Genomic DNA, 111,420 nt, shown 5'->3' on the forward strand with positions numbered 1-111,420 from the left:
TGAGTTTGTCCAGTCCCTTTTGGTATCCTTGGACAGCTTTTTTAGCATGGATCATGAGTTTCTGTACCTATACACCATACAGAATTAAACTTAATCCTTTCCATCCTGTACATTGCAGTTTTATGCCTCTTAGTTGTTGGGGGCTTTTTGGGGGGACTTTGTGTTTTACTGGAAGAACAGAGCACTCCTGGTGTTTATATTCTGGCCCTATCACCTTCAGACTTCACAGCTTACAGAGAGGTCATTCTATTTAACTGTGCCACATGGAGAGACCTTTGTAACCTTCTGTCCATCCAGGTATCCTTCCTGTATGCTGCAATTCCAGTTGTCCTCTTAAAAAGTTTTCAAGATACAAGAGCATTTTCTGCCTATGTTTTTCTTTCCCCAGTTGCTTTTCTGACTGCTCCTTGTTTTGAAGTGATGTTTTCTTAGATCTCTTAAAACTGGGGGCTCATTCCTCTCATATTAACTCAGTGCTTATTTCTGCACTGTAAATCTGAAATATTTTAAATTATTTTTCTATATGCATTAGTTAATTTGTACTGAATTTCAGCTGCCTTTTACTGCCCAGGAACTCAGGCTTCAGGCCTGGTCTTTAATATCTGGACGAAACAACATTTGTGACCCCACTGTTCATCATCTTTTCCAAGGCATTAATTTTCTGTTAATTAGGACAAATATGGCATTGTTCCACTGTAAACTTTTAAAAGTACAATCTGGTCATATGAATGGTTTCCTCCCGTGCATTGTTTATTGACTTATCTAAAGGATTGGAAGAGATAGGATTCATAGCTCTCAAATGAAAGCAGTGTTTAACTCTGTAAAATAACACTTGCTATTGTATTCACTGCCTTTTGCTAAATTCTTGCCATTTGGCTTGTGGGTTAAAACAAAGGGGAATTACAGGATTGCAGCAGTAATTCTGTACAGAAAATAATTTTCTCCTCCTCTTGAATTACTGATACTACCAAAAGAACACTGAGGAGATGCCTGTTATGCAAGATAAGAATATGCCTTTTTCAAGAATTTTGAGCACAGACAAAACATACTTTTGGCCACTGTTTATTTAAGAAATAAAATTAATTTTGAAATGTAAACAAGATAACATAGATAATAGTAGTCCATCCCAATAATAGTTCAAGTAAGATGTGCTCAGCTGCAGAATGAGATCAAGTTCTTTAAGGGGGAAAAGTTGCACAGAAATATGAAGAAAAAAAGAGCAGAAATAACTTTGGAGTTTGTTTGCTACCAAGAGGAATAATAGCCAAGGCTAAGGCCCTGGCTTCTGCCTGAGAGAAATCTGCGTTTGCACAGGCCCAGGGCTTTCAGGCTTGAGCATCTGCATCTATGATGTTGTAAAAGCAGAAAAATCCCAGATTAAACCTTCCATTCCCACCAGCAGTAGGTAGAGGGAGTAGTGCAAAGGTTAGCACAGCCTGCAGCTGGGAGAGCTGGTCAGGCTGTTATTTCTCCTGCAGGATTGAAGGAGATGGAGTAAAGGACAAAGTCATGTATTTACCCCATTTACCTGCTAATGTCTTATTTTGACATCTGTTCTGTATTCTGTCTTCACTTTCAGCAACTTCTTTGTGTTACAACTTGCTGAGTAATTATTTTATATAATACTTCCTCTGATTTTTCTGGGAGTGAGGGGGAAGGTGTCTTTTTCTAGAAATCCCAAATTCTGCAGTCTTAGAATATGACAACTTTGAATAAATAAATGTTACAGTGGATAGAAATAATTTACTTTCACAAGGAGAAGTTCTGTGGTACAAAGCAGTTTTTGACATGAAGTTCTGTTACTCATTTTCTGCATAACTCAACACATTACCTAAGTCTGTTCCATTTTAGAAATCTTGCTACAAGGATTTTCCTTCTCACTCCTTAATGCTCTGTTGTCCAAGCAGCATTAAGTTCCTCTTCTCCAGCTAAAATCCCCTGTAGCTTTAGATCAGCCTTATTAATGAAGTTTATGTTACTGCAATTGTGTTATGTTAACTGGATTCCTTGGGGGCAGAATTGGGAAGCTAGAGGTGTACCAAAAGGTGTAGTCACTGAACATAGCAGTGTTTAATTTTGGTTTCAAAGGCCTTGTGTGAAGGAAAAAAAACCAAATCTGTTCTCAGACTCCCAGATCACGTAAGGGGCAATCTCAGCTTTAGACATTAAAATACTTGGGAGGGTTGTTCTTCCTTCATAGACTCTGATGACTACCCCTTGCCAGCTCTTGGTTTGGGGTTTTTTCCCCAGCTATAGTAAGTGTGACAGCTAGAGGTGTTCTCAAGTTGGCAGGTATATCTTACCTTTATTTTCTTTTGAAAAATACATGTAATTCTTGAATACTGGAATTTTCACTATAATGAAAAAAGCAAGAGAAGCAAACAATTTGTCAGAGTTGGAACCACTGAGCAGAGATGGTTCCTGACTCAGCAGATTTGGCTTGCAAGAATTTGAGTGAATGCTTTGGTTTTGGAGCACAGATTTTATTTTTAAACTTTTACTTGAGTTTTGTGCTTTCAGCCCTGCTGCTTTGCCTAATGAGAAATAGGCTCAGTGCAGAACAATACACTTACTTTTGAAAATGCATGTGTGTGACACAGTCTGGCAGGTGGCATTGTGGAGGCTTTGCCTGTGTACAGCAGATCCTGGTACAGTGTGGGATCCCTTTGGAAAGCAGCAGAATGAGAAGGCTGTGAGCAGCTGAGCACAGTTCGTGGCAGCTGGGTTAAAGAGCTGGATTTTTGGGCAATAGATCATTTCAGGATGCAGGAGGATGGGATAAAGGGCCTTGACCACATCTTCCCTCTTAGGATAGAAAAAAACTGCAGATAGTCACACGGCTGGTTTTGTCCATTTCCCATATGTCCAATTCATCTGAGGTCAGATTCAACTCTTACCTCCTTGGAACAGGAAATCCATTGCTTCCTGCTCTGCAGAGCACCGAGAGCACTGCATGTCAGCTCTCGTTAAGCAGGAAAGGGTAAGAATGCAATTAGCTTGGTGGATAAAAGGCAGCGAAAAAAATCTTAACTATGAAAAATCAACACTTGAGGAAGCAAACCACATGTGGAGAATAAATGCTGGAAAAAGCCCCAGCTGTTTGGAACAAATGCTTTTATTACTTAAATAAACAGCAGTGTAATTTGTTGGAGTGACAGTGTGAGCTGTTCTGTACCCTGTATCTGTAAGAGGAATTCGTTGCTAGCTTGAAAGCAGATGGTTTTGTATGGCCCTGGGTGGGTTTTCTGGGAAATGTTAGTTATATGCTGTGATACAGGAACAGAAACATCCTAATAATGCTGCAGCAAGCTAAAAGGAACATGGATAGTATAAAACAAGTACAAAACATGCTGTGTCTGTATCCCATCTTTCAGGTAGATTAAAAGCAGTCATGGATTTTTAAATTTTTTTTTAGAACAGTACATGTCCTCTGGGAGAACAGACATCTCAGAGTTCATTCAGATCAAGACACAGATGCCAATAGGCTCATGGCCAGTCACTGTTGTGAATTCTTAGGTTTGAAAAATACTTCCCTTCCTGCTTTGGAGACAAAACCCCCTTTTATTCCTTGTGTTTTGATTATTCATTTTTTTGAAGCAAAATGACTGCAAGTTACTTTGAAGAATTTTAATGATTTTTTTCTCTCATATAAAGGCACGATACCAGCAGTGAGCACTTTCAGCAATGTCAGTATTTCTGTTGAGTGTTAATCAAAAAAATAAAGGTGAGAGTAAAGAACATTTTGTTACCTTTTAAGATACAACTAAAACCTCCAGAATGCCTCATGCCTCACTCCCTATCTGTGCAGATCACAAGTGAGCTGATGCCTGGAGAACCACTGTTCTTGGAGCTTGTGCTTCAGTAGATCTGCTTATACCTTTTGTCCTCTGCCATGCTGCTGGTTGATTGGTGTGTCTCTATTTAAGTTTATCATATCACAACTAAATTTGGCCTGTTTAGGACAGTGGCAGTAGTTGCAGAGCTGAGCAGGTCTCACATGGAATATACTGCATAGTGCAGCTTAGCCTCATGCTAAGGTTTGCACAAGTTTCTTTGAAATCTAAGAGCTCAAGGTAGCCAAGCCTGTCCTTGACCACCACAGGGGCTTTTCACTGCTGGGCAGTGCAGAAGGTTGTGTCCTGCACAGGAGGCTCTGTGCCAGACCCATGGCAAAGCACTCTTGTGGCACACACTGTCTGTCACAGCTGCCCCAGCAGCTGTTTGCCAGATGCCTCTTTGATGGCAGGTTCTCTGCCATCTGTGTGATCTGAAGAAATAATCCTACCAAAGTTTAAACTGAGTCTTCAGCTTCAGTTTTTAAACCTGGAAATGTTTCTTCATGCAGGCTGCAGCCACTACTCCGGCCTGGCAGCAGGGAACATGCAGGAGTACGAGACTGAAGTTTGACTGGAAATGTCTCGCTCAGCTCATTCTGTGCTGTGAGTGTTGCAGTGGAAATTCTTTGCTCTGAAAGCTCCAGAAAGCTGCAGTGAACAGAAACAGTGGCCACTGAGTCCATGTACCATGGCAGGGCATACCCTTTGGCTTAGCGGTGTGTCAGAACAGTTTTAGATAGATTAGATTCCAGCTCTGGTTTTCCTGAGAATTTGTGTGGATGATGGAAGTGCAGCACTGGGCCTGGAGAAGGGAGATTGTGAGTCTGGGATATGTTGATGTAGGAGAGTAAGATGGGGAAGAAGTGAAAGCTTGGAGAAAAAAAAAAGCCTGTACAAGTAATTTGTAGCAGTGTGAGGGTGTTACCTTAGCACATGGGATATCTGGTCTGACTCTTGTCATGGGATATCTTGCGTGCCTCTATTTCCCCACTAAAGAAGGCACAATGCCCCTCTTTTTATAATGCCCTGTACTTCCTCTAGATGCTACCCGACAACAAATTACTATACTTCTACAGCAAAAACACAGATAAAAATGCACTTTTGGGGAAGGGTGAGTGCTTGTCACTTCCTCTCCCTTGTGTGCTGCTCTGGCATCCACAGTGAGTGAGGTAATCCCCCTACTTCTCCTCCCTGAAGAAACTGCACATTTTGTTGTATGGACTCAGGGTACTGTAATACAGAAAGGGTAGCAGGCAAATGTGTCCTGGATCTCTGAGTCACCAGGAAAAAGCAGCTAGTTTTGGTTTGTTTGTATTTTGATTTCAGTAAAAACACACTTCCCACTCTAACTTTTGAAACTTCTACGTGGCACACAGGGGGATCAGTTCCAGTTGATATAAGCCTGGATGAAGAGAGGGAGGAAATAACTTAATTGCTTTAGACTTTAGTTCATCTGGTGTGGAAAGAATCAGTGTCTCTTTGGAATTCAGCAAGAAGGTCGTGTTGTTGGTGAGGACAGATCTTCTGCAGGTTTTGTGGAGGTACTGTATGGAGCACTGTGGGGCACTCACGAAACAGGTGTCTTTATGTTTAATATAGTAACTGCTGTCAGGGACAAAAAGCTGTGTTTCTTTTTTGAGAGTATTGCTGCACTTGGAGCATTCTGTTATCAACTGTATGTTCCTGTTCTTTCACTAAGGATGGGGAAATAAGAAACTTGAGGCTTCTGGGCTGAATGTCTGTGTGTGTGTGTGTGTGTGTGTGTGTGTGTGTGTATGTGGTGGAGAGTTCTGATGTTAGTGCTGCAAAGCAGGGCATAGAAGATAAAGAAGAGATTGAGTGGATGGGGTGTCACAGCAAATTTGGGGACTTTGCCTGTAAGATATTTGTAGTTTCAGCCTATTGATCCTTGTCCCCAAAGATCAGTTGATGTGTTGAAAACAAGGGAGAGTTAAAGGGGAAGGAGATAAAATGCAGGAAAAACTGCTGATCTATCTGTTTCTAGCTAATTTGAACCAGACCCCCAGAGAATGTGAGGACATTCCCACCTGGAATTCAGATTTGGGTTGAATGCAGCTAAACTCAAAGATGTAGTAACGGTGTAGCTCCAGTGTCCTGCAATGAAATGCAGAAGCACACACACTGTCTCTGCTTCTCTTCTGCCAATTCCTGCATGCTGGCTTTTGGCTTTGCTCACGAATCTTGCAAACTGTGTTGACAAAAGTAATGGGAGATTGTTTATTTCCCAAGTCTTTATATTCAGGCCATAGCTGCTTCCTCTTTCCTACTCACATTTTCCCATATGGTGACTTTGGAAAATTCCTCTCTGATTTCGTTGGGAAGTGCAGGAAGCTCTCACTGGTAGAGGGTTGCCTGTTACTCTCTCCAATTCTGCTGCTCACATCTGGAAAGGATCTGGCTTGGAAAGGGGAGACTCACTCTCAGCTCAGTGCATGTTACTGACATGGCATGAGCTGAGAGCCTGTGGGGCAAGAGAAATGTTCTTCTCCATTCATCTGATTTCTGACAGCAAAGGTGAGTTTTTCTATATTTTTTTTAAAGCTAGCTTGTCAGACAACCTGCAGCAGCAGCGTGCATGTCAGCTGCAGCTTTTAGCAAGGATACTCAGTGTAACAAATTCAGTTAACCTGATGATTTTGAAGGAGAATCCTCTCCTTCTGTGAATGTTTTTCCATCTGTGTGTGTGTCTCGTGTGAATGTGTGTGGAGAATAATAGGTAACAGAGATGAAATATTTTGAAAGTGATTCTGTTTATTGGGGGCACTGTAATCACTGAGAAGCATTCAGTAACTCCTGAAACTTCAGTTTACCTCTTGAGACTGTGCCTTTTGTAGCACTCTCGTGCTGTGAGGCACCAAAGTGCAGGTATCATTTGTGTCTGGACTCAGAAAGATGCAGCCACAGAAACCTCTGAGCTGGCTTCAGTGTCACTTCAGTCTTTGGGTGGCAGGACCTGCTCCAAAGCCCACCTACAGAAAGGGAAGAGGACTGACTCTAGTGGGTTTTGAGCTACTCATTTAGAAGCTTTCTTAAGCTTCTTAAGGATTCTTTGAATCAGGCCCATGGGAATGAATAGAAGTGGAGTGAGTTAGTTCAGCCTTTCTTTGAAGTAAAGAAAATCACCATCATGCCTGGTTTGACTGCCTGTGCTCCAGATGTACACAGATGTTCCCTATCCAAAGTGCCTCACTGTGCTAGAGCAGCATTCCCTCCAAAGGCATTGTAGCAGACACTTGCACATAGATAAGGGGGTGAGATTGCCTCAAAATCTTAGTGTGCAATAGATATAATATTTCACATTAAATTTCTAACATCTTTTCAGCAACAGATGGGGAGAAGCCAGCATGTTGCAAATCTAGAGAGCCCAAGACCAACCACGATGTAACTGTGCTATGGGAACAGTGTTGATGCTGTTATCAGAGCTGATTGAAACCTGTATATGCAAGGTTTTCTGTCTATAGTTTCTTTGGCAAGTTATCTGTAAGGGTGAGCAGTTATATGGGAAAAAATACTTTCCTAGAGATCTGAAATACTTTCTGAGATTATTTTCACTAAGATTTCTGAAATATTTTCTGAGATTAGGTCACCAAATACTAAGGGTTTTACTAATCCACTGTTGGTACTCCTATGGCCAATTTTGGTCTCAATGTTAATATCTGCCATGCAAGGGAAGTTCTATAAAAGAGATGGATTTCATTATATTCAGCTATTACAGGTGGTACTTCCGATATGGAAGCTGTAAAATAGTGGAATAGGGGAAAGAGGGATCAAGCACACAATGATAAATGCTTAAAATCATCCACCCAGCATGTTTGTAGTAAAGACAGGACTGAAGCAAAACCAGCATCCATGTTTTGGGATGCTCTGCCCTGTAGTCCCACTTGCTCCCATTTCTTCAAGTACAAGTTACTGTTGAAAAAAGTTATGTAAGGCTTTCATGACTGTGACTGAGAGCAGGATGTCTCCAGTGCTTCCCAAGCACCCAAGCTCTCAGTGAGAGCTCCTGCTGCAAAGCTGCAAAGACTTGTGAATGGATGTATATGGAGACACGCAGTTCTGACAGCTGCCAGTATGGCTCTGTGGGGTTCTTGTTTCTGATGCAAAGAAGGAATCCTTCACTCTCTGCTCTCAATCTCTGCTGCACCTCTGGGCTAGCAGAGGTGAAGAGAGCATTTATTTCATAAGGTCATGAATCCATCGTACCTTTTCACCTTAAAAGATTAGCCTAAGTCTTTCTCATCGCTGTCAAATCCTTCTGTGAAGAATAGCTGAGAGGATAAATGACAAGCCATAACCAGCCCTGACTGCAAACCTTTACGTATGAAATCTGAGAAGGGCAGCAAGTGGGACCGAGAGCGCTGGGTTAGGGCCAGCTGGCAGCTCCGGTAGATATTCAACTTCTGTTTGGATTATTTTAACCTGCTGCCAGAAAGATAAAAGCTGAACATTAGCCAAGTGTCTTAGGTTCAGATCAGCACTGTCCAAAATCCGTAGGAAGCCCGTTCTGTTTTCAGTAGCTGCAAGGTTTTGTTACTGTTCGATGCACGCGTAGGAAGCCCCTCTGAGAGTCACTCTTGACCAAGCCTCTATGTTTAACTAACGAGAAGAGTTTCTTGCTATGCAAAACTGTGAGGAGCGGTACGACAGACAACCACATTGAGCTAACATTTCACAGCCTCTGCCCTACATCTGCGGGATCATCTGGCATTTCTCAATATGAAAAAAGCAATAAATAACTCGGGGACTCGGGGCTGGTGCGGGGCATGCCCGGCTGTACCCGGGACACACTGGTTGGGCAGCGCAGTGCCCAAAGTGCCCTGAGGGGACGGGAAGCGCCCCGGGAGAGCGGGAAGGGGGCGGTGGGGCTGGTCCCGGCCGGGCCGGGTTTGCGGGGCTCGGCCGGGCCGGGCCGGCGCTGCCCCGCGGGGTGACCCCGCTGTCCGGCCCGCAGGGGCGATGCCCGCCGGCGGCCGGGCGCTGCTGGCGCTGCTGGGGCTCCCGGCGCTGCTGGCCCTGGGCTGCGCTGCCGACAGCGACTTCGCCGAGGGCGGCCCGGAGCGGCGGCCCGGGCCCGGCCCCGCCTGCCCCCGCGACTGCGGCTGCACCCAGGAGGGCGTCGTGGACTGCGGTGGCATCGACCTCAAGGAGTTCCCGCTGCTGCTGCCCGAGCTGACCAACCACCTCTCCCTGCAGGTAAGGGCGCGATCCATCGCCCCCGTGCCCTCATTCCGCCCTGAACGCCGGCGCCTTCCCTCAGCCCCTCCTCGGCTCCCGGCGGGAGCAGCAGGTGCAGCAGGCCCGGCTTCCTGGGCTCGACGAATGCACCTGGTTATCGGCACCCCCTCCCCTCACATCCAGGGGGGGGAAAAGAGCTCCACATTCTCTCACAGCTCCATGAGAAGATCTTTTGTCCAAATCAACAATTTCTTGTTTGTCCTTGGCCAGCCCAGATTTCTGGTGGAGCCCTTCCATTTGAGGTGTCTTTGAAGAAGATGGGCTAAATGACAGGAATTTTTTTGGGCAGCACAGTGTGTTAGTTCAAACACGGTGAGCCAGTGCAGAGGCAGGGCCAGCCCGTGTCCCCCACTGTGCCACCTCTCCCTGCAGCACATGGAGTCAGCAAGGAGCAGGTGTGCCATGGCCACCAGCACCCACCACCCCAAGTGGCACTGCCTGGGGCTGGGCTGCCTGTGGCCAGGACACTGATGTCACGCCTACAGCAAACGGTCCTGCTCCGGACACCTCATGTCTTGTCATGAAAAGGACATATAAGATGTGAGATTCCAGGTTCAGGAAGAAGATTTGGGATGTCCTAGACTGTCAGCAGGTCTCTATGCTCTGCTCTTAGTTAATTGATCCCTGTGACCAGCATTTGGGCAGGTCAGCCCAAATGTCCTGCCAGCATTTGTCCCTTCCCTGCCAGTGCCCTGACAGCTGAAGGGCCAGAGCATGGCAGCCCTGTGGCAGTGCCTTCTTGGAGTGGTGGCAGTAGTTCAGGTTTTCAGTGCCTGAACTTGCCCTACACCAACTCCTTTTGGTTTATTGCTCCCATGTGTCAATTCTGTCCAATGGATCCAACAAAATGCAGATTTTGTTTAGAGCTTTTCAGTTAGAAAAACTGTAATGTAAGCTGGCACCTTCCTCAGCAGATCTGTCCCAGGTGTGTGCTAGCCATGGCTCCTGCCTCTTCTTCCAAAAGAAAAGAAGCTGTTTGGAGCTGCAGCCATCACTTTCTGTGCACTGCCCTGGTTTCCAGCACAGTGGGTCGTTGACTGGTCCCCTGGATACTGAAACTAGAACCACTCATTAATGGTCAGAATGTTAGTCAGCATGTTAATGAAAATCTGATGGCAGTCACAACCAGTGCAAGTGAGCCTGGTTTGACACTCCCTGCCTGTGACCTGTGGCTTTTAAAACAACCCATGAATAACAGAAGCCATAAGCTTGGAAATCCACCATGCCAACCATGTAGCAAAGGCTTTGCTGCAGCTACAAGGTTTGGCTGTGGCATATGGACTGTGGGCCTTGCCAGGCATAATCACACTCTTTGTGTGCTACTGGTGTGTAAGCTGAATATTCCTGGAGATGAGCAGAAGTCAGGCTTTCAAATGCTCCTGGGTTTGGATGTTTTGGGTTTGAGATCTGAGTTTGGCTCATTATGAAAGAAGTCTTGACAAGGATTTGACATGGTGGGTTCACTTCCAGATTTTATTGAAATTCACAGTCTGGGTTTACTGGGATCCTTCTTGGATTACTTTGTTGATGATTAATACTCTCCATTTTCTTAGAATAACCAAATAGAAGAAATCTTTCCAGAAGAGCTTGCTCGTCTTTATAGACTGGAAACTCTCAATTTGCAAAACAACAGGCTGACTTCAAAAGGTGAGCCACAGGGTGGACAGAGCCTGTGCCTCCATAAGACCAGCTTATGCAATGAGGCCAGTGACAGCTGATAAGGAAAGCCAGGGTGATGGATTGTGTTGGTTGGAGTGGTTTGCTATGAGCCTCACTCCTCTGGCCATCACACAGAGCATGGAGACACTTTATCATCTGAAATACAATACTCAGTGTGGAAGAATGCAGCCCTGCTGAACCAGTGGAGGAGACCTGGCAGCAGCTCGTGTACTGTGGCGTGAGATCTCCTCATCCAGGAAACTCCCTCTGGTCCCACAGGCACTTCCATGCAATGCACTTGAGAACCAGAAACGTCCACATGCTGAATGATTTCCTCCTGAATGACCTTGTTTAGTTCAGACTAGTCAGTCAGGGCAGTTTGGTCCAGTTTTGTCCTTGTCAAATTTGGTATGAATTTATATACATACTACAAATAAGGACATTTCTACCCTTCTCAAACATTTTGATTTTGGTAGGCAGGTTTTGCTTGCTCAGTCTTATGCTTATTAGAGAAAATTAACAAGGGGTTAGTGAGGAAAGCAAAAGAAACAGGAATTGGAGTAAACAGTAAGAGAGAAGGATATGGGATACAAAAGATGTAATTATTAATTTATGTATCATCCAGTTCATATGAATGCTCTTTTGATCTTTTTTGAAATGATAGAGAACAAAATTTTTTGAAAATGTGGGCATATTATACATGGGCACCAAGGCACAGCAATCTTACATAGCACAGGGAAAGCTGTGCTTAATATATACAGCCTTGGACATTATTACCTTTGGGCCTTTGTGTTTTCTTTCACAGGCTTCAGTGCAGCCCTGAGTTACCAACATGTTTTGACAAGGGAAATAGCTTCACCTTTGGCTCGTGGTTATCTAAGTGCCAGGTGAAAGTGTTACTTGCAGGCTTTCCATTGTGACAGCAATTGTGCTTGTGTGATTAGCTGGATGTGGAGTGACTCAGCTGAAAATTAATAATTATTGGGGGAGGATAAGCCCTGAAGTAGATCGGGTCTCTGAGCTGGTTGCTGTTTGGGTATCTGTACTGGGGGGAGCAGAGCAAGAGAAGGATTGTGACATGCAGATACCAGGGTTATTTTGGCAATATAGTCATACATCAGCTTGATCTGATCATTAAGCAACCTCCAATTATAGCCTTGCAAGAAAAAAAGACTTGCAGAATCTTATGCAAATGAAAGGAGAAGGTTCTCAGATAGTGTGGTTGCTGCAAGCACTGATAATCAGCCATAGAATAGATCTGCACAGCTTTGTACCTGACCCCTGCCAGTGGGCTTGGCCACAAGCCTTGTGTGATCAGGATTTTAGATAGTTCTTCATGGCTTTTAACAAGTGTGTATTGTTTGATTTAGTTTGTGGGTTTGTAGGTTCTTTTCCAATTAAAAAAAGATATCAGTAGGTCTGAATCAGATTGTTTCAGTGGCTATAAAAGTGTTTCAATCTCACATGGAAGATACTGGAAGGGAAAGCTGCCCTCTGGTATTTTCACTTAGAAAGACAGTAAGGTGCTGATGTCACTGATTAGTTATTCCTCTTTTTAAGGGTTGCCAGAGGAAGCATTTGAGCATCTGGAGAACCTGAATTACCTGTACCTGGCAAACAATAAGGTAAAAGGCTGTGAAGCCTTTCAGAGCTCTTTTCTAATTGAGTTATGAAAATTAAATGATCAAGTTGTCAATTCTTTTTAAATGTACATACTACATAAGTAAAACTGTGCTAAAGTGATATTCTAACACAGGTTCATTTAAGGTCAAAACAGTTTTTAAAAAGTTTAGAGGCTACACATGCAGGTATATTTTGAACATTTGTTTATTTGTGCACCTGGTGAAAAGTTTCACTAGTGTAGGGAGGTACAGAGAGCCCCTGCATGCATTAATTACCACTGTCTTCAGCAGCCTTTGGATCATCTGCATGCAGATTTGGTTCCTGCCTGTATGTAGGGTAATGATGAAATGCTGCCTTATCAGATGAGGCTGATTAAAAAATTTGTGAACACATCCTAGTGTCTGTGTTTGAACCATCAGGATCTGTAAAAAGCTATCCAGTTTTCCCTGACTCCCATTGTTACTGGGTTGGATTGGGGAGGACACCCCCACACAGTGAAACTGTGCCAGTCATTATTTTTATTCTTTTAGCTGCGGTGGTAGAAGCTGAATTTCTTCTTTTGATGAAGAAGATTCCAGGTGCTTTCCTGTTATGACCCAGGGTGCATGTATTGACAGAAGCACATCTTTCTTGCCAAGGCTAGGAAATGAAATAGCTTCTCATATACCCTTCCATCTGGGTGGTTCCTGTTATGACTTCCTTTATCCCCACTGATTGTCCACAAATATTTGCTACAGAAGAAATTAGGATCCACAGAAAAATATAAGTTAAAACATCAGGCAGAGCTTCTTTGTCTATAAAAGTCCTGCCCTTCCATCCCACCCTCTCTCTCTCTCGCTCTGCATGTCTGTATATATATTTTATTATCCTCTTAAATCTGGGACCATTTGATGTTCTGATTAAATACATGTGGCCACATTTAGGTTTCAGTCAGGCCAAGACACATCCAGAATCACTCCATACATTTCTGTATGGAGTGATTGAGAATAGAACCCATTCCTTAGTACAGTAACATTGTGTTCTTTTCTCTCTTTCAAGCACCATTTCCGTGTAACAATCTTGGCAGTTAATAACTCCATAAAAAGGAACAAGCCAGACTGTGACTAATATTCCAGAACCTCGCACTCTGATTTTCCCAGTGTAACAAAACAAAGTGTTTGGTTTTTCTGGCTTTGCCGCAGAGAGAAAAGAATCCCAAAAGAAATTGCAAACATCAGCGAATGTCACAAGTAGTTATAGTGAGAAGTTGTGGACCTGCAAAAATAACACATTTCTTTATAAATCACAAGCCAGGACAAACCAGATTGGCTTCAAACTGCATCTCCTCTGCAGTAGGAAACACTGTGGATCAAGTTACTGTGGTGTCTGGAGGAGAGCAGGGATTTGCTGCTAGTTTGCTCCTTGTTTTATGGATTATCTTAATGCTGCTTTATCTTCCATTGTGATCCCATCAGATGTAGCTCAATCATCTTTCATGAAACTGGCATAGTAGGTCAGACAAAAGAAATGTAAGAGACTAAAAGCCTTCTGTGGACTGTGAGTAACAAATACTTAAAGAAAAGAGTGGATGTTGTAGCGTCCTTCTTTTTTTCACCCCACTCTTTACATACTTTACATAAAAAATACATTTTGTATTTCTCAAGTAGAGTGCACAGTAAACCGTGTTAATAAGAGAAATTAGTCCACCAAATGATAGACCAGATCCTGAGCTGCCATTATTATTGACTATAAGCAGGTGATTTTGGTGACAGAAGGTTTACATTTCCCCATGTCCTCAAAGTGGTGTGGGATTCACCCCAATTCAGCACTTCTGTTTTTATCAAAGCTTCATTCAAGCAAGAAAAATCCAAGCAAGTCAAAATTGATAATGACTTTTGTATTAACCTTCTGAATTCATTAGTTAACAGTGGAGAAACACTCTGCCATATTGAAAGGAAGGTACAGCAGTAAAGCTGAAAGAAAAATTGCAGTAGGAGAGATTGCAGATTGCTTCTTGTTAGGCAATAAATGAGACAAAGCTATTCAAGTCAACTTTATTTTTGCTAACACTTAAAACAATCCAGCATGAATTCTTCAAGAAGGTAATCAGTGAAACTCAGTCTCATGACCAAGAGCTGAAATGCCAAAGCAAAGTCATGAGCAAGTGAAACTCCTTTTGGATTAAACTTCTCTTTCTCTTTCCTCTTTCTTGTGGTTCTGATGTCTCTCATTTCACATGTCTTAGCCATGCCCTTTGCTTTGTACAAAAGTTATGACCTATTTGACTGGAGAAAAGCTTTTATGTACCACTGTGTATGAAAATGATTAAGTCCTGTTTCCTGTGTCTGAATTGTCAGTATTATGTCATGGCAGAGACTTATTTCTTTCTGAGGCACTGTCAGACCTTCTTAGTCGGAGATGAGTGCCCTTATCCAACTCCCTAAAATTGTATCTCCCAGATCAGGAGGTGAGAGATTACCAGCAAAGCCAAGAGCAACTGCAGGAATATGCAGAATGGCTCATTCCAGTGCTCACAAACCGTCTGGAAATGCTGATAGGAGTGTGATTTGTGGAAAAGATATTTTTTGTATTTGTGGCCTTTTAACGTTTAAGACAGGCTAAGGATGGAGGTTTTGGAACAGCCAAAAATGGAAAACAGTAAATAATGTATTCAAATTTTTTTTAAAAAAGACTGTTTTATGAGTCCAGTAAGTTGGAAGTTCATGGATGGAGTTCATCAATGCACTCTTGACATACCAGTAGAGAGGGGTGTAGGCACCCTTTAGATAAATACATACTTTAAGGCTTGGGTTAGGCAGTTCTCCAGTAAAGTGTCCCTTCTTTCACACAGTGTTCATATTTTAAATATTTTTGGTTTCACAATATTATTCATAACCATCTGCAGTTTTATGGTAATAAAAGTTTGAAAAATACGGTTTCTCATCATGTGAGTCTTGCTGTGCTGTGTTGGCTGAAAGGACCGGGTTCTGTTTCACACAACAGAGCTGTGAGGAAGATTACAGATTCTATGAACTTCAGGCTAAAAGACAGATCTTTTCCATTTCCACAGTTTCCCATTCTGATCTCAAAGAATTCAGTATCTCCCTAGGAAAGAGCCCTTTGGACCGCACATAAAACCCTGAGTGGTCTCATTAGTGCTGCAGTGAACACCTGTAACCTGCTGACTGCAATTCAGTGCCTTCTCTACTCAAGGATCATCTGTTACAGCATTGTGTTAAAAATTTGTTTCTGGAGGGCTTTATCTTGATGCATAAAGCTTCTGGGTTTATGCTTCCCAGAAAACTGTCCTCCATCCAGCCTGGATTGTAACTGTATTTTTGGTTTGTAGGTGAATGACTTTGTTGTTAACAGCCACTCAGTGAACCTGGCTATTGTATTACCTGGATGCTCTCTAAAACTGAGCTCTTTGTGATAATTTCTTTTCACTCTGCCAATTTGTTCAGACACAGGGTTAGCTTTTAAAATCACCGATAAAAATAGCAACAAGAGAAACACATTCAATCCTGTACCTGTTGTCAGCTATAAAGTTTTGAGGACAGGGCCCTTCTGTATTTCCTGCTGCATCCCTTGTTTATGGAACAAAGTATCTCTGTACACTTTGCTTTGAAGTGCCATTCAATGTTCCATCATTTGGCTCAGAAGTATCCTTGTTCTTTGGGAGCCTGAATCCCCCTTGCAGAGATCATCATAAATGGATGCAGTGGAGCAGACGTGTGAAGTGACACCTCCCCTCCACAATACACTTTTGTAAGAGAATAAGCAGTAGGTCACTGTGAGGGGAGTTGGAGGTTTTTTGGCACAGCAGACTGAGGAATTAGGAACAATAATAAGCAAAGTGTTTGCTCTCTGAATAACTATTTCTTGATTTCTTCCACCAAAAAGAGATAGGACCCTTCCAAGCAAAACAAACATTTTCATATCTTAGAGCAAAAGTCTGTCTCCTTCCTGGAGAGATTAGTGAGTGAGGACAATTTGTTTTTGTTCATGCAATCTACATTCAGTTTAATTTATCTTTGCCTGTTTAGGGAAGATAAATTTGCAAGTGTTTTGCTGCTGCTCTAATACTTGCTTAAAACATTTGCTGCATTTCATTGGAACTCCCCTGTATACTTCTTTTACAGCTAACAGTGGCTCCGAAATTCCTACCAAATACCTTGATCAGTGCAGATTTTGCAGCCAATTATCTCACTAAGATATATGGGCTCACATTTGGACAGAAACCAAACTTGAGGTAAGGGACTGGGAAGTAAAACAATACTGGTGTTCTGCCACTGCTTGGATGCAGTTGGTGGCTGATAAGAAACTATCTGGCTAAACTATATTATTGCCTACTTATGTTTTTGGAAAGAAACTGTTTGTTATTCTCCAAATGAAAGATCTAACAAACACATTCCAAGGGCTTTTGCTAGCTGCCAGACACTTCTGAAAATATAAAATGAAATTGTCCCCATTTTATTTGTGTATTTGAGTTGAAAAGAAAAATTTAGTTTCTCAAAATGGAGATTAGCTGTTTAGTAATCTCTGGTTTTATTATAGTCCATTAGTTTTTAAAAGTAAAATCAGGTGGACAGTACAGTACTCAGTGCAGTAGAACTCGGTTCTACTCACAGTAAGCACTTCACCACCTTCAGAAGGGGTTCATACACCAGATCTGCTGCCAAAGGTCTCTGCTAGGTTCATGCTGTGATTTTCTTATCTGGATTGACAGCAGCACATCCATGTCAAACTCAGGGGCACACAGACCACCTCCTGTGAGGTGTGGGTTTTTCTAAAGGGGTTTTGAGTAATCTGCAGCATCCACACACTGCACCATCCAGATCCTACAAAAGACATTCCAAACTGTTGGGAGCAATTTATGCAGCCAGGTTTGGAAGCAGTTAATTACAGCTGACCCAGCTGAGCCCCTTCAGCTCAGTCTTGTGATGAACCAAAAAACTCTCCATTCCTACTGAATTCATTGAGAGCTGGAGCTGCTCTGCACTTCCTGGACCTTTAGTCTCTCAGGATCTTGGAAGCTGAAAGGGCTGAGTCACTCACAGATTTCTGGCAATATCTCATGATGAAAGAAGCTAGATTTATATATGTTTTCTTCCTTAGTCTGAGGTGGAGATGCTGCTGTGTTTTGATTCCATATTAAAATTATTGACTCTTCTGAAGTGATTTTAACACTCTTCTATACCAACACTAATTTTAATCAGAATAAGAGCTAATTGATTTCCAAGGTTACTCATATAAAATCCCAACACAGTGGTTTCAGTTGTTTTTTTTGCCCCCCGCAGAGTTCATGATCTCAGACTGATTATTTGGAGAGTAAGTTTTTAGAAAGGCAAATATTTGTGAGTTAAAAGTACAGCTGACCATGCAGGGTAAACAATACTTCCAGTGTAGCTCTGAACTCCCTGGAGTGTGTGATCACACAATTGTATTTCCATACTGAGCCTTTCCTTCCTTCCAGAAGGATGTTGCCAAGTTCTCTGCAACTGATGGAGAATCTAAGAACAAGTTTAAAAAGCTCACTTTGACACTTTTGCAGTTTTAACCTCTCTCTACAAATTTATCTGCCTGTGGCATCTGGGGGTAAACACAGGAAAGGAAGAGGTAATCAAAGTTACTAAAAGCATATAATTTCTTTTGTTAAAAAGAAGTAAAATTGATTCATTTAGCAGTTAAGCCAGTGAAAAGGAGGAATAACTTCACATAGGTATATTGCTTTGTACAGAATTGAAACCTGTGTAAGGATGAATCAGTTTTTGACAATCTGTTTGGAGAAACTATTTTGTGAGTATTAAAGGTTGAAAGTAAGATGGGAAAAGGAAAAGTAAGAAACTGTCTCTCAATCCCAGTGGCTCATTAAAAACCAAAGCATAGAAAAGAGAAAAGACTGCAAGACTGAGTAAATCTGTTGCCTTTCTGTCAGTAGTCTGAGTTCTAAGAGTAGGAGAGAAATTGTTTCCTGGGGTATTTCCAGCCTTCATGGGAGCAGAAAGAATGGAAGGTTAAGAGATGGTCCTTTCTTAAGAGACATCCAGGCTGATTTTGTAAGCCCAAGCAGCCCAGACTCAGTTCCAAATAGAAGTTAAAATTTGGGCCATATCTGTTAAACAGAGATGAATTCTAACCCTCTGAGTGAGGCCCCCACGCTGACATTCTGTGTTTCTAAGTATTGCACAGCCCCAGGCTCACACTCAGTTTCTTGTAAAGAAGTTAAGACCACGTGTGAAATTTGTATTCATGTGCGGGTTTGGGTTTTGAATAGATTTAACTTTCAGAGAGTATTGCGGCCAACCATTTGGTTTTGCATCTCTATCCCTTGCTAAGTTAAAGGACACATTTTAAAAACAAATCTAATTATCTCAAGGAAAGAAGAAAAGATTGAAATTAGGTTTTAAACTAAGCTTTCTCTCGATAAACAAAAACTCCACATCACCCTATCTGTTGAACTTCATCTTTTACTTTCTTCCAACAGATCTGTGTATCTTCATAACAACAAACTTTCAGATGCTGGGTTACCTGATAACATGTTCAATGGCTCTAATAACGTGGAGATACTCATCATGTCCAGCAATTTCTTGAAGTATGTTCCAAAGAATCTCCCTCCAGCACTATATAAATTACACTTACAGGTAATAAGAACAAAGTTTTGTAATCCTTTAGGATTGTGTTTGTGTGGGTTTCACACCACATAGCCAAGATATCCCAGTGCACTTGGAAACATCCCGACCCACTTTAAGCCTTTCCTGCTGTATTCTCAACAGTAGCTGTCCCCATCTCCTTTCTTTTTCATCTATAAGCAACAGTGTGTTTTTGCAAATCACCAGAATGCTCACAGGGGGCAGAAATGCCTTTCTGTGTTTGCAGGGGGATGTATTACAAATCCCTGTATGGTTGCATTGTTGGTCTCCTTCCTGCATAAAACGATATTAATGCATATTAGAACAGAAGTGCATCATTCCATGGCCATGTCTCCGTGACCTCCCAGTTAAGGTTGCCACTGATGCCACTTGTCCTGACAGTGGCAAGACAAGTGGCTTACCCCCTGCTTACCCACTCTGTACTGGCTTTGCTCACTGACTCATTTCATACAGACCACGGCTTCCCAGCATCAGTGGCTACTGCTTGCTACTGAGCTGGCAATTCAGTTTGGATCAGGCATTCTCTACTGCTACAACTCCTCCAGCAATAGTGCAATAGCAGAGTTGTGCTGTTAACTACTCTCCAGCATTTTTAATTCCATGTCATCTGATTCTGATAAAAATGCTTCATCATGTCTGAGCTGGAGATCTCAGCCTTAGCAATGGGAGAGCCACAGCAGTGGGGAGTCCTGGGTCCGCTTGCTCTGAGTGTTGACAGCTCCTTGGACGTGCAGAGACTGGAGTCTGTTATCAGCCCTGGACTGAGGCAGCTTTGTGCTGCCTCCCAGTTCTCTTTTCCCTTGAAGGTTTCACCAGAATTCCTGTAAAAGTCTTCTAGAGAACAAGCTTCTCCAGCTTGAAGAAAAGTAAATGCAACCAGGCCAGTCCTTTAAATTGCTGGAATTTCTCTCCAAAGTATGAACTTGTCCTCTGCATTTTTTTGACACTTACAGATAATCATTATCTCCCAAAGGGGTCTCACACTTTGAGGATTGCACTTTGAACTTGTCTCCTTCCCTGCTGTCCCCAGCTGTGTTAAGGACAGAGGAGATGAGCAGAGAAATGGGTGTTTTATTTGCACATGCACCATTTGTCAGTAGTAATGTTTACCTTGATATTTTAACTGGGAAAAACAGAGCAATGAAAAATGAGAGGCAGTCAGAAGTGGACCAAAAATATCTGACAGGTGTACTTTAAATGTGATTTTTTCTTTTACTGTTTATTGAGGCAGCCATATTTGTCTGCGTTGGTTTCTACTTTATAATAGTTGATAAATGAATCTGGTCCAGTCTGTCCATTACATTATAATGCCCCCTAAATATTTTATGTCTAGCCCTTCTGAAGTTTAATTGCCCATGCTAGTTGAACAGAACCCAAATGTTGTGTTGATTCATGCCAAATACTGTGCTTTGTGCTCCTGGTGACTCTAGAGCAACAAGCTGGAGAAGATTCCCAAAGGAGCCTTCAGTGAACTTGCCGGTCTGCGGGAGCTGTATTTGCAGAATAATTACTTGTCTAATGAGGGAATGGACAACGAAACTTTCTGGTGAGACTGAGATGTGCACTTTGTACTTCTGTGTCTGTCTGCCCCCTCTGGGACAGTTGTGTATCTACTGAACAAAGGACACAGTAAAAAGTAAAGTTATTAAAAGCTGGATGATGTTATGCATTTCACTGCTAAGTCTGAGATGCAGATGCTGCCATTCAAGAGCAAAGGTGTGGGTGAGTGGTTACAGAATAGTTTCATACAAAAGACAGAACACTGAACATCAGAGAGCACCACTCCCTGCCTGCCACAGACCCAGTCACGCCAGATACTAAGTCCCTTCTGAGAAAAGCCATGTAGAACAACACTGAAACCTACTCTCTGTTCTTCCAAAATAGACAAAAGTGAAGTTACCTGGGACTTTCCAGTTTTTGGGGCACTTCACTGGGCCTTAAAGCCACACCTTCATCATGACTGGAGCCACTCATGTGTTTCTGTGAAGGTGGCTTGAAAACAGCCACAGACACACAGTGAATTCCCCTGGCCCAGCTGTACCCCAGTGCAGGTGGTTGCTGGAGCAGGCAGGGATGCAGTGGTGCTGCTCAAGAGCCAGATGGCTGCAAAAGCTTTGCTACAAACTGGTGCAACAAAAATAGCCTTTGGCTGTCCTAGATTTAGCCTGGGACTTAGCACTTTGAAAAATTTAACATTTTTTTTTTTCTCTGCTTGCACTGAATGCTGCCCTTGTTCTACCTGAAAATCCAGACCACACAATTGGTCCTGCCCATAATTTAGTTCTGTAAACTCTCCTGATCTCCAAACATGAATATGTACCAAACTGTCCTTTCCTTTTCCATTTCCCATTCACAGAAACCTCCCCTAGTAGTTTACTGTATCTGTGTTGAGTCCACCTCCACATCTTGTTGGACATAAAAAAATACCCCCATCTTGGGAAAAGGGTACAAATGGCAGCAGTGAAGAGTTTTACCTAAAGATTATATTTGTTCATTCACAGCATGTTTGGATAGCTGGATTAGCAGTGTAGTAACCAGTAAGTAATGTCTGTAACACATTAGTTCTCATGTTTCCTGAAAACTTTCTAGTCATCTGAAATGGGTTATGTAGTGTCAAGTAGATTAAAACTAATTTGAACTGAGAAATTGACTTGAAATATAAGGGAATACAGGGTTCCTCAGTCCTGGCATATAATACCATTGATCCACATCCAGTTGGTATAAGTGGCTGGTCTGAGGATTTAATTTAGCTTCAACTGAGACCATGGAATCCAGATTCAGTAGCTTACACAAAGCAGCTCTAGCCCTGACTCACTTCCATAATACTGGAGGGTCAGGAGAAGTTCACTACCTTAGCCTAGGACACTGAGGTAGCATTTCTGCTTTTCATAAGAGTAACATTTCATCATCTAGAAAGCAGACCTGCCCTTCAGTTTCGGTATTTATTTTCAGAGAGACAGAAATTACTCATGCTCAGGTTTGTTTCTGTGAAATTGAGAGCTAAACTCTGTGTTCTGGTGGTGCGCCCATGCCATTTTCCTTGTCGTATTTGTTCACTGAAATTGTTCATATGTTGCTAACTGGGACTGCAAAACTGATCTCAGGCCTCAGCTCAGTGGCAATTTGGGTGTGTGTGGACTGTGGCACGTTCCCTTGCTGGTGTGGCTGGAGAGTGGTGGCAGTGCCACGTCCTAATTCCTAATGGCAAAATGGGAGCTCCCTGTTTTGGTGTCCACATCACCAATACCATGAGTCAGAAAAGGGCACCTGGTAGTGGGAGCTGTACTTGGTAAAAAGGCTCTAAAGCAAAGATTGTAAAATCTTCGAGGAAATTGGTTATTGTTTCATCTTGCAGAATCAAACTGTTTTCTTTCCTGCTTTCCCAAGGAAATTGTCCAGTCTTGAATATCTGGATTTGTCCAGCAATAACCTCTCACAAATCCCAAGTGGTTTACCTCGAAACATCGTCCTCCTCCACCTGGAGAAGAATGCAATTAAGGTGATTGACAGAGATGTCTTGACCCAAATTAAGAACCTAGAGTACCTTCTGCTCCACAATAACAAATTAAAAGCCCGAGGTATTCACCCCTTAGCCTTCCACGGCCTGAAGAAGCTGCACACTGTCCACCTGTACAACAACATGCTGGAAAGGATCCCCAGTGGGCTGCCCCGGCGAGTGAAGACACTTATGATCCTTCATAACCAGATCTCAGAGATTAACAGGAATGACTTTGCTACCACTTACTTCCTTGAAGAGCTGAACCTGAGCTACAACAAGCTCACAAGTCCCCAGATCCATCGGGAGGCCTTTCGTAAACTGCGGCAACTAAAGTCCCTGGATCTTTCTGGAAACAATCTCCACACGGTGCCTTTTGGCTTTCCAAAGAACTTGCAAGTTCTGAAGCTGAAGGAGAATGAGATAAGCATGATCCCAAAAGGGACTTTGTCTGGGATGACAAAACTGAGGGAACTGTATTTGAGCAACAATAAACTGAAAGTAAATTCAATTTATTCAAGAGCATGGAGAGAACTCAGCAGTCTTCAGGTAGAAATATCATGTTCTCTAATTGCTTTAGTGATGCTGATGTCCTCATCTGTCTGCCTAAATCAAATTATGTAGCACCAATACTAAATGTGCTTGGTCCTTGTGCTTTAGGGTTGCATTGTAAGTGCTACAGTCGCTGTTTCTAGAGTAGAAATGATGTGCTGTTGTGCCAGAGGTGGGTGCTGGCCAGACCAGCTTTGTTTCTGAATCCTGACAGTGTCCTATATTTTCAGAAAAACATCAGTGAATGTTATCATTAAAACTGAAATTAGGCCTTTCAAATAGCTCGTCTCCCAAAAGATTTAAAATCAGCTCTGAATAGAGACAGCAGGAGGAAGGAATGCATAAACAAAAACACTCTTAATTCTCAAAGCCCCCACATCAGCTTATAGTCAGACAAGCCAAGCTGTAGGATTTAGCAGCTCAGCTGGCTAAGGCACCTGGGGAGCAGCTCGGAGGTCTGGATTCAATCAGCAGTCTTCTCATTTGCTTAATTGTTGGAGAAAGTTAAACACAAACCATAAGGCAGGCAGGAACAATCATATTTGTGCTGAGCAAAATGACCTTTCAGAATTGTTACGCTGGCTGAAGGATTTGTCTGCATTTCCTTTTAGGCAACGGCCCCTTTTCTGCAGTGAAAGGTATTGCCTGTGTCATATGGCAGCCATGGAGGGTGCAGGGTCACTGCCCAGGCAAAGTGTGCACATCTCAGAGCAGATCAGGGATAAGGACATGGAGCATATGTCACATTGACCCCCAGAGTGTTTTCAGACAATCCTGACGTTAATCTATACAACGTTTCCCTTTCTGTTGTGTCTGGGAATAACCAATAGCTTGTTTCTCAGTTAATGTCAATCAGCAATGCAGCAACAGTATCTACAGAGCTGCAGATTTGGTCCCAGGCTTTAATAATACCTTTTGCATTTCTTTGGTGCCTCACTGATACGTGTGTGAGTGTGTGCAAATATATTTAACATGCAAAGCAGCCTGGAAGGAAGATGCTGTTGAAAATTACAGACTGCTGGGATTGTTTTTCTGCAGTACCTTAATAAAACATAGGTTATTTTATTTTCAAACAAAAATGGCTCATGAGTCCTGTTGGGCAGCTGGAGTTGCTGGTTGGAATGACGAGCTCTCCTTCTCAAAGGTCCTGATTCACAATTATGTGAACTTTTGTTCCACGCTCACTCCTTTGCAGTCGGTGTAAAGCCAGAGGCATTGCTGACTCAACCATTGGCCATCCCCACAGCAAACCCCACTCCCATTAAACAGGGTTCAGATAATAGCATACACTTAAAGTTCTGCTGGACTAATGGGGCATTTATGACTGTTGCTTTTCTTTTTGTTCTTTTGTTCTTTTTGGAACAGCATTACTTGTTGGTTGTTTCTAGCTGAATCGTTTCTATCATTAAATGCTCAGCTGTGCAGTTGGTTTCTGAGTTGTTGCACTGGAGTGAATTTGGCAAATAACCATCCATAAAGATCCTGATCAAGTATATACTTAGTAAATGCTTCAGTCCACACTGTTTCCATGGAAATCACCAGAGACTGTGCAACTGCTAAGTGAGACATTTACATAATGGACTTGGCAGTACTGGGTTAACAGTTGGAGTCAATGATCTTAAAGCTTTTTTCCAACCTAAACAATTCAATGGTTCTATGATAATTGTTTTCCAGACTGGCATTATGTAAGGAATAAAAACAGTAGAATGAGGACAATTGTTTGCAGTAGTGTGGCTTTGAGTAGTGGGTAAATACTGTCAGGTTGGTGTTACAAAGATATTACAATACAGGATAACAAAACTTTTCGATTGATCCATTCTCTTGCATTAAATTAATCTGAGAAATGATCATGACCTTTAGTCCTGCTGTCTTCATACATTCTCTATATTAGAATATTTCCAGATGGTTTTATGTGTAACTTTACCTATCACCATCCTTAGCCAGCAAAGTGTTTGCAGTAGCAGATGCCAAGGAATTCTGCATATCTGAAACCCAGCCTGGTTTTAATTTACTTAAAGCAGACATGGACTAATGCCTGTGGACAGAGATACAAAGATGTTGGAACCCTGAAACAAACCAGCATGACATATCATGTGAAATCAGAATGCTCAATAGGAGTGTAAGAGAGTAGAATTGTCTTGGCCATACTTACCTTGATGCAAACTAGAGGTAGATTAAATTAGTTTATTCTGTAATAAATATAACTTCAACCTTAAATCTCTTTCTGAAGTGTTTCTAATATTTAAATTGGTTATTTGACCCCTTGTTGTCTCTTGCAGTCACTAGACATGGCTGGCAACCAACTGACATCTATCCCATTAGGCCTGCCAGAATCTCTGGAGTATCTGTATCTCCAGAACAACAAGATCACAACGGTTTCAGAGAATACTTTTGAATCCACACCCAATATAAAGGGGATTTACCTCAGGTAAGGTCAAGTTTCTACTTCAACACAGAAGACTTTTTTCCTTCTTCGTCCACTTTGTAATTGCTTACTTTTTAGAAAGTATTTAAAATCCTTACTTTCTGAACAAGCATCTTTGGTTTATAGTAATATGTGACAAAATTCTATTCATCTGCTCAGAAAAGACATGGATACACATAATAAACTCTTTTTAAAGAGCTTGCCTTTTCTATGCTTATTATAATGGATTGGGCATGCCAGTAATTCTGAGTAATTAATGTTTAACATGATGTCATATTCCAATATTCAGCTGTGAGCCAAAAGTTTACAGTCCCCTTGTAGAAGTACAGTTTTGTCTGTGTCTGTTGGCCCTGAATTTTGACAAAATCGCCCTCCAGTGAGGTGTGTGTGACTAATCTTGAAGTTGTGTGTATTCCCTTGAAAGCTTTGTCAGAAGCAAGTGACAAGTTACAACTGTGACAGTTACGTAACTCAGTTTAGGGGCTTTGCTGAGTTTTTTCCCCACTCCGTCAGTTGGATGAGGACTTTGTTTTTATAGATGACAGATACTGACCTTTTTTTACATGTAATGTAAACTCACAGTAACAACTGATTTAAGCAGAGATTCATATCACAAGAAGTGAATCTGTCCCCACAATAGATTCAGTTTTAATCTGGTGAAATATTATTGAAAATATTAATTAGAAGTAATTTATGAATCCCTACAGAATATTTTATTAAGCTGATCCAATGGGTGTGTGCACAAGACTAAATATGGTCTTATTTTGTCTATATGCACCTAAACTGCCCCATATTTCTGAATAGTTCTGGAGCATACCTTTATGGATGAATGATTCCATACCAAGCAAATTAAATTATAATGTCTGGTGTAAATTAGAGCAGTCTGTCTATTCAGCTGCTCACATTTATGAGATTTTAGTGAATGCTTGGATGTGAACCAGAAACCACATACCACATTCTATATTTCTGTATAAAGAAAAAAGGAATTTGCAAAACAGTTTTGCTAACATATTGAGGAGGCAACTCCACCCAAGCTCAGTTGTATTTTTAATGGGAGGCCATTAATCACTGCAGTGCTGTGAAACAATAATATACATATGGAATATTACACAGAATACAATTTTAAGCATGTTCAAGAGTTACAGAGCAGTATATGTGACAGGTTCTTAAACTGCAGCTAGGCTATTTGTATTCCTGGAAATGCAAATAACAGCTGAAAAATTAATGCTTTGTGTTTAAAGGGTTACTTTGTTCTGAGTTTCTTAGGTTAAGAATTAAACTGTCAAGGAATGACACAGAATTTCATGAAAAATCAGTTATATTTTAAAATGTGGGCTGTGAAGCAGATGCTTTTCTTCTCTGGGAAGGAGAAAGGAGAATAGCAAGAGAAAGAATTTGTGGGGGAGGAATTCCACTATTATGATCCAGAGGAGTCAGCACTTCTAGAATGCTGTTGTGAGTCAGTGTAAATTTAGAGTAACTTGGGTCAGTGAAGAGTAGTTGCAGAATGGTTTCCTCTTAGTCTCCTCATTTTTGTGTTGTATATAAGAATGGATTTATTTTAACAGGGGTGCCTTTTTTTCCTTTGTTTAAGGTTTAATAAGATTGCAGTTGGAGCACTGAAAGAAAGTATCTTCCAAAACCTGAAGCACTTACAAGTACTGGATATTGAGGGGAACCTTGAATTCAGCAACAGTTCAAAGAATAAGGATGACTCAGAAGAGGAAATGGAAGATGAGGAAGAGGAAGAGGAAGAAGAACGGAGATAAAATGTGAACTCATACAATCCCATCATGTGGGAGGTAACAACTGCAGTTGAGGCCCCAGTTCTCAGACTCTTGTGTAAATAATTCCTATATACACACATGATTGAAGCATAACAAATAAATGTCTGAACCTTGAATTTAAAGACTTCCATTAAAATATGATGGGGAATCACAAATAAAAAAGGGTTGAAAATATAATATTTTGTAAAATGAAACAGCATATATCTGTTTTATCAGAGTTCTTAATGGGCTGTTCTTACTGGCTTCTGTTTATAGCCACAGCAGACACGGTAGTTAAAGATGCAGGTCCTTGTTCACTAATTCTGATAACAAAAAATGCAAAGGTATTTCATGACATTTTAAAGCAATTACTTCAAAAGGAAAACAAAGAACAAACTGTGAAGCTTGCTGATGCAGAAGACGTGAGGTAAAAATAGATTAAAAATTAGATAAATTAAAGTAAGATTAGACCCATTGGTGTCTGTTAAATGTATTATTAGATTACAAACTCTATCTCAAGCAGTATTTAAATCACTGACCATTTGGAGGGGAAAAATAATGCTATACTTAGTGTATTTCTTATGGAAAAAATAGCACCTCTACTTGAATCTCTTTTCAACTGAAGGAAAAAAGATACAGGGACAATGATATTTGAAGAATATGCATTTTTTTTCATAAGAATAGTGATTTATTTACTGCATCTCTTAAGCATCTTAGGTTCAAAGATGATGAAGTTCAGGACTGCCTTTTGCTTCTGGAGATCTAAACTCTTAAGTGTGGGGAAAAAAATAGTTTTGTCCCTAACCAACATTTTGTCACTGAGAATGACACAAGGAATTTCTAGGAATAGTGCTAATAAGCTTAAAAGATGATGGGGCTTGAAAAGGGCAGAAGGTACATGGGAACTCAAAACATTAGCCTTCTTGGCTGGGCTATATGAAAACTTTGTTAAACAAGAAATAATTTATATTTACAGACTTAGGATACATTCAGAATCAATGCATCTCTGGTTTAGTTTTGGGGCATGACATGTCAACAGGTACTATGTTTGTCTTATTCTGCATTCTGTATTCCGTTATGTAACTTATTTTATTTTTCTGTTTTGCAGGAAAACATAAGGAAAAATACATATATGTCTATGTGTATATATCTATATAGATATACAGAGAACACTTAGCAAAACGTGCAATGAATTACGCAGAAACTGTCATGGCACTGGGCCAGGCTCATGGAAGACAGTGTGTTTCAGTGCCTTATTCAGGGAGAGACCCTGAATGCCTTTCCAAAGCTTCCAAATCATCTTATACAAGACCCAGGATCATAAGGGATTGCTCTGGAACTCACAAAAGCTGGCTTTTGTTTCTTCTGTTTCTCTTCCCTCACTGTTTCCATCTGTAATAACAATATGGGACTGTTTTGAACACAGACCTTCAAATGCCATTTTTGTCACTGCATTTTAAGTGAACCATGTTTAGGCCTCTTTTCTTTTCCTCCACCCAAAAGAAGCTGTTGTTGGCCAGGGTAGATGGATATTCGCAGTAGTTTCATGTGCAGAGCAGTGTATGAGGCATTTTGGTCATCAAGCAGCAGTAATAATTCTGGATGCAATTATTTCTCTGTTATAACAATGTGTATATTTGGATGAGAAAAACAAAATAAGGCTGGATCCCGTAATATTTTATCTCTACTGCCAAAACCTGCAGTATATTCCTGTTTTAGAAAAGTTTTAAGATAAAACAATTGCTCTTGTGAATATATATATATATATATAAAAATTTGTATGTCTACCTTCCAGAACTTTGGTAAAGTTTCTGTCTTGCTGTTGTTTGCCCTTGGGGCAGTTGGGTGAATGTCTCTGAAGGTGTGATCAGAGGATGGAGTGACAGGATGAAGTTTAATGTATATGGTAGAATTTTCCACAGTGTATCTCATTCACAGTGAAAGGCAGGAGTGAGACTAATGATGCAGAAGAGATTAGTGATTGTGGGCTGTCTTAGGAGAAAACCATTAGGTGTCAAAAGAAATTTGTTTAGTTCAAGTCTGGAGACAGTGCTTGCTGTCATACTCCCTTAAAGCCTCCCCTATTTTATGATGTTGAGTGTTCTCAGCTCCTGTTGGAATCATAGAAAATAAAGAAACCATGGAAAAGAAGACCTACAGAGGTACAAGTTTCTCAGCTGGTAATAATTCCTTCATCTAAGGCAGCTAATTTACTTGACAAAATGATCTTTTCTTTTGAGGATTTCTGATTGAACACATGTTGTTTTGCATACTGCATTCCAGGATTGACTTGGAAACACAGTTGGCTTAATTTGTTACCAGCTGTTTTCCTGCTGGAGATATAGTTCCACATTCTCCCTTTGGTTTCCCATAGCACATGACAGTAATTTTAAGCTGTTGTTCTCTACCTTAGACAATTCAACACACTCATTAATCATGGAAGGAAAGATTGCTTCCTGAAAAAGTAAAAGCTTGGCCCTAGAAATTGCAAAACCCACACATTTTTTAATATCAGCTATACAGCTGAGCAATAAAATATCCTTCCAACTGACTGCTGGGATAGACTTCTATGTAAAATGTCTACAGAATGTAGCTCAAGTCAATTAGCCATCTCCAGCAAGCAGCAGTGGAAATTTTGCCAGCCTCCTGTGAAAAAGAATTTTATTAAACTCCTGAACAAGCTGAGAATATGCAGATTTGTACAGTTTTATGGAGAACTGGTCTATTGTCTTTAAACTTCTGTCCCTTGGACTACAACGCTATGAAAAGTCTGGTGCCTCAGACTTCTTTGAATCCCTTGAGAGTCTGATGCAGTGAGTGCAAGGGTGAAAGGTTTGTTTTAGCACCTGTAGAATCAGGGCCAAAATGTCAGGATGATACATACACTGTTCAGCTTCTTGAGCAAGCAGCAGCCTTTACCAAAGGAGACCCACCTACAGTTTAAAGTGCAGATACTATAGACCAGGTAAAGTTAGGAAACACCGAGTTTATTTCAAGTAGTGGCACGCTGAATCTGTCCTTTAATAGCGCAGCGTTTTCCAGCAGCAACCCCCCCCAAAAAAACCCACCACCACTCTTACCCAGTAAAAGCCTCAGATGCTCCAAGGTTCTTTGATTATTCTGTAAGAGATTGGTAAGGGAGAATCACAGGCCTTATTCCTCACTTACCCGGTATCATCAGCACCTATGACAATGGACATAATGCTGTCAGACCAAAATGGTAGTTCATTTTTTTTCTCTTAAAGGAGTAAGAGATGCCATGAGGGATGTTGAAGTCCACGGACTAAATCAGAAGTCCACAGGACTAAGCCTACATATTTTTTGATGGTGGGTGGTACCCATAATCCAAAAATCCAATCCAGACCTTGTAGGGAGCAGGGCCCAGGAACAGACTCTAATTTTATTATTTCCTTTAGTGAAAATGGGAGTTGAGAAGTTGCCCTTTTCTTAGGCCACAAAGAGGCAACACAAACATTGCTTTCATGTAACTTTCTTCCTGCAATTTGCTTGGATTTGGGAAAGATAAGAATAGAAGGCTTTTAAGGCTGAGATAGATGTATGAATAGTGAAAACTTGAAGTCTAAAACCTTCAGTTGGCAATTTTATCCCTGGATATGCATTTGTGCATGCTTGATATTCCTGTGTGTGGTCTGTATGCAGACTGAGATCTGGGTTTATTTGCTGTTTTTTCTTTTAAAAGCCATGTTTCCTCATTACAGAGGATACTGCAAAAATGGGGGGAAATGGGATTTTTCCAAGCTATGATTTTTTACAGCGACAGGAGTACTAATGCAGCTTGAGAGCTATAAAGAATTAATCAGCTGCCAAAAATAGCTCGTGGATAATGAGCTTTTATTTCAGGCGGTGGGCAGGTAGCCCATCTGTGTCTGCCATGTGGACGGGCCGTTCTGCAGCCGTTTCTCATCCCGTTCCTCCCGGATCCTTTCTCATCCCGTTCCTCCCGGATCCTCGCTCCACGCCCATCCCCTCACGAGGCCTGGGCCCCGCAGCGCCTGCTCCCGCCCGCTCCCGCCTCCAGCCGCACCCCGGCCCCTCCAGAGAACCCCATGGCCGCTTCCCCAGGGACTGCTCGGGGAAAGGGCCTGCGAGTGCTGCGTCCTCCCCAGAGCTTTTACCTCCCCACATGGAGTAATGCCCTTTGCCTCCCCGGCGTGCTGGGAGCTCAGGCGGGATGCGGGGAACCTGTTCCCCCCTGCTCCCCACACTCGCACAGCTGCAGGCTGCTCATGACCCGAAGCGCTACGGAGCTCCCACAGCGGAGCGGGGGCCATCCCGCCGGCTGTGAGGGGAGCAGCGGCCGCGGCCATGGCGGCCCGTGTGTGTGGAGGGGTGCAGCACAAGGCCGGGGCTTTCCCGACCAAGATGGTACCCTATGAGTCTCTCTGCAAGGAGCACCACAATCCCGCTGTCCGCAGCCTCAGCTGGCAGGAGGGGTGAGCTCCAGGGGGGCCATGCGGGACGGAGGGAGGGAGGATGAGGGGCGGAGTGTGCTGAGGAGGGTCCTACCTTGCCTCCAGGGCCTCATAGGCCATACTGTGGTGTCTGGGCTCTAAGTGTTCTGTTTAATGAAAAATAAGTGTTTTATGCAATATATAGATACTCTTCTGAGGAAAAAATATTTTAAAACTAATACTTTTTTTAGGAAAGATGGGACAAGACTATTTAAAAGAGCATGAAGTCACAGGACAAGGTGGAACATGTTCTAATTGAAAGAGAGTAGGTTTATATTAGATATTAGGAAAAAATTCTTCATTGTGAGGGTGGTGAGGCTGTGGCACGGGTTGCCTAGAGAAGCTGTGGCTGCCCCATCCTTGAAGGTGTTCAAGGTGAGTTGGATGGGGCTTGGAGCAACCTGGAATAGTGGAATGTGCCCCTGCCCATGGCAGCGGATTAGAACTAGATGATCTTCTAGGTCCCCTTAAGATCCAAAGATTCTGTGATTATTTGAAAAAAAAGAAAAATCCCTAAAGAAAAACTATGGATGAAATTTGAAGGGGGATGTGGTGGTGCAGAGGGAGGTTGCGAAGGCCTCCCTTCAGGGAGCAATGACATCTCCTGAGGAGCTGACTGCAGATCTGGCAGTGACACAGGGCCCCTGGCAGCGGGACAGGGTCCCTGGCAGTGACACAGGGCCCCTGGCAGTGACACAGGGTCCCTGGCAGCGGGACAGGGCCCCTGGCAGCAGGACAGGGCCCCGTGGGGCTGCTCCCCGGGTCTGGCAGCTGCCCCCCTCACCAGGGACTCTGGGCCAGGCAGCCTTGCCGGGGTGAAGAGCTGCTGCATCTGCTCAACACAAGAATTGCTGCTTTGGGGACTTGGAGATTATTTATCTTAGCTCTCATAAATCCTTCAGGACTGTATATTAAAAGAGCAGTTGGGGAAAAGATCCTCCAGCTCCTGCAGGTGGTGAAGAGCTGGGCTGGCAGGGCTGCTCCTAAGGTATCTGTGGCCAAATGCGCTCTTCTTCTGGTGCTGCTGTTCAAGACAGATACAGGGGACTTTTCCTGAGCAGGGCTTCGGTGCATGCAGGACACAGCACACAGGCTGGGGACCTGCTTAGCAAAGCAGATGAGAATGGGAAGTGTCCTCCTTCCTGGGACCCCCCCTGCCTTTTCTGCTCCACACAGAGCAGGGAGGTGGGAGGGATCTAATCAAAGCTTCATGGTTGTTCTCTCTTGCAAGTGTTTCCTGATGGTAAATAAGAGTTTAATTGATGCATTTTCTCAGCATGTTGACTGAGCCCACCAACATTTTTGCAAATTTTGCTTAAAAAAACCTAAGTAAATTAATTCTTATTTAATAAGAATAAAGACATATACAAATATAATTTTTGATGGGAAGCAGTCTTCTGAGAAGCTTTTATGATACAGTCCAATATCCTGCTAATTGATTTCACTCTACAGTGTAATGTTGGTGATTTTTGCTTCCTGGGTTTGGGTGTAGTTATCCTGAAAACTTAAACATATATAGTCTCATATAATATAAGCTTTGCTTTTTTAAAAATATTTCCTTCTCTAATGGGATCAAATTATGGAGGTCATTGTAATTGGTTTATTATGTTGCTAATACAAGAACAGTGAGTAAATTCCCTAAAGAACTCCATTGCCTTTAGTGAGGAAAATATTGGTGTGCCCTGTAGCTGTGATTCATTCTGCTATTGTGAACTCAGCCAGCTGTGACATATATGTGCAGGCAATGGAAGATAAATGTGTTCTACTAATCCAGTATACAAAGTATTTCCATTAAAATTCTTCAGTAGTATCCAAGGACATTAAAAGTCCATCAGTAAAGTCCTTCTTTAAATGGTTTTGAATCAGGCAAAGAGTGTTTTAATGCACAGTTGTACAGGCTACTCAAGTTTTCCCCATGATAGTTCCAGAATCTGTTTATAGCATATGATTGTGATGCTGCTGAGAACGTTGCTTCTGATAAAAAAATTATATTGATTTTCAGTATTGTCAACTCCAGTTGCATACAAGAAAATAACGAGACTCATTTTGTTACTTGGGATATAATTGTGTGTTTGTTGACAGTCATCATAGGAATTAGCTTTAAAAAGATCTTAAGATACGTCTTTTATGCAGGATTAAAATTAACTTTGATTACTTACATAACACTTTAGATGTCTCCTTTCTGGTGGACCTCTATTTTGGGTCTGTTTATTGCAAATGCAACAGTGGAATAAAACTCAAAGCACTTCCCTGATATGCCAAAGAGTTGAGTTGCTGTACCCTGAGGCACCCTTACCATCCACAGCTTGAATGATTTGATGCTGGAAGACTCACTTTGGTTGTTCTTGCTCTCTCTGCAAAGCAGTTAGGAAGAACTAAAGTGAATCTCCCAATGTCAAACCAGGCAGAAACAACAAAGGGAATCGTCCAGGTTGTTCCCACCTGTGGGATGAACAAAATGGGATGCAGATCACCTCTTAATACCTATTGTGAAATTTACTCTGGAGAGCTTGTGCAGAAGGTGAGGTGTGGAGCTGTGTATCAGTCCTGTGCTCAGCACCAGTGTGGAGACCACGGCTGAGAAGGAGCTGTTGAAATTCTCCCAATTGCAGAGCTTTTAAACTTACTTCCAAAACTTCCTGCCAGAGCTAGATCCAGCCACAGTGCTGGACTGACACCCTCCTGTCCATCCCCACTCCTCCCTCCCCAGATACATGGTTAGGAAGGATTCATGTCAGAGAAATGATTTATTTAAAAAAGTGGATGATTTATTCTAAAAAGATTATACTGATTAACTATCAATATAGACTACCCAAATCTTTGTGCTTTGTTTTCAGGAAAACTCATTAAAGTAATATGAAAGTTTTAAATGGAAAAGAAGAAGGGTTGAAAATGCTCAGTTTAACTTAGTTCTGTACCCTTTCCACATGTTTTTAATAGCCTAGTGGTAAAACCCAATAAAACCACTAGAAACAATGAAATCATAATGAAACATCTCAAGGTCAGTCTCATTTTTCTTTTGGTTTTGCCATTTAGCCCATGCGGTATTTGTAGCAGATGTAATATGAGATATCTGTGAACATAAAACACTTCTTGTTTTGCTTCTCCTGCTTTTTCCATCTTATTACTTTTTTATGGTGGGGGGCGGGGGGTGTGCGAATGGTGGGCCAGAGATATCAGATCCTTTTTGGAAAGTTCAAAAGCAATGATTAACCACAGTGAGTTTCATGTGGTGGGTCAAAGCCTGGCTTTCAGCTGGTGTGGTGTGCAGAAACACAGAAGCATGCATTTAATTCCTAAATGAAATGCAGGTACCTCTTTATGATGAAAGATGGCTGATTTTAAAGCAACAGATGTAGAATTCTTTGTACCTTGCAGAACAAAACTTCCAGAGGTGGAACCTGGAAAGCACATCTGTGACCTACCTGAGCACATCCCAGTGAAATTCCCAGTGGAATGGGAAATCTAGAGTTTTATAATGATTTAGATAAAAATTCTTCAGGAACAACATTTGCTGGTTCTTGTGCTGGACTGAGTGCTCTGTGCTGGTTTGGAAGGAAGGACAGTTGTGAAGGGAATCACAGATGCCTGTGGGTACCTGCAGACTTGTCTTTAGTGGCCACGTGGGATCAGGAGCTTGGTGAGGAGAGGGATGCCTTGCTCCCTCCCTACATCTGCAGCTGTTGGTACCATCTCATCGTGGAGCAAGCAGGTAAAGGTTTGATTCTATTGTGGGAGAAGTGATTGAACATTTTCCCTCTTCTCCTACCATACTCCCCATCTTGTCTTTCTGTAGCCTTCTGTACTTGTTCCCCAAAATACCACTCTCTCAGTAACAGACTGCTATGATTTTACTTTGACAGCCTGTAAAATATCTAAAATACCCTGTGACACAAATCTACCAGAAGTCTCAGCTATGCCAAATCTATTCCCATATATCATCTTCTAGGCAACAGAGATGCAACTGTTGCTGCTTTATAAATGATGGCATCTGAGGTTCTGTCGCTTAAAACAGAAGCCTAGCAATTCCTGTGACTATTGTGAGTAGTGCTTCCAGAGAGTCAGAAGTGGCAAGTCCAAGGTAATCATGAGTCCCCTTTACTGTGTTACGTAACTGTCTCAGTCTTCAGCTCATTTATCCTTACCATGCATCACCCTGTTGATTTAGAAAGGACCTTTTCTCTGTTTACAGAGGGAAGCAAACTCTGCATTCTTGTGGTCACTTGGGAAGTCTGAGTGAATAACGAACCTGACCTTAAGTAGTGACCACCCTTCCTGTTCTATTGATCTAATCCATTTGGGGTTTTCTGGAACAAGCCCTCTTACAAATTCCAGGAATATCAATCAGTATGCTCCAGAGTAGTTAGTGAGGAATGTAATTTTGAGTGTCTCTCATCTCAGTTGTAGGTGAAATTACAGGCTGAACTGAGAATTTTAATACATGTGTTTCATTTTTAGTTCAGCCCTTAGTGAATGGGTGCATTAAATTTGTCTGTTCTGGGGCCTCTTTTCCAAATGCAGCAAAGCCAGGTATTTATTACTGCAAAAAACTGTGCTCTTCCACTGCAAGGTAGGCAACAGTAGCATCCCTATAGAATAACCTTCATTACTTTCTCTCCTCCCTGTATTTAGTTCTCAGCTGGGAGGCTGTGATCTCAGCCAGCTTTAGTGCCTGCAGGGGAAAGCCAGCAATTGCTGACTGCCTCTGTGTCTGTAGTGACAGAGCTGCTCTTGCTGGAGAAACACACCTGTGCACTCAGCAGAGGCACAGACACGGGGGTGCTTAGTGTTGGGCAAGATCAAAGGCAGCCTGAGCTTTCCACATTCACTTCATTTCCCAGGTTACACATTTTGCTCGCACACATCAACCACCTTCTGCTAATAGTTACCTCATTTTTATGGAAAGCACAGAAAGGACTGAGGTCATTTCCAAGACTATCCATCTGGCTTGAAGATGAAGCTTTCTGTCTGCTTTGAAAGTGTTATAAATCAGTTTGCTGTTGTTAAAAAGGGACTAAAATTGATGTTTATTGTGGAATTTAAGCCAGACCTCATCAAATGGGGGGGCTACAGAGTTCCCATCTTTTCTAAGTGCCATAGAATTGCTGGTCTAGCAGGGTGAGCAACTCCAGTTTAATGCTTTGACTATTTAGACCATCTTATTTGTATGTTAGGATTCATATTCAGGTGGCACAAAGAAACTTAGCTGCAATTAAATAATTTAAGTGGAGTCAATTAAGACTAGCAGAGCATATGAGTAACTGTATTAGTTCCATAAACTTTTGTATTTGGGTTGGCAGCCAAAAGCTCTTGGGAGTTAGGGGAATGTGTAAGTGCTCTGGTTGTGTCTCTTTCTCTAAGTTCTAAATGTTGCACAAGGGTTTATTACAGCAATTCAACACTGCAGAACTTCCTTGGCACTGGCAAAATCCTCAAGAACCTGTTTTAATATGTCTTTAATTTATATTGTTTATGCCACAACAAGCAGCAGTGGCTTCTTTCATCTCAGTAGTATCATCAGAGCAAAGGAATTGCAAATTAACAAGCATAAAACCACTGCCTCTGATAATTGTGTGCTAATTTGGGTTACTTCCCAAGCTCTTTCTTCTATAGCTGTATGCAATGCACAACCCTTCTTAATTCTCCTCCTTTCCCTCCTCGAGACTATTCCCCAGTGTGCCTTTAGAATACTTTAATTGGCTACATTCCCTTTCTGTTTAGCAGGGGGAGGCAACTTTAAAACAGGATTGAATGTTGTCAGTTAAGAAATATGTTCTTTCCACATATGCTTGAAATTATGTCATGCAAACTGTTGTAATAAGTGACTGGTCGATTGATTGATTTTTTTTAATATAATTTTTTTGAGACTGTAAAGGTCACATGTTTGTTTTTGTGCTCTGAAAGTAGGAGAAACATATTTACCAACACAAAGCTTGCACTCTAACTTGATAATCAACAGCTTTGTTATATTTGTTGGAAGGAAGTGTGATTATAACTGGAAAATGTGAACAGATCCATGCATACAAATATGTTATGGAACCTGTGCTAGTCTAATTGCACTGTGCATCAAGCTGCTTGACAACACACACCACGAGACACAGAAAATAGCTAAATGGAGAAAAACTTACCATAGAAATTATCAGAAATTATCACAACATCAGTGTTCACCTCTCCCAGTTAATGGTGTCTTGTGTTCAGTACATGAACAGTTCAGAATGACTGCAGTAGCAGTCAGGTGCTCCAGTCAAGGACACAATACACTAAGCAACACATATTTACCAGAACCAAGACCCAAAGTGCCTTAGGCATCTAGTTCCAGCATTTCATATCACAAATTAAAAAGGCCAGGTAAGAAACAGGACCACTGCTTTCCTCCCAGCTGAATGGGAGTCACAGACTGTTGTAAAACCCAAGTTTTAAAGATCCAAACACTACAATGTAAAAACCATAATGCATTTCCAATTTGCAAAACAGAACTGGATACTCTTTGAACAGTGTTTGAATACAGACAGTTGATTTTAAACCAGCCTGTTGATTTTATAAAAGTATGTCTTCACACGTGAACATTACCTACATGTGAGAGCATAATGGGAAAAGTTGTGATTTTCTTTCTTGTGTAGGACTAGAGCAGCACAACTGACTGCTGGTCTTGGGTACTTTATCTCATTTGAAGTTCTTGTAGAATCTGCTTAGGCCATGAGCCAGACCTCTTGAGCCATGACTACACTGAAGAGTGTCTCACCAAGTAAGCTGTCTCAGGCAAGGGGCAAAAGGATTTGCACTTGTAGTTAGCCAAAGGTTGTAGATGGCTGGGGAAGAAGGTGGTGGTAAGGCTGGGAGCACTTTCTGCTTGGCACAGTGGCATGATGTGTGGGCAGACTCTCCAAAATCACTTAATCTGGAACTACTTGTTCCAAGTCTTGGATCCACTTGGCCTCTTTCTCCATCATTTTTATCTGTGCAAGGTGATTTTAAACTGAGAGATGACTGGCGGGATTATACTAACACTTCATGTAGCTGTCATTGACTGGGTGAAGTTGAAACTTTCGGTTGTGTTTTCTTTGTGGGCACAGTTGGCACACAGAGACCCTGCCCTGTCCATGTGCCCTTACCCTGTTTCATCCCTGGCTCCTTGGTCCTGTCCCTGCATCACCCCGTCACTTGTGTTGACACAACTGTCTGTTAGGACTCTGCTACAAACATATGTGAGCTGGTTTGAATTAAAAATGCTTCTCATCTGATTCTTTGTCTGGCCTCATAAATAACTGGGTCTGTACAGCTGGGAGAGGAGGGGAGGCTGTGCAGGCAGGAAGGGACAGCTGGGGAAGGATGAGGGGGACCTCCTGGAATTGCTAGTGCTGCTGAGATGAAAAGTGTCAGATGTCGTGTTTGTCAGTCAGTGCTTCTGCCCATTCAGAGAGGCACAGACCAGCCTCAGCTCTCCCCAGTCACTCATTCTTATGACACTCTGCAGAGCAGGTCCTTTACAGGGCTTGTTCTGGAGAAAATTGCTCTGAATCATTTCACTTCTCCTCTGTTTGTGTTCTAAGTTGTTTTCACTCCAGAGTAAAATCAGGAAAACAGTTACCAACTCTACGTATTTTCAAATTTATATATAATTTCTGAGGAACTACAGAAAAAGAAAACCTATGTGTGTTCTTTCTGGCTTTACTGCTTGATAATTAAAGTACATATACTACAGTGCTCTGAGGCAACTATTTGGTGCATGACATAAGAAATAGTCTGAACAGGAGCCCTTAAAGAAGAGGTGAACGTGTATATCCTGGGAAAACCACTAATCATGAATGAATGATACACTGAATCTGTAATGAATTAATGCATGAAACATTTCTGCTTCTGGTTAATGAAGATTTTTTCCTTTTTGTCTGAGTTATTTTTTCCCTACAGATGAGAAGAGCATATCAGAATACCAGGCACATGGTATCTCAAGCTGCTATGCCACAAGTAGCTAAATATAATATGTGAAGTGTATTGGTATGAGCTGGTATGTAATCTCTGGATCAAATCCCAACTTTTCAAAAGGTCTCCTCACTTCCACTCTCTATTTTAGCAGAGACATAAGAAGACACTAATAGAAGTGCACAGACAGCCTGTTTTCAAATGGCAGGTTTATTAAAAATGTTCTCTATCACAAACATTGGAAACATATGCAGCAGATTTTACTGTAAGTGAAAGATTCAGCAGACAGTGGAAAGGGAGTAACTGTCAACTGAATTATGAGAAATAATGGGGCAGTTTCCACAGCAAACTCCTCACAAAACCCCATTTTAACTCAGCATCCTCGGTTTGCAGTTTGTGTTCAGTCTGCCCTTCAGATGCAGCACATGGTTCATGAGCTTGAGCTTTGAGTTTAAATATATTTACAGTAGAACAACCTATAGGTTACAGGAGAGGACACATTAGCACCAGTGCTTATGGATTATAGCTCACATCACCTCTGCCACTGCATGTGCATGGAACTGACTTTACTGAAGAGTTAGGTTAAAAAAAGGTTAATAAATCTGGCACTTGGAAGGCAAACTGTGCTCTGCAGTGACCTAGGAAATCTTTGTGAAATCACACTTGACTGCCTGTCTCTGAAGGCTGCCCATCACAATTACCTTAACGCCCTTTCTGGCACAAATGTACACTTCACTTCCCCTCTGCTTGCATTGTTATTTAGGAATAGATGTAACCCCTTGAGATCAGGAAACCAGTGTGATTTTCTTACTGCTGTTCTAAAACTAAGCACAAACTGTATTTAGCGAATATTAGACAAAATTAGTATCTTTAGCAATTTTGGTGAAACATTTTCACATAGCAAAAATTCTACAGTGTTCATAATACTGAGATTCACAAAAAAAGGCTTTGGTTAGAAAATCAAAAAGGGTCAAATAAAAAAAAGCTTTTAAAAAAAAAGAAGCCAAAGGAGTGTCAAATACTATATTGAAGTCAGTGAGTGCAGAATAAAACAGTAGTAGTCCATTAGTTAATTTTTCAGTAGTAAAATCTTCCTCCTAAAGAAGCCCATGTCTCTTGCAAGCTGTGTGCCTTTCTTGACGTTCACAGCTGGTCTCCTAGCTCCAGTACAAGCAGGGTGGCGATAAGCCCACGTTTTCCTGTTCAAGGCAAAGAGTCCTTCTTCCAGCTGTGAGGTAGAGATTGGGTATCAGGTCACTGGGGTCTGAGATACCTCTGAGTGTAGCAGTCACACATTTGTTTCTAGTTCATTTATTTCAATAGTGCAGTGGTCTTTACTGTTGGATTTCTTAGTGTGATTCTCCACTGGAGTTTCTTCTTGCTCCACTTGTATGGGTATATGGTGCTGCAACCCTTTCACTGTTTCTGGTCCACGAGATTCATTCATGGTCTTCACACAGCCATTTCTCTGGTAAGCCACAATCTGATGGATGTTAATAGGCTTAGTTTCACAGATCAATGGCACCTATGTGAAAAGCATTAAGATCTGGAATACTGCCACTGATTGCTGTATACAATAGGAAGGGAATTTTTACTTGGAAAGCCTGTGGGCTGCTTTACATTCACCAGGATTATCTAGAGCCTCCATAGACTTCCAGAAGCTGTTTCTCATATACACTAAGGCATCTTTGCACCATCTGCATGAAGCGAAGGAGTCTGTGTAAAAATGCAAATTCTGTCACAACTCTAACTCACTTACACTCACGGTAACAGCTGCTTGCCATTGGGAAAGTGATACAAGTAGGGTAAACAGAGATCAGAATTCCACAGCTCACTTCAAAAAGTACAGACTCTCAATGACCACTGTGCTGAGTTCTGGGCAGTGCTTGCTCTTGGGTTAAATTAAATAGACCAATAAGGCACTTGTTGTTGCCTTATGCCTTTCTTCTAACCCAGTAAAATAACACCTGTCTCTTCAGTTTGCTGTTTTGAAAGAAATAAAGGGGATTTTATTAACTGATACATCAATTAAATATTGAAGTGTTCTTTAAATCAAACCAGATTCTGATGGGGAAAGTAAGACGTAAATACTGGCAGAGAAAGGAGGTGGGCTTGCAGCTGAGAAAATATGGCCTTGGGGTATACATTACTAACTGCACAAATTATGCAGCCAAAATGTATGGCAGACTAGCAGTAAATTTTAATACCATTACAGAGCATGATTCAAAGAAAAATCTCATCACAGATGACTAAATAATCCCTCAGGAGAGATTTTATATTACTGCAACATCTCTTCTTAAGTTCTGACTGAGTTCTAAATACAGCAGTGAAATGTCAGGAGGCCTGTGTTATGCAGGAGCTCAGCCTACACTTCTGGCTTTGTAATGGATGACCTACCTTACCCATAGGTTGTATTTTAGGGGGTTTGTAGGGAGCTGCATGTGTAGCCCCTGTAGTCAGGCCTAATCCTGTCATCAGTAATTACTGCAGGTGCTAATTACCTCAGAGGACACTGCCTTTCTACATACAATTTGAAAGAGCAGGAATTTTAAATCAATGTTGCTGGAAGGCGTGAGAATGGGATTGACCACAAAATTGTAGAATGAGAGAAATAATGGTAGAAACAAGACTTTGCTATTTGTGTGGAATACTACAGATGATGCACAGAAATTAAACATGTCTTGTGAAGATTGGTCCTGATGAAGAAATGTTCCCACATGAACTATTCTGTCCTTGTGTAAGAAAGGTAATGAAAGTCTGCCATGAGTTGAAATGGTTGGAGATCAGTACCTCCAAATTTGATGGGCTCATGGAATTAGGAGTCTCCTTTGTCAAGGATGGAAGGAAGGACATTGGGAGTTCCTGTTACAAGGAAAGACTGAATGATGCATGCCAAAGAGGAAGGAGAAAATGCATAGGAGTGGAAGGAGGCAGGGGCAGAATACAGAGGTACGTGTGCTGTATGAAATAAGATACAGAGGAGGAAAAACAAAGATGTAAGGAAGGACTTGTATTACATGCAGAAAGCATGATGTCTGAGAATGAAGTCTGGAATGGAGTTGTGCTTGTACTAGTCTGGAAAGAAAATTATTGCAAGGGTGGCTTCAGATGATGCTGACTCAGGGCCTTGCAATGCCCAGGGTAGTTGCTTTTGATGTGAGCTCGTTGATTATGCATATACACACTCATAGAAACCTTTACCTCCCCCTACACACAGGTAGTCAAGGACACCTGTCACCCTGCTCTGTTGCTGGTCACATTTCTAGCAGGACAAATTACTGGCCAGTCAGGACCTGGGTGCTGAGTGTGGGACTCACAGTCCCAGCATCTCATGCATTTGCGAGATAGCGCAGCTGCTTCTGCTGCTCCCATCCCCAGAGTGCCAGACACAGCTGCCTTGCAAACTCTGCACTCCAGTGGCTTTTCACATGACCTCATGGAAAAAGATCCCTCCCCGCCATGTGCTAAGCTGCCCATTGCCCAGTTCTGTTCTCTCTGAAACAGCTTTTATAAACTGGAGGAACCAAATGTGGGAGCTCTCAAGTTCTTCGCCATAGTACAGCACACCCTGGCACACCCCAGCTCACAGTGTGATTACCTCATCACCATCCTTGATGAACTCCTTCCGGCAGATGTGGGCCATGATCCCAGCAGCCAGTGCATCCCCCAGGACATTGATCATTGTTCTAAACCTGTCTCTGGAAAATGAAACAATAATGGTAAGTTGTTGGCTCTTTGGGTGAATTCCTGTGCCTCCATCAGCCATAATTAAGGCTGAAGGCCAGTTTTGCTGGTTTTATGACCTAAAATGTTTAGAAACGTTAAGAAGTTTGGTATCAGCATCCATTGGTTATTGAGCAGCTCAATTGAGTTTTCCAGCCTTTCCAGAGCTTGGTGTGCTGTGCTGCCACACACTTGATTGTGTAGCTGAGCGGAGCAGCTGTGTCCTCTTAGAGATGCAAGCTGATTCAGCACTGAAAAGGTGGAACATTACAACTGCATTTCTGTCCCAGTTTGTATGTTAAGGTCCAGCAATATGGCCTCATTTGGAGACTGGTGCTGCAAATGTCTGAATTCAATAAAAACAGAGGTCAGCGCAGCCATTTCCTTATATAAGTGATTGTGGTACCAATCTCAGCAATCAAAGTGCTACTTTGATTATTGTATTGGTAGAATGGGCAGGATACAATCAAAATAATTCAGAAGATTGCTACGTAACTACACTCACAAACTAAACAGTCACTGACCATATTTAAGTAGTGTTCATTCCTATAAAACTTGTGGTGACTTTGGCTCTTATGTTGGCTATGCAGTAGCTCTTAAAGACTCTTCATTTTCAATTACCTTTACCAGTTTAAATTCCTATGTTTGACATTTTTTTGTATCTATATAGTTTTAACTATTTTTCATTTATTCACTTATGGAATTTCTTCCCTGTTTACACCTTTTTCCCACTGTCTAAAAAATAAATCTATTAAAATATAGACTGTAAATAGACAAAAGTAACTGGCTGTCAGAGACAAGTGTTACACTTGAATCATCCTGGAACCTATTAGATAAAATTGATGAGATTTCAAATAGATGATATAGCTTCTAAGTTTGAAATACATCACATCTTTTCCAAGAAAAACATATACATTTGAAAACTCTGTCAAATTAGTAACTTAATTTATAAATGTAGGTTATAAAATGGAGGTTCAGAAATCTCCAGATGTTTGGCTTATTAAAGTCAGGGATGGTCCAATATCAACACTGCCCAGATTTCTGATCCTGTATCTTAATATAGAAAAGAACTGAAACTGTGCTGATTTTTTTCTTCTTTTCAGATATTTTAGGCAGGTACTCAGTGCATATAAATGTTTATACAGTTGTCTGCTTGGTTACCATTAAAATTGCTGCATGAAAGTATTTTTGTGTGTGGAGTTGCTCAAATTGTATGTACAACTGTGAGTAGCTTCAGCAATAATATTCCAGAGCCTACACGTAGATGTGGTTGTTGACTCCAGGACCCAGTCCTCCACATTTTTGCTCAATCCATTTTTTTTTTAATTCCTGCTGTTCTGATTTTGGATTTTGCCTTGAAGAAAATTTCCATAAGAACACGTTAAACAGGGAAAAAAAGCAGTTAGAGTACATACTGATAAAAGTTCCTTTACACAATGACTTCTTTCCTTCTTGATTTTCAAATAGTGATTCTTGGAAAGATATTCAGTGTTGTGAATTTTGGATTGTGCAACAAGTTAGCTGTGGTAAAGAAGAAGTTGTATGAGCAGAGCTCAAGAGTTTGAGCTCCCTTTTTCCAAGGAAGCAGTGCTCCACACTGAAACTCTTAAGAAAAGGGACTGCCTGGCACGTTGTTCGACCACTTGTGTTCCATGTTCTGAGTGTCTGGAGCAGTCTGCACTATGCTTGAGGAGAACCACAACACACACCACTGACATTTCTCCACTGAGAGGCCAACCTGCTGCTGGTGGTGTTTCTCTCAGTGCAAACGTGTGAGTCAGTGGTATTTGAGCTGCAGCTATTATGAAAGATGCAAAACTTTTACCTTGTATTTGATAAATGAGATGGGAAACATTTTGATTTTCTTCTTTATGTCTCTAAGCACTAGCTAAAGGTATGAAGGTCACATACACATTATGGCTACCTAAGAGAGTTGTAATACCTGCAGTGCATGTTAATGGGTATTTCAGTCTCGTGAGATCATCTAACCAGCCTTCTTTAAGCATTCTTCATGCTCCAGTACTTCCAAAACTAATACTGAAAATATTCATCGTGTCAAACATGTTGACACTTTGCATCTGCAGGCTCTTGAAACCACCAAGTGCCGAAATAGAGAAATATGCTTTTTGTTTGAAAGGTCATCTGCAAAAGACAGAAAATTTGGTCTATTCCTTACTCACTTCTTAATACCATCTGGAACTATAGCCTGAAAAGTCTTTTCTCTGATGTTTTGAAAAGTTGTGTAAGACAAAAAGAAGAATAATTCCCATGTACACTGGAAGGTTTACTGGAAAAACAATGAAATGTTGATGTTGCAAGAGCTGGGCAAAAACTGAGCAATATAGAGGGAAAAGGCTTTTGTAATACAGTCTTAAAATATTCATACAATTCAAAATTCATTACTCCTATTAATGCTAATAATAATAATCTATTACAGTGGATAAGAAATATTTTTTCTCACAATTCTTTGTACAAAAAAATAGGCGGCTAAAAGTTGAATAAAAGAGGATATATAACAGAATAGACTTGTAATACATTTTTACCTGATGTAATGATTTACATCAGGTAAATCTACCTGATTACCTGGTGTAATGAAACTCTCTGTATTGAAGGAGATATGTTTTATATAGCTTGAATAAAAATAATTTGGACATTTCCTTTTGTATGCATATGCTAGTTACACAGTTAATTGACATGCTAATGAGCTAGGGACCAGTATTTTATGATTCATCTTCCTAGACTATTCAAAATTGATTGATTCATCAGCTTTTACATAAAAGTTGAGAGTTCAAATAAACCACTCCTTATGAATTTTTGAAGTGACTCTTCTCATGGGTGACACAAATCCCTTTCATCCCAAATGTGTTGTTTCAGCCTCTGCCTGTGCTGTTAAAACCCCCGTGACTGGGTGTGCAGCAAAGTTTCCTCCCTACAGACTGGCTGCACTTGCAAAATTGGGGGCTGCAAGCAGCTGCTGCCTATTTAGCACTGACTTTGGAGAGCACAGAATTGCATCAGGATCCGTGGTGAAAGGAGCACATTACTGGAGCCAGCACTCAGGCTGACTGCATTGGGGTGTCAGCAGCTGTAGCCAGACACAGCCCACACCATCCCCGTGCTGTCATGGCTCTTGTGGGCACAGGGGTGCCAGTGGTGACAGTGCTACCTGCTGGCTTTAGCAGTGGCTCAGGCCTCTTGCAGAGTGCTTCACTACACGGAGATGATGGCCTCTAAATGTCAGTGGGCTGACAAGTAGAGTGCAGGCAAACCATGTTTCCTAGGAGTGTTGGCCCCTTATCCTTGCCCAAGGCAAGGTGCCAGAGTTGCCCCTTAAGCACATTTGTCTGGCCCAGCTTTCAAATTTGTCTTGAAGATCATTGTCCAGCCTGGCTAGGTACAGCCACTTCCATTGCCCAACTATCCTTCTAGATAAAAGTAGTTCTTAATTTTTCTGGGGGGATCTGAGTTGAGGTAGGTACTTTTTTCTATTTCTTCATCCTTCTTCCCTGTGAATGTGAAGATTGAACAGCAACCTCTTCTGGACAATCTTATCTATGTAAAAAACCGCTCTGGTGACCTTTCCAGCTGTGGTTTTAGACTAAACAGAATCTACTTCTTCAGCCTTTTCATGCAAGACATATATCTGGACTTCTTCATCTGTCTGTCTTTTTCTATAGAATGTCCACATCAGCAGAGTTTTTAGTCTAAGGCCATATCAACACCATTTCAAATTACATAATCACTTTCTTTGCCATTTATATATATATATATATATATATATATATATATATATATATATATTTATCTGTATTACTGTACCCCTGGAGACCATTTGCCTTTGTAGCAAAGTTGCTACCATGGGAGCCTCAAGAGCTTTGTGTTACTTACAGTGCCCAGTCGACAGCAATAATCAATGTGATGTCGTCTGTTGGGAGCCCCACCGAGGTGAGAACAATGACCATTGTCACCAGGCCAGCCTGTGGAATGCCTGCAGCACCTATGCTGGCAGCTGTTGCTGTGATACTGTAACAAGGAAAGAAAGGAATAAACTTTACTTTCTGGAAGAAACCACACTGTATTTCTAAACCATGCTCTTACACAAGCCGCTACATGGAGGTGCCAGTGTTTTGTGGACACAATCCAGGTGAGACAGCAAGAGCAGGTCAAACTGTCTGCCCAGGGCTAAATTCTCATCCTCAGCCTTTGCAGCCTTGGCACTGGTGGGGCAGTTCTGTTCTCGCAGAGGGGCCAGCCAGGCTGTGGACTGAGTTCTGCCAGCTTCTCATGGGTCATGGCACCACCCAGCTCTGTGTGCCAGGAGTCTGCCAGCCAGACCCATTGCCCTCTGGGTCACCATGGGCAGCTCCTGTGCCAGGCAAGTCGGTGTCTGGCCCTGCCTGGGGCCTTTACTGTCAATCCATCTCAAGGGTTAGGCCAAGGGTAAAGAGGCTGGGCCAGGGGTGAAGCCCTTGCACAGCCCATGGTTTTGCATACTTGGATCTAAATAGGAAGCAAGCATGAATGTGACTGTACATGTTCAGTTTCTGGAAAGTATTTTTACTTGACCTCCATACCATTTTTTCAGCCAGGCAAGCAGAAATGAATGGGAGACCAAGGCAAGAGTAGACCTGGCAGGCTTTGCATTTTTTTCATAGTGTTATTTTTGAGGGAGGGATTTAATTCCATTTTCCAGCAGCAAAAGTGACTGAATATATTCATTTCCACCCAACTAGTGACTTCCAAGAGCTAGGCCATCCAGCAGAAAGACAGCAAATGTCGACAGTTGTAAAAGGATGACAGAAAGCATTTACACTGATAATCCTCTGCATTCATCAGTCAAGAATGTCAGAGCTTTTGGCAAGCAGTTGAGTCTCATTAACCTACTATGGAAAATGAGGATAAGTGTATTCACCCATATGGAAACTGAAACACAGGGATATGCAGTCCCTTGCTTACAGCTGTACAGTGTACCAGTACAGCAGCAGCAGTATTTCTACCTAGAGCCCCTTTTTAAAATAAAAAATATATTAGCATGTGGACGTGATAGGGAAGGAGAAAGACCTAAAATTACATTTTGCAAAAGTTAACTTGTGTAGCATCATAATAACATTGTACTAGAGCATAGATAGGAAGGGACAGAAGCTCAGTAGCTGAGTAAGAGATAACTTCAATAAACATTAAAAGGCTTTCCAGTTAGTGCTATGGACTGGCTGTCTGACCAGGACTGCTTCTGCCTCTTACATCAGGCCACAGAGTCTCAGGACTTATTGGGAATAAAACCAGGAATGTTTAACTAAGATTTTACAAGCAAGCTCATCTGCTATTCCATTCCATCTTTACCTTAATGTAGATGTTTCTTTCTGTAACATGATCAGTTGATGGAAATAGGATCTCTACTCTCTTTTTCTGCTATGTCAATGTTTGCATTGATAGAAACTGTTAACCTGGATTTTACAAACTATGAGCAAAGTAGACTGATTATTTGTCTAACATTTTTTTCTCTCTGGCAAGAATATCCTGGCACTCAGAATTATTTGAATTTTAAATCTCCAGATCCTAAAGTATCAAGGTGTGGGGTAGGTTTAGCCTGTAGAATACAGTTAAAACTTGGAGTATATCATTGATGGTACTGTGTCCACCATGATTTCCTGTTTAGCTTCCTCATTTTTGAGTATTTTTATTTTTTTTCTTTTCTTGGATTTTTTCCCAATCTTTACTTGTATTTTCAGTCTACCGTTTTACTTCTGTCTGGTCCTTACATATAGCATTTAGTGTGGGGGGTAAAAGAGATGAAAGGGGGTTCTGATAAGGAAAAGTTAGAGATTACATTCTTTCCATTTACTATTACCCTTCATCTGTTTAACTTTTTAAATTACTGTTTAAAATTACTTCAAAGTGTGTGTAACGTCTGCTCATGCTCTGGACCATACTTTAGCATCACATGCTTAAAAAATCTTGAAATTCCAAATCACAAAAGACTAAATTTTAGAACAGGCTCATTCCAACAGTTTTCAAAGAGAGTTCAAGCCTGAAGCAAGAGCTCATATGGGCATAATTTATTTCTTCTATTTGTAGTCCAACCAGGTCTTGCCAGAAGCCCATTAGCAAACCTCAGCTGTCATCTGGGGTTGGTTTCAGGACTCTCCTCTTCTTGTCATGAAGGTTTTCAGGTCCAGCAGATGATGGGCAAGGACCAGCAGTGTAAACGGGGCAGTGGTGAGGTCAGTGGGTGGGTAGTTAAGCAGATCTCAAATATATTGCACAAAGCTCTGACTATGAGGAGTGTTTTTATAATCATTCGTTCCCTGCTGGAAACCTGCAGGTTTCAGTCCCTGAGGAATTCTTTGGCAGTCACTGAAGTTATTCTGGCAGTAATTGTTCAGCTGGATCTTCCAGTCTTTTGGATCCATTACAGACCTTTCAAGGATGGAGTACACAGCTATAACACTCTCTACCCACTGAGAGCACGGTTGTTTATGAAGCTTTCTGCTTTAACAAGAAGCAGAGCAGATAATTAAAAAACATCTGAGTGATCTGACATCTTTGTGAAAACCTGCCCTGATAGTAGCATCTGTCTTCCTTCCCTCTTCCCCGAATCCTGCAAGAGCTTCCCAGCACACACTATTGCCTGTTACTTGATGTAAGACTTCCAGTTTTGCAACTGTTTAACCTTTTCCTTTCACTTGAAGATACAAATCAGATTTCAAGTTGAGAACAGTTGTGAAGTTTAAAACAGCGTTTTAAACACCAATAATAATAAAATATGCCAATTCTATAAGTGATCAATAGGTTGCCTAAAAACAAAAATTAGACAGTCATCCTCAAACAGAAGTACATTTCCTGGTGTCCACATGCATCTGTTGAACAGGACCACTACAATTTCTCTTTGAGCAGTACCCAATCTTTGTGTTACTTGGAAACAACCCTTCTGTGAGGGATGCATCCTTTGATAACAGCAAAGATGAGTTTTGTTCTTGCTACATGCAAGAGTTGTGCCTCAGACTCAACAAAATGAAGACCCTGATGGGACCCTTCCAATTCTGCTGATTCCATGATTCTATGCAGACAAACAAGCCCCAGCACATGGAATTTGTGGTTTGTACCTTATGGTAATGATCTGCCCAAAGTCCAGCTCGTAGTTGTTCACTTGGGCGATGAAGATGGCGGCCACGGCCTCGTACAGCGCTGTCCCGTCCATGTTGATGGTGGCTCCCACGGGCAGCACGAACCGCGCGATCCTCCTGTCCACGTGGTTGTTCTCCAGCAAGCATTTGAAAGTGATAGGCAGAGTGGCTGAGCTGCAAAACAGCACAGAAGCACACATTGGGTTATTTTTGTTTCTGGGGAATGAAGGAATTGGAGCAAACCTTGTCCTGGCAGGGGAAGTTTCACACAACCATCCGAGCTTCTTGCTTCCTGTTCTGCACATGACTCACTTGCCAGGTAACTCACTCCTTTGCTTGATGGAGGATAAAGACAGTTACACATCTAAATGTTGGAGTTAGTGCTAATTTTGCTACCCAAAGGTAGGAATATTTTTGTCTTTCTCTGTTTCAGAAGCAAAGGGACAGAAATCCCACAGAGGTATTGCTGTACACTCAAATGCAAGAAAAGGGAACAACACCCTGTGCAGCTGATGACTAAAATCTCTGAAAACTGTTTTACAGTCATGGTTTCTAAAAATGTTTCCTTCCAGGAGTATCTCATATATAAACAAGTTTTTATTTCTGCAGGGGTTAGACAAAGATCTTATCAACAGCAGCCTGAAAATAAAAGTTGCAGACAAGATGTCTGTGTTTAGGAATATAAAATCCTATTTTCTCCCTGGGGCAGATCTGCCCTTATCCCTGTGTGATCATATGACAACCACGTAACTGCAGGTCATATAATAAATGTACATATGTAAATGAGATGTGTGTGGAATAGAAAGGAATGGTATAAGAACAGTTGACTTGTATTCATTTTCAATTGAGTTTGATACCCTAAAAAAAAATACTGATTTTTGTTTTCATTAACTGAGACAATTAACAAAACACCATATAGTCATAAATTTTCTCATTTTTAATAAGAGGCACACATTTTAAAATACTAATACACTAAAATATAGTTATTTGTATATTTTATCAACATTTTGGTAACATTCAGCATTTTACCATGCAGTGTCTCATTCACTGGTGTCATGAGTAATGAGACTGCATTCAAGTGAGTGAGGGGATATTTTTTATGGCACATCAGTATGTATGGAAAATAAGTCACACCACTGAAAAAAATATGTAAATCACAGAATATTTTCCTTGTTATTATACCAATTTTAATACACTGCTCACTATCTGAGACTACTCAAATAGATGTAATACAGCAAACTTCTTCAATATTATTCCAAAGTTACCTCTTAAAAAACATGGTAATAGGGGAAATTTTGGTATGGTGACACTGTGATCTTCAATATCCTATTGTCCTGTGATTTACATGCCCTGAGACAGGAAATCCAGGTGTCTTCCCTCTGGTTTGGCAGTTTAAATTGCTCTGTCACTGTGTGTAGTGACCCTCACATCACAATGTGGCCCCAATACCTAAACCTTATAATGACCATTAGCTGTTCTCAGTTGAAGATAACACATTGGATCTGCAAATTCTTTCTCAGTTGTTGCAAATGTCCTATAAAAGCACAGAGGGATTCCAAAAACTCTAAAATAACAGCCCCAAGTTTGCAGGAATTCCTAAGCAAAATGTTGCCGTGAGTAGGAGTTGTCATTTCATATTTGTGCAAGCTGTTGTTCGAGGAAAGTAACAGAATTTGGAAAGGAAGAGTAACTTCCTGCCATGGAAACACAAAATAAAAAAGACAAGGCTGTGTTTTCAGTATCTCTGTATTCTATAATTTTATGAAGTCTGACTGCTGAATGATTTACTACAAACTGGCAGGCACTGCCTGAAAATCCAGACCAGAATCTTTCTCTAAGTATGTGAATATGCTGGAAAGGCAAGAAAGCAATGGAAATCTGATTACCTCCTGTAACTGGGGTATATTAAACTTTTTAATTCAGGCACTACTAGTATTTAATCAGTATTTACTTTGAAAAACAAACACAGCAAAGCATAACTCCATAATCTGCAAGCTGCTCATGAGATGTCATTTCTCTCTTGGGCATACCTGTTATTTTTCATTTGTGAATGACTGAAATTCTCTGCCTCTTGTTTACCATAAAATGTTCATAAAAGAAGAGGCTGTGGCTCACAAATAATATAGAACTGAAAGCCCTGGGAGTAGCTGCAACTAGGAGCAGACTCAGATGTTTTAGATGTTCTGACTAGAGGCTTTGCCAAAAAAACTTATTTAACTCATTGTCTCCCTTTTCTGCAGCTACTCAGTTTTGGAGTTATTTGTTTTTAAAGACAGTCTTCCCTCAGATGTGTGGCTTTTCTGTAACAAAACCCTGTCTAATTTCTTTGGGTGGAAATGAGGACAAAAAGTAATCTTACCACCTTGCCCACACTCTGACATACAAGAATATTAAACCTAAGTGTCTGCCTGTTCTGAGGGCAGAGAGCTGAGCTGTCAAAAGTGCAAATTTTAGCTGATTAACGTGTTACAATTTGGTTGAGATGTGAAAAATACTGTACAAAACAGTCTCGTGATACCAGCAAAATCTGTATCTATTCCATTGTTGTAAACAGATTTTGTGACATTTTTGCAAGAATTCACTTTTAAACTTGTGCACTATCTCACAGTTAGGTGTGTCTTTCATTTGAGTTGTATGCTGACTGAAGTAAAATTTCTAAGGCACATAACAACACATTGGATTTGTTGTTTGTTAAATATTAACAAACATTATATTATAACAAATATTAACAATCAAGAAAATGGTCAGAATGTAGGTGCAATGATGATGAAAAACATGCAGGATACTGAAAGAAAACAAATTTCCAGATTCTTGTACTTTCTTAGGCAACTACTACAACTATTGTGTCACTCAAATTTATGACACTGCATCTTGGAGTTAGTGGGATGTGTGTCCTACCTACTCCTGCTGAAAGACTTTCCAGAACTTTGCTCAGATGAGAAATTTAATTTATGGTCTAGAGGTAGTCCTCTCAATTTGCTCTAAATTTGCTTTTATGTGCTTTCTGTATTTCTCCTTGCACAGTCAGCTGTTGCGACACATAATGTTAAAAATCAGCTTTGTCCTCTCACAGCCTGGATTGACCCAATAAGTCTTTTTAACCTCTCACTTACAAGATTGCTGCTTTACATCCCTGATTACCATTTCAGCACCTGTTTCATAGAAATGAACTTTTCCTGAATACAGCTGACAAAAGTTACATGGAACATCCGAGAAGAGGTTGTCCAATAATGTTTCATTTTTACTCATATTGTATTATCTGGCACACATCAGAAGAATATGTCTTATTTAAGGCTTTGGCTATTGGTGGCTCTCAGAAGGCAAAAGGAAAAAAAAAATGGTCCTACTATAGTTTTGGAGTAATATTGATATATAATTTCAATATTATAAAAGACATTATCAAACAATTTGTCTAGTTTGTCTTTCTAGTTAATCTAGGTGAAGTTTGTTTTCTTGAAAGCTACTTTTATCTAGTGTTAAACAGTGGAGCACTAACATTAAAGCCTGACATTTAATATTTATTAGGAGAAAAAAGATACTCTAAAGCACTGATCTTAATATTTAAAGTCTTTTAAAAACTGATCCAAAGCTTTCAGCTGAGAGGTATCTTCTCCCAGTATTAACTCTAACAATTAAAAATACATTTTCAGAGTCTTATCTCAATTTTGGGATAAAATGCTGCAGCTGCAGAGACTGAGCATAAGCTAATGATGGCCCAGGTCAAGCTCTTACTAGTGAGAGCCACAAAGACAGCCAGTCACTGTGGAAGAACAGCTGTTCAGCCTGCTCTGTTTATCTTATCATTCAAATGCATTTTGATATGTGCTCCAAAAAATCAGCAAACTGATCTCATCTCCCCTTTCTAAATCTGCCTTTAATTTACACTCTGCAATAGCCAAGATCTTAATGTTTCATAAGCAGCAAAACCCTTGAAAAACTCATGGTTTATAATTTGTCTTCAGAGAAGATGAAAATTGCTTCTTTTGATGGGATGTACCACTGAAAAGATTCCGCTTTAATTCATTAATGATATGGAAAGATGACCTAGAAAAACAAAATTCCCTCTTGCCATTGGAACGTGGAAAGCTAAAATCAAGAAGAATTTTGCCTGCTGGCCAAATTCTGCTTTTTCAGTATGGTAAGAGGTGACAAGATCAGGGGTAGTGTGAGGGGAAGAAAGCAGAATCAGAAATCCCCAACTGTGCAGCCTGGACACCCCAGAGCAGGGTGGGCAAGGGCAGCACGTGCTCTGCACCCCACACAGTGATGCAGGAAGGAGGAGCTGTGGACATTCATTGTTTCCCAGAGGAAAAAGATCTGTTTTTCTGCCTCTGTCTCTCCACTGATATTGGTGCAAACCAAAATATTGTTGTGCTTGGGGTTTCTGGAGAAGTATAAGGGGACTGAGAATGGGGTGCAGAACCTTTCACTAAAGGGAAAAGAGCAGAAATAATGTTGAGATTCAGTAAAATCCTTGACATCAGATGGCTGCTTAGTGGTTTTCAGGTTTTCCTGTGTTACATTCTTGTGCTGTGTAAATGGTACACATGTTTTTGCTTCTTGTAGTTTGATCTTCAGCTTTAAAAACAAGCTTACCACAGGTGCAGAGTATCTGCAACAAATATCAGCACACTGACCCATGGTTTTCTTTCTATATTTAGATGTAGACCTGAACCAACACAGAAACATCTCCAAGAAACACATCAGTATTCTTAAAATCAACTCTTTGTTCTCCTCTAGGATGATCTGAAAATCCAATACCCACATGACAAGTGTTGCATAATGCCCCCGTGGCAAGTCTTATTTAACCAAATACAGATGTGTTGACTGTCAGGAGAGGCAGCTCCCCTGTCCAGCCCCAATTATTTGTGCGTGTTCTTTTGGCAAGAGCTCAGTTATGTGCAGTATCCATTCCTTTCAGTGTAATGAAGGTGAAAAGTTCAGCTATCTCTAGACAAGACACTGTGATTTGAGCAGAAAAACATTAGAAACCATGTTGGGACTGTGTTGGATTTGCAAAATATGCACACTCTTAGGGAGGGACGAATAGCTAAATCCAAAAATGTCCAAGATCCAAATCTGTATGTTCAGAGCCTTCCCTCAGGACCCACCTTTAATCTGGTGGTACTTTAGCTTCTGTCAATAAAGATACTAAATCTGGTAGCAAGTCCTGCCAGAGCTCTGTTCCCAAACTACACCCTCTCTGGGCCTATAAGTAATTATTCCTTGCACAGCTGAAGGGAGAAAGTGCTGTCTCAAAGCACTTGATATCCCCAGAAGCAGGGTCTTATCTGGGAGTCAGAGCCAAAGCCAGCACAGGTTTAAGGGAAAGCTGAATTCCCTGTGCATTTCCCACTGTCAGAGGGCACTCACATCAGCTTGTAAAGGGTGAGGAAATGGGGCTGAAAAAATCCTCAAGAATAGGTTTCCCTTAAAAAGACTCAGCAGAAACAGACACATCTCTCTCATCAGTTTCCAGACCATTAAAGGACTCCTAAAATGCAATGCTGATGCATGATATGGAAAATTAAGAGAAGTAATGATTTTGAAATGGGGGAGTGCCTGATCTTGTAAGTCTTTATTAAACCTCCACTGTTAAAGGTATACATGCTCATGAAGAAGTTGGATTTTTTATTTCTAAAAAGATAAATACTCAGATTTTTAGTGAAAGCCATCTCTTTCTAGGAAATAAAAAAGAGAGAATTAAAGGAATGGTGCAGATTAAAAACTGAGTTGTCAGCAATAGAGTTTTCGGAAAGAGAATTCCTAGAGGAGCAGGGCAGATAGTCAAGTGTGTCAAATGTGAACCTGATGAGCTTTTTCCAACATTAACATCTTTGAGCGTAAAATTCTCATCTTACTGAATGTGGGGATGTGGTGACATCTCAAGCTACAAACTTTTTATATTCTAATAAAAAAAGCTTCCCTTAATTATTTAAGTATGATTAGAGTTTAAGCACCACCCGCCATGTAATTTTTCTTGATTTTGTGTTTCTCAGCATGCTGCTCTTTATAGGTCATTTTGGAGCAAACTATTATGTATGAAAACACCTTGTAAAATGTCACAGTGGAAATCAATTCCTGTTGTATTGAAATAATAATTCCCTCCTCCCCTTTCTTTTAATCTGTACATTCCTTCAGCCACAGATGCCATGAAACTGCGTTGTCATATTGGCTACACAGAAATGTTATTTTAATTGTCATTTTTGTATCTGCTCCATGCAAGGCAATTCCAGCCCTTTCAAGCACATCTCATGCACCATTTTATTCATGTTGGGAGTCATTTTCATAGCCTGTTCACAAGCTGGTTCCCATTTTCATTGTACTTTTGTTCAGCTATGGTTAAAACTCATTGTACATCTTCCCTAAAAAGGTTGCAAAAGATATTATTCCTTGAGCACAACACATAAATACTTTCCCTGTGCTGGACAATAGCCTTCAACCACAGTCTTTTGTTAATGTACCAAGAGACAAAGACTAAGATGAGTAGAAAGGATAAAATGTTTCCACATGACTGAAATAGGTTCCCCACTAATACCAAAACTGAAGTCTGGACAAACTGCATGCCCCTCATATACATTAACTTTGTAGAAGTACAATAATTTTTATGTGGAAAAAGAACTATTTCCTTTCTAGTCCTCTATTAAAAAATGGTTTTGTCCAATATTTTTTAAACCAAGGGAAAACAATGTGACAAATATTATTGTCCAGTGGCTTCCACATAACTTCCAAATGTTGATACACACATTTTAGAAACTTATACCAGTGAATTGGACAGAGACCATTGTTCAGATACAGATGTATCTGCTCTGCTACACCAATAGTGTGCCCTTCCCAAGAGATAGCTGTAGTAAGGATCTAGCAAGTATTTTACTGGATCTGTCTAGAAACTCTGTAATACCTGGAGGATGTGGCCAGAGCAATGAGCAAGGCTTGAAGGATCCCTCTGATGAAGACAATGGGATTCTTCTTGGTGATGAAGAAATACATCATTGGCAGAATAAACAGCCCGTGCACCACCAGGCCACACACCACCGTAATGGCATAGAAACCCAGCTTCTTCCCAATGGCCGAGGGGTCATCCATTTCCAAGATTTTGCCAGCTATTAGGAACACAATTCCAAATGGAAAATACCTGAGCAAAAAGAAAGACAGTCATTAGGAGACAGTTCCCTTCCATCACACAGTAAGAGCTGGCTGCTCCTTCCAGTGGTGGTACAGTGCCAGCACTGTCTGGGTTTGGCTCTTCTGGCTCCACACAGAGGAGAATGCCCAGAACACTGGGCTGAACAGTTTTTTTCTGTTCTGAGGGTCCCCCTCAGCACAGCTGAGATTATGGTGCTGGCAAGGAACACCTTTAAAATGTTTTGGTTCTGAAGGCAGCTCTGACTTTTTAGCTTCAGGCAGGTAAATTACTGGGAAGAAGGGAATGAATCCTAAGCTCCCCTCATGTGTTTGTGCTCATGTAGCTGTTCATGGATTTTTGTTGGAAGCTCTTAAGTAAACGTTTGTGTTGCCTTTGGAAGACAGAGGAGAAACACCAACATGCATTAGACATGCTCTTGGACTGCCTGGGGGTTTCATTTGGGGCAGATAAATAGGCAGAAGAATTGTTAGCTTCTGAATCCACTCTGGACAGGTGCTTTATCAAAACTGTTGTACTTCTGTGTGCAGCTGTGTACAAGGTCATGGATGCCAAAAAGCTTTAGATTTAAAAAAAAAATCTGGGAGCAGCCAGCCATTTTCCACTTGCAGCTGTGCCATCTCCAGAGACTTGACACTACTTCCTCATTTTTCCAGAAATAAACTACCTCCTTTGATATATCCACCCAAGCAATCATTCCCTGACCCAGCTCAGTCAGACTGGGCCACGTAGCTGGAAAGAGAGGCTGAGTGCTGGTTCCCTGCCCCATGTCAGGCTGAGCCACACTGGGGGACATCCTGAAGTGGGAAGAAGGTGCTAAGCTGATAGCTCTTGTTGTTGGCACCTGCTGTTCCTCTGATCTTTGGGGCAGGTGTGTTGGCAGGGCTGGCTGGGTCTGCAGCAGTGCTGGAAGGGATAAAAATACCAGCTAGAGCATCCACCATGCTTCTCCCTTGTGTGGGCTGGGTGGCTGTGATCCCTCTTGGCATGCCCAGGCATTGGCAGTGCCCTTGGGGCGTACAGAACCCCACCCAGCTATACCATGTTCTCTTACTTGGGAGTAACATAGAGGGTGCCCCATCAAAAGGGTGCTACAGATCAGGGACAGATGTATGTGCATCCTCAAATGCTGAGGCCCTGCAAAACTTAGGGTTGTTCATCCTCATTTATTTCCCTGGAAATAAATTTTTGAGATTTCTGTGCATCTTTTTCTGTTGAAATGTTCTTTCTATTTTTAAAAAATATTGATTTTCTTAGTAAAAGGTTACCTACCAAACAGCAACTGCAACTATCTTCATGACAGATTCGTTCAAACACTGGCAAAAGCTGACCAAAGGGACACCGCTGTTCCCCATTCTTCCCAACATTATACCTGCAATCAGAGCATTCAGGTTCAGTTTCTCAGGTGTATTCACACAGCCCCAGTGCTTTCCTTCCCTGCTGAAACTCACAGCCCCCTGGTAGCAAAGCTGTGTCCTTAACCATCAGTCACAGAGGCCTGTGAGGGATTTACCTCCTCGGAGTGATCCGTGGAAGACAAACTGAGGAACATTTTCTAGTGAAGGAATCTGTCTCTGCCTACGACCGGCAGCACCAATGAGGACTTGGGAGGCAAAGCCAGGTTTTGAGGTTTGCTCTGGTAATGGGGAGTTAGTAATGAAGTCTCTGTCGTATTTTCAGTAGCTTTCTGTCTACATAATTAACCTTTATAATCAGCCAGGCTTTGCAGTTTTGGGGGAAGTAAGGAAATGCAAATTCATGGGGAGAAAGGCCAAATTGCTATAAAGACTAACCAGTAAAGAAGAAAGCAACTATAACCCGTGTATGTGCCCCATTGCTCAGAAAGGAAATTAATACAGCTCTGGTATGTGTCATCTAACCATATATTCTCCAGACAGTGTTAGTTTCCATTAATGCATATAAATAGATGACATTTTCCTATAGTTAATTATCCTCCCTGAAAGGATTATAAGTGATTGAGTCAATTGCTCAAAGAAGCACTTCAAAAACTGGCTGCACCGAGGGAGTTTGGCTGTTGAGGGGAGCTGCCTGGGGAAGCAGGGGCTGGCAGTGGGGTGTGTGCTGCCACTTGCTCTGATGTGCAATGTCCTTGCTTTGAGCAGGAGCAGCTCTGTCCCTTGGAGCCCACAGCTCAGAGCCACGTCCCCTGCTGAGGCAGGGAGGGAGGCTTTCAGCTGCCTTATCCAGGGATTTCACAATTGCAGTGCTCTCTAGATGTGAGTTTGTGAGCCTGTTAGAAATTCATCTAAGCCAAAACTTTAGGTCAGAAGATAACACTCTTTCATTAAGCTGTTTCAATGTTTTGGGATTGGGGGTGGGTGTGCAGAAGACTGAAGACAGTAATAAATGCTTGGCTACATCCTTTCATCCTTGTTCAAAACAAAAGCCTGAAATAGTCCCTGGTGATGATAATTGTTGAGGGTTTGGTGTCTCAGGATTGTTCGTGGCTGATACAGCCAGAGGTGACCCAGCAGCCATGCTGTGGGTGACAATCCTGTTTTTTGTACATCAGCCAGGAAGAAACCAGCTCTCAGCTTCCACCTCCTGAGCCCCAGGCCAGCAAGACTGAGGGGCTCTGTGAAAGCTGTACATTCAGTTCTGGGCAGACAATGAATGGTCTGTTCTCAGAAGTAGAAAATTGCCCTTGGTCCTAATAAGTAAATGTAATTAATTCATTCATATCCAGTACGTTTTGAGGGGAATAGTGTTTGCGGTGATGTTGTACTTTGGAAATGAACTATAAAATACTACAAACTGGGAGACAGCCAGTTTCCAGGAGGGATGTACAGGGAATACCACCCACTGGAGAAGCTAAAAAAACAGAGACAAATCCACTAATTCCAGGTTTGAATCTTGACCCCTTGTGCTGGTATGAACCATAACATAATAAATACAGTCAAAGATGTTTTATGGAACTACCTTTGCTGACCAGATTAACTTCCAAGAATAAATTTACATAAGGAAAATTTGATCAGCATTTTCTTATAAAAGTCATCAGAACTTTATGATTAACTAGGAAATGTTTGTTTAAATTTCTTCTTTCAAATCCACAAGCATAACACTCAGGGCACCAATGAGTTCCTCCAGCAAGTTAAACTAAATAAATAAGCCAGACAGAAGCTCTTACTCTGACAGGCTACTAGGTGGTATATAACTATCTTCATTGCAGGACACCAAAAATAAATCAAGAGGTTTCAGTCAAAAAAGGAATATCCACAGATTAAAAACTCATAAAACAATAAGGGTTGGCATACTGGTAGAGGGGCCATGGGTCTGATCTGGTGGTAATTCCTACCTCCTCTGAGCACACTGTACGAGGTTCTCTTACAGTCAGCAAAAGATGGGTCATAAATAAAAGCAAAAAATAATTAAGAAAAAAATAAAAGAAAAAGATTATAAGTGAATGCACAGAAAACACAACTCCATGGAACAAAAGTCATCAAGGATTTTGAAAATTTGTCTTTGAAAGTGTGGGGGAACAGCTCTGTAACAGTCTTGCCTTTCCCCCCTCAAAGTTCAGATAGAAGCAGTTAAAAAAGCTGAGTCAAGAAACCAAGCAACCCAACCCCAATCCTTTTCTCTTAAACAGACTCTTGGATTGTCACAAACCAAACATGTCTGAAACCTACCCATCGTGGCAGAGAATATCACAATCCCAAGTACATTCATGCCATCACTAGCACCTGGCTCTGATTTGTAAATCACTTCAGGAGGAGGGGTGATATCCAAGGCAAAATTCTGGACATTGGATCCATTCTCGTCCTGGACTCCATAAATTATAATGCGACGAGTAGTGCTTTCAGACGCTGCTTTGTTCGATTTAATGATGGGAATACTCCTGGTGCGATACTGAAAGAAAACAAAATCGTTTTTATTACAATATCCCAGCAGGAATTAATAGTTTAATGAGACCTCCTAAGTGCTCTGTTTCAACAATGCTGCATTTTGAAGGGACAGGCATGAAAAGGAGAATGAAAACTCCTCTCCCTATCTGATAAAATCTGTAAATACAGTTGAATTTTTGGAAAAAAAAAACATAAAAACCCCACACTTTCCTATAATCAGATCCTGGTGCAGCAAACACTTTGCCTCCTGACAAAGCTACTTTCCTGTAAGACATAATTAGGAATGACTTCTTAGAGGTTCTGAGTGCCCTTCTCTTTGTGATGTTCCCATGAAATATTCCCCCAGGTGAAATAAATACAGCCATGCCTCTTGCTAACTCAGAACGTTTAGATGAACTTTTCCTGCCAAATTCCAACCTGATTAATTAGCTTCTTCCCCACTGCATTATTTTGTTGATTTAATTGAACATGGTATTCTGTTCTTCCATTGTGTGATGTTGCAGGGTGCTCTTAAATATATTCCAGCTCTCCTCAGGTGGATGAGGAGCTGACATAGGAGTGGGTATTTATTCTCTAGTCGCACTAGAGAGCACATTATCTCTGTTTTGCCTTCAGATACCATGGCTGCTGAGGCTATTAGAATGGGACTCATTAATTCCTAAATTCCTCCTTGCTGAAGGTACTAACAGTGTCTGCAGTCATATGCCATGTCTGTATCTGGGTTATGTTTTACAAAGATACATGTTTCATATGATGCTGGCTCATGTCTTTCATCAGCAAAAGGAATATAGCCACTTACCTGCTTGAATGTGGCCTCAACAAGATTGGCTGGAAACATGTTCCTAAAAATGAACAAATAGAAGAATAATTTCTATGGAACTGAAACAAACTTATTTTTACTGTGTGTTGAGTCTGCCATGGTAAATCAGTTCTTTGCCCTCCTGGAGTGCAAGGGCTGGGCAGATGCAGAGGATGCCACTTTCTCCCACCATGCCATACAACTGTGCCTGGCTGAGCACAGCTCAACAGAGACAACTCCTCAGAACTAAAGTCCTGGGACTTGCTTCCAAACACCTGGGGTGAGACCCAGGAGCTCTGGCTGCAGATTCTGGCTCTGCCACAGTCTCCATGTTGTGACTGGGGTGACATAATTGCTATGATTCCCTTCCCCATCTGCTGATTGGGAGGATGAATATTCTTCTATTCCATATTTTGTCTTCTCTACTTAGATAATGAGCTGTTCAAGACAGTCAGAGATGTATTCTTGAGGCCTCTGGGTGCTGTAATCAATCTACTGTGGCACTTCTAAATACTCCTGTGCTAATTCATAGACTGTAGTACCCCTGGTACATATTCATTGCTAAAATGGCAAGTGATGTAGACTTTGCAGTGGTTTGGTCAAGAACAGTTTGCTTTTCAAAAAGAGGATCTCATTCCTGATTAAAAGAACTGGGATTAGAGCTGTACAGTGCTCAATTTTATTTTGATACGGTTCTGAGGCTTTAGAACCTGAATGAGGCCAGTGGCTTCATCTTTGCTTGCAGCTGAGCTACAGAGGAAGGCAATGACCCAACACTGAGACTGCGGGGAGACCAATAGATCTTTAATTCCAAAAGGGACTCTTTTTGTCACCTCTTCTGACTTTCTGTGTCTCACTGTGTAACATTCCACACAATTATATCCGGAGCTAATTTATAACTTTCGTTTGAGATGGATAGTACCTTGCAGAAAGACAGCCGATCCTAATTTGAAATGGAGAGCACTCCCTCTACAGGTTTCAAAGAGGAATCAGTATAATTGGAAAAAAAATAGCTGAAAAGTCATACATTTCCATGCAGCATTTGGGAATCAAGACTTGTGTGATGATTCTAATGGGATCATTTTCAGAACTGATTTATTTCCAACCCTAAGCTTCTGAACCTTGGGGCAGAAGACAATGACAGTCTATGACCCAATTATCTTCTTTCATATACCTGCATTTATGGAAGGAGAAACTCCTGAATTCTCAAATGACTTTTAATTCAAAGTCCTTCTTAAACCTCAAGACAGGTTAACACTCAAATATATGTAAAAATCTATTCTCAGTTCCAAAGAGAGTTGCTGTGTACATGGACAGTTAGAAGAATGCTGATCCAGAGACATTTTCCAGAGCTGTTTTCCTCTCTGCAGCAGCAGCAGCAGCAGCACACACTTGTTGCTAATGGAGTCACTGTGCAGCACTGGCTTAGAAAACAGGATTTTTTTTTTCTATTTTAAGTGCTCATAACACGGTATTATAGTCACACTTAAAAGTATGAGCTAGATTCTGCATCAGTAGCATCAATCACTGAGAGCAATTGCTACAAAGAAGTAATTAATTATCATTTTTAGGGAGAACCATGGGAGAAAAATTTAATTAAGTGATAACTGTACTGCCTAATGATTGAAACAGAAGACTGAACATGAGAGGGACTTGTTGATCTGCTGCTTGAGAGCAGATGAGTCTCAAAGGCACTGGACTGTCTCTGCAGACTGTCAGTGAAGCTGCTGATTCTCTGGTTCAAATGTCAAATGTGTAGCCAAAACAAGACACAGACAAGAGGCAGCTGTGCATCCTTTCCCTGTCAGGTGCAGGCACAACCTTCTGCCTGAGCCCTGGGGCTTGACTCACACAGGGAACCAACTGAGGAACAGCTGGATGGAGCTGGGCCTGGGAAGATGGAGTGGATGTTTATAGCAAGGGGAAGCACTGGACAGTAAAGGTGGTTACTGCTTTATTGTGCCTCATAAGGGACTTCTGCTTCCAGGTTGTTAAAGACTTCATTAATATTAATTTGTCTTTGTTTTGTGATTTGAGATGCTGGGCTGAAAGGTGCTATGGGGGTGCTCAGTGTGATGGTTGTGCTCTGACCTTCTGTGTGAATGTGAAATATTCTGAGAGCAGAGATCCACGTGGAGATTCCAGCACAGCTCTGAATATGCACCTCACGTATGAGCTGTGGCTTTACACAGAAACAGGAATTTAATTGCTGATGATTTCCACTTTCTCCCTCGTAGTCCTAATTAGTAGAATTAAGAACAATTAAGACTGCTTGAGAAAGGAAATATCATATGGTTAGTAGCTAGATTAAATGTTAGACAAATTTGTAGAGGATTAAAGCATTTTGTTTCTTTATCATTCTTTATCCTGCAGGAATTACAACTACCCACTTAATACTAGATGCTGGAATTCTCCCAATATTTTTTAATAAATTATGCACTGTGATCCAGTCTTTGAGACTAGCCTTACCAAAGATACACAATTTATCTGGTGAAAGGATGACCTGAATGTGTTTGCCAGAGCCTCAGCTTATTTTTGTTTTAAGCTGGTTTACTTGGATTGAGAAAATCCAGTATTAGCCAAAATTAAGTTTTGTTAATTAAAAACATTTAAGAGAGCAGTTGGTGAATGAGAACTTTAATGGACTAAAAACAAAAAATGAGAAGAAAGAATTGAACTGCCACCTAAACATGTAAGGTGACTGGAAGGGTTTCGTGGTTCTGTCAGGCCACTTCAGAAACACTTCTTGCTTGAGGGGTGTGTTTTGCTGCACATTGATAATTCCAGCCATGAGCTGGATATTTAGCAAGGACCTCCTGGGAATGGTTCAGAACAAGAGACAGAAGGGAGTGTGATATGGAAGATTTGACTTTTTAGTATGGAACTGGGATGGGGAGGGCTGGCTGGATCCTCACAAGGTCCTTGGAATAGCCCTCCTGTGGTCTCCTGCCCACTGAGCCTGAGTCCCAGGGAATGCTATGGAGTGGGAACTTCAGTCTGGCTTAAAACCCAGACATGTGCATTTGCCCAAACATATGACAAAATGAATGGCAGAATGTTGTAGCCTGTCCATCTCTGCCCACCTCTGTTCCAAGCACCCAGCCTGCCACCAGATTGTCCCCTGCAGATCTCTATGAGCTTTACTTCAGCTCTGGATGAGATCCAGGTGTACCCACAAGGGTCTGGTCCCAGGATCATAAGGTGAGGCTGTGTCTCTACTCGGACACTGTGTCTATCACTGATATACACTGAATTAAAGACAATGCCAGCACTTACGAAGGAGTGATTCAAAGTGAGCTCATCATTGCTGTCAGCACCTATAAATATTCTTGTGTTTGTTCAATTAAGAAAGCCAAGCAGGTGAAATACTTCTGAAGTTCCAGCATTGCTTGCAGATTGCTTACAAGACACAGGTCACAAAATAAGAGTGCAGGAAACTTAATGTGATCTGGGATTCATTTCTCTAGCACAAGCAACATTGTCTCTAACCTCAGTGGCTCAGTTCAGCATTCCTAGCAGAAATAATTTCACATAAGAGTAGAGAATTAAACCTACTGCATAACAGTGACTGAGTCTGGTTTAAAACATAGATAAATTTAGGTCTGAGACAAGGATATTTTTGTAAAACAGAAACAGAAGACATAGGCTTTCTGATTACATAAAAAATTAACAGCTGAATACTGCCTGCCCTGAGGAATAACATTTCCCAGAGCATCTTCTGCCTCAGGAACTCTGCCAGATAGAGCAGGAGTATTCAGCTGAGGCTAAAAGGGTGAATGTGCATGAAGCTTCAATATCAGCTCAGTGAACGTTCTACAGAGCTGAGCTACTGAGCTGCAGCTGGCACAGCGAGCCTGGCCTGCCCTTGCTGTGACAGCAGCACATACGCACAAGTGACCTACTAATCACCATCTTTGACTACAGCCTGCTGTGATGCACAGGCTGCTGCATTCCATGAGCAAATTTTGGAGCCCTTCCCTAATTCTGCATGGGATAAGAGGATTCAGATGTAGATGTATTGAATTAGGAATGTGTATGTACATGTAATATGAGACAACTATGGCAACATATGTTCTGCACTTTGGTAGACTTGGATTTTGAGGAAATCCTAAAGACTTGCATGAAGTGAAGGCAGCACCTGGACTGAGCAGGTCTGAGGCTGCAGCTTCCCATTAGACAGAGGACAAATCAGCATCTTGCCAAAAGTGGCAGGTCCTCTTTCCTTCCCATTGTCTCCCAGCAACTGACCTATGAATTATTAGAGTTGATTGGTTTTGTTCCCCTAATTTCAGCTGCTTTAGGAAGCTGAATTGTGTTAGGAAGCTGTTCTTCAGCACTGTCCCCAGGATGTGGGAGCCCTCTTGTCTCTTTAGAAGGTGGTTGGCTCTGAGAAGCACAGTCCACAGTGACACAAAGAGCAGCACTGTTAGGCTGTGTCACTGTGACGCTGTTAACTGAACTGTCCAGAGAACATGAGCCTGAAGCTGCTGGGACAGCTCGTTTCACATCCCCTGGATAACTTCTGTTAGAAATAACAGGCCAGATTCTGGTTTCAGTAATGCTACTGAATGTCTGGTATACTCATTCTGAGTCCTGACCACAGGGTCATTAACTCAAAGCATTCAGCTTTTGCAGATCCTTTCAGTCAGAAATGAGGCCAGCGGCTCTAGTGCGGGACAGCCACAGGTACGGCAGATGTTGTTTCCTTGACTTAGAACACCCCTTCCCTCTGGCACTCTGTGCTCTGCAGCCCCAATCTGGTTTTGCCCTCAGACTTTGATGTTATCAGCACCTAATCCCTGCCACACCAGACAGTCTGGCTGCAGTCTCCCACGCTGGGGAATTAAAGCCACCAGACTGGGGGTTTTGCTACATACGTGTCCTCATAATATTTATTGGCCTATATTTGCGCTAGGCATAAAGCAGCTTTGGATGCTCTGCTCTCAAATTTGAGCAAGCGTAGCTGAGCTTGCAAGAACATTGTCTGAAGGCTGGAAATTTGACAGTATTCTAATATTTAAGTGTTTTGAGACCTTACCCTGTCACTATATACAGCAAGAGTACGGAGAGCAAAACCGGAGCCTGAATGGTTTGAATGAGAGCTGTAAAGTTTCCAAGTTGTTTCAGGAATGAACAGCACTGTAGCTCCTATTTACTACAGGCTGAGGTCATTCTCATTTCAGGACATTATCTTAATTTCAAGAATTTGTCATGTTGTCTGCATGAATTCATCATCAGCTGTGTAGACTCCTCACTACTGTTACATGAGCCACAAATCCTGTCTTTAGTCATACACCTGATACCTTCCTGCTGGTGTCAGGGGCTCCAGCAGGATTTGCACTGCTAAAAGTAAGGGCAAAATTTAATCCAGAAAGACCAAAAAACCAGCCTATAACAGGGACCATGTGAGAAACATCAGCAGTCACCTCCAGTGACTCATCTCATTTCTCAGTATCAATCTCACTACCTCCTGCTATAAGGACCAAAGAAGGCTTTTGCAGAATTAATGAGGCACTAAAATCCTCATTATTGGGATAAAAAAGTACTTAGAGAATGCAAAAATCACTAATCAGGTCTAAGTTACTTTGTCTTGCTTTGTTTTGTTTTTTTTTTTCAAAGATCAGAGCAGAACTCATTTATGGAACCATTTTGTCAAATGTGGATTTTTTATCTGTCCTGAGGGCTGCATGGCATTTCAGTTCCAGTAAGAGATCTGAACTTTCACTCTGAAAGAAAAGGTCCTGACAAAGCCCCAACAGGGCTTTGGCTGTCTGAAAGTGGAAGCACAAGTACATCACAGCTTTAGGCATCTTGAAAAGCCTGAATTATACCAAAGGTAACATGACAGGCCCAATGTAGTTCCACTGTGATTCCAGCAAGGCAAGTAATTCCATTAAAAATGTATGTTTACACTGGAAGAGGTCCAGACCAATTGTCAGGAGGATGGACAACAAATTTCCCTGTGAGGTCAAAGCTTTCCTAGTGCAGTGTTTCCTAGTTTCCTAGGGTAATTCCTGGCCCTTGTGCACCTCTCCCTCTGTGACTAAAGCCTGACCAGAGAGCAGAATTTGCTTCATAGCCCATCTCCTCAGAGTGGTTTTCATCATGGAATTATCTTTATTCCATGTTGGATTCATTTGGTGCCAAATAGAGACCCCACATTTAGAGGCTTGAGAGTTCTTTGTAAATGCTTAAGGTTGGGGCTCCTGTGGAGATTAAACTCTTAAAAATTAACCAGAAACAAAGACCTGGGTCCAGTGCAGAACATTTCTGGTATAAGGCTAGTTTTGTGAGACAAAAAAAGCCCTAGCAATCTGAAAAGAGTGAAAAATGGTACTTTGCTATAGGAGACAGACAAATATTTCTATCACAGTACACAGTGGCTTTTGGCAAAAGATACATTAATGTACAGCATTATTTTTAAAAGTTCTTAGTTTAAACCTGGATCATCTAATGCACTTTAAAATATCTTACTGTGTCTACATACAATTCAGTCTTCAGTTGTAAACTTCTAAAGGTGTGATTCCTGATTCTGCACAGCCTGGACTTTTTCCACACTACAATAGATCCTGGGTTTTTCCTGCCCTATTTTCAAGAAACACAATTTCAATAATATAAACTATAGCCCTTAGCTTGAAAAAAAGGAAAGGAAGTGATTTTAAAGAGTGCTCAGGATTCCCATGAAAACATAAATCCTCTACAGTGTTTATATCCTCTTCTAACTCTTACTGGTATAAAAATAAAGCCTCTCTTGGTTAAGCCAAATTGATTTTCTGGGTACCTGCTATTAAATTGGATACAATCCTGAATATTCAGTGGTAAAGTGCTCTGATTTCTCCTTCCAGTAAACAGAAATGTACAAATTTATTTGTTATGGGTCAAGGTGTGATTTGATCCTGTCTGCCTTCACTGGATTGGTGTATTTGGGGCTTTTGAGCTGAATAAGTTTATGATACCACGCTGTCTTGTTAAACTTGAGAAAAACCAATAATGTATATGAACCTTGCACCTGCTGCTGCCCAGATCTGCAGTCAGCCTGCTATAAAACAGGAGGGGGAACCCAGTTTGGCTGGGACTTTGCTTGTTTGTTTTATTTCATAAGCCAAATTTTATTTCCCTTGGTGACAAATGCAGGTGGCATGATTTCAGTTGCAGCAAAATCTCCCCTTCTAAATCAAAGGTAACAGATGTCGTGGAAATATTAACTACTAATGTCAACAATGTCATCCAGGCTCACAGAATGAGTTTTGAAAATGTTTGTCCTCAAATTATAGGCGTTTTCTATTTTCCTAGTCAGGTGATTATGCTACAAGAGTAAATCTAATATTTTAAGTTGAACACTATTCCTGTAAGTATGCCTCTTTTTGTCCTTTTGAATAAAACACTAAAAATCTGAATTACTTGAAAAAAATTGTATCCTGCCTTTCTCAATTTCTTAACTCATAAAAGGTTACTAAAATGTCACTCTTATTTTTGGGGACAAACTATAAAGTTAATTTCAGTAATTCCCACAGGAAGAAGAAGGCTGAGATGTTTGTTGATTCATTGCTATTGAGATGCCCCAAAGCCACAGTCCTACAAGAATCCTATCAGGTTTTGTATAAGCAGGGAATGTTTCTTCTGGCCCCACAGAATTTTCTGAACAATCTTCAGTGAAGTAATTTCTTTTCCATGTGTTTTGGTTCCCTATCTGTAAGAAAGGAAAATGGTCCTTGCCTGCCTCACAGAAGGCAGATATTGCATGATATTCTCATGATACTGCACATCATGAGAATGAATCCATAAAAATTCATAAAGCACCAGGTGCTTAAAGACAACATGGTCCTTAGCCTGAGGATTATATAGAGCTTTAAATGGAACAAAATATACTTTCAGAGGCCCTGCAGTGCTTGCAGCAGAAACCTTGAATAAAATGAGGGCAGATTTGTACATCTGTCTCAATGCAGCAATAAAGTGGGGGCTAAAGAGAGAAGCATCTTCAGAACAGCATCTCCTGCACAGCTTCAGAGTTACAGCTGCCTCCTGAGCTGGTCCTTAGTTCACTCAATAGAGAGGAGGATGTTCTGCAAGGTGAGGTTCCTGCACAGGAACCACCTGGCTAAATGAGCATCTTCCACAGGCAGCAGAACATTCCTTCCCCCTGTCTCCTGGGGTTCTCTTTCAAGTACAGCTGTTTAGAGTGGCAAAGAAAAAAAAAAAAAGTTGGAAGCGTGGATGCAATTTTTGAGGCATGAAATTCAGAATGTTGATGAGATTATGTATTTCCCAGCTGATGTGAGACTTAGAGACATTTCAGAATTATACACCACAGTGCCACTGTTATCTCCTCACCAAATCGTTGTTGTTTGGGTTTTTTGTTTGGTTGGTTGTTTTTACCTAATGGACAAACATACAGGGGAAATGCCATCTACAAAATAATGTAAAATAATAATAATGTGGTTTTTGATTAGTGTTGTATGTGTTTAGGATAACCACAAGGGTCTGCACTAGTTTTTTGGTTTAATTTTTTGCTGATTCAGTATATTCTTTAATTTCCAATTAAAACCACTTCTAAAAGCAAAAAACTCACACAAAAATTCAAGACATTCAATTTCTAGCAACATCTTTCCTGCCAAAAATTCTAGACTTGACAATGTCATATATAACATCACAAGAAATAATGTTTTTCATCATTTCAAAGTGGCTTCAAATCTGAAATTGTTGAAGGTGAATACAAGTATCCCCATGCCAAGATTCATGCTTTTAAAATAAACCCCACAATAATGTCACATATGTCACCTCTCCACTTGTACATTTACCATTCTTCATTTGCAGGATACCAGATGTTTCCTGTGTAAACTTCTGGGCACATATGCAATTGATAAATGGAGAGGAAATTAATGAATTGAGAAGATAAGCCAATCTGGGCTGAAAAGGATGGTTTCCAGCTGTGAATGGAAGTGATTTATCATTGAGCTAAAGGATCAGCTTTTCTAGCTCAAACCAGCGGATACATCATTACATTTAATCCAGACTTCCACACAGATATTTAAGAGTCTTGCAACTGACTGCAGCAGAGCCAGAATTTCACCCATAGTGTTTGCCTAGGCTGAAAGCCCATTCCCCACAGTTCTGTTGTTATTATTTATTTATTTGGTACGTGTGGTTATTTCTATAGCAGAGGAATAAAAACCATCTGTTTGTGCTCACAGGATAGAAAGATTCCAGCTTTGGCTGCTGCTTAGCACAGCAAAAGGAGACTGAGCTTTATTCTCTCTTTTTAACCTTTGGTAATGAGAGGTTCTTGTTGACCTTGTCATTGTTGACACCTGGCCAAACCAGTGAAGAATTTAGGGTTTTGCAGACTAGAAGCACATGGCTGCTTGGAAACTTGAATACCTGAAATGTGTACACAAGCTATTATGATTTGCTTGGGTAAATGTTTGTAGAAAGTGAAATTATATAAGATACTTGCAAATTTTTAGATCAGGACATGTTTTTTGATCTGCAGTGAGGCTCAGTGAAATAAAGTGATCCCAAACCTCACCACAACACCCCTGGTGTCCAGGGAGCAGCCAGGCAGAGGTGAAGAGATGAGATTGTAACTCAGGTCTCAGTCTTTTATTGCAAACACAAGAGAAAATTTTGATTTTGAAAACCCAGATTACTTTCCATCTAACTCATCTCCATGACAAGCCTACTCTGAGTCTCTAAAGGCAGCTGGGCTGGTGTGAGAAAGGGAATGAGAACCTGTGGTAAGGGAACCCCTTCCCAGACAGAGCTGTAAGGTCCATTGGGATATATCTTTGCACTGTGTCCCTCTGTGCCTTTCTTTGTCTCAGGATGAGGCTTTAGAAACAGCTCAGCGCACTAGAAATGGTTCCCAAACACTGCCACTATGAAGACAATCATTAAGGTCACATTTTTTTTAGATTCTCTCTTACTTCTTATACTACTCTGTCTTACTAAGTGATTCAAAGCTGCTATAGATTGCTCTTGGTGTAGGAATTACAGTCCTTTGTGCAGCAGAGACAGAATAATGTGACTTAACCTGATGTCACAAACAGACGTGGGAATTCCTCTGCACATCCATCCATCATGGCAAAGTCACTGGAGAGATACAGATGGGTATCTTCCCAATGCAGATGAAGATGATGGTCTTGTGAAGAGCTACAAAAGAGACTGTTCTCTGCTGCTGCTCCGTGATTAAAATAATTTGGCCCATTCTCACAAAGACATTGATAAAATACAGATGGCCAGGTTAAATGCAACTTGGAGGAGAAAAAAAGGTAAGCTTCTCCTCCCAGTTCCTTCTGATTTGAAGTCCAAGTAAGTCTAATTAAAGTACTTTATGTGCTGATATGCTGTCAGGGTCAGGAATTTTGGTTTTTGAAAGACAAACTGTGAACCATTTTTAATTCCAGTAAGTTGAATTCCAAAGAGAATTCTCTGTGCTGCAGATACACACTTGGCCTGAAAGCCCTTGACCAATGTAGTATTAGATCAGCAACTTGAGGAATTACAAAGGCAAAACTTGGTCTCTGCATGAGTGAAATAAATCCTAGGCACAGAATATGTTCAGTCAACAAAGTAATCCCACTTTCAGCACCTGAAATATGGGGACAAAAAGGGATTTCAGGCAAGGCCATCAGTTCCAGCAGTGCCCTAATGCTGCTCTGAAAGGACAGCATGTCTTTTGCCCAGCAAAATAAATAAGAAAAAGCCCCAAAGCAAAAAAAAAAAAAAAAAATACAGAGCAGTGGTCTTTTTAGTTGTGTCCTTTATATGCAAATTGGTATGATTTTGCAATTGTACAATATTATTTTGCTATAATACAATATGCTATTGGAATAGGACTTTCAAAAATTATTTCCTGAAAAATGTGTTTCATCCCTTTATTTAAGGTTTTGCCTATTGCAACTGTCTACTCTTATTTAAATGGACATTACATTTTAATGCTCCCTTGACCCTGATAATGGATTTGATGGTGAGGTGCACAGGCTATATGGAGTCCTGTGGGGTATAAAAGACCTGCTCCATTGTTATTGGTTGGTGGCCATTCATTTAAATTTTACATGAAACAGCCAGTATAAACATCTGATAGCTTGAAAATTATCTTCTGAAATTTACTTTTTTCTCAGTCTCAACATAATATTTATCCCTAGATTCAGAACTTGGGCTCAAGCCACAGTTCTTCCTGCAGTTCTGCACGAAATGCTGCCTTCAGAAAGCGGAAAGAATGGATGTTGTTACCGGATTAAGTCCAGTAGTGCGTCTGCAGAGCTCATGATGGGCTTTCCACCCTCCTCAGTGCTCTCCTTCTGTGCTGCTCCACCAGGGTGGATAATGGAGACCATAATTATTCCCACAACCACAGCCACAAACGTTGTCCACAGGTAGTAAGTGACGGTTATGATTCCCAAGCGACTGGAAGTCTTGGCATCCAGGGCTGCGAGCCCAGACATCAAGCTGTGGGAAGAAAACACAGCACAAATTGTATCTTTTGCCTTACATTAACACAGCTGAAAGCCTAATTTCTGAATTATTCCAGCCTGCCTGCTTCTCTTACAGCTGATTCTACATTTCAGTGCTTTAATAAGCTTGCCAGTAACACTAAAGCTGCCGTCTCTGTGTCTGAAGGGGTGTTCTCCAATTGCCAGGTCAGATCCTGGTTACTGGAAGGAATTTGCAAGCTCAGGCTGCACATGTGGGGACTGGATCCTACTGACTCTTCCCTGAAATTCCAGGGACAGTTTTACACTAGTTACACATGTGATGGCTCAGTTCACAGGAGCAGTGGCAAGTTATTAAAACTCTGTGTGTCACACTTTACACATAATTTTACAGAGTAATAGAATACTTCAGGTTTGAATGGACCTCTGAAGAAAATCTAATAAACCCACTCACCCCTTCAAGTGAGGACACAATTTTGAAATAAAAACACTAAGGGGCAATTTTGTCATATAGTCAATTATTTACCTAAAAGAATAACATATTTTTCTTTCTAAATCAATTCAAAGCACTATCTATTTTTACTTTACCAGGGGGCACATTGGGAGCAGACTGTGTGTCTGTAGTTCTGTGTGCCTCCAGTCTAAATGGGGACAGTGGATGGGATTCAAAGGAAACACCTCCATGCAAAGTGTGGCTGCCCAGTTGGGAGTAATGAACATGCTGTGATCACTTCAGCCTTTTATAGAATCAGAGAATAAAAGAATTGTATAATCATAGAATATGCTGAGTTGGAAGGATCCCATCAGGATCTTTCCTCTTCAGATTCCTGCCCAGCACTGCCAGAGCATCACCAGTGTCCATCCTCTTGCTTGTACAGTTTGCCTGTGCCAAGCCATACAAGTCTCTATTTGAGATTTAGCTCCCACTGACCCTCTTGTACAGGCAAATTAGACAGGGCACTCTTCGGCCCCTGAGGTTTCTTTGCTCTGACATAGACCCTGATGCAGTTTCCAAGTGACCTGAGTCTGGGATTTGGTTTTCCACTGACAGCAGTGTTGTTTGGGGCTTTAAACTGAGATTTAACTTTGGATAATTATCTGTGAACTCTCCGAAACATATATGTCAGGAAAAGTACAGGTAAAATAAAATACCACATTATTTGGTGTGTCCAGCTTTCTTATCAAAACAGACTTGTTTATCAGGCCTGTTCTCATATATATTTACTAAGCTGCACCTCCTTGAATAAGATCTCCTTGACCTCACACTGCTGAGAGAGGTTGTCTAGAGCCAATGCTAAAGTGCAGCTTAACCTTTATAGTAGATTTGATGAAATCAAATGGGTGGATTTAGTGTTCAGGTTCCAGCTATCCAGTAGATTAATTAAGAAAATGTATTGCTTTTCTGCATTGCCAATCTCTCATCTAGCATGGGTTTTGTTAACACTATATGAGCAAGGGTGCACTGGAGTTTGGATAATTTAGAAAATGAGCATCTCAGTAACTCTCACACTTGGAAACATTGTTCTTTGCTTTTATTTATCATTGGATAAAAATTCCACCTTTCTGTGTGTCTGCAAAGTGCACAAGTGTACAAACACGGCACTACATAGTGAAAATACAGTAGTAAGAATGCTACTTTGTTCCTTGACGTTTTCCTTGGATGAGTCCATGCAGAAGAGTAAATATTCTAAAACACTTTTTTTATAAAACAGTTCTGTTAAATATATTTATCTCAAATTAATGTGACAGTTTTCTGTTAAAAAACCCTATGTTGTTATTAGATTTACAGGACTGAACTCTTCTCTCAGGCTGAGGTTCCACAGGCCATTGAGCCAGTTTGACAGCTCATTGCTGCACAGAGTAGATACCTATATTGTACTAGAGTACAGCACTGTTCCACCCCCCACATTCCCAGGGGAAAAAAAAAAATTAAAATTAAAATCGGGTTGATTTTTAACCAGTTGGATGTTTTTCATGGTAACAGTTTTTAGGCTTCTTTATAGATACATGATGCAGGGTGGTGACAGCAGTGGTGTGAAGGGCTGACTGTTGAGCAGCAGAGTTGTAACTTGTAGGCAGAGCAGTTCCTGGGAGAGGGCGCTGCCAAGGAGACAGTTCACTCCCCTCCCTGGTACTGCCCTGAAGCCACTGCCACTGTGGGAAGCCACATTGTTCTTGTCCTTGATTGGATCTACAGAACAATAGAGGGATGAACCCTCTCTTGATTGCTCTCCTAAGTATTTCCAGAAGTACTTAGAGACAAAAATCCTAATTAAATATGTCCAGTGGTTCAGGTGAGTTTAGGGTTGTTACCTCAGCCTCAAGATGCAGGGCCTTAGGATTTGGGTGAAGGTTGTTCAGCTGGAATCTAATCTTACCTTGGCTCATAGGTGGCAAATCCTGAGGGGGCTAATAATGAGATTGCTCTGTCTTGGGGATATTCATTAACAAGATCATCATCTGTAATGAGATTATCCTGTCACCAGATAAAGTCATGCTCAGTTCATGCTGTGATGAGAAAGTCATCAAAAGTAATTAACTATGGAGGAGCAACAGGGTAACTGTGATGTGACAGAAGCATGAACAGAGGTCTGGGCTCAGACAAAACCCTGTGTTCTCCATGGCCTGCAGTGCTCAGGAAGGGACCACTGGAACCTGTTCTCCAAAGGCTGGGGAGTAACAGTGGTCGTGTCATTTTAGGCAATAGCTCAGAATCATTTCAGAAAGAAATGTCTTTAACTAGGATGAAACAGTAATCACTCATTCACTATTTTTGGTTTGACTTCCTGTGTTTGGTATCAGAAGGAACAGGACAAAAGACACAGAGATTAAGAGACATAGTGGTCATCACAGTTGTTGTACAAAGCAAGTAATCACAGTCACATCACAGCAGTTTATTACTGTTGATCTCTAGAGTTCTAACATTCACACAGTGTAGCCAAAGGATGACAAAAAAGTCTTCTTACTTCCTAGGGAACAGGAGGGCCAGGAGGATAAAGCTTCCAGCTAGTTAAACTAAACATGATACAGCCAGTCACTGTATCATGCTCAGGTCCTCCCTCTAAGTCTAATTTTCATCAGAGACTCTTGGCTACATAAAAACTTCCTGAAGAGTTTCCCAAGAGATTCTTCTAAACCAGAACAAAACTATTTTCATGGCTTCCACTGCTAGACTCTCATGAAACATGCTGGAATGGAAAACAGTGTACCTTTAAATCTTGTCAAACCTAAGAATCTGATTGGCCTCAAAAGAACAGGGCAGATGTTTGATTCATAGATTGAAATCATTGAGATGCTGTGTAGTTAAGCAGCTTCCCCACATATGATTCATGTGTAGCTTCCATAGTGTGTTTTAATGATTGCCAAATGGACAAAACAGGATTAAGACAATAAAAACCAATCTGCATATTTGCTAAATAATTACTGTACATCTCACTCCTTTAATCAGTCTGTGAAAAAAACCCACAAAATCGTAATTTAATGTTCAGAGACCATTTCTTAGCTTGCATAGAAAAAAACCTGTCAAGCCTAAAGGGAAGGGGAAGATATCTTCAATTCTGTGTGACTAATTAAAAAGGCAAAGTCAGTTTCTACATTGTTTAAAGTATTTGTAATTGTACAAACCAAAGAATTGAGTACTAAGTTTCACATCTGTTTTGAGGGAAATCTGTGTAAAACCCCCAAAACTAAAATAGAATTTTTTGACGTAAATAAGAAGGGAATTCTTTCCAATATCTTGGAAATCTAATTAGTCCCATGCAAACAAGTAGCTAAACCCTTTTGAGCACCTCTAGGCTTGTTCTGTCTGTCACAGATCAGCATCAGGTATTTTATTTACAAATAAAAATAGAACTTGCTATCTTCTCTGCAATTCTCTAGGTTTTTCTCTTGCTCTCTGATGCAGGCACATTTTTTTTGTCCTGTCTGAAGATCAAACCCTATATCCCCAGAAAGGGAAAATACAAGAAGCTGCTGCTAAGACCCTGTTCTGCATGTTTATTTTGTCTTCCTCTCCACCAGAAGCCATCTGGATGTTGCTTTGAAATAGATGGATTATGGATAAAGTTATCAGAAGGGATTAGTGTGATTAGAAAGACATTAATCCTGTCAAGAAGTAATGGTCAAGTATTAACCACCAACAGTTGTTCCTAGAATGATGTTTGTTTTCATTCATCCCATTCCCTCCCTCCCATTCTCATTTTGTAATTGCATGCCGTGGAAAAGACCTTCCCGAGCAAGTTCTGCCAGTGAGGCTGGGAAGTGCCTCCAACAGCTACATTAGAGATGATTATATTGCAGTTGAGCATCATGAAAGGGAAGTGCTGGCCTCACTAATGCTGCTTGATCATGCAGACAGGCTGTCGCTCATCTTTTTGTCAAGGTCAGTGCCTTCAAGTCTCAACATGATAATAATGTGCATTTCCGTAGCACAAGCCGTTTAATCATCTCAAAATGCTTCACCAGTGGAACATTCTCTAATGTAGGAAGGCAGTATCTCCATTTCATAGACTTGGAAACAGAGAAATTAAGGCACTTTTAAATCAAGACAAACCACTTTCAGTGAAAAAAAAATCTGCTGGAGGTGATCTCTGTATTGCAGTGAACCATCACACTTTTCCTTATCTGTGCCCAGCTATCTGTGCTTTCAGAAGAGGCTGCTTGACTCCCATGGAGGCACCATTTTCAGAGTAATGTTTACAACAGAGAAAATAAAACTCTACATTAATGAAAGAAAGAGATAAGAAACTTTCTCTGGCTCTCTTTATAGTTTAATACTTTATTTACTCTTAGTCTCTAGTGTAGTTAAAATTATTTCAGCAGTAAGAAAGAGGGATCAGGATGACTTTCCCTTTTCAGGATATCCTTTTGTTTTCTTTTAATATGAAAAATACCTACAGAGCAAGCCCCTGCCATGGCTGCACTAGACAAAGGGCAGTGGTAGTGGTGGGAAGATCACAGCCCAGCCCTGTCTGCTTCACCCTGCCCCATGGTCTGCCCTTCCTGGCAGAGATGTGTTACGGTAGTTTGGCAGATTACACGTGCTGCTGCCTTCTGCTGATCTGAACACAGCTAAGGGACTCTCTCAGTCACTGTGGCCAGTGGGATGATCCCCAAAGTCTCGTATGATTAAAAATTTCATACTATTCAGCCTGAATTTCAAAGGAGTTGATAAGTTTAGAATCCTCCTGAAGGTCCAAGGGGCTACTAAGGTTCATCTCTTTTGCAAATCCAGTAATAGCAAACAGCTTTTTAAAAGTTTAGATATCTTGAAATAAATGAAATAGTATCTAAGTTAAAAAAAACCAAAACAACAAATGCAGAAAGTGGTAGCTGTACTACAAACAGGACTGCTGCAGCAGTTTCTGTATGGTTGGATTATCAGCTGTAAATAGCGCTTGAAATGGGAATTCACTTTTCAGAGCCTCAGTATGTAGCAATTTTACTAGACACAGTGGAAGCCCAAAGGTGGCAGGCATCATGGAAAATCTGGCTCTTGATCTTCAGGCAACAAAAACAACACAAACATATCAGAAGATCAGTACACTGTTTGCAATGATTATGTTTAATTTTACAGCTAGGGTTCTAGGAAAGAAACCAATCTACATTTCTAGTGCATCGTAACATGCATAATTTTGAGATTTTTTTCTTAAATTGATTTTTATAAAATAGTAAGATTCTTATTTTTTACCAAAAAGGTTGATATCTCCTTTATCATCAAACACTTGTAACTCTTAATGACAAATTGACATACACAGCAAAAATCCTGCCAGGAATTCACGTGATGTATTTTATTTTCTCTTTCTTGTGCAATAAGAAATCTGATTTTATGGACTAATATAAACAAAGAAGGACTTTGTACAGCACACAGTGAAGGCTGATGTCCAATGGCTGTTCTGTCACCTGTATATGTGAGGTTACTGTGATACATCTGTGAGTTCTGGAAGGGATGAACATAAACCTTTGGTCACTAACTGACAAAGGAGATTGCAGTGTAGCTCATGCAGAATTCAGGTTGGCTTGTTGACTTCAGCTGTTCTGATAAAAAAAATAGATGTTTCCTAAATTCAGAGATCAGGACGCAAACAAACCCAAGTTATCTATTAAATATAGATATTCAGCTTCACATGGTGGAAGGAGCCAAGAATCTTATTAATACTTGATTTTTTTCTTCTGTCAGTTCTTTCAAGCATTTTTAGATTTAGCAAAAAGCAAAAGGATTTGAAATACAAATGTGAATTATAAACAAATGTCAGATTTGTTCAACTGTTTTTTGTCTAAGAAAATAGAGGGAATCCAGCCAGCCCCTCAAGCTCCATGTGTCATTCCCATTCCTTTGTGACACACTAAGTATTTTAGAGCTCTCAGAGGACTACAGAAAAATGCTGTCAGGTCTCAAACAGTTCATACCCCATTTGTAATCACTTCAGTGCTTTCCACACCCATTCACCCTGTGACCACAGATTCCTCTTGCACATCACTAGATCCTTACTGACACTCCCTAAATAATTTGTACTCAGTTGGTCCAATTTTGTCATGATGTGTGATTGCAACATGTCATTTTTCACTGAAACAGTCTGGACCTCTGGGTTGCACAAACAAAAGAAAACACTAGAAAACAGTATTGGCTCTGACCATTCGAATTAATATTCCTAAATATAGCTAATAGCATTGAAAATGTTCCCAATGATGATGTGGAGAAACTTCTGAAGATGTCTCAGGCATAGAGGAGGGATAAAAATCTTCCTCTGCAACCTGAAGCATCTCAAATGATGACTTTTGGGGTAATCTGACAAAACTTCTGCAACATAATAGCAATATGGAGAATTGAAAATAGTATAATGGTGTCAAGTGAGATTGCTTTCTGGCTGGTTCTTCTTACCCTTGCGTAATCCTCTTTCAGGTTCATCCAAGTATTTTTGCTTTTCTGTCTAAAGTAAATATATTTGTTCCCCTTAGTCATCTTCTTAAAACTTACTTCTCTACACTGACTTTCTCTGCAATAAAGACTTGAGATGATATCCTAGGAAAGGCCTAACAGCTTGTTCTCACTGGGGTGAAATGTATTTTTATTATTATTTACATTACAATGATACACATGACAGGTTGTGCAGAAATGGGACTCTCTCCACACTTTTATGTTATGTATAACTTTATGTTATCATTCAGGTCCCCCACAGATTTCCCCATACTAACCCCACAGAATGTTTACCCTCCCCTGTTGGGGAAGGCCTGTTCCTCAGTGCCAATGTTTTTCTATCACAGGTGAAATAGAGGGAAAAGTCCAGAGTCCAATAATGTGAAGACAAAAAAGCCCTGTGTTCCCAAAGCAGTTTCATTCTATGGAAAATACTTCTGCCTTTTTCTGAGCAGGCTCTTCAGAGACCCAGAGGCAGCACTTTGCAGCTGCTCCTAGCACCTCACTAGATAATATAGAACATAAATTTGATTGCACTCGATTATAGAACCATAGAACTATTTAGGTTGAAAAAGACCTCTAAGATCTTTAAGCCCAACTGTTCCTTCCCCCAGTGCTGCCAAGTCCCTCTAAACCACGTCCCCAAGTGCCACATCTACTTGTCTTTTAAATACACCCCAGTCTGGCAGAAGTGCAAGGATAAAAACAGAGCAGCTGGTATTTAGGGGAATAGTTTAACACATGCATAGCAGAAAAGACCAAGCTCAAACTGACCAGAACCTTCTGTTATCCACCCTTTCCAATTTGGTTTTCAGGTAAATTATGTGTCAAGACAACATGGAAAATACCTTTTAGTACCAGGGGTGTATTAGAAGAAACAGTACTGCACAAATTCTTATTCATGTAAAACCAATATTATTGAGTGGAGTAACTCTGGCTGTCCTCTTTATTTAAATATAATCATAAATAGGAAAAAAAATTCATAGCCTTTTAGACATCTGTTATCCTACTGAAAGGATATTGTACTGATACTATCAGACAGTGGTTTATAATCATGGTAAAAGGTTTAGATTGTCAATTGCAATACAGGTCTTAGAGAGTTTGGGTCAAAATTTTCATCCCTAACAAATGGTAATCTTAAGTAGCAAAACAGACAAATAATCTCGTGTTTGGTTTATTGCCAGTTTCATCTGCAGCTGAGAGCAAACAAACTGTGCCAACACAGCCTACCCAGGACAATTTGGTATGGCCCTGTACAGCTGAACAATGACAGAATTCCAATGAAACACAATGAGCAATATCTGTCATTGGTGAGATGTTCAAATGCCAGCATGTTCCCCAGTCAGAGAGCTGGGGGAAAAAATATGGGGAAAAGGGTACTAAAAAGAGAAGTTTCTAATTAAATACTAGGCTTTAAGAGCATGAGTAAGAATCACCAACTTGGGAATGTGAGCAGAAGGATGAAGGATTACCAGAACTGATGGCATTATGGACAGGAATCCCTTTAAAGAAAGACAGTACTATATTTAGATTATTGTATTTAAGTCATCAACAAAACCACAACAGTAACTAATATTTATTACTAGCCCCAAATGGGACTTTAAATAAAAATAAAATTTTATTAGTATACACTTGTTTGTACCAGGTGCAACATACTCAGAGGAACAAGGTCTATAGTTAAAAAATACAAGTCAAGTCAGTTCTTTTATTCTGACTATAAAGGGAATAATATTTCTTTAAGAGGATCTGCTCATGGAAAAGGATCAAATCTCTGCTACTCAATATTTCTTAAACATCTAGAAAATGGTTGGTGGTAAATAAATACAAAATGTAATAATCTTCCTAAGCTTAAATAACTAAACTGATTTTTCCAAAGGGAATATTCACTGGAGTAACCAGCCTGTTACAACAGTTAAACAGTTTGAATCTGCCCTGACAATTCTTTCCCACAAGCATTCTCACTGCTTACTCCTAATCAGTCTTAGAAAACTTGGTCCTTTTTTTCTCTCCAGATAAAAGCTTAATCATATAAACAAGGAGGGTGTTGGAATAAAGGATACAACTTTTTATTACATATAGAGGTAGACATACAGGACAAAGAGAGCTCAGTATGTTCCAGCTGGTGCAAACCCGTGTAGCTCTGGCTTTAGCCTGCTTCGCTGAACCACCGAGGCTTGTGCAGTCAAACACCATGTGAGAGAGCCCTTACTATAACCTTTTCATTCAGAGAGAGTCGTGTTCGTGAAAGGTCTGTGAAACTTTACATATACGGGAGAGAAATAATAATTAACTTGAAAAAGAACCAGGGCCTGAAAGCCCCGCTTCTTCCCCAGCCTTCCTCACGAGTCTGCAGCTCACACATTTTGCAGCTTGGCTTAGGTGCATGAGCTGGCTCTGCCTGCTGGCAGCAATGCAGTGCTGGGAGCCACATCTCCTCCTTCCCTGCAGGCTCATCAGCACCTCTGCGGTTTGAACAGAATGCGAGAGTTGCATTTCTCTTCTGTGGAAAATGACAGTGTGAGTTCTCTGCCTACTGGAAGGAATCCATGCCAAACAGCAGCATTAGAAATGCTTCAACAATGGTGAATTATTCAATATTGTTCCAGTACAATATCATTCTTCAAAACTTTGAAGTTGACTAGGTTTCAGTACCAGCCTCCACAAAAAGCTTAAGTCAAAGCTTACTGAAAATCAAGTTTCTGGCCCACTGGGAACTGATCAGTACAAAGCTGGTATCATGAGCTGAAAATGATGGGGTAGGGAATGGGCACAAGGACAAAAATGCTCTGAAGGAAGGTGACAGTGTGTGAGTTGTGGCACAGCTGGCCCGTGCTGGAGCTGGCACAAACAAGTCAGGGGGTTTATATTGCCTTTAGAAAATGTGAGAAGACATTAAGGGGAAAGTTGAGGTTTTGTTCCTTTCCCAGTCTTTTCTATCGTGCAGAGCACAAAGACATTGACATCAGATTTGATTACTTCAAGCATTTAAGAAATAGAGAAACTCGAGTGATGCACAGGTATAGGTATCTCTGCCAATCAATTTGTCCTGGAAGCAGGTGAAGGAATCCCGTATGTGTGTCTGTGGAAGTTTAAAACTAACCACAGTGAAAGAAAGTGGAAGGTTTATTATTTTCTGGATAGGAAGTGGTACCGGGAAACCCCCGTGATGCAGGAACGCGGGCAGTGACCCTGGCAATCCCCGGGATGCAGGAATGCAGGAATGCAGGCAGTGACCCTGGCAATCCCCGGGATGCGGGATGCAGGGTTTGCGGGCAGTGACCCCGGCAATCCCCGGGATGAGGGATGCAGGGTTTGCGGGCAGTGTCCCGGCAATCCCCGGGATGAGGGATGCAGGGTTTGCGGGCAGTGTCCCGGCAATCCCCGGGATGCAGGAACGCGGGCAGTGACCCTGGCAATCCCCGGGATGCGGGATGCAGGGTTTGTGGGCAGTGTCCCGGCAATCCCCGGGATGCGGGATGCAGGGTTTGCGGGCAGTGTCCCGGCAATCCCCGGGATGCGGGATGTAGGAACGCGGGCAGTGGCCTGGCAATCCCCGGGATGCGGGATGCAGGGTTTGCAGGCAGTGACCCTGGCAATCCCCGGGATGAGGGATGCAGGGTTTCCAGGCACTGACCCCGGCTGTCCCCGGGATGCGGGATGCAGGGTTTGCGGGCAGTGTCCCGGCAATCCCCGGGATGCGGGATGCAGGGTTTGCAGGCAGTGACCCTGGCAATCCCCGGGATGAGGGATGCAGGGTTTCCAAGCACTGACCCCGGCAATCCCCGGGATGCGGGATGCAGGGTTTCCAGGCACTGACCCCGGCAATCCCCGGGATGCAGGAATGCGGGCAGTGACCCTGGCAATCCCCGGGATGAGGGATGCAGGGTTTGCGGGCAGTGTCCCGGCAATCCCCGGGATGAGGGATGCAGGGTTTGCGGGCAGTGTCCCGGCAATCCCCGGGATGAGGGATGCAGGGTTTCCAGGCACTGACCCCGGCTGTCCCCGGGCTGTGAGGAAGGATCGGGAGCGGGGAGCGAGGCGCGGTTCCTCGGTGTCCCAGCAGAGTCCCCTGCTGGCCGCACGGTGCATTGCAGGGTATCCCGGCCCGAGCCTCCGGCCGCTCCGGGAATGCCGGAGAGCCATAAAAGGGTTTGAAAAGCAGAATTCGCAGGGCAGGATGCACGGGCAGCTGTGCGCCTGCCTGCTGTAAAACGTGCGATGTGTTGAAGGCTGAAATATTTTGCATATAAGGAGGAAAATACACTGTTTGCACTGTCCCTGTCAAATGAGGATCGAAGCCTCTATCCCAAAGAGAATCAAGGAACTACAAAGCTTCTGCAGCTGATCTTTCAGGCTTGTTGAGGACATCTCCTTGTCCAGCTGCACTAAGGGTTTGGACAGTGTCTAAAGGTGTAACTACGAATTCAGATTTGGCTCCTATTCTCTCCGAGCTATATTAATATTTCCATTCCCAGGTCCCTGTGCTTACACGTAAAGTAAGCAGTGTACATCTGTTAACTACAGGCTCTAAAATTTGGTCTTGTAAGGTTCCAGTACTGACTATCCCTTGGGCAGATACAAACTGTCAGCTATTTGTCATTTTCTTTATCTTGCCAACAGAAGCATTGTGTGGGTTCAGTTCTCCCAGCTGAGGAAAACAAACTCTATGCACAGGGGATACTGATAAGTATGAGCAGGGCTCAGGCAGAGGATGGGTGCAATAAATATATGCTTATTTCAGAGCTGTTCTATGATGCTATGAAGCTTGTTTATGTAACTAGATAACTGAAATAATATCAATCCCCACTCTTAATGAAGGTCCATGCCTCAACAAAAACAAAAGCTCATGCAGGACTCAAACTGACAGGTTAGTGGGTGGTGGTTGCTTTTCCAAGATTTTTCTGTCTGTGGGAGAAGAAAGAAGTAAGACCACAGATGACACCAGAAATATCAGAAATAGGTACAAGAGCTCTGGGATAGAGCAGTTCCAGGAACAGGAACAAAGTTCAGGAAATCAAGAAACTGTACATTGAAGAAAAGGTCTCCTGTTTTTTGACAGATTTCCTCTGCATCCAAAGAACTTTTAAAATAAACATCATTCAGAGATACCTGACTATATCATAATTTCCTTGTTCCTAATTAATACAATCTGCAAAGTTCTGTTTTAACTCTCTAGCAATCAAGTCAAGAGGGGGAATACAAATTTTCAGCCATTTTAAGGCTAAACTAACAACCTGTTTAAGGCTGGATTTCTGCTAGCAGTCTGTGAGTACAAGATTTTCTATTCTATTGTCAATCTTCTGACCCATGCAGTTGCCACTTTTTACTTCTGCTACATCCCTTCACAATAAACTCTGGTCTTGGAAACAGGGTAGTTTGCTCCAAGTCCCTCTTTTAATCATCCTTTCTCACCTCTCCTGTTTTTTTTAATTAATTTCTTTACTTGTGTGTTCAAAGAAAAACTTGCATTATTTTCAACTAGGAGAGCAATATTTAGACTTCTTTTTATGGTGTTGTGCTCCTCGCTTTTGTAAACAATAATAGAGAGTAATTTAAAAGATAATTTAAATGCCATTGCTCTGGCTGGACAGGCTGAGGATATTCCAAATCCACAAAGAAATGTAGTTTAAATGTGCATGTGGATTGGTAAAAATGAAGAGTACTGGCTTACTGATTTTATGAAATACATGTGTGGAAAACACTGTGCTTGTTATTTAAAAAAACCCCAAAAGACAACCAGCCAAAAAAGCCCAAACTGTACAAGAATGTCATTATATTTGGAGTGTTTTTTTCTTGCAAACCCTGCCATTTCAGTCTGTAATAGCAGGCACTGCTAGTTTGTTGTACAGGGAGATGGACTCACACTGTCTTGCAAGGAGAATTGAACCTCTTTGAAGGTTTGTGAAGTTTATTCTCTTTCCACCTCAAAAAACACAGTGCAGCTGCTGTGACAGTGAGGCTCAGAGCTGTCACATCTCCAGGCAACTTAGGGCCATCACAGGTTGTGCCAGAGCAGCTCTTTCCTATGTGCTGCTGCTCTTCCTAACATCTCTAAATATACAAGAGGATCTAAAGAACTACTCATTTTAGGGAAGGACATGTAAATCTGCTCCAACCCTTTTCTGTCCTCCTTACACTTCCTCATGTATGACTCTTTTCCTTGGAAAACTTTACTTTCGCCTCTCAGAAAAAAATCACCTTACATGTATTATCTTGTTGTTCTCTAGATGCATGGGCCAGGACCAGGTGTGAGTCTATGGTTATAAAACCAGTTTCATGCACAAAGCATGACTCAGCTTGTTCTGTGAAAAACCATGAGAAGGCAGATGTCAGGGTAGATGATTAAAAAATAAAATTAGTGCTCTTAATCAGTTGTGTTCATTTTCAGCAACTGTCAGTGATCTGAAGACTAGAACCTTGTTTTTTTCTCAAAGTGGAAGATGAGGTCTTGGTGTATGAATTAGGTTCCAGAACTGGAACCAAATATTGCAGTAATTTTTTCTCAGCTCTGGTAAAGTTAGCTTTGTTACTTTCCATCTCTTTAATAACCTCTCAGCCTTGGGCACATGAGAGAGTTTTTGGCCATCCAGCTGGTGTGTTTTTGTGACTGCAGACAGTGGGAAGAGAGTCAAACTTAGGGAAAAGCCTGCCCTAAGTTACACCCTCCCACTGCAAAAGCAGCTGCTGTGCACCAGCACTGAGATCATTAATTCTGCTACTGATAAAGTGCCACCACTAAAGGTTCTACCTTTAATGAACGAAGAGATCACTTTCACTGCCAGCCAAAGCCAGCTAGATATTATTAGTTCACTGGAGACACAGGGTTTTTTCAATATTTATCATACTACAGCACACCTCAAAATACTGCAGGACACTACGAATTAACTGTGCTTTTTCATAAGTATTTGTACAGTGTATTATCTCAATTGTTTAGATTTAAGGCAGGCTTTTTGATAAGGTGGGTTATTTATTCCATATATTCCACATTAATTGGAAATATTATTCCACATTAATTTTAAAGCAAATAATACTTATCTGAGGTAAAAATTATGTATGGCAGAAATGATCCTATCAATTAAAACACATATTTATGGCTCCACTGCAGCAGCAGTAATGCTTCTGGCACTGTCACCTTATTCAGTCACAACTAAACCATTGTGATGACAAATATCTTTTAGGAAAGTTCAAAAATTCTTGGAATAATCATTGTCTTCACTTACCTTGAAACAACCAGAGGGAGAATCAGCATTTTCAGCATCCTCATCAGTAACTCACCAGGAAACTGGAAGTAACTAATTTCCTGGAAATACATGGAGAGAGGCTTATTGTTTTGAGCTAAGGACTGACTGTCTTCACAAGCTCTGCTAGAGCTGTGGATCAGATAACATTGCTAAAATCTGCGCCTTTGGTGTGAGGATAAAGTGGCAAAGATAGCGGGCTTTAAAAGGTAATTTTAAAATTAATTAGATTACATAATGTGTTCTTATTCAATAAACACTGCATTGTTCGTTCCTTTACAAAGGAAGATGAAAATGAAATGTGCCATCTCTTGGAGACTGTTAACCAGTTGCCCTGAATAATCTCTCCATTCTGCATTTTGTCTGTTTTCCTAGTTGTGTTTGAAGCTTTGGCTTGGACACAAATGATGTTCAGACAGACAGTGGTTTGCAGTAGCAGAAGACAGAATCGGTTTAATTTAATTTCATTTACTAAATGCCTTATTTTTTAACTGAAATTTCTGTTTTGTGCTCAAACAGTGCATTTATTAATGCAGTTTGCTGTCTGTCTGATTGATACAGCAGAAATGAGCACCAGCAAAGGGCTTAGTTGAAGTATACTGGAGGAGAATTCCCCAAGTGACTTCAGTAACCTGTTCTGCTAATGATGGGAAATCTCAAATTTATTAATATGAAACACCATTAGTGTAATATAAGTATCTGCACCCCTGTGCATCTGATGCTGAAAAATATTCCCAGTGTTTTCTTTAGCAATATGTATTCCAGAATATTATAAAATGCAATATAGTGCACTACCAGTTTCTGCAGGCCTATATTAAAGGCTACATTTCTTCTGGTTTAAATGTCCACTATTATTATCCATACCTGCAACATTCTACTGTGCTCCTGCTATGCTTACCCTGTGTCTGAGAGACCAGAACCCTTTGCTAACCAAGTGTTTGAGAACATATGAAAAGATCCAAAGAGCAGCGTAGATTGACAAACAGATTAAACAATTTTAACAAGCACATACACTTGACTTTTAACTTCAAAAGCCCACCCTGCAGTTCCCCAAGGTACATATGTCTTTTGTTATGTAAGTCTGGCATTTCCTCTGCAGGGACATGCTGTGAGCAGCTCTTACCTGCTGGGAGAGTCGCCTCGTCCTCAGGAAGAATCCCAGGAGGCAGCCGATGGTGACGGATAACACCGAGAGGATGAGCAAACCATTCCTTTTACAAACATCTTTGATCCGAGCGAGGATTGCGTCCAGGGCCACCGCCATGCTGTCCTCCCTGCTCTTTGGAGAAAAATCAGCATCCCATGGGGAGAGAATTCACTCGCTCTTCTTGTTCGGGGGCGCAGATCTGGCTCTGTATAGATCAGATCAAAGCACTTCCAGTTCTGCTTAGCTGACCTGCAAGGTCACCTCTCTGCCAATAGCCACCAAGCAAGCAGCTGGCATTATTGTTCCAAATTAATACCAACAATCCTATTATCAACTACATCATTAAGAGCCTGGAAGAAGATTAGGGGGCTCTGGAAAATTAGAACAGAATGGAGTAGTATTTCTAAAACAAGACTAGTTCAAAACAAAGTGACACTCCTGGGGGAAAGGTGATGCGTTCCTCAGCCTCCCCAGTTTGGGGTCTGGACACCCAAACACAGAAAGGGAACCCTGCAAGCCAGCATTCAAACAGGGAACAGAGCAGTTTTCCCAAAGGGCAGAGCAGGTAACATTTTGAACAGGACTATCACAGCAGGGCAAGCTAGGTGAAACTGGACTTCATTAATTAAAGCAGGCTTGGGTTTTTTTTTTTCATTGCCAAAAAAAGGCTGAAAGAGCAGCATGAGAGACACACATCAATCAGGAAATAGCCACAGACTGGAACATGCAAGGACACCTTCTGTCATTGGGCATTTATTATCTTGGAAGTGAAATGATTTCACTTTTCTTCCAACCACTATGTTGATTAGAGTAGGGCCAATTTACTTTCAGAGGATTATCAGACTAAGCCACAGGGATTGCTTTCCTTTCCTTTGCTGTGTCCGCATTCAATCCCAATGCTGATTTTTATGCTAGTGAGTGTCTGATAAAAATACACCACCATAACCATTCACATGTCATGCCTCCTTATGAAAGTATTTCTGTAGTTTCTGGTATATTCTAAAGATTATTCAATATTTTTATGGAAAATATTCCCCACAGTACAACAAGGTTATGTGTTTACAATATTACATTATTTTATACCGTGATAAAGTATTTGTTGTTATATGCTCATGTATGAGTGAAAAAAAACCTCAGGAGAGATGAAACTGTTCTTTTGTGTGGCAGAATCTCAATCCTGTGCAGTCGGTAGGACATATGGATACACACACACACACAAAAAGCTGGGGGGAAGAAATAAAAGAAAAAATACGTGGAGTGTGTATGTTGAGCATAAAACAAAAAGAAAAGGACTGTAGAAAAACAAGAGGATTGCAGAAAATTTTATTAATGAATCTGAACGTTTTAATAGTGTGTATGTTAGAGGAGAGATTCTGAACCGCCTCATCACCCTGGAAACTTTGCTACCTTAACAGCACGTGTCCAGCTGACATTTGGAATGGAATAACAGAAAAACGCTCCGCTTTTGCCGTTCGTTCCTGGGGCCCGAGAGCGGCGGAGGTCGGGAACCCCGGGACAGCGGGGGCGGGGCCCGGGGAGAGCGGAGGGCGGAGCCGTGCGCTGGGGGCGGAGCCGAGTGCTGGGGGTGGAGCCGGACGGGGCGGAGCCGGGGTGGGGGCGGAGCCGGGTGCTGGGGGCGGAGCCGGAGCGGGGGGGCGGAGCCGGGCGCTGGGGGCGGAGCCGGAGCGCGGGGGGCGGAGCCGGAGCGGGGGGGGCGGAGCCGGAGCGGGGGGCGGAGCCGGAGCGGGGGGGCGGAGCCGGAGCGGGGGGGCGGAGCCGGGCGCTGGGGGCGGAGTCGGGGTGGGGGCGGAGCCGGAACGGGGGCGGGACGCGGCCAGGGGGGCGGGCCCGGGGTCAGGGGGCGGGCCCGGGGTGGGGGGCGGAGCCCGGCGCGTGCTTGACGCGCATCATGGCGGCGCGGCAGCTGGTGAGGGCGGTCCCGGGGCGGCGCGGCTACAGCAGCGCGGGCGCCGCCGAGTTCCTGCACCGCAGCATCGTGCCCACCATGCACTACCAGAAGAGCCTGCCCAGGTACGCCGGGGCGCGCCGCTCCGGGGGGACGCGGGCACCGGACGGCGGCGGCGGCGGCCCGGGGTGTCCGCTGTGAGGGCAGAGGGAACGTCCGCCCTGGGCACCGCGGCTCGCTGGGTGCGCGGCTCGATGTGTGCGGAGGAGCGGGTTCGGCTTTCCAGGTGTCAGTGAAACCCGTCACAAACCTGCTGCTGAAACATCCCCTTAGCGCCCAAAGTTACCCCCTGAGTGTAACGGGATTGTGCTATAGGAAACAAAACTCGGGCTCCGAGGAAGTTGACAAAGATTCCGAATAGGAAATTTGTCAGAAAGAGATGTCCAGCACCCAGCTGTGAGGGGTGGGCTCGAACAGCGCTGGCAGCCGAACGAACCCTCCAACGGAGCTGCCTCTCCTAGCAGCGGTTCCTGTCACACTATTTCCTGTAAAGGATTAGCTCCCTTCACTGCAGTACCTTTGTAAAAAGACAGTCAGTTTGGTTTTCTGCCTTATTGCCCAAGAACTGTGCTGGGGATTTGGTTCCAGCAACCCAAATCATGGTGTGCTGACTGGTATCCATCTAGTTCCTTGCTTCTCTTATTCCACAAGAAACTCATGAGGCAATTGGATAATGTGCATAGGTATTACCCAAATTTATATATAATGGTATAGTATATACTGTATAGTGTGTGTATATATCTGTCTGTGTAGTATATATAATTGTATAAGGAAGGATATGGAAGAAAGGAGGCGAAGAGAGATGACTGTGTAAGAAACACTTGCTTTATTCATAGCCTTGCTCATCAAGTGCACCTCTCTGTGTTCCACTTCCTTCAGACTGCCTGTTCCCAAGCTGGAAGATACAATTTCAAGATACCTGAATGCCCAGAAACCGCTTTTAAATGATGACCAGTTCAGGTATGGACAAACACACATTGCAGTGTCATGTTCTGCTTCAAAGCCAAGTGTTAACATAAAAAATGTGACTTGTGACAGCATTTTGACTCTTTCCTTGATTGTTGTAGGAAAACTGAGGAACTTGCTCATGCCTTTGAAAAGGGGATTGGAAGAGAATTGCATGAGCAACTGATTGCTCAAGACAATCAGAACAAGCATACAAGTTACATCACAGGTATGTTGGCCTGCTGGGTGCAGGACAAGTCTGTAGATCATCATACTTCATAACTGCTCCTAATGCCATAAATATAATAGGTTGAAGCTTTAAGTAGCCAAGAAACTTGGAATAACCTGTTGTGAACACTGTCTGTGGCTGTATTCGAGCAATTTCAGAGGATGGTAGAAAGAAGAATGCTCATTATCTAACTTCATCTATTCTACCAGAATTCTAGGTAGATAGATACTGGAACAATGGTATTTTTTCATGAGTTTATAGGGTTTAGGTTAAAGAGGAACTTACCTAGCACTTCGCTTAAGGAAACTGAAGCAACAATTTCCAAATAATTCCATGTTATTTAGCAAGAAAACTAAACTTTGAGGAAGGGGAGGGGTCACAGACTATAACTAAATTTTGGAGGCAGAAGTGGTCAGTACTTGGGATTTAAAAGCCCTTAAAACTACAAAACTATATTCTTTCAAAAAGCCAAAGAAAAGGAGTGACAGAAATAGGAAAATGAGAATAAATAGAAACAAATCAGGAGAGGGAGTGCATGTATATAGACTTTTGGTTATTCTGCTTTATTATTGCTTCCATGTTCAAGTGTCTACTCATGAAAAGTATTAGATAGCAGCAGAGACGGAAATAGTCAAATACCTATGGAAGTAGAAGTTTCCATGTTGCCTATGGGAATGCACTTCTGTCCTTGCTGTCTGTTCAGACTGCCTGTTCAGGTGTTAGCTGCCACTCAGTCTGTAGAGAATACCAGATTATTTCACAAGAACTGCTCTTTGATTTGTTGTATTTTACTTTCCATTCACTTTGAACAATGTCTTGGATTTTAAGTGGTGGCTCGATGTTGTTCATCAGTGCTAACCAGAGTATGCTGCTTTTTTGTCTGTGAATTGTGGGGTGTCTGTATTGCTTTTTGTTCAGTTATTTTTCTTCTTTATGCCTCATAAAAGACCTGTTCCACTTGAAATTGGTTTCTGAAAGTATGTAGAGTTGTCTCCACCCTGAACTTTCAAGTCTGAGGTTAAAAGGCTATGTGTTGATGACACATGTGGTTTTAAAACTGTAGATGAGCGTTATTTACTTACCTGTGAGAACCTGTAATTGAAGTTGTAACTTAGCCCCTGGAACTACCTATTGCTCTTCCTACAGTCTAGGTAGAAGGTTCAACCTCATGCAAGATGCACTCAGTGACAGAAAGTTTCAGAAATTAATAGTTTAAGAGTAGGTAAAGGCATGAAACACTCCAAATGTGAAGCGTGACCAAAACATAGAGCTGGGGATTTGCACTGTATGTCCTGGGAGTTAAGGTTTATCACTGAGCCATACAGAAAACAGGGAGTTGGCCCTTGTTGCTAATGACATGAACACCCTTGACACAGGTTATTCTAAACTCAGTGTTTTTATGATTAGACAACAGTATCCTTCTTCATAATGAGGTTTTGGAGAAGCCTTGGGTGAATTATTGCATATGTTTGTCTTGTTTAAAGGCAATTTAGCCTGTGTTTATTCATGATCACTGTTGGACTACGTGACCCTCTGGTCTGACTCAGTAAGCTGCTTTTATGTTCTGACCTCTTTCTCATCTCTCAATTTTCAGGTCCCTGGTTTGACATGTACCTAAAAGCACGTGAGCCTGTTGTTTTGAATTTTAATGCATTTATGTCTTTTAATCCTGATCCAAAATCGGAATACAACGATCAGCTCATACGAGCTACAAACATGACTGTTTCTGCCATACGTTTTATGAAGACCTTCAGGGCTGGTTACCTTGAACCAGAGGTTTTTCACCTCAATCCAGAAAAAAGTGACACTGAGATCTTTAAAAAAATTATCCGATTTGTGCCTTCTTCAGTTTCTTGGTTTGGTGCCTATATGGTCAATGCTTACCCCCTAGATATGTCTCAGTACTTCAGGCTTTTCAATTCTACACGGATTCCTAAGCTCAACAAAGATGAGCTTTATACAGATGAAAAGGCAAAACATTTACTAGTGTTGAGAAATGGAAATTTTTATGTTTTTGATGTTATTGATAGAGATGGAAACATGCTGAAACCCTCAGAAATACAAGCACACTTGAAATACATCCTCAGTGACAACAGTCCAGCCCCAGCCTTCCCTCTTGGCTACCTCACCAGTGAAAACCGAGATACATGGGCATTGCTGAGGAAGAATCTACTGGAGAATGGCAATGAAGAAGCTCTTCAAAAAGTAGACTCTGCCATGTTTTGTTTAAGTTTAGATGATTTTGCCATTAAAGATTTTGTGAACTTGTCCCACACTATGTTGCATGGAGATGCTGCAAACCGCTGGTATGACAAATCCTTTAATCTTATCATAACTAAGGATGGCACTGCAGGAATTAATTTTGAACATTCCTGGGGAGATGGTGTGGCTGTGCTCAGGTTCCAGAACGAGGTTTTTAAAGACAGCACCAAGACACCAGCCATCAGCCCCCAGTCCCAGCCTGCTTCAGTTGACTCTTCCACAGCAGTGCAGAAACTTGACTTTAAGCTGAACGATGCCTTAAAAGCAGGGATCACCAAAGCCAAGCAGAAGTTTGATGCCACTGTAGAATCACTGTCTCTTAACATGATTCAGTTCCAAGAAGGGGGCAAGGAACTTCTAAAGCAGAAGAAGGTGAGCCCTGATGCTGTGGCTCAGCTGGCCTTCCAGATGGCTTTCCTTCGCCAGTACGACCAGACCGTCGCTACGTACGAGTCTTGCAGCACTGCGGCTTTCAAGCACGGCCGTACAGAAACCATACGTCCTGCCTCTGTCCACACAAAGAGATGCTCTGAAGCCTTTGTCAAGGAACTCTCCAAACACAGCACAGAAGAACTGCAGAATTTGATAGTGGAGTGCTCCAAGTACCACGGCCGTTTGACGAAAGAGGCTGCTATGGGTAAGTAGGAATACATCAAACACTCCTCCTTTTGCACTAAAATGTCCATTAAGGTTGCTGTAAATAATTGTAACTAAATAATTTAATGTTGATGGAGATCAAATGTAAACTTGACAAAAATAGTAGCAGAAGGCTGCAGCTTAAAGTGCATTTCCTCATTTCTTGATGGAGAAGAGTGGCTCTGTGCTTCCCACAGCACTTTTCTTGTTGGGAATTTTTTATGCTTCAGTTTTTGTCCTTAGAGCATTTGGACTTTTTGAAGAGTTCATAAATACTTAGTGCACGTTGAACAAGAACTTTGGCTTATCTCTGCAGGGGATAAAGGCTTTAGCAACTTCAAATAAAACTCATTTTTTGGCCATGCTACTCCTGGTATTTTTCTAAATGAACTTTTGAACTACCCTTCTGAGAAGCATTAAAATTGACAGCAGCAAAACTGACTGTTGAATATTATCCCACAGTCTAAAATTTGCCTCCTTTTGTTGGTGCAAGATGCTCTTCCTCTTCAGAGTCCTAAATTTTTGGAAAAGTTTTTTCTGCATTGAATAACTTGTCTATGTTCAGATAAATAGTTAATCCAAGAATGTGATTTATTATTAAAATTGTCTGTTAACACTGCACTTTTGTACTCTCCTGATCCTGTTGAGGCTTGCAATAAAACAAGCAGGCCCCATTTTCCTAGGATATGGGCATGAAAAGTCTGAAGAATATTTCCTACCAGAGCAAAAATAAACTCCAGTTCTACAGACCTCCTCTTTTGTGGCTGAGGTGAGTTTACTTCCCACAAAAGTCAGGCACCTCTCTCATACTTGTTATTTTCTTTCACAGGCCAGGGCTTTGACCGGCATCTCTTCAGCCTGCGCTATTTGGCCTTATCCAAGGGGCTGGCACTGCCGGATTTCTATCAAGATCAAGCCTACGCTCGCATTAATCACAACATCATTTCCACCAGCACTTTGGTGAGCCCAGCTGTGCAGTTAGGAGGGTTTGGCCCTGTGGTGTCTGATGGCTTTGGAGTAGGCTATCAGGTACAAGATGACTGGATAGGTTGTAATGTTTCCTCCTACCCGGCTAGGAATGGTAAGGAATTCCTCCAGTGTATACACAAGTCGCTAGAAGATATCTTTAATGTTTTAAAGGGCAAGAAAATTGGTAGTTAGACATAAAGACATTGGAACACTTTACAGTTGCAGGACAAAATGCAGATTATGTCTAAGTGACATACTAATCAGTGTTCACCATTGCTGAGACTGCCCAGCTTAATTGTCTTCATGTATCATCATTGAACTTGAATACTGTTGGATTCACTAGGAAATTTCTATCTATTTTAAATAAATAAATTACAGACCTTGAATGCATTTCAGGAAATACAGACATTAACTATGTCAAATTAACTAATAGATCCATGTGTTCTTAAAACACATGATCAAAAATAAGCATTTTTATGGAGTTAATGAACCTGGAACACCTGTGCTCTGTGAGTGTTCAGACAGACTACAGTACTGTGATACCACTCTTGAGCTGTTTGGTTTTAAAAAAAAATATGCAATAATTTTAAACATGGAAGAGTGGTTCCATTTGCACTCTTGCAGTAAGCTTGCTTACTAACTTGTCATACTTACCTCTTTAAACTTGAATTTATATCAGAACTGATTGTGCCTCATATCAGAACTGATTGTGCCTCAAGAGGTTTTAGAGACAAAAAATTAAGTGAGAGTCTTCAAGTAACCTACAGTCACTATCTGGGTTGTTAAACTGACTGTGAAAGACTGTATTTTAATAAAGCTGTCTATTAATAACCACAAAGTTCTTCTATTGCCATATCTAAATATCTTGATTTAGAAGACAGGCATCTGCTGAGGAGGGCAGGAGCCCCCCTCGGAATGAAAATGTAGACTCTCTCCCAATTACTGTAATTTTGAAATCAAGGGGCTCTCAGGCAGAGATCTGGGGATAGGAATAACAGTTCTTTACTAGTGTGTAACAACAACAACAACTACAGCATTAACAACAAAACAGAACCAGGGAGCCCGTGACAGCCTTCTCAGCCGAGATGGGAAGGGATGGAGGAGAGGCTTTGCCTCACAAACCCCCTCGGGCTGTCAGTCCCGGTGCTCCTGCAGGCTCTGAGGAACACTCAGCTGGAACAGCGGGGATGAGCTGAGAGCCCGGCCCGGGGGATGAGCTGGATCAGCAGCTCTGTGGTGGTGCCTGGCACTGGTACTGCCCAGCAGGACAGGGGTGTGAGGCACACAGAGGAAGAAGGAAGAAGCAGCAGCAGCAGCTCCGTCTCGGTGATGGCGAATTCCCTTCTCCAAGCCACAACAGCTCCAAGACAGTGTCTCACCCTCCAGCCCAAGAAATCAGCCAGCCCCCAGCTGCCCCTGCCCTCCCCATCCCCTGCCCCCCTTCCCCCCTGGGCCCAGCCAAACTCTGCTTCTCAAGCATCCAACAAGCACCAGCCATCAGTTTTCCCTGCAACTAATGGGCAAAAAATTCCATAGGTGAGAAGGAACTAAAGGAAGGACACCCCAACCCCCAACACTGAATCATACAGCATGGGGTAGACCCTTTATCAATAACTCGTTTCTTACAAGGTTGGAAAGAAAACTGCTGTAAGCATTTTGCACTCTGCCCTGGTATGCAGACCTCGAATTCCTGCCTTTTACCCTCTTGATTTCCACTCTTTTTCTTCTGGGAGGCCGAGTCTTTCTGTGGAGCTGAATTGCACAGTGGTGCTGGCTTCTGTGATCTCTACAGAGAAACTAATGCAGCTCATGCCCCACTGGCCCGAACAATCAAATGTGTCAGCAGAACAGGAAAGTCTGAGCACATTGGTTGGACATGACAGATCAGGTTCAGAGGCTCAGAAACTACTTGTCTTTGCTCTTCCTTTGGGTATCTCAGCTTCCAGGTTCTCCCAGGGTCTTTTTAATTTAGCACAGTAAGAGTAAGCAATACCCTGTCCTGGAAGCATGAAATAAAAGTGCTAGCAGGGGAGAGGCACGGTTCTCATATGCAAGCCTGAAGGCTTTGCTCCTGTAATGTGCTGTTCTAGTCTTCAGCTGAAAAGCAGTGCTTCAAAACTGACTTTAAAACTTAGCATGATTGTTTTTGTTCATTTAAACAAAAAAAGGTGATACTTTGGGAAGATGCAGGAATTGACGTATCAGGAAACAATAATCAGACCAAAAGTCTGAATAAAATTCACTCAAGATTGGCTGGGTTTTTTTTTTTTTTTCTTTTTGGGTTGGTTTGGTGGGTTTTTTTGTTTCGTTTTGTTTTGAAGCATGACAACAGCTGACCAGATTGCGAGTGTACTCACTAAGGAGTACGAAGTTTGTCTTCAGCTAAAAATGAGATTTACTTAATGACATACTTGGAAAGATAACTTGCTTTTCAGAGGATTCTAACTGTAAATGTCAGCAGCAGTCAAGCTTAGAAGTGTTCTCAAGAAACTCACCTCAGTCTTTACCTGAAGTGGCAGAAAGCTGCTTAAAGGTGTAGCTGTTCCCTTGAACAATTAACACAGTGCCTTTACTAATGCTTGTAGCCATTTCCTCATCATAGGAGCAGTTGAGTGGGAAGACTTTATTTGCTTATGTTAGAGAATCAAATGTGGCTACTTCCTGGTGACCAACTATTAAAACCTGTAAGGCTGTAAATTGTGTAAGTAGTTACTGTATCCATTAGCCAAGCTACAGTCCACCACAACCTCCTAATTCCAAAATCCCACAGCATTAAGAACATGGCACAGTTCAGTCAATATGTACTATTTTCAGTTTGTACTGAGGCCATCTCCAAGTGCTCCATGGGAAATATTTTATTAGGGCATGCTGGGGACAGAAAGTACAACTCAGTGATGTTGGTCAAAGGTTGAACTCGATCTTGGAGATCTCTTCCAACCTTAATGATTCTGTGAACTTAGGTTTCCATTTCTGAAGTGCAGCCATGTCATAAAGTAACTCCAAGGAAGCTGCGTATCTGACGTTTATAGCTCCTCCATCAATAACCATGTCATAATTTGTTAGGGGTAAGAACTTCAGCATTTTACAAATTTATGGGTAACTTCATAGATTCCAACAGATTCCTTTGTTTTTTCATCATAGTCATTCCAATCCTGTAGGAAATAAGATTTCCCAGTGTTAGTCACAGGGGACAGAATGCACACAGACTGGAATTCAAACTGGAATAGAACATTACTCAAAGTTTGAGTCTTAGATACGTGTAAAAAGTTAAATTTTAACAAGTGAGAGTAGCAAGAGCACCAACCTGAAATTAAATGAGCTTCAGTCTCAGTGTTTATATATACACATATAGCTGGGGTTTATTTTCTTATGTAGTCCCCAGCCTGTAGTGGACAAGCAGCAGCCATGGCAGGTGAAAGGATTATCTATCGTTTACAATACCCCAGTCAGGTGGGTAAGCAGACAAGCAGATCCCTGCCAAGTAGGATACCAGGGAACAGATTTGACCTTGAGATTCCTGCTCACAGCCAAGGAAGATTTTGCAACGCTGGTGTCATTATCCTGAGCTTTGAAGAACCGTGTCCATCTTTTTAACCTCTCTGTGCACAGGACAATGGGCAGGGATCTTCCTAGAAAAATCAACTTGCCACTTTAATAACCCCAGGTTATTACTCCAGGTTCTTGTTCTCTGGAATTCCTGTGTGACTTAATTCTTTGTCAGCTGGTAAGTTAACAAATCCATACTTCTAAAACAACACTGTTAGTAATGCTGGTTGTTCATATTGGTTCAGTTCCTCTCTCCAGCTTGGCCTTCCTGTGGCTACAGGCAAAACCAGTCTAGGGTGTATATTTTGGACTAGTGATGTGGGGAAAGCAAGCTAGATAAGTAGTTTTGCTGAAGAAACTAAGACAACATACCTTTTCTAACAAGTTTATGTCATTGAAAGGTGTGCCAGATTCTGCACCTTCAGCAGCAAATCCTGCCTGCAAACACATTTGCAGAAAGTTTTTTAAATTATGTTGTAATGACAAAATAATAAATACAATCATTGAAATATTTAAACAAAATAACCCAGCATAAAAATGTATTGTATTTCTTTTAAATTAGGTAGAAAGAATGGGTAAGCTCTTTCCTAGTTAAGGCCAGTATAAGGTTGTGATTCTGCCTGTGCATTGGGAAAACTCAATCCAAGCAACCAGAATAAAATGAGGGAATACTGTTCTATTTCTCCCAGAAAAAAAAAAAAAAAGTATTTCCAACTATTCTAAATAATGTTAAACCTTAGTTTCTAAGTTTATGTAGAAGCATCCAATTACTAGCAATAGCTTTGTGTTCAGAGTCCACACAGGCATAATAGCTTCATAATACACTGCAAGTAATAGAAAATGTGGAAAAAAGTTAGGAGCTCTAGCTTGAATATTGTCAGAATCCAAGACACTCTAGAGAAGGAACAGCTTGTATTGGATTTAGGTACACAAGTGACAAGCAAGCTTTATGTGTAAGGAGGATCAGCTGGCTGAGTGAACAGATTAGTATCCTGAACAAGCATTTCACAGGGGACAGTTCTTCACTGTCATCACTGCTGCTGTTTTTAAAGAGTGAAGAAAGGACAGCTCTAGGAAGGTGCTCTGGTTTATCTTCTATAGGAAGAGCTCTCTCATTTTTGAGTTCACAGTTACCAAGCTGTACATAAGATTTACTAGTTCTAAAAGCACATTTAAAAATCCCAGCCTCTTCTGTAGCATGCAGGAAGGTTTCTTACATTGCCATTTCTAACTACAAAATTTTATTAACAAGTGGATAAAAATAAAAGGTAGCTTCTTCCTGGTTTTCTGCAAGGGATCTACACATGCACTTTGGACAAAGAAAATCCCCACTAGTGCCAGTCAGACATTTAGCTGTAAGAATATGCAAAGTAAGCCACATGACTTTGAAATATTTGAGGTTTGAAAGGTTAAGCACTTGTGAGTTTAATAAACCAGACTGTGGCAGATCTAACAAATCTAACAACAGGAGAGGCATCTGCAGGGCACAGTGGCCTTTCCATAAATGTCAGAAGCCAAGGGAACTGCTGGGGTGGAGAGGAAGATCAGCATCATGGGTCAAAACTGAGCTGAGTATAGAACAAACACCAGAAAAACGAAAGAAGCCCTGCTTTTGCCACCTGTAGCCATTCACCAGCCATGTGACTGCAACTGCAAACTTCTGCACCAGGTGTAGAATGAGGGTTTACATCAGAGAAACAAAGGTTACTTTATCCTCTCTAACACTCAATTGTTTTGTGGTGGTTGGGGTTTTGTTTTGTTTTTTGGTAACTACTATAATTTTAAAAAGACATGAAAGCATTAAGCCACTTTGACTTGACTTCAGGTGTTGGTTGGTTGGTTTTTGTACCAAAAAATACAGAGAAAATACAGTGACTGTGTGGCCACATGCCAGGTTTAGTGCTAATCAAAAATGGTATCTAGGGTTGTGCAGAAGCCAGGCTGGCTTGGATCATGCCAAATATAAAGCAGTTGAAAAAAATACTCAGAACTGCAGAAGTCATTTGAGCATCAGAAAACTCTCATTTACTGATTTAGGCATCCAAAAATTCACCTCTTCAAGGATCCAAGTACTCTCCAGTCAAGTGCACCAAACTCAGAATATTAAAACTTTAGTTACAGCTGTGAAGTCTTTGTTCTGTAGAAAAACCTGACAGCTAGGATGCAGAGCTGTAAGTATCTTCTACATTTTGTAGTCTTCCCATAGATTTTTCTTGAAGTGTAAGTTCCTAAGTCTGGCTGCAAAGCTTTCAAGCAGGAATAAACTAGTAATTGTTCTGGAATAAAGGAATAACCATTCATCAAAAAGATGGACTTCACCTTAAATGAAGATACCCCATGGCACGCTGCAGTGGGGATTCTATTTATATCAAATTCGTTGTAGGACTGGCTTTTTCTGGGCTATTTCTTAGCACAGAATCCTAGACTGAGAGAAGGATAAAACAGGTTTATATTTATCAGTCTATTTACACCTAATCCGACTGGAATAATAGGTTAAATATAGCAGGGAGTTAAGTGCCATAGAGCATGACCATGCATAAGAGATGAGTCACTGCAGACTGGCCGGGGAAAATCCTTTAACACTGAACCTTGAGGTGCACAGCTTTGCACCAGCCTGTAACTGCCAGAAATCTTCAGGCTTTGTCTACTCAAGCAACAAATGGAAAAATGCCAGCGTTCCATTTCTGATGGCTCTGGTGATGTTAACCCCACAGAAAATGTTTGTTTTTTAGAGGACACACACTGAAGTGTATTCATAACCTGAGCCTGATGAGCTCCACAATGCACCAAGGAGCAAGCGGAGCTTCGTCTAATGCTGCACTTTCCCTTTGGCAAAGACTCTCTTTTGCAATAACCCAAGCAGTGAAGATCTCTCAGATGATTCAGATTAACAGTGAGTCACCTGTGAGGCAGTTTGAGTACAACTCCAAGGTGTGGTAAGTTCTAGATTTTACTGGCAGAGAATACCAGTTGTTTGGGTTAGCTGTTTGCAAGTTTTTGTTTTGTTTTTTTTTTTCTTGAGTCAAATTAAGTAAAACAAGGACTATGGAAGGATGGGAATCTGGGAAGTTCTAAGATGTTCCAGAAGCATTTCAAATAATGTGTATTTTAAAGAAGTGCTTTTAAAAACAGAAACAAATCACAAATAAGAACTCACCTGTGGTTGAAAGTCAACTGGTTCCAGACCTCGGCATTCAAACTCCACAATTGTTTTGAATTTCTCGCTGTCTTCAGCCTGTAATTGAGTCAGAAAACCATTAGTTTCTGTCTAATAGAGATAGTGACAAGCATTAGTCTAGGAATGGACTGCTTTAAAGACAGCATTGTCATCTCTGATGCCCCAGGTGACAGCAAAATCCTAGGGCTCATTTCACAGGTGGTCACTAACTAGAATTTCTTAATCTGCCATGAGGAAGGCTTAAACAGGAAACCTAGAGGGGCATTATATAATCACATCTAATTTGGGTGATACAGTTCTGTGTTGGCCTTTGAAATGTATCAGATTATTCTACACTTGAGACTGTGCAGGAGTCTAGCAGACAATTTCTGTCCAGGGACAATACCAGCTTTTTGTGTTCTTGAAGGAGGATGATAAAGCAAAAAATCCAAATACTGTTAATGCTTGTTTATCTTTCACTCATTACATAGAAGAGGAAACAAACTTACATTGTAAGGCTTGATTGTCTGACTTAAAATATCTAAAACAAAACAAAACAAAAAGTATACAAGTGAGTGGCTGTCCTGGGCTGACCTCTGTGATGCTTGCATCCCCAACTGTCCATTCTGTTTATGCTGGATATTAAGTTCTGTACCTTTAAGGGAGCGCAAGGCGAGCGCAAGGGGAGGGAAAAAACAAACACGCAGTTTATTTTGAGAAACAGTGTTTGCTGGCACGCATGCTGCTCTGGCCTGTGCTGTCTGCAGCGTGCTCAGACAACGGACAGCGCTCCTTTGCTTTCAGTTTTTAGCTAGCTGAGACAGAGAAATTCCCTGTTTTTCTTTTCCCTTGGATCATTTCAAGCCTGCTCTGGACTGCAAACCCAGACAAACCCTGGGAGCTCCCAGCTGTGGCTCAGCGGGGCCTCGGCACTTTCCAGCGCCGGAGGGACCGAGAAGAGACTGAGCTGCAGCCCACGGCAGGGACTTTCTGAATTTGCCATCTCTTCCAACAGCGAGAGGTTTTATTGTTAATATTATTATTTTTTTTATGCTTGTAGATACTTTGCTTGTTAAATGAACAGTTTTTTCCACTTTTCTGCAAGGAAATCTTTCCGGGACCCAGTTGGGGGAGGGGCACCATTCAGAGGTTTTCTCCCAAATTTGCCCTAAACCAGGACAGTGGCATTATGTCTTCCGTTTTATTCAGCACAAAGCAAGCACTAGGATCTTCCTTCACAGCAATTTCCTTACACAAAGCAAAAGAAACAAAATCAGCAAGCATTTCCTGCAGCTGGTCTTCAAAAGGTAAAATTCAATTTTTCTCCCTTCTGAGAAATTTACACTGCACCATTTTTCCGTACCAATGCCAAAAAAGATCTGCGTGCTTTTGTAAAGTAACAATACAGATGAGTTTTGTTCATGCAGAAGCCTGAACTCACCAGGAGGCCTTGCTGTCTCCCTGAACATGTCCAGAATGTGCCTGTCATTTCCTGTGGCTCTGGTGATTTCAACCCCAAAGAAAATGTGTGAGAATGTGCCCGTACACTCAAGCACCAGTGTACAAGCAAAGAAATCCCTGGTGAAAGCTCTTTACAAACAAAGCAAAAATGTGGACTAAAAGATAAGCTGTAAAAGGATGCTGCCTGGTCAATGCACAAGCACATACCAATGGAGTTCTCCCTGGAGCACAGCTTGCACTTCTGCACCATCGTGGCGCTTCCTCGGCCTCCTTTCAGGGGAGCACTGTCCTAAAATACAAGACAAGAAATGCAAGACATTCTTAACCACTTCAGCTGAGCCACTGGAAACCTCTGCAAAGGTGAGGTAGTTTTTACAATGATCTTTAGCTTTTTTAAAATAGTGCAACAAGGCAGCTATTCCTTTTAACTACAGAGATTAATAACTCAACAAGCTGCAATTATCAAAGAGTAATTCTGTTCTAGATTTTAAATAGGAAATAATAGATACTTTTGTCTTAACCATATAAGCATGCTCTGCTAATTCTTCAAAAGACATTCTTACCATTCAGCTGTATGCTACAAAAAGGGATGATTATTGTTAAGAACAGACAAGTATCCCTAACAAATTTTATCCTGCTTTTTCAGCTTCCAAATGGTGATTTAGCATGCTTAAATCATTGTGATTTACCTAACCTACTCCAAAAGGATTCCATCAGCATCAGAGAACTATGCTACAAGCATAACCTGATTTTGATACCACCTCAAAATTTCATTTTAAATATTTACAGAAAGATGTTTTTAAAAACAGATGTAATACTTTGTTACCAACGGTCATCATTGTCAATAACAGTCTCCAAATATTTATTTTAATATGGAACACGACAATTTTCTATATGCATATAGCTACTGAAAAACGATCTCATCTAGAGGGTAAGCTGTCACATTCTTGATGCGGAAGCATATGTAAGAGGCAGGTTTATGTGCTCATTTTTGCTCAGAGGTGGGTTACGAGGGGCACACGCACCATCAGCCGCAGGTACTGCCACTTTTCAGAGACTTCACCGCAGTTCCCACATTTCAGCTGGAGAACACAAATCGGAGGGTTGAAAGTTGTCAATAATCAGGGATTTGCGCCGCTCCCGGCCCCGGCCCCGGTCCCGCGGCCCCGCACCTTGAGGTACCATCTGAAATCCTGGCCCTCGGCCCTCAGCCGGGTGATGTTCTCCAGCGTGGCGCGGAGCTGCAGCCCGATCCTCTGCAAGGCAAACAGCGGAGCGCCGTCAGTCCCGGCCGGCCCGCCTCCCCCCTACCCTCATGCAGGGCTCCGGCCAAAGCTCCCCTCTACCCCCATGGCCCGCGGGGCACCGGCCAAAGCCCTCACCTACCCCCATGGCCGCGCGGAGTCTGTGCAATTCCCTGCTCCCGCAGCCGTGTGCTCAAGATGGCTGCTCCGCGCGCCCTGCCCGGCCGAGCCGGCGCGAAACCGCGTCTGCCCTCAGCCGAGATGGCGGCCGCCACTGCCCCTCCACGCGGAACGGCGGGCGGTGGCTGTGGGGAAGGGTAGCGGGAGGCACCGCCGTTTTCAACTTTACACATCAATTAAAAACGGGCAAATTTTGTTTTTTTTTTAAATCACAGCGTTTTCTTAGACAACACAGATGTGTTATAAGAGAAAGCAAAAGCGCAGTTTGGCAGCACTGCCATGGGGTTCACCCTCAGGGCCTGAGAGGGACCCCTCAAAGTCTTTAAGCTAATGCCACACAACAGATCTGCTAGTCTAGAACTGAACTAAATACATTGTAGGTTGCTCTTCAGCTTCTCTGAAAGTGAACAGGACGATAAGTGAAGATCCTGGATGGCTGCCAGGTGGCTTGTTTACTCTGGAGGCAAGCAAGTAAGCCCAGGCTGGGATAAAGGTCCTCCGTGACTGCTAAAACCAGTTACCCTGTGCAGAGTCAGAATTCGTTCTTGCCAACAGAATACCCAGCTCGGGATAGTAACAAAAGTTTGCCTTGCCAAAAAAAAAGTTTGCCTTTTGCCTGGCAAAAGTTGCATTTCAGAGCCAAGCTTCATTCCTTTTTCTGCTGCTGTGCGCTTGTTATACTGTTATTTGGCCAACAGAATATGCAGCTCAAAATAGTAACAAAGTCTTGCCTTTTTAGCCAGCTGAAGTTTCACTTTCAGAGCCAAGCTTCAAACCTAGTTCTAGTGCTGTGCACTGCGGGTATTGCTGGTATTGTCTGGGAAGCAGAAAGTGCAGCTCCTAACAGTGGAAGTTTAATTGCAGAGCCAAAGAAATTACCTTCTCTGCTGAACTGCACAAAAGATGGGAAACTCTGAATGCACTGTTATAAAAGTGTTAAAAGTCAGTCTCCCACCACAGGTTAAAAACACAAATCAAATCTGCTTTATTATTAGTTCATTAACAGTTTGTAACAACAACAATCAAAAAAAAATTAAAATACAAAACAATTTCAGAAACTGTAAAGAACTGGAAAAGGATCTTCACATTACTACTACAAACACTGCAATGCAAACTTCTGTTTGTCTGATTTAAATTGGCTTAATCTTGAAGTGGAGTCCAATAAGACTGAAGACAAGACACTTAAGATCCTGGACCAGGTAATAGAACACTCTCAAGCCTTCTGGATCTCTGCAGTGCACAACAGAAGGAAGAAAGGGGGAAAAAAAATTAAGACTGATGCTCTTAAGAGAACAGGTTAAAGAATTAATATATTAAAAAACCCAAAGCCTATATAAGGACTTTTTAGATGTCATCTTAGACATTAACAGATTTGTTATTCTACACTGATTGATTAAATATTCTGTACTCCAACTATGAACATTTAAGTCTTTACAAAATAAGCATTTTTATTACAAAAGCAATTATCAACAGCACTTAGGATTTTACCCCCTCCCCAAACAGTCAATCTTTTCAGCTTAGGTGAAATACAGGTATCTTGAATCTCCCCAGGAATTGGTACAAACAGGCAGCTCAGACTCTGTATGTAACAGGGTTCCTACAGCAAAGTCTGCTCTCATCGACTTTGAGAATGTAAGCCGGGTTACTTAAAATGACCTGAAGCTGGACAGATTGCTTAAAATAGCCTAAAGGCAGCAACACACTGGTGCCCCAAGGAGTTGATGCATACTTTGAAATTTTAAAATAGATGTAATCTGGAAATTCTAATACATATTGATAAACACAGAAACAAGTACAGCATAAAAAGCAGAGTACATACTTGGACTGATTTACATCAATGAGGGAACCGATTTTTGATGTGGTAAAAGAGATGTGCTCATCACCAATTACTATCTCGAGCTCCTGAAAAATAAAAGGTTATAGGAACTCAGTGCTTCATGGTACCAGTTAGAGAAATACTTCAGTACTGTGATGGACTGCACTACACTACAACTACACTGAGATTGAGGCACTTCTCAGGTATTAAAGCAGTATTTGTTTACCTTTCAGCTGGAAACAATACTGGCTTGAAGAAAAAGTTCAGTTATGCTTCCAAGGAGCTAATATAAAAAAATTAAAGAGCAATTAGAAGAGACACTGTGCACCCTACCTGTCGGCCCACTCTATCAGGAGGAGGCCACAAAGCATCATCTTCTTTTGTGATTTCACTATCATCGATTATCCTCTTCAGCTCCTCCATCACACTCTTGTGCACGTAAGCCTGAACATTCCAGCAGAGCAATAAATATTAATATTACTATAATATATAATATATAACATAATATACTATAGATAACATATAAATACAATATAAAAATATAAAACATTATATATAATATAAAAATACATATGGTATACACAATAATATATATACTACATATACGTATAATATATAATGTATATAAATATTGTATTATGTATAAATATTGTCCACAACGCTCCAGCAATGAAACCCAGCCCGAAATCCCAGCAGTTTGCTGCTGCTCCCCCTAGTCCAGTCCCCCTTGCTGCTACGTCCACGCTCGCTTTTGCTGGTCTGTCTGCAGTTTTTTTCTTGCCAACTATGCACTCCTGATTATTCTGTCTGTAGTCCATTTTGCTACAATCCGTGCACAAACGCCCTCAGCCGCACTGCGCCTTCACCTCCTTTCGAATCATGACATCGTTCTTATAGTTGCTGTTGTTAGCGTACCGCAGTTTCCCTGTGAGAAGACAACGGCAGACATGATTAACCCATGCGGGCGTACCCAGACTCGGCAGCCAACCCGCCGGGAACGCACCCCACACCTCCCCCAGCCCCGGCCCCGGCCCCGTCCCTCTCTCACCGTCGGGCCGGAATTCGAACTCAAGGAACTCGTGTCCAAATTTCCCCTTGTGTCCCACATAATAGCGTAAATAGAAATCATTAGCCATGAGGATTCAAATATGGCCTCACACAGGCTCCCCCTTGTCTCTTGGCGTGCCGCAACTGGGTAACCGTCGGAAACAAGCTGATTCGACGCTAGGCGTCGCTCTCCACGGTTGAGATCGGCGCTTACAGACATTCTACAGCATTGGGGGAGGAATCGAGGCAGGATCTTTGCGAGAGATCAAAGAGACGCAAGGCGGGGTCAAGCGACTCATCGGCGGTGCTCCTGCTTCCCAAGCTCCGCAGCTTCTCCTGAGCTCCCGAGCTACTCCTGTCCCCTGAGCTCCCGGGATACTCCTGCCTCAGGATTCCGGAGAGCTGATCCTGCCTCAGGACTCCGGAGAGCTGATCCTGCCTCCCTCGATCCCGGGGCTGCTCCTGCCTCAGGATTCCGGAGAGCTGATCCTGCCTCCCTAGATCCCGGGGCTGCTCCTGCCTCAGGATTCCGGAGAGCTGATCCTGCCTCCCTAGATCCCGGGGCTGCTCCTGCCTCAGGACTCCGGAGCTGCTCCTGCCCCCCCCCCCCCCCCCCCCCAGCTCCCGGGCTACTCCTGTCCCTCGAAATCCCGGGATCCCGGGCTGGCTGCTCCTGCCTCCCGAGCTCTCAAAGCTGAAGTTCTTGTGTCCGCAATGTTTCCTGCCTCAGAAACTCCCCAGTGCCTGGCACTAAGTTGGCAGAGTCCCAGACGATTCGCATTATTCTTTATCGTTCCCGGCACACAGTTGGCCAGAGCCCCACAGACTCGACGATTCACACTGCATAAGCTGCCTTCCAGGCATTCCGCGTTGATTGTGTAATAGACCAGTCTGACTGGTTCCACTAAAGAATTAGAGGGTGTAGCCAGTCCTCTGTGGTGAGCACTGATGATGGCAAGAGTGCTTTTGGCAGTACTCAACACACTCCCTTCGGAGTCCTGCGTTCCTTCCGAGTTGGGAGCGGCCCAGCAGAAGAACAAGATTTATGTTGTAGTTAGGTGGTCCCGATACGGATCGAACGCACAACCTCAGCATTACCAGCCCGGTGCTTTAACAACTGGGCCATTGGCGAAGTTGGTGCTTGTTTTTAACCATTCGCAGAGAGGAGGTGACCAGGCAGATCGCCATTCCCAGTAATACCACAGGCATTTCCTGATGGCCGTGCCCATGGCAGATTGCCCCAGAGGAGTCAATCCAAAAGCTTTTCCTGATATAAAACCAGCGTGTTTATTATTTTAAGCAAAATGAGCTACAAGTATACATTTTTTGGGCTTCTGAAGCAGTTTAGTGCCCAGTGGGACCAAGGCAGATCGCCACCATTCCCAGTAATACCACAGGCATTTCCTGATGGCCGTGCCCATGGCAGATTGTCCCAGAGGAGTCAATCCAAAAGCTTTTCCTGATATAAAAACAGCGTGTGTATTATTTTAAGCAAAATGAGCTACAAGTATACATTTTTTGGGCTTCTGAAGCAGTTTAGTGCCCAGTGGGACCAGTGTGTTGAGATCTCTCACTGCTGGTGGCCTGAGGGTAAATCCTGCCCTTTTCTACTTTGGGAACTGCTGAAAGGAGATAGCCAGAGATTTTCCTTTTGAAAAATATTTCCTTCTGCAAGAAAAATTCAGAAACAGGGTATCTCTCCTGCTCATCACAGGACGGGAGGTTTTTTATTGAGGGCACAGAATGGGGGAGGGTGGTTCTTACTGCGGTGGTGGTGGAAATGGGTTTGCACTGATGAATGTGATTTAATTTAGGTGGTGCTGCCTCACATCTCATTGCAGGAGCTCTCTGCTTTCCTTAGAGTTACACTAAGGCTAAGTCAGGCAATATTTACTCTTATTCATTGTTTTTCTCATCCTTGTCCTTGAATATTCTCAGTTATCTTCTGCATTCTTTAGGAATGTCCATTCTATAAAATGTCTAAAAGTTGTCCCTTCAGTAGAAGACTCCTACTGATACAGAAATAGCCAGCCTGTTGCTTTATAACATCTGCAGGTACTACAAAGAAATGAAAACATAACCTTAAAAAATGTAACATTTGTATTTATACCAGATTGAAGGATTTTTTGGCAGAATTATTACCCTGCATATTTTGTGAACTTGGTTATTCAGTCTAAAGGTCGTACAAAGTACTGTCTGGTTTGTCCCCATGTTTGGAGGTTTAGGGATTTTTTGTGAGAGAACTACTCCACTGTAATTGTCTAAATTGTTTATCAGCCTTTTCAGGAATATCAGTGCTTAATGTAAATTTATTTAAATTATTCTGTTGTAAGGAAGAGCAAACTGTCACAGGAGTTATCCCAAGAATCTGCATTTTAATTTCTTCTGGAGGTGTCATTTGCCTTTGAGTTCTCTGTATTAATTGTAACATATTTTTATGATAAATGAATACTATAGGTGAGATAAACATGATCTTTTGCTGTGTGTATATTAGGTTTTTTGTCCAAGTAAAATAAATGGCATGTTTGATGGTGGTACAATTGGTGAAGAATTGCTGCCAGTGTTGTTTGGGTTATCTTGACACATTTACAATCCCAAACATGCTATGCTTGAATGTATTGGCTTAAGTATGTATATGTGAAAGGCATAAATGCATGCACTGTAGTTCTTTTAATTCTGCTTAAAAGCATGTGTAAACAGTGGTTGTTCTGCCTCTGAAGAAAACATCTCTATAAACACACATTTTTAGCATTATTTTACATATTGTAGAAGGATTGTAATGTAACAATGTGCATATGGAATCTTGGTACTGGTACTGGTTTATAATAGGTTTGGGTTAGGTTTTTTTTTCTGTTGTTGTTTGTTTTGAAGAAGATCAAAATTTACATTATTTTCTCTTCTGACCTAGGTATCTGACCTGACCCAGGTATACTTGG

The 111,420-nt window shown here is 41.7% G+C and overlaps 5 protein-coding genes across 10 annotated transcripts; 2 read left to right on the forward strand and 3 right to left on the reverse strand.

Annotated features, from left to right (window-relative positions):
- Positions 1–5,099: 5,099 nt before the first annotated feature.
- PODN (podocan) lies at positions 5,100–29,398 on the forward strand. 2 transcript variants are annotated; one of them, XM_058842706.1, is made up of 11 exons: positions 5,100–5,377; positions 8,809–9,050; positions 10,646–10,739; positions 12,312–12,376; positions 16,496–16,605; positions 18,841–18,997; positions 20,437–20,552; positions 22,394–23,051; positions 25,334–25,482; positions 27,074–27,281; positions 28,354–29,398. In XM_058842706.1, the coding sequence occupies exons 2-10, from the start codon at positions 8,814–8,816 to the stop codon at positions 27,246–27,248; spliced, it is 1,761 nt and encodes a 586-aa protein (XP_058698689.1). In that variant the 5' UTR covers positions 5,100–5,377; positions 8,809–8,813; the 3' UTR covers positions 27,249–27,281; positions 28,354–29,398. The 2 variants fall into 2 exon arrangements, with proteins under 2 accessions (XP_058698689.1, XP_058698688.1); XM_058842705.1 differs by lacking the exon at positions 5,100–5,377 and adding an exon at positions 5,868–6,371.
- Positions 29,399–40,728: 11,330 nt separating this feature from the next.
- Positions 40,729–90,107, reverse strand: SLC1A7 (solute carrier family 1 member 7). Of its 3 annotated transcripts, XM_058842707.1 has the most exons (11): positions 89,003–90,107; positions 87,862–87,941; positions 73,526–73,741; positions 62,294–62,336; positions 61,279–61,498; positions 58,901–59,000; positions 57,386–57,619; positions 50,464–50,658; positions 47,249–47,383; positions 43,236–43,335; positions 40,729–41,162 (listed from the first exon to the last, which is right to left on the reverse strand). In XM_058842707.1, the coding sequence occupies exons 1-11, from the start codon at positions 89,141–89,143 to the stop codon at positions 40,926–40,928; spliced, it is 1,701 nt and encodes a 566-aa protein (XP_058698690.1). In that variant the 5' UTR covers positions 89,144–90,107; the 3' UTR covers positions 40,729–40,925. The 3 variants fall into 3 exon arrangements, with proteins under 3 accessions (XP_058698690.1, XP_058698692.1, XP_058698691.1); XM_058842709.1 differs by lacking the exon at positions 73,526–73,741; XM_058842708.1 differs by lacking the exon at positions 47,249–47,383.
- Positions 90,108–90,898: 791 nt separating this feature from the next.
- CPT2 (carnitine palmitoyltransferase 2) lies at positions 90,899–98,292 on the forward strand. The gene is made up of 5 exons (XM_058842714.1): positions 90,899–91,057; positions 91,872–91,952; positions 92,060–92,166; positions 93,761–95,065; positions 95,894–98,292. The coding sequence occupies exons 1-5, from the start codon at positions 90,936–90,938 to the stop codon at positions 96,223–96,225; spliced, it is 1,947 nt and encodes a 648-aa protein (XP_058698697.1). The 5' UTR covers positions 90,899–90,935; the 3' UTR covers positions 96,226–98,292.
- A 572-nt stretch (positions 98,293–98,864) lies between these two features.
- CZIB (CXXC motif containing zinc binding protein) lies at positions 98,865–106,444 on the reverse strand. 3 transcript variants are annotated; one of them, XM_058842715.1, is made up of 8 exons: positions 105,584–106,444; positions 105,370–105,453; positions 105,223–105,279; positions 104,405–104,486; positions 103,246–103,277; positions 102,737–102,814; positions 99,952–100,017; positions 98,865–99,185 (listed from the first exon to the last, which is right to left on the reverse strand). In XM_058842715.1, the coding sequence occupies exons 1-8, from the start codon at positions 105,587–105,589 to the stop codon at positions 99,108–99,110; spliced, it is 483 nt and encodes a 160-aa protein (XP_058698698.1). In that variant the 5' UTR covers positions 105,590–106,444; the 3' UTR covers positions 98,865–99,107. The 3 variants fall into 3 exon arrangements, with proteins under 3 accessions (XP_058698698.1, XP_058698699.1, XP_058698700.1); XM_058842716.1 differs by lacking the exon at positions 99,952–100,017; XM_058842717.1 differs by lacking the exons at positions 98,865–99,185; positions 99,952–100,017; positions 102,737–102,814; positions 103,246–103,277 and adding exons at positions 103,292–103,984; positions 104,178–104,236.
- Positions 106,445–106,582: 138 nt separating this feature from the next.
- MAGOH (mago homolog, exon junction complex subunit) lies at positions 106,583–108,654 on the reverse strand. The gene is made up of 5 exons (XM_058842718.1): positions 108,486–108,654; positions 108,304–108,362; positions 107,771–107,881; positions 107,441–107,523; positions 106,583–106,851 (listed from the first exon to the last, which is right to left on the reverse strand). The coding sequence occupies exons 1-5, from the start codon at positions 108,571–108,573 to the stop codon at positions 106,752–106,754; spliced, it is 441 nt and encodes a 146-aa protein (XP_058698701.1). The 5' UTR covers positions 108,574–108,654; the 3' UTR covers positions 106,583–106,751.
- Between the last annotated feature and the right edge of the window lie 2,766 nt (positions 108,655–111,420).

This window comes from Poecile atricapillus, chromosome 7 (genome assembly GCF_030490865.1).
Source record: "Poecile atricapillus isolate bPoeAtr1 chromosome 7, bPoeAtr1.hap1, whole genome shotgun sequence".
NCBI classification, from domain to species: Eukaryota; Metazoa; Chordata; class Aves; order Passeriformes; family Paridae; genus Poecile; species Poecile atricapillus.

Coding starts and splice junctions, on each gene's coding strand:
- PODN (XM_058842705.1), top strand. CDS start 6,290: ATGTTACTGACATGGCATGAGCTGAGAGCCTGTGGGGCAAGAGAAATG. Junction 12,377..16,495: donor TGTACCTGGCAAACAATAAG/GTAAAAGGCTGT, acceptor CTTCTTTTACAG/CTAACAGTGGCTCCGAAATT. Junction 23,052..25,333: donor GAGAACTCAGCAGTCTTCAG/GTAGAAATATCA, acceptor TGTCTCTTGCAG/TCACTAGACATGGCTGGCAA.
- SLC1A7 (XM_058842707.1), bottom strand. CDS start 89,143: ATGGCGGTGGCCCTGGACGCAATCCTCGCTCGGATCAAAGATGTTTGT. Junction 73,742..87,861: donor CTCCCTCTGGTTGTTTCAAG/GTAAGTGAAGAC, acceptor TTCTTCCCACAG/CTTGATGTCTGGGCTCGCAG. Junction 61,499..62,293: donor TTGAGGCCACATTCAAGCAG/GTAAGTGGCTAT, acceptor GTTTTCTTTCAG/TATCGCACCAGGAGTATTCC.
- CPT2 (XM_058842714.1), top strand. CDS start 90,936: ATGGCGGCGCGGCAGCTGGTGAGGGCGGTCCCGGGGCGGCGCGGCTAC. Junction 92,167..93,760: donor GCATACAAGTTACATCACAG/GTATGTTGGCCT, acceptor CTCAATTTTCAG/GTCCCTGGTTTGACATGTAC. Junction 95,066..95,893: donor GACGAAAGAGGCTGCTATGG/GTAAGTAGGAAT, acceptor TTTCTTTCACAG/GCCAGGGCTTTGACCGGCAT.
- CZIB (XM_058842715.1), bottom strand. Junction 105,280..105,369: donor ATTTCAGATGGTACCTCAAG/GTGCGGGGCCGC, acceptor TGTGTTCTCCAG/CTGAAATGTGGGAACTGCGG. Junction 99,186..99,951: donor ACATAAACTTGTTAGAAAAG/GTATGTTGTCTT, acceptor TATTTCCTACAG/GATTGGAATGACTATGATGA.
- MAGOH (XM_058842718.1), bottom strand. CDS start 108,573: ATGGCTAATGATTTCTATTTACGCTATTATGTGGGACACAAGGGGAAA. Junction 108,363..108,485: donor GTTCGAATTCCGGCCCGACG/GTGAGAGAGGGA, acceptor GTCTTCTCACAG/GGAAACTGCGGTACGCTAAC. Junction 107,524..107,770: donor CTGATAGAGTGGGCCGACAG/GTAGGGTGCACA, acceptor TTTATTTTTCAG/GAGCTCGAGATAGTAATTGG.